This window comes from Muntiacus reevesi, chromosome 1 (assembly GCF_963930625.1).
Source record: "Muntiacus reevesi chromosome 1, mMunRee1.1, whole genome shotgun sequence".
NCBI lineage: Eukaryota > Metazoa > Chordata > Mammalia > Artiodactyla > Cervidae > Muntiacus > Muntiacus reevesi.
Genome location: NC_089249.1, coordinates 206,194,580 through 206,338,758, shown reverse-complemented (window position 1 = coordinate 206,338,758; position 144,179 = coordinate 206,194,580).

The window sequence follows — 144,179 nt, the reverse complement described above, 5'->3', positions numbered from 1 at the left end:
AGCAAAAGAAACAAATAGGACTTCATCAAACTAAGAAGATTTTGCACAGCAAAGGAAATTATCAACAAAATGAAAGGACATTTACTGAATGGGAGAAGATATTCACAACCAAATATCCAATAAAAGGGTTAATATCCAAAATACACTAAGAACTTACACAACTCAGCATCAAAAAGCAAACCACCTAATTAAGAATGGGCAGAAGATCTGAATAGACATTTTTTCCAAAGAAGACATGCAGATGACCAACAAGCACATAAAAATATGCTCAATATTCCTCATCATCATGTGTTAGTCGCTCAGTCGTGTCTGACTCTGCAACTCCATGGACTGTAGCCAGTCCATGGAATTCTCCAGGCAAGAATACTGGAATGGAAAACAAAAAGAATACTGGAATGGGTTGCCATTTCCTACTCCTCATCATGAGGAAAATGCAAATGAAAACAACAATGAGGTGTAACCTCATACCTGTCAAATTGACTATTACCAAAAAATCAACAAATAACAAGTTTTGGCAAAGGAAAAGGAAAACCCTCATGCGCTGTTGGTGGGAATGTAAAATGGTGCAATCAGTATGGAAAAGATTATTGGGATTCCTCAAAAAATTAAAAATAGAACTACATATGATCTAGCAATCCTACTCCTGGTCATTTAACTGAAGAAAACTAATTAAAACAGACATGCACCCCACTGTTCATTGCAGCATTATTTATAATAGCCAAGATGTGGAAGCAACTTAAGTGCCCAACTATAGAATAAAGAAGATGTGATATACATATATATGCAATAGAATAATATTCACCTGTAAAAAAAGAGTGAAACCTTGCCAATTGCAACAACATGGACAGATCTGGAGAGTATTATGCTAAGTGAAATAATTCAGGCAGAGGAAGGCAAATACTGTACAATTTCACTTATAGTGAAAGTATTAGCCACTTAGTCATGTCCAATTCTTTATGAGCCCATGGTCTGTCCATGGAATTTTTCAGGCAAGAATACTGGAGTGGGATTCCATTCCCTTCTCCAGGGGAATCTTCTCAACACAGGAATTGACTTGGGTCTCCTGCACTGCAGGCAGCTTCTTAACCATCTGAGCTAACCTAAGTGGAATCTCAAAGAAACAAGACAGATGAACAAACATAACACAACATAAAACAATGTAACAGAGAAAAACACAGGTGGTTGCTAGAGCGGAGAAGAGTGAGGGACAAAAAAACGAGTGAGTTAGAGTAAAAACTTCCAGATGTTCAAGCTGGATTTAGAAAAGGCAGAGGAACCAGAGATCAAATAGCCAACATCCAATGGATCATAGAAAAAGCAAGAGAGTTCCAGAAAAACATCTACTCCCACTTTATTGACTACACCAAAGCCTTTGACTGTGTGGATCACAACAAAGTGTGGAAAATTCTTCAAGAGATGGGAATACCTGACCACCTTATCTGCCTCCTGACAAATCTGTATGCAGGTCAGGAAGCAACAGTTAGAACCAGACATGGAACAACGGACTGGTTCCTAATCAGGAAAGGAGTACGTGAAGGATGTATATTGTCGCCCTGCTTATTTAATGTGTCTACAGAGTACATCATGCAAAATGCCAGGCTGGATGAAGCACAAGGTGGAATCAAGATTGCCAAGAGAAATATCAATAACCTCAGATATACAGATGACACCACCTTATGGCAAAAAGTAAAGAACTAAAGATCCTCTTGATGAAAGTGAAAGAGGAGAGTGAAAAAGTTGGCTTAAAACTCAACATTCAGAAAACTAAGATCACACAAGGCATCCTATCCATCACTTCATGGCAAATAGATGGGGAAACAATGGAAATAGTGACAGACTTTACTTTCTTAGGCTCCAAAATCACTGCAGATGGTTACCTCAGGCATGAAATTAAAAGACACTTGCTCCTTGGAAGGAAAGTTATGACCAACCTAGACAGCATATTAAAAAACAGAGACATTACTCTGCCAACAAAGGTCCATCTATTCAAAACTATGGTTTCTTCAGTAGTCAAGCATGGATGTGAGAGATGGACCATAAGGAAGGCTGAGCGCCAAAGAATTGATGCTTTTGGACTGTGGTGTTGGAAACGACTCTTGAGAGTACCCTGGACTGCAAGGCAATCAAACTAGTCAATCCTAAAGGAAATCAGTCCTGAACATTCATGGAAAGACTGACGCTACAGCTGAAACTCTAATATTTTGGCCACCTGATGCGAAGAACTGACTCTTTGAAAAAGACCCTGATCCTGGGAAAGATTAAAGGCAGGAGGAGAAGGGGACAACAGAGGATGAGATGGTCGAATAGCATCACCAACTAGATGAACGTAAGTTCGAGCAAGCTGTGGGAGTTGGTGATGGCCAGGGAAGCCTGGCATGCTGCAGTCCTTGGGGTCGCAAAGAGTCATACATGACTGAACGACTAAACTGAACTGAACTAGATTAAGAGGTACAAACTTCTGGTTGCAGAATAGTCATGGGTATGAAATGTATGACATGGGAAATATAATCAACAACTCTTTAATATCTTTGTATGGTGGCATATTATAACTAAACTTATTATGGTGACCATGTTTAAACACAGAAATATTGATTTACTATGCTGTGTAACAGGAACACAGTGTTGTAGGTTAGTTAATACTTTAACAACAAACAGACCAACAAACTCATAGAATAAGAGTTAAGATTTGTGGTTACCAGAGTTGGGGTTGAGGGTAGGGGAAATTAGATGAAGGCAGTCAAAAGTCAAAACTCTAGTTATAAGATAAATACATGACTTGATAATAAATACTGCTGTATGAAAATTAACACTGCTGTCTGAAAGTTGTTGAGAGTAGACTCCAGGAGTTCTCATCAGTAGGAAAAAAATGATCTCTTTCTCTATGTTGTATCTGTATCACCTGACGAAAGCTCACTAAGCATGAGATAATCATTTTACAAATTTGTAAGTCAAATTATTATGTTGTATACCTAAACTTATACAGTGGTATATTTCAATTATATCCTAATAAGCCTGGGGAAAATGAATAAAATAAAATAAGTGCCTATATCATAGAGCGGGAACAAGCTGTTATCAGAATTCAAGGCCCTCTCTGTTATGACCTCACTAACTTTTTTCAACTTCATTTCCCTCTCCCACTTCTCACTGCCATACTGAGGCCATATGTATCTATCCATCACCCACACATACATTCAAAGTGATACTGAATATCTGAAATGTGTTAGACACTGCAGGTGACGGGTTATCAGAATATGTAAAACATAGTCAGTCATGAGGCAAACAATAGACCAGACTTAATATTCAAGTGTAATAACTTGTCCAGAATCTTCTTGAATCCCAAATTGACAAATACCACCATATAGAATTGGAAAGGTAACATTAAATGAAGATGGATGATAGAGGCATTTCAGCTAATATCACTCCCTACATCAACTTTATAAGCAACATAATATAGACTCTTTCCTCAGCAAAAGTGAAAATCCACATCAAGTGGATCTTTGGTGAGTTTTCTGAAAACGGTAGAAACTGAAAATGATAGAAACTGAAAATGACAGAACAATGAGTTTCAAGGGTTTAACAAATAGTAGCTCTCATCTGAAACGCTTTTCTCCTTATAACCCCTACCCAAGTAGTAATCTTCTTTCAATGCACAATATTTACTCACATTGTTCATTTACCCATTCAGTCATATTATTTCATAGAAGTACATGTTAATCTCTTATTATTTAGCCTTTCACTTGCATATGTGTTTAAGTGCTTGTCTGTATGTGTGTGCACACATGCTGTGCATTTTCAATATACTGATAGGATTGTGTGTTATACTTGTACTTCAAAAAGTATCCAGAGAAGCATTTTATGCAGAATAAAAATGAATAGCTACTAATAGAAGGATTAAATTCAAGTTAATAACAACAAATTATTGAAAAGGACCAAATAAATAATCTTTTAATTACTTCTTTGAAATCGTAATGCAAGTTACTAACTGAAGCTTTTAAAATCACTGACTTGATGCCATATAGACATAATCACAAAAGACTTACAGATAGCCTACCTTTTCATGGAACTAATTTTAACAAAAAATGAAACCAAGAAACAGAACCTAGCAGGTGTTTCTGCCAATCATGTAAGATATACTGACCATTTGACAGGTCATTGCATCTATGATAAGAATTGACAAATTATAAGTCTAAAAAGTTACAATTCTCTAGACTGAGATATACTTTGTGTTACCAGAGATGAGATCCACCTTACTTTAAGAGGCTGATATTTGAAAGATGGATAGTAATATTTTATTCCATAAGGACAACGCTAATGTCATCCTTCATTCTTAACCAATCTTTTTATGAAAGCAAGAGCCAGAAGCCTCAGGGCATCATATTGTACCTAATTACAATAAAGGAATCCCTGTATCAGATTTAAGCATTAAATACCCACATTTATTACATGTGTTGTTTGTATTGCTAAGATAAAAAAAAGTCATGACTAAATAATCTCTACCCTTTAGGATCTGTGGGTTTAAGCCAGGCAGTATTTGAGCTGTCAAATAGAAGAAACAATACTATAAACAGTACAAAAGACTTAGAAACCGCTCGTTCCTTAAGCACAGAACTGGAGGTGCATTTTAGAGAGATGATTATTGCTTGTTAAGGAGGCAAAAAGTTCAAAGAGAGCACCTGTCTGATTCCCAAATCACTCTGAAAGAACAATAAAATAGGGTTTTAAGAAGCTTTAATGGTAATTCAATCTGTGAAATAACTAGTGAAAATTTATTATAATAACATGCAACTTGGTTACAGCAGATGTCCAGAATGGCCAAGGCTTATAATCTGCTAAAAAAATTAACTTGAATTCAACTATCATTTACTATACACCTAGAATTTCACTGACTCTACAAGGAGTGTAAAGAGGTAAAAGATATTATTCTTGACCTGAAGTAGCTTGGGGTCTAGTTAATGACATATGAATAATCCTCAAGGAATATGCATAATGTTACTTAAAGGAAATTAAATGTGCTATATGGTATTATAGTAAGTCTATAGGAAATTTAAATAAGATAAAGTCAGTGTAGAGTGAAATGAGCCACGGTAAGTTTCAGGGAATCAGATGCCTTTTCAATTGGGTTTTGAGCAATGTGTTAATCATATGCCCTCCCCATGACAGCATGCAGTTTTACTTGGATTTGGTAGATATCCAAGTTAAGGAGAAGAGCAAGAATAAAGATAGGAAATGAGACAAGTGTAAATAGAGAACAGAAATACTGCAAAAACTCAGATATACTGGGTCCATTGTAGGAAGATCTCAAAGGACAGTGGGAAAGCCTGCTTCTATCCCTGAAGGACAAGGACACCTGGTAGGACTTGGGCATCAGAATGAAGTGATGAAACGGAATTCCCTGAAGAATAATCCAACAAGACTATATAGCATAAAATGCAATCCACAGAAACTTTTAGCAGGAAAGAGACCATATAATTAACCATGGTATTTGGAGATAAGAATGAGAGTTCTGACAAATGAGAAGGAGAAGAAATGTCACATTGTGGGGAATTTTCCTATACAACCACCTCCCCACCTTGCAGATCACTCAGTTTTTACAACGATCAGAAAACAGTGCCTTGAAGATCTTGTAACTAAAGCCCAATGCTAACATGGCATTTGGAAAAAGTTTCCCTGCACAGGCTGGGTTAGGCAGCTGAGCTTTCTGGGCCTCCAGGTATCATGACACAGACAGTCTTCTTCATCACAGTAAAAGGAGATTAAGATCACCCATTATGCCAGTTCCCAGAGGAGAGTTTGACAGCAGCAAGAAACAGGGCATAGTAGAGTATAAATATTCTGTTACCAGGGTAAAGAGCTGTGAGCTGAAAATGAAAGCAGTGGACCTTCTGTGTGTTGTTTAGTCAACCAGGGAAGGTTTGAATGAAACTCTTATTTGTATTTTTCTCTCCACTGTTGGCCTGGCTTAACCAAAATTGATAGGCTTTTTAAAAATTTAGACTACTATCACTTTTGCCATCATTTCTTCTTTATTATTATTAACACAATTAGTTTTATCATTGGAATTGGATGAGAATAACAAAAATAACCTGTTAAAAAGTCCCCCAGTCATATTTGACTACAGTTATAAAGTTGGTTCCTACTCAGTAAGTTAGGAAATTAAAAACACTAAATCTAGGATTTTCTCCACTGGGACCTAATCCAGTCCAATTTAGAAGTTGAGGATTTATAAAGGCTTTTCTGAAAGAAATGGGAAAATGTCAGCTACAATTTCTTGCTAGACTTGAAGTGAATCTATTAACCTTGCCCAGAGAATATAATGTTACAGTTATCTCATTTACAATATTATTGTATATGATTTATGGCCAGAGTATCAAGCCTCAAACTAGGTTTTGTAGTTTTAAGTTAAATTTACATGTCTGTAATACAAATGATTTTTTTCTTGTTCAGATAAAAAGATATTAAAAAGTGATTTATAATATTTCAGTTGGATGGAAAATACACAGTATGACTTAGTCTACTGAGGGAAAAAATATTAGTTAGGCAGCTATTATGAATATGTACGTTCACACTGCTCAGTGCTTCCCATCTTTTAATGTATGCTTGGGTATCAGCCACCAGATATCTTTAGAATTACATTGTATTTAGACTATGAGACACAAATCTATCTGAAAATCAGATTTAAAATAAAAGAACACCCAAGAGGACGAGAAAAAATGCATCTTCTCTGTAGTTCACCTAAGATCATAAATGCTGAAACTAACTTAAATATCACCTTTTCTGCAGGTGTCTTCTACCAAACAGCACAAGACAGTCTTAAAATATATTCCACAAAAGCATCTCTAACAGCATTATCATTTATTGAAACCTAAGAGAATTTGCTTAACCATGAACTATATGTTTGAGATGTGATTTGGAAGTATTGTGTTTTATTGAAAATGGTTGATATAATGCTACCTGAAAGATATGACTCACAACTGTAAAGTCAGGACCAATTAGGAGCTAGACTTAACATTTACTACCAAACAAACAGGCTTCCCAGGTGCTAGTGGTAAAGAACCCTCCTGCCAAAGCAGGAGACATAATAGTCTTGGTTTTGATCTCTGGGTAGGGAAGATCCCCTGGAGGAGGCCACGGCACACATACACCAAACAAACAGCACATGCGTGTGCATGCTCAGTAGCTCCAGCCAGGTCCAACTCTTTGCGCCCATATGGGCTATAACTCGCCAGGCTCCTCTGTCCATGCGCTTCTCCAGGCAAGAATATTGGAGTGGGTTGTCATGCTCTCCTCCAAGGGCTCTTGGGATCAAACCCATGTCTCCTGTGCCTCCTGCATTTCAGGTGGATTCTTCACCCACTGAGCCACCTGGGAAGCCTAAATAGCACAGAGTGTCCTATAAATTTAAATTAAAATAAAAAATCTTGTTGGCATCTTCCATATAAGCTATGTACATATATATGTAAATATTTCAAAATCAATTTCAAATAAATTTCATAATTAAAAGGTGCAATTAAAAATAAAACCCTGCTGCTCAAGCTGTATTCATTGACAATGCATACATATTTACTGTCTATATATAGAAACTTATATATGTATATATATACATATATATATATACACACACATGCCAAATGAAATTAATTTTATTCAAAATTCCTATATAATTACTTAATTTTGTGTGCTTTAACTCTTCCTGTTCATATTTGGGAAAGCTTTTTAAATCTCCCACTATGGTAGCATTTTTTTTTTAATATTGATCTTTTTGACAGTGCCAGGTCTTAGTTTCAGCATGCAAACTCTTAGTTGTGGCATGTGGGATCTCGTTCCCTGTCCAGGGATCGAACCCAGGCCCCCTGAATTGGGAGCATGGAGTCTTTAGCCACTGGACCACCAGGAAAATCCCTATAGTTGTATCTTTATCAAGCTCTTCCTATCAGTTGAAATTATATTAAGCTTCTAATAAGAAATAACTAAAATAACAGTCCTGAACAAAATAGTGGTTTATTTTTTTCTCACAAACCTGCAATCTAAGACAAACACAGTAGTTCTCTGTATTTATGAGTGGGAAACATGTTACCTTCATTCTTTCTAGCATGCAATCTTTAGCAGCTGGCTTTCACCCTGACATGGACACAGGCATCTGGTCAAGTCAGAGCACTTCAGAGTCACACGTTTCACAAGACAGTTGCTAGATTTCTAGCCATCTCACACACATTTAAGTCAGAAGAAGGATTGAAAAGACAAGGTGCAAACAAAGTAGGCCCACTTCAAAAATTTTCCCTGAAACTCCACCTCACCATTTCTGCCTACATCTTACCAGTGCCTTCAAGGCAAAATGGAAAAATGTTATTCACTAGAAGCAATGTTACTAGCAATACTTTGGCTGGTGGTTGAAGTTTTGTGTTAAATTGCTTTGTTAGTTGTTACACATGGGATTTATGAATATCACAGCATATCTTTATCTTATTTAATGCTCTCAATTTTAAATACTTTATCTGATATTAATATTAAACATCCTGCATTTTTTGTGTTTGTATCTTCCAGGTTGACTTTTACCCAATTTCTAGTATTTTGCTCAAGATACTGATAGAATGGTGCTGGTGTTGTTTATGCATGGGGCAGAAATGGGGTGATGGAGTATTGTTGTTGTATGTATAAATGTGCAACATTTTCCCTAATTTTCCTTCTTATTCCTGTACCTGACTCTTACTTCCTGCTACTCTACCATCTGAGCCAGAGCCTCTTCTTTTGAAATTCTCCAGAGAATAAGGAGGATTCAAATTCTCCTTATCTACCAGCAATCTTTATTTTCCCTCTTTGAATTAACTCAACAAGGAGCTAATAGTGACCTTCTCTAGGAAGAGGACTAGTGAATTCAACTCAAAGTTAAAATTATCAAAAATTATTTGCAATTACTCTGCTTTTGTTCAACAGAATCTCTCTATTGCTTTGGAACACATAATATTACTTTATTAAAAGCATGCATGTTTTGGGACTATCATTAACTTTATGGAAAATATTTAATTGGGCTACAACAGTGCATTATATCATACATAAAAAGTCAAGATTTGATTACCTGTATATTTTCTTTCCAAAAATAATGTTCACCATAACTGAAAATTCAGATTACTCTAGTGAAAATTAAGTTTTCCCAGATTGCTTTCAACTCTGCAAAAGTGTTATTTTACAGCTCTGAGTGATCCCACAAGGGAAATAGTTCCTTGACTTGAACTGGAAATATAAGATTTAAATTGCTCTTTAGTTCTTAGGAACAAAAAGGTGTTTCTATGTCAGTGCTCATAGCTATAAGAGTTGCCCACTTCCAATTTCATGGTCAAATAGACAAAGGAGTGAGCAGAGATCAATGTCATTTTAAGCCTTGAGTTCATTAGCTGCCTCTGACTCACCACAATCAATTTTAGTGACTAGGACTTATCCTACCTTGACTAAACAAGTATCCATTTAATCAAAATGTTGTCATGCTTCCAAAGAGAAAAGAAACAAAAAAAGTTGGGATTGTATATTTACATTTTTATTATTTTATGAAGAACAGTATTTACAACCTATATCAATAGGATACTTATATATATTTTTTTCTTCTTTCTAAATGATTCAAGATGGAGCTACATACTACCAGGAAACATTTTTGAATATTAATACATATGGCCACCAATGATCCTATTATATTTAAATAATAAGTCAACACATAATTAACTCTAAAAGATAAATCTGTATACAGTATCTAAAAGTTCTCTATTCTTTGTGTGCCCTCTAATTGAGCAAGGGGTTTAGAGCTTCTTAGGAGAGCTTAACAGAAAATATTTTATTTCAGCCTGCCTAAATAGATCAAAAAATTTGACATGGTTGTCATGTTTACTCTAATGTACTTTATAAGAGAAATTAAAATAGGAAAATGAATCAAGTGAACCAAGTTCTTTAAAAATCCCTTACTTTTAGCAAATATTTGTTTTATCCCAATTATTGATACTAATATTACTGAGGAACTTAGAAATAATATTTAGAATAATCTATTTTAAAACTCACTAGATCAGAAAAGACAGCATAAAATACAATGGTAAAACATTTTTCTTATAATTTTTATGCTAATATTTAAGCATAAAACTGAAGATTTCATTTGCTACCAACCAAATACAAAATTACTTTTATTACAAACTTGAAACTTAATTATGAGGATGATTAAAACATAAAGACAAAGTAATCTCATTAAAGCACAAGCTATTCATTGATATTGGAAGAAGCTAGAGGACAACTTGACACAATAATTTGCTTGCTTTGGATAATTCATTTCTTTAATCATCTACTTTTAAGTCAGAAATGTGAATTGACTTCAACTAAGCTGGGAAATTCCAGCAATATTGAACTATTTTCAATGATGAGAACATTTTGTTAAATAAACTGTGTTTTTTTAGAAAAAAAATGTTTAGAAGAAAAAAATTAGAGAAGCATAGGATAAAGGGCAAAATATATGTGCATCCACACTCTTCCAAACTCTTTGCACTTGTTATCTTAGTTAATACTGATAATATTTCTATGAGGTTCATAATAGAGGTTTCTTTTGATAAATGAGAATAATGAGAATCGGAAAATTTTCTAAAAACACAGGTAGTAATTAGTTGAACCAAAAATAAAAGAAAGTTTGTCTGATTTCAAATCCCCACTAATTTTTACTAGGTATGTAAATATAATTAATAGATGCTGAATGCAAGGAGAAAAGAAAAAAATTTAGGTTATATAATTTAAATCCCCTTTCAGTACATCTTCAGTTATGACTATCCCTAAAGCAATATCTATAGTGGATTTGTTCTAGAAAATTTCTGGAGGAAAAGAAACATGATAATTACATGGGGAACTCTGTGGCATATCCTCATCAACTACCTACATTACCATTTACTTAAGTAATTTTAAACCATATGTTTTCTTGGTTTTTAAAAAAACAGATTTTTAAAAATAAACCTTAAGTGCTCATAATGAGAAGGAGCAAAGCCAAGCATTATCCTTCATAGCTCAAGTTCCACTTTTTAAAAGCTACTACTTTTACCATTTTCAGAATTTTAGCTGCCACTGGGTATATTTAGGACCCTAAAAAGTATCATTATGACATTATTATCTAATATATACATGAGAAATTATATAGTAAATCTCTATTTAGAAAGATGAGTATTAGTTTGTTAAATTCTATGTTTGTTCTTCCAATTTTTATGAGTTATTATTTTGTCCTTCCAGTGATTATTTTGGAAATATAATTATGCTACTTCAGCCTAACATTACATCACCTTTTGAAAGTTCTGTCTTTTAATCCTCATGCTATTATCTAAAGTTACAAACATCTTGCGTTCCTCCTCTCCTTTTCTCTTTCTCATTGCATATTCTTTCAACTGTTACATTTTTTAGTACGTTGCAAACTTTTAAAACATATTTATAACCATAAATAATAATTCCATTATTAAAAGTTATATTTGATTCTGAAAGCTGAAAACACCCAATGCTTATGTTACTAGAGATATATAAATATCATACACGAAAAATTAGATAATAACCTAGCAATTTGTCTATGACTTGAATATCCTAACAATTATTAAATTCAAATAAAAATGTTCCTAATATAAGATAAAATGCACTCAATGTTTCATATATGTCATAAATTTCTCAAAATAAAATCACAATCTGAGGTGTTTCATATAAAAACAAGATTATATGAGTTTCTCTTCATGGATTTTAATTTTTGGCTTTCTTTTTTCTTGTTGATATAAACAAGAAAAATCTTTTGTTTTTAAATTTATCTTTAACATAATTCAGCATCTTAATTTTACGGAATCCATTCCATTCAAACAGAATGCAATCTAGTTTAAACCAATTGCTTTCTTTTTTGTTTGTTTATTAAAGCATAATTGATTTACAATATTGCACTATTGTGTTTGTTTCAAGTTTACAGCATAGTGATTTAGTATTTTTGCAGATTATATTCCATCATAGGTTATTATAAGATAATGAATATAATTCTTAGTGCTATACAAATCCTTTTTTTTCATCTATTCTATATATAATAGTTAGTGTCTGTTAATCTTATACCCTTAACTTGTCCCTCACCCCTTCCTTCTATACTTTTGTAACCACAGGTTTGTTTTCTATGTCTGTGAATCTGCTTCTGTTTTGTATATACATTCTCTTGTATTACTTTTTAGATTCTACATACAAGTAATATGCAGTATTTTTCCTTCTCTATTTTACTTATTTCACTAAGCATAATATTCTCTAGGTCCATCCACACTGCTGGAAATGGCAGTTATTTTATTCCTTTTTATGAGGAAGGCTGAAGAAGTTGACAGAGGATGTGATGGTTGGATGGTATTGCCAATTCAATGGACATGTGCTATATGCTTAGTTGCTCAGTCATGCCAACTCTTTGCAACCCCATGGACTATAGCTCGCCAGGCTCCTCGGCCCATGGGGATTCTCTAGTCAAGAACACTGGAGTGAGCTGCATGCCCTCCACCAGGGAATCTTCCCAACCCAGGGATAGAATCCAGGTCTCACATTGCAGGCAGATTCTTTACCAGCTGAGCTACTAGGGAAGCCCTCAGCAGGCATGAACTTGGGGAAACTCTGGGAGATGGTGAGGGATAGAGAGCCCTGGCATACTGCAGTTCACGGGGTTGCAAAGAGTTGGATACAACTTGGCAACTGAATAACAATAACATTCCATTATATATATGTACCACATCTTCTTAATTGTACCACATCAGTTGTCTGCTGATGGGCATCTGAGTCGCTTCCATGTCTTGGCTATTGGAAATAGTGCTGCTATGAATATTAGAGTCCATGTGTCTTTTCAAGTTAATGATTTTTATTTTCCCGGATATATACCCAGGAGGGGAACTGCTGAGTAAAGAACCTGGCTGCCAGTGCAGGAGTCCTAAGAGACGCAGGTTCAATCCCTGGGTCGGGAAGATCCCCTGGAGAATGGAATGGCAACCCACTCCAGTATTCTTGCCTGGAGAATCCCATGGACAGAGGAGCCTGGCAGGCTATCGTTCACAGGGTCACAAAGAGTCGGAAAGAACCAAAGCAACTTGGCACAGCACACGGTAGCTGTATTTTCAGTTTTTTATGGAATCTCCATACTATTCTCAAAACATTCTATAGTGGCTACACCTATTTATAATACATCCCCAAGAACAGTGCAGGAGGAGTCCCTTTTCCCCATGTCGTCTCCAATATTTGTTATTTGTAGAATACCTTTTCTATTGGAACATAATTGATTTACAATGTTCTGTTAGTTTCAAGTGTACAGCAAAATGATTCAGTTGTTATTTGCAGAATTTTGATGATAGCTGTTCTGACAGGTGTGAGGTGATACCTCATTGTGGTTTTGAATTACATCTCTCTAATACTTAGCTATGTTAAGCATATTTTCATGTGCCTCTTAGCCCTCTGTATGCCCTATATAGAAAAAAATCTTTTCAAATCTTGTGTCCATTCTTTGATTGAGTTGTTTGGTTTATTTGATAGTGAGTTGTATGTATGAGTTGTTTGCATATTTTTAATATTAACTCCTCATCAGTTGCATCATTTGCAAATTTATTTTCCCATTCCATAGGCTGTCTTTTGGTTTTGTTGGTATTTCCCTTTGCTATGTGAAAGCTTTTGTGTTTTTAAATCCCATTTGCTCATTTTTGCTTTTATTTCTTCTGTCTTGGAAGTCTGATTAAGGAAAATATTGAAATATTTAAGTCAAAGTGTTTGCCTTCGACATACTCTTCTAGGAATTTTATGATTTCATGTATTATGTTTATTCTTTAAGCCATTTTGAGTCTATTTTTATAGATGATGTGAAGGAATGCTTTAATTTTATTGGAATGCTGGCTGTCCATCAGAAAGCTGGTTGGAGATATGTAGGCTTGTATCTAAGTTCTCCATTCTGTTCCATTGATCTTGGTGTCAGTACTACACTGATTTGATTACTGCAGTGTCATTGTATAGTCTGCAGTCTGGAAGGGTTATACCTCCAGCTTTGTCCCTTTTTTTTTTCAAGATTCTGTCAGCAATTCAGGATCTTTTGTGGTTCCATATATATTTCAGGGCTGTTTGTTGTAGTTATGAAAAATGTCATGAGTATTTTGATAGGAATTACACTAGATCTATAGATTTCTTTTGGTAGTATGGTCAGTTTAACAATATTAATTTTTCCATCCAAGATTAGGTCTGTTGGTAAATACTTGCTTTATATATTCAGGTGCTCCTGCATTGGGTGTATATATGTAATGAGTTTGCATTGGGTATATATGTAATGCAGTTTGCATTGGGTGTATATATGTAATGAGTTTGCATTGGGTATATATGTAATGCAGTTTGCATTTGGCGTATATATGTAATGAGTTTGCAGTCCCACAGGGTTTGTAGTGGGACTTCCTTTCTGCTCCATGGATATTGCTGCCCTGTTACAGATGGGGTCAGTTACTCAACTGTTGAAGTGAAAGTCTTTAGGTTTGAGCTTGAGCAGGCTCTGTTCCCTTTTAACTGTGTGTTTTCCCTCCTCCCCACATTGGGGATTTTGCCCCAAAGGAGGGAAGAGCTGAAATAAGTCAAGCAAGTGTGCGTACACAGGTCTGATGCATGGACTGTGTAAGCAACTGACCCTCCACTCAATTCATATTCATCTCCTTTCCCTGTTGTGGTCATCCCAGATCTAGTACAAGGTTGTGGCACAGAAATGGATGAAGTGGGAGCATTCACTAGGCTGAGACAGGTTTTTGGGGCTGTTGTGGTTGCAGGAACTGAAACAGCTATGCTGATGTCAAAGATCTGGACTTCTTCTGGCCTTCAGTTTGACAAGCACCAACACTGGCTGATACTGTTTCATCCAGACCACACCCCAGGCCCCCGAACTTCTACGTTTAAATCACATCTTCTACCAGGACCTGTCTGCCTCAGATCCAGTGTCAAGTTGTGGCATGGAGTGAGTGTGAGTAGAGTATGTGCGTACTAGACTGGGAGTGGGGAATCTCAGGATGGTGGTCAGAGTGGTTCAAGTGGCGGCACTGCCATTAGAGGTCTGTACTGCTTCTGTGGAACTGCCTGAGCAAATGCCAGCAATTCCACTGATGTGCCAGTCAAATCATACCCCAGGCCTCCAGGCCACCCCTGTGTCTCTGTATCAAGTGTTCTCCCAAGATCAGGTTGACCTAGTTCCCATAGCAAACTGTGGAGTGGAGTGAGTTGGGCCAAGATGTTTGCACAGCTCAGACTGGAATGCACACAAAGGCCATAGACACAGTGCAGGACTCTGCCCCGTGTGTTGGCAAGCCAGTAACCACACATTCTTTATGAGTGCAGTCTAGCCTTCTCCAGCCCTTCTATCTGTCCTAGCAGTTCTCTTAACAGCCAAGCTGGTCTTGTTTCCTCTGCATAAGACCCCAGGCCAGCAACACCAAGTCTGTGCCTCAACCTCCTCGTTCTCTAGGGGGAGGGCTTACCCATGTAGACTTTCTTCTCCTCCTAGATCACTCTCAGGGGCACAGGTCCTGACCCAATGTGGTTTTTTTTCCCGAGTCTACCCAGTTACATGGGAATCTTTCATGCAGCGTTTGTTGTATAGGAGTAGTTCTCCCAGTTTCTAGTTATATTTCCATGAAAACTGTTTGATATATAGATATTTTTATGTGTTTGGGGTGGGGGACAGGGAGCTTCACATCTTTTTACTTCACCATTTTGATTTCCCTGTGATTTCTTCTTTAGATTGACTGAATGTCCCTTGGTACCTGTTTACTTTCATAATATGAAAATATTATGTTTCTACAGAACTTCCATGTCTTTACACCTCCTAATCTATTTCCTAATTTATGTTGATTGTATCATTACTTTAATAGGTCCAAGTTTTAATATACTTGCTTTCATTCAGTAATCATGAAAGAATAATATGTAACATTATTAGGTTTATACTTCAGAATCTATAATTAACAAAAATATTTGAGTTTTCAATAGTTACTTTCCCTGATGTTGGAGAAACTATTCATAAGAACAAGGTGTTAAATCTCAAGTATTATTTCAAGTATGTCTGAATAAGTTTCTATCAAATTTATTCTCATAGAGATAACCTTTAAATTCTAGAAAACATCAATAAACAACTACCTGAAGGCATTAGAGACTGAAAAAAGGCAGAAATATCTACAAAGAAGTGAAAACCTGGAAAAAATAAAGCATGGTTTGAGTTTCCTGTTTTTAAGACTTTTATACTGATAGCACTATATCTTTTATAGTAGATAAAATGCCAGTAGAATACACGCAGTCTTTCAGAGAATATGATGTGAGGCAACTACAGTCTCTGGAATGTTAGGAGAAAGGATCTCATAGGAAAAGGGAGCCAGAGAGACAGAGCCTTAATTTTTTGTGTGTCAACTTTGCCCAAATCTCTGACTGATTTATGATCTACACAGGTATGTGGCAGACATGAAATTATGTAGCTAAAGATAAAAGAACTCAACGAAAAATTTAGCCATGGCCCGAGAGAAACAACTTACAGCTTTTGTTTGACCAAGAAAATTGTCTACTAAAACAAACTAACTAAAACCAGGGATTTTAAAGGAATGTAGTATCTCCACAACATAAAAGTTTAAACGCCCAGGATAAAATTCTACCCAAAAAGGACACCATAGGACCAACTTTTAATTAAAGGACAATCAATTAAAACCCATCCAAAGATGACTGAAATATTGGAAGAAGCAAATAAGGAATGAAACCATCTACTTGCTCAATAATTGTAAAAGGAAATGTTTGCGGTAAATGAAAAGGCAAGAATTCATAGCAGAGAAATAGAAACTATAGTAACATCTAAATGGAATTTATGCAACTGAAAAACATAATAATGCAAAAATGAGTCACTCAAATGTAAATTAGGAGAAATTATCCAGTCTGAAGAACACAGAGAAGGAAAAGTTGTTAAAAATGAGAATAGCCTCAAAAAAAATCAGAAGTTGATCATAAATGTAACTGGAATTACAGGAGAAGACAAAAGAGAAAACAAATTAAAACACAGCTGGCTAATTTTGCCCCAATTTGGAAAAATATACATATATAAATGCAAGATGCTCAGCAAACTCCAAGCAAAATATAATAAATACAAAGAAAACCATGTCTAGGTTCATCATGATCAAACTGCTAAGTCAAAGATAAAGGCAAAATCTGGTAAACAATCAAAGGAAAACAGCGTATTACCTACAGGGAACAATGATTCAAAATCCACTAACTTCTTCAAGGAAAAAAAATAAGGCCGGATGACAATGGGAAAATACCTACAAAATACCAAAAAACAGAACTATAAACCCAGATTTCTATTTCAAGTGAAATAATTCTTCAAGAATGAAGAATGATTGAAGACATTTCAGAATAAAAAAACTGGGTTTGTCAGAAGATTATACTATATGAAACTCTAAAGGAAGTTATTCAAGTAAAAGTAAAACTATACCAGAAGGAAATTCAGATCATAAGGAAGGGATAAATAACATCAGAATAAAGATTCAAATAAATGGAAAACATTCTTTATCCTCTTAATTAAATAAAGTACATGAATGATTAAAGCAAAAAGTATAACATTATCTTGTGGGGTTTATAGGTATGCAAATGTATATAACATGGGTAGAATAAGGATAGGGCATAAAGAGAACTATATGAATGCAAGTTTCTATATTGTATGTGAAATAGTAGAACAGTAACTTTAAGTAGAGGGAAAAGGTAAAGATTTATATGTAATTGCTACAGTAACCACTTAAATACTAATGCAAATAGGTAAAGGTAAAACTCCAACAGATAAGTAGGATATATATCACAGAAATATTCAAATAATCCAAACACAAGCAAGAAAGGAAGAACAGAGGGATGACAACAACACAACAAACCAAAATAACACTATAAAAAAGAGGCTAAAAAAAATAAAAGACAAACTAGAATAGAGGAGACTCATTCAGTCATAATATTAGTAATTTTGTAAAATGTCAATATAATAAAAGTATCAGTATTTAAACACTTAAAGAACAAAATTTGTCAGAATAAATAAGAGAACAAAACCAAATTATATTCCTTTGAATAAGTTTGACCTTTAAATAGAAAGACAGACAGGTTGAAAGTAAATAGATGAAAATATTTTATATAAAGAGTCAGCATAAGAAGCTTGGGGTAGTCATTTTAATATCAGCTAAAAATAGACCTCAAGAAAAAAATGTATTACTAGAGATAATAAGGGACATTTAAAAATAATGAAATAATGGTACAGCAGGAATAACATAATAATCATAAATGTAAGTACATCTTAGCACTTTAGAGCTGAAGAGAAAGAATTAAAAGGAGAAAGAGATAAAATTACAATGACATTTTAATACCTCTTTTATCAGATCAAAAGATCAGTAAGAACATAGACTACCTTAAAAAATACTATCAACTACTTGATCTAATTAGCATTTAGAGAACACTACCCCCATTTATTTCAGAATACAGGTTCATTTTTAGTACACATGGTAGATTCACTAGAAAAGATCATATTCTGGATTCTAAAGCAAGGTTAAATTGTTGCATAATTTAACACATCATAAATAAATCATCATTGAATATACTGAAAAGAAGAAAGGGAAAGAGGGAGGGAGGGAGGGAGATAGAAAGGAAGGAGGCATGAAGGGAGAGAAGGAGAAAGGAAGGTAATTACAAACAGATCACATCTAGGTAGTTTTTCTTTTTTGTTTGTATTAGCCTTCTCCAACCTATACACCATGTTTTTATTTTAAAATAATTGTTGAAAACTGCAGGTTGCTTTGTCTTTCCCTTTTTGCTTGTTTCTCCTAGAAACAAAGATACAATGTTTCTAAATCCTGAAAATACAACACAAGACTCTAGGCGGGCTAAAATGTGTGTTTACCATAATACTTAAAGACAATCTTCTTCTATGGAGAACAAGATAAACAAATGTCATAGACGACATGTATAAGATCTGCTAACTATAGAGTGCTAGCCTGTAAGATATATTAGATATAGAATAAATACAACCCATGTATGCTGAACACTGATAAAATGATGAAACAAATGAGAGCTAACTTATAGATATGAAGAGATGGGAAGACCATTTCAACCTTAAGTATTCATAAATCATGGATTACACTATTCCCGGTTGTCAGCAATATGATCCCTACTGTGACACCGTTACCCACTGCTGACACCCATTTTGGTCCCGTGTGACCTTTGCCAGAGACACGTGGATAAAATCCATAGCCGCTCAGCAAGTCATCAGTGATCTACAGCTATTGGCGAGGCACGCTTGCCCCCGTGTCTCTCTAATCAAACAAGAAGTGATGGGTCACAGGACCTTATATCTGCTGGGTGCCCTTCCTAAACCTCCACTCTGGTCCTTGTAACTACACTGTCAACAGAGACAGAGGGAGGGAGAGAGATGGGCATGTGAGCACTGGAACACAGACTTCAGGTTCAATGCTCCCTCCACTCCACATGCATCCTCCTATTGAAAGTGTGTTACCCTACACTAATACTTTGCCTTTTCTACTTGTGACGTTTTGGAAATTGATTAAATTGACTATATGATTTGAGCATGTGAATTTGGTCCTTCTCCTGTTCTGCAACCTCTGGTTTTAAAACTTTGAGATCTCAGAATTTCCTAGAGGTTTAAATATTTGTAAGTCATTTCAAATAAACTAACTGCAGATGAAACACACATACACACACCCCAGTAACAACACCACTGAAAGCAAATACTGGACAAAGCACTGAATTCAGAAGCAGAAAACCCTCAAGAATATGGCTCACAGAGATTTCAAGTAATTGATTTATCTTTCTGATCATCTCTTTCTTCCATGTATAAATGTGAAGATTAAACACTTTAAACTTCTCATAATTACTTACAGGACCAAAGTATCAGGACATTTCATATTTTTGAACATACGTAGATATGTTTTTCTCAAATATAAGGTATATTAGTATACCTCCTAACTGTTGAGATGTAGCCTGTCTTTTGGTTAGAATACCCTTAATTTATTCAGCATAATTTAGTAAATCAACCATCCCTTCCCCAATTGTGCATCAGAACCATGTGGGAAGATTTTTATGAAAAATTAAGCTTTTCATTTAAAAATTATGTTTTTCAGAAACATTATATTTCTGGGAATTTTTCTTTCTTTTATTCAAGAATCCATTCAAAACCAACCCTGAAACTGCACAGACACTGAATGTACAGTCTAACAGTGCCAACGCTCAGATTCTAGAGTAAAGATGACATTCATGGGAAGAAAGTCACATCAACCATCAGATGGTCCTCATTGAGCAGCCATCAGAGCAGTTCCTAGCCTGCCTGGGGGGCCACTGGGCTCACCGTGACCTCGCCCTCTGGTGCCATGAACGCATGTATCATACTAGGGTTTGGAGAGGGTTAATTAAACTGGAAAGAGGTGAGATTCCATATATTTACATCATGAATCTCCACTTTAGTATAGAATTTGATACAATACGGGGCTTTTTGGCATTATTAATAGAATAATACATAAGCCTAAATGGAGATAACCAAGTTTGATGGATTTTAAGTAATAAATCTGTCAAACCTGACTGAGGAATAGACCCAGTTAAATATGAGCATTGAGAGAATAGAAAACAAAACACCAAAGTTTCTAAGAGTCAGAAACTTGAGTGCTCCCAGTTTATTTGAGTCTTACTTGCCTAACGTATCAGTGAAGTGCTATTTTCTGAAGACCTTTCTGGCTAGGAGTGCCTAATAGAATCCTCCATGATAATTCATTCCAACCACAAACCACGTTGCTGCTTTCCCCTCTCCCTCTTTCTCCAGCTTCCCCCAGATCTCCATCCCCCACCCGTGAATCCAATGCTGACATCACTATAGGAGTCTTCGTTGAAACCATCTGGAGCTTTCACAAAAATCTCTGAAAACAAGAAAACAGCTATAAAGCAAGAATGGAGTGAGCCAAAATGATGCCTATCAGTGAACTGCCAGAGAGGACTGCCTGATGCCTCTGTCTGAAATTAGGCTCTTCATTCTGCTTCTTGCAATCTCATCTTTTAAAGATTCTCCAATTCACTGTTGGCCATGTCAACTCCGTTGCTAGTCACTAACTTGGGATCCTAAAGTAGCCTAACTAGGGCTTTGCTATTGGAACACTAGACTCAATGTTGAAAGGTTAGGTGAATGTGGGACAGGACATGTCTACCTGCCCTACATTGTTTTTTGATTCTTTCTAACACTATAATACATGTGTGAGACTTTGCTGAAAAGATACAATTAAAATATCAGTGTAGCCAATTAAAAATTTATCTAGTCAAGATGGTGAAATAGGAGGACATGGAATTCATCTCTGCTCACAAGTACATCAAGAATACATCTACAAATGGAATAATTCTCACAGAGCAAATGCTGAACATTAGCAGAAGACTGCAGAGCCCTAAAAGGAAAACGAAAATCCCCTGGTAGTCAGGTAGAGAAAGAAAAGAGAAATCAAAAAGGGAGCAGTACCCCTGGCAGGATGCTGAAGGTGAGGAAAGGTTCCCACATCCAGCAAAACCCCTTTATGGTGGGGAAATCAGCTGGGACAGAAAGGGACCTTCCCAGGGATTGAAGGGCAATGCAGCTGATGGTCCGAGGAAGGCAGGGCCACATGAGAACTGCATGTATCGGCTGTGCTACAGCCCTGCACACCCCAGCCTGAATTATGTGTCTCCTGTTGCTGAGGATGGTTGGGTGCTGGAAAGTGGGGGCTAAATCCTTCACAGGGGGTGCCTTAAGGGTGCACACAGTCCTAGACTAGTTTCCTTATGCTTGTTCTTTTCCCATCTCAATGACCCCTCCCTCAAATATCAATTGCACAAGCCACAACCACAGCTAGGGACAAATGCCCATTCATAACTCCCTATCCATGAAAGTCCCTTCCTGTCCCCTGCAACGACCCACCCCCAATCCAGTAATCTGCAGCACACAGTGATCCCAAATAGTTCACATCCAAATCAGAGGAAATCAGTCTACAATAACATAAATAAAGGGAATGAAGGACCTAATTAGGAGTGCATGTGCATGCATGTGTGCTCAGTCATTTCAGTCGTACCCAATTCTGTGCTACCCCAGGGACTGTAGCCTATCAGGCTCTTCTGTCCATGGGATTGTCCAGGCAAGAATACTGGAGTGGGTTGCCATGCCCTTCTCCAGGGGATCTTCCCAACCCAGGGATCGAACCAGTGTCTCCTGCATTGCAGGCAAACTTTTTACCGCTGAGCCACAGAAGCTTTTTAATGTAAAAACGTTAGGAGTAGGACTGTCCAAATGAGAATCAATCAAATGACTCCATGAGCCAATCTCTCTTCCTCTCCAAATTTCTCAGGTAGACTGATCTGCTATAGACCCTGAATCCCAACTTGCTAGATGCATACAAATTTCATCTGTTTAAATGGTGGTGTCTACATGTAAATCCATGGCTGATTCATGTCAATATATGGCAAAAACCACTACAATATTGTAAAGTAATTAGCCTCCAACTAATAAAAATAAATGAAAAAATAAATAAATAAAATTGTAAAATTACCCCAAAAATAAATAAATAAATAAATAAATGGTGGTATCTACACTATTCTGTTTATTCCTCATTCATAAGAGTTCTACTCTCCCTCTCTTTCCAAGGTTTTACTTTTGGACACCCTTGAGTTACTTTAGCCATCCCACCTGAGGGGCATTATATACTGTATGCCTTTAACTACATAATTATTGAATTAGCTTAGCTACTGCCTTCTGTTCAACACTGGTTTATAAAGCATCAAGTATAAATCATACTTCCATCTGATTTTTCTGTGTATGTATTTTATTTTATTTTTTGTGTGTGTGTATGTATTTTAAAACAATCTTCATGACATGCTTTCCCAGAGATCCTAGAAGTTTCTAAACTTTCTGAAAGCAAATTAAGAAAAGGAAAAAGTCAAGACCGAAAAAGACAATGTTAATACTTCAGAACTCAGACTTTGGAAGATGTTGAAGTCAAAAGCTTATAATGAAAAGCAAACTGGCTGTAAATTAAAGGCTACTTCTTCCCTTACCTGCCAGGTGACACTAAAAGTCGTAAAGGAAACCTAGATTACATTAGCCATCTCAGTGACCAGAGAGGATACAACCATTCTACCTCCAAATAAAACTGATTTTGTCTGAAATGAAAACAGAAATACACAGACTTTCTATGATATTTATCCAGATTTTCTATGATATTGATCCAGCCTTTAATTCAGGAAAGGAATAATAACCTATTGCTCATCATTTAATACTGTTATATTGGCCTAACAGCTAACACCATGATTTCTTTCATAACATATGAGAAAGTATTCCCGTTCTTGCCTGTTCTTTCAGATTTCACTAACATGGACATAAACATTTGGTTTTAGTTTTCAAACCTCTCTCTCTCTCCTTCTCTCCCTCTCTGCCTCTTCAGCACATTTCCTAACTGATTCGTTTGGGGTTTATCTTTACTGAAACAACCATACAACCTAAGGGAAAGTTCTTAGTGTTAAACTTTTAGTTATTGCCATATCCAGATATCTGCCATCTCCATGGCTAGAATGAATTAATAATGAATTGAAGTTATCTAATTTTAACTAGATATTTGGACATTGTGTAGATATACTTTTCTTTAAAGAAGAAGGTAAGAATAATGTTTACATAATTTATGAAATTTAACATAAATATCACTATCTTTGGGGAAACATGTCAGTCATAGCATAAAGTTTTTCTATAAATTAGGTGACAGAAAATACATTGATTATTTTTGCATAAAAATATTCATCTATATATACATTCATCAATAAATATATAAAATTTGTAATACATCTATTTGTGACAAATAGCATATATTCTATTCTATTCACATATTGAGACATTAGTTTTTCAAACAGGTCCAAATAATAGTAACCCATTGAACCCACTGAAATGTGTTTCCTATAAATTTTGAAATTGTCACATAATTCTAAAGTTTTCTGATCTGACTTTAGCACACATGTTAACGAAATCAATTAAAATACACATAAATTTTGCTTTAAAAATGTTTTTTAAAAAAAAAGAAAAGCAGCTTATTACTTACAAGTTGATGAAAAGCTTATTTCTATTTAGCTTGGGTCAGAGTGATTCGCAAACTGAGCTTTTGCACTTTTGTATACTGAATAATGGTGACCAAGCCAAAACCCAGAAATTACACTGAATAAGCCAATCAACTATGTTTCAACTTTTGGTCACTTTTATTTTTCTAGCATTAAATATATAGATACAATCAGAGTTGATATATATATTATATATATATATGTTGAATACGCAAATAAATACACAAACAGCAATAATAACAACATATTCAACTTTCTTTCTCAATGAAAAGACTAAGACTGCTTAATTTTGCATAGTGAAATATGGTGTTAATGTATACTATCAGTTCAGTTCAGTTCAGTAGCTTAGTCGTGTCTGACTCTTTGTGACCCCGTGAACCACAGCACGCCAGGCATCCCTGTCCGTCACCAACTCCTAGAGTCCACCCAAACTATGTATGTATGTATATACATATACATATGTATATAGTAATTTATCAAAACACATACTAGTCACGTATGCTATGAAAACTTTAAGTATTAGATGACCAGAGGAATTCTTTAATCTGATGAACTGATTACAACCCCTTAAATAAGAAAAATTTCCTAACAAAAAGTATTTGTTTATTATAAGTGAAACAGTGGTAATTCAAGATTACATTAGCTGTCAAGATACTTGTGGAGATTTGATAAATAAATTTAATTTCATATTTCAATTTATATTAATATATACCTATATCTCAATTCCAGAGAAGGCAATGGCTCCCCACTCCAGTACTCTTGCCTGGAAAATCCCATGGACAGAGGAGCCTGGTAGGCTGCAGTCCATGAGGTCGCTAAGAGCCGGACACAACTAAGAGACTTCACTTTCACTTTTCACTTTCATGCATTGGAGAAGGAAATGGCAACCCACTCCAGTGTTTCTGCCTGGAGAATCCCAGGGATGGGGGAGCCTGGTGGGCTGCGGTCTATGGGGTCGCACAGAGTCGGACATGATTGAAGTGACTTAGCAGCAGCATATCTCAATTCAGTTCCCTCACTCAGTCGTGTCTGACTCTTTGTGACCCCATGGACTGCAGCAAGTCAGACCTCCCTGTCCATTGCCAACTCCCGGAGATTACTCAAACTCATGTCCATTGAGTCAGTGATGCCATCCAATCATCTCATCCTCTGTCGTCCTGTTCTCCTCCTACCTTCAATCTTTCCCAGCATCAGGGTCTTTTCTAACGAGTCAGTTCTTCGCATCAGGTGGCCAAAGTACTGGAGTTTCAACTTCAGCATCAGTCCTTCCAATGAATATTCAGGACTGATTTCCTTTAGGATGGACTACTTTGATCTCCTTGCAGTCCAAGGGACTCTCAAGTGTCTTTTCCAGTACCATAGTTCAAAAGCATCAATTCTTCAGCAGTCGACTTTCTTTAGAGTCCAACTCTCACATCCATACCTGATTACTGGAAAAACCATAGCCTTTACTAGACAGACTTTTGTCAGCAAAGCGATGTCTCAGCTTTTTAATATGCTGTCTAGGTTGGTCATAGCTTTTCTTCCAAGGAGCAAGGGTCTTTTAATTTCATGACTGCAGTCACCATCTGCAGTGATTTTGGAGTCCCCCAAAATAAAGTCTGACACTGTTTCCATTGTTTCCCCATCTATTTGCCATGAAGTCATGAGACCGGATGCCATGATCTTCGTTTTCTGAATGTTGAGTTTTAAGCCAACTTTTTCACTCTCCTCTTTCACTCTCATCTAGAGGCTCTTTATGTTCTTCTTTGCTTTCTGCCGTAATGGGTGGTGTCATCTGCATATCTGCAGTTATTGATATTTCTCCCAGAAATCTTCCCAGCTTGTGCTTCATCCAGCTGGCATTTCACATGATGTACTCTGCATAGAAGTTAAATAAGCAGGGTGACAATATACAGCCTTGATGTACTCCTTTCCCAATTTGGAACCAGTCTGTTTTTCTATGTCCATTTCTAGCTGTTGCTTCCTGACCTGCATACTGATTTCTCAGGAAGCAGGTCAGGTGGTCTGGTATTCCCATCTCTTTAAGAATTTTCCACAGTTTGTTGTGATACACACAGTCAAAGACTTTGGCACAGTCAATAAAGTAAAAGTAGATATTTTTCTGGTATTCTCTTGCTTTTTCTATGATCCAGCAGATATTGGCAATTTGATCTCTGGTTCCTCTGCCTTTTCTAAATCCAGTTTGAACATCTGAAAGTTCACGGTTCACGTACTGTTGAAGTCTGACTTGGAGAATTTTGAGCATTACTTTACTAGCGTGTGAGATGAGTGCAATTGTGTGGTAGTTTGAGCATTCTTTGGGATTACCTTTCTTTGAGATTGGAAAGAAAACTGACCTTTTCCAGTCCTGTGGCCACTACTGAGCTTTTCAAGTTTGCTGGCATATGGAGTGCAGCATTTACACAGCATCATCTTTTAGGATTTGAAATAGCTCAACTGGAATTCCATCACCTTCACTAGCTTTGTTCATAGTGATGCTTCCTAAGGCCCACTTGACTTCACATTCCAGGATGTCTGGCTCTAGGTGAGTGATCACACCATTGTGGTATCTGGATCATAAAGGTCTTTTTTGTACAGTTCTTCTGTGTATTCTTGCCACCTCTTCTTAGTATCTTCTGCTTCTGTTAGGTCCATACCATTTCTGTCCTTTATTGTGCTCATCTTCGCATGAAAAGCTCCCTTGGTATCTTTAATTTTCTTGAAAAGATCTCTGGCCTTTCCCATTCTATTGTTTCCCTCTATTTCTTTGCACTGATCACCGAGGAATCTTTTCTTAGCATTCCTTGCTATTCTTTGGAACTCTACATTCAAATGGGTATATCTTTCCTTTTATCCTCTGCCCTGTATCTAAACTCTATATCTCTATATCTAAACTCTTAGAAAAGAAGTAGATCAAGTTATCTAAAAATATATACTTTATTTTACCACATATATATATCCTAAAACTTTTATGTTTAACCTCATGTTCTCTCTCTCTCTCTCTCTCTCTCTCTCTCTCTCTATATATATATATATATATATATATATATCAAGTAAACAATATCTTAAAAGTAATTTCACTTTGTTTTTAGGCTTCTGAAGGAATTATTGAGAATATTAAGTATTCTCTATCTATCTAAAAACTATTTGTTAGTACACAGAGGACTAATAGTCTCTGAAAAACACCAAAAAGGTTTAGAAATAATATTGTGATTAAAAGATATATGGTATTTTCAGTAACTATTTATATGCAAATTAAAAAACAAATTATTTTGCAACCCATTTTATAGTTTCCACATGAAACCTAATGGATTTAAGGAAAGGGTAGACCACTTAGTGCTTTGAAGAGTATTATGTATGCTATGATTTGGTGAGTTTTTTTGTTTCTCTTTCTGCCTATTTAATTACTGTAATTGAGTGCAATTTAGTATAGGATTGTGCCAAACAGTTTTACAACAGTAAATGACTACTTTATTCCTTTATTGAACACTTTTAGCATTGGATTACTTGGTTTATTATTTTACTTATTTCCCTGTGTGCATGCATGTTTGTTCTGTGTGCTTTTACTGATACTCATAAGAGCAGATCAGAGAAATCTCATAGCAACATGATTGGTGTTGAACTTTGAAATATGTGTAAGGTTTGGTATTTCAGATATGCTAGTTTTGATTTACAACCACTGCAGAATGTTCAGTACAGCATCTATGCTCTCCTGTCACATTTCTAAAGAGTTTGGCAAACATTTTATTTTAAAATTGAATATTGATTGTCTTATGAACTTCCATGTATATATCATAACTAAAAGAGATATCTAAATTCTAAATCCACAGAATGAACTAGTCCTGATATACAGAAGGAATTAATCAAATCTAGAACAGTAAAAATATTCACTGCTTAGCAGTTTGAAAGAAACACTAAAACTTTACCAACTGTGGACATCTGTACAATGTCAATACAAATTGCTAAGTTGCTCCAGTCATGTCTGACTCTGTGCAACCCAATGGACTGCAGCCCACCAAGTTCCTCTGTCCACAGGATTCTCTAGGCAAGAATGTTGGATTGATTTGCCATTTCCTTCTCCAAACAACACAAATTATTGCTATGTTAAATTTTATGATTAAAAAAAAGTATATAATATAATGAAAATAAAAATAGATGCTAGTCAGATTTAAGTTTATTTTACTTTGATTTTTCCAAACTCAGGAAAATTAATTTAAGTATATAGGCAAATATCTACAAATTTAATTTTTGAAGAATGAAAACTGCAATTATATTAAAAATATTTAACTATATATTTTTTGTAACAATAAGAACAAATAGAAGTTTGCTATTTTCTTTTGAACTAGTAGGGAATTCAAATTGTGTTCAGTTATTTGCAGCTATTATATCTTTTCTTTTGCTTACCTAGAATTTCATTTGCTTTTTTATTCTAGTTACCTAAGGTGGAAATTTCAATTATTGATTCTAGGTCTTTCTTCCTTTCTAATTTATGAATTCAGTGCAATTACCCTCTACACACTACTTTCACTGTACCCTACAGATTCTGAAGTGAAAGTGAAAAAATTTTCACTTTCAAAATATTTTTAAATTTCTTTTGAAAGTTTTCTTTGACTCCTTTGTTATTTAGAAATGTACTCTTTAACCTCCATGTATTTGGGAATTTTCTAGTTTAACTCCATTGTGATCTGAGATCAAACACAGTATTATTTCTATCCTTTCGAAAATTGTAAGGTGTGCATTATGGCCCAGAAAGTTTTCCATCTTGGTGAATGTTCCATTTCAGCTTGAGAAGAATGTGTTCTCTGTTGTTGGAAGAAGTAGTTCTACAGATGTCAATGATACGCACTTGATTGCTGGGCTGATTTCAGCCATGTTCTTTGATTTTCTGCCAGCTAGATCTGTCCATTTCTGATTAGAGAGGGGTGTTGAAGTCTCCAACTATCATAATGCAAACACATGTTTCTCCTTGCCACTATATCATTTTTTACATCATGCAGTATGACACCATGTTGTTAGGCATATAAGTATTCTTGGACAATGTACCTCTTTATTCCTGATAACTTTCCTTATTTTGAAGTTGTCTTAATTTTATTATAGTTATAAAATTTAATCCTATATTAAATTAATGTAGCTACTTCTGCTTTCTTTGATTAGTATTACCTTGATATATTTTTCTCCATCTACTTAATTTTAATCTATATTTGTCTTTAAGATAGATTTTTGTAAACAATATATAACTGGGTCCTGTGTCACATACATTCTGACAATCTTTGTATTTTAATTGGTGCATTCAGACCATTGATGTTCTAAGTGATTATTAACATAGGTTAATATCTATCATATTCACTTTTGTTTTCTATTTTTTGTCCTTGTTCTTTGTTCTTGCTTTTGCTTTTCACTCTTTTTTGCCTTTTGTGGTTTTAACTGATAAATTTTATGATTCTATTTTCTCCTCTTTTTCAGCATATCAGTTATACATTTTTTTCCACTTTTTTTCAGTAGTTGCCTTGAAGAAGAGAGTGGCAGAGGGTGAGATGGTTAGATAGAATCACTGACTCAATGGACACGTATTTGAGCAAACTCCAGGAAATAGTGGAGGACAGAGAAGCCTGGCATGATACAGTTCACCAGATCACAAAGAGTTGGACATGACTTTGCGACTGAACAACACAACAACATTCACACTAAGCATGAAGTGGGTGGGTGCTCAGTCACTAAGTCGTGTCTAAGTTATTTGTGACCTCGTGAACTGCAGCCAGCCAGGCTCCTCTGTTCATGGAACTTCCCAGGCAAGAATACTGGAGTGGGTTGCCACTTCCTTCTCCAGGGGACCTTCCTGACCCAGGGATCAAACCCAGGTCTCCTGCATTGCAGATGAACACCTGCACTGGCGGGAAGGTTCTTTACCACTGAGCCACCAGGGAAGACCAACCATGAAGTGGTATAGTGTTATACTAGAAAGTGGACTTAGGTTAGTTGTAAATGTATAATGAAAACTCTACAGCAACAGCTCTTTGTTATTGGTGTTATTGTTGTTATAAGATGTGACTACCTTATGATAAAATATTTTAGTTCCTTCCATCTTTTTATCATTGCTGTTATTCCTTCTAATTGCATACAAGCATACATAAGTATATATATAAAACATATTCATATGATATATATAGACATACATAAACAAATATATTGTTGGTATCATTATTTTGAACAAGCTGTTATCTGTTAGATCAGTTAAATAATGAGAAAAATAAAAGTTTTTATTTTACCTTCATTTTTTCTTTATTCAATGCTGTTCCTTTGTTTATGTAAACCTGAGTTTCTAACCTGTATTATTTTCTTTCTTTCTAACTTCTTTTCACATTTCTTGCAAAGCAGATCTACTAACAACAAATTACCCCAATTTTTGCTTGCTTGACAAAGTCTATTTCTCCTTCACTTTTGAAAGATAATTTTGCAAGTACAGAATCCTAGGTTGAGGGGATTTGCTACCAACACTTTAAATATTCATTACCTTGTCTTCTTGCTTGCATGGTTTCTGAGAAGTCAGCCATACTTCTTATCTTTGTTCCTCTACAGGAAAGGTGTTTTCATCCTCTGGTTTCTTTCTGAGCTTTGTCTTAATCTCTGATTTTCTGTAGTGTGGAAATTATATGCTTTCTTGTAGTTCTGGATTTTTTGTTAGTTTGTTTTGGTATTTATCCTGCTTATTCTGAGTTTCCTGGACCTGTATTTTGGTGTTTGACTTTAATTTGATAAAATTTTCAGACAATATTGTTTTAAATATTTCTTCTGTTTCTTATTCCCTTTCTTTTCCTTCTGGTTTATCTATTACCCGTGTGTTTTATATTTTGTAATTGCCCCACAGTTTTTATATATTCTGCTCCAGTTTTTAGTACTTTTCTCTTGGTGTTTCAGTTTTTGAAGATTCTATTGATATAGCCTCTTGCTCACAGAGTCTTTCCTCAATCATGTCCAATCTACCATTAAGTCCATCAAAGGTAATCCTCAGTTCTGTTACAATTCATTAGATCTCTAACATTTATTTTTTTTCTTAGGATTTTCATTTTTCTGTTTACATTGCCCATCTGTGTTTTCATGTGTCTACTTTATCACTAGAATTCTTAATATATTAATTATAGTTGTTTTAAATTCCCAGTATGATCATTATACAGAGTGAAGTAAGCCAGAAAGATAAAGAAGATTACAGCATACTAACACATATATATGGAATTTAGAAAGATGGTAACGATAACCCTATATGCAAAACAGAAAAAGAGACACAGAAGTGCAGAACAGACTTTTGAACTCTGTGGGAGAAGGTGAGGGTGGGATGTTTCCAAAGAACAACATGTATATTATCTATGGTGAAACAGATCACCAGCCCAGGTGGGATGCATGAGTCAAGTGCTCGGGCCTGGTGGGCTGGGAAGACCCAGAGGAATCAGGTGGAGAGGGAGGTGGGAGGGGGGATCGGGATGGGGAATACGTGTAACTCTATGGCTGATTCATATCAATGTATGACAAAACCCACTAAAATGTTGTGAAGTAATTAGCCTAAAAATAATAAAAAAAAAAAGTTTTTTAAAGAAAAAAATAAATAAATAAATAAATTCCCAGTATGATCATTCTAACATCCCTTCCAAGTGTGGTTCTGATGCTTGCTGTCTCTTAAAATTGTGCTTTTTATCTTTTGGTGTGCTTTGTAATTTTTTGACAACCAAATATAATGTCTTGAGTAAAAGAAAATGCTGTAAATAGGGCTTTAATACTGTGCTGGTGGGCTTCCCAGGTGGTTCAGTGACAAAGAATTCGCCTGACAATGCAGGGACTGCAGGAGATACAGGTCCAACCCCTGGGTTGAGAGGATCCCCTGGAGGAGAAACGGCAACCTACTCTAGTACTCTTGCTGGAATAATCCCATGGACAGAGGAGACTGGCAGGGTCTCAGGGGTTGCAAAGAGTCAGACGTGGCTGAGCATGCATGCCCGCAATGTAGTGGTGAGCTGGAGGGGCAGAAGAAATATGCTATAGTCCTATGATTAGGTCTCAGGTTTTTTACTGAGTCTATGCTTCTGGACTATGAACTTCACTAGTGTTTTTCAGTGCTTTTTCCTCCTCCTTTAAGTGGGACTGGGTGGTTAGAGTGGGCTGGAACTGGGTATTTCCCTTTCTCTAGGTCAGTTGGAATACGATAATACCCCAATAGGTTAGACTCTCATTAACTAGTTTCTCCTGAAAGTACGCCTTGTTAAGAACAGGGTTCGGGAGGATTTCAGAATGGCTCCACTTCCCTTCCCCTTGCCAGAAGCAATTTAAAAAAAGATTTTTCTCTGATATTTACTCTAAAAAACTGATTGAGCTCATGAAGGTAAATCTTAAAATATGGTGAGGGCCATGTTATGACTGGGTCCTTCCAGAGTTTTTAACTCTCAGAGTTGTCTGCATTGAGCCTCCAACAATTCGTTTTTTTAATTATTCCTACTTTGGCATTTAAGAGTCTCTACTCAGGTGTGCCATGATTCCTTGCGTTCACTTGCGTGTCACTCCAATCTTAAGGACAACTCTTTTCTCTGTGCGCTCTCTCTTTCAAATTCAAGAAGAGTTCATTTTTTCCGTCTATTCACCCTTTTACATGCTATTCAAATGGAGTGGTGACTTCTACGTGCCTTACACATAGAACAAGAATTCACCCAAAATATTCATTCTTTAATGGAAGAAGGTATTTCTTCTCTTCTACTTTTAACAGTCTTGCAAAGCAAGTTACTAAGTGTTGAGTTCATGACATTGTCATTTACCATCTAGTTTGCAAAGAATCATTTTTTTAATGGAGAAGGAAATGGCAACCCACTCCAGTACTCTTGCCTGGAAAAATCCCAAGGCTGGAGGAGCCTGGTAGGCTACAGTCCATGGGGTCTCGAAGAGTCGGACACGACTGAGCGACTTCACTTTCACTTTTCACTTTCATGCATTGGAGAAGGAAATGGCAACCCACTCCAGTGTTCTTGCCTGAAGAATCCCAGGGACAGAGGGGCCTGGTGGGCTGCCATCTACAGAGTCGCACAGAGTTGGACATGACTGACATGACTTAGCATCAGCAGCAGCATTTTTTTAAACTGTAATGTCTTCTCCAGGTGGAAAAATCAGTTGTCTGTTTTTTTGTAACTCTTGAATGATGGTATATGAATCCTCATTATGACATACTAAAAAGCAACCTAGATGTCCATCAGCAGATGAATAGATAGGAAAGCTGTGGTACATATACACAACGGAATATTACTCAGCTATTAAAAAGAACACATTTGAACCAGTTCTAATGAGGAAGATGAAACTGGAGCCTATTATACAGAGTGAAGTCAGTCAGAATGAAAAACACCAATACAGCATATTAATGCATATATATGGAATTTACAAAGATGGTAATAATGACCTTAATATGAGAGACAGCAAAAGAGACACAGATATAAAGAACTGGATTTTGGACTCTGTGGGAGAAGGTGAGGGTGGGATGCTTTGAGAGAATAGCATTGAAACATGTATATTACCATATGTGAAATAGATGACCAGTCCAAGTTCGATACATGAAGCAGGGCACTCAAAGCCGGTGCACTGGGACAACCCAGAGGGATGGGATGGGGAGGGTGGTGGGTGGGGGGTTTGGGATGGGGGACACATGTACACCCGTGGCTGATTCATGTCAATGTGTGGCAAAAAAAAAAAACCACAATATTGTAAAGTAATTAGCCTCCAATTAAAATAAATAAAATTTTTTTTAAAAAGAAAGAAATCAGACTTCGCTCAGATTTGAATTGTTTTGCAAATTATAATTTTGTTTTTTCTATCATTGTATTTCCAAAACTAAGCTTTTTATTTCTAGTAATTCCTACATGTGCTATATTGGCATGAAATAAAGTACAAGCCCTTTACTTCGTATCCTCTTTTTCTAATAGTCTTGCTCATGTTATGCAAATCCTATTTGTCAAAAAGGATGTTCATGCATTTAACAGCAGCATTTCAAAGTACAAGAAGTAAAATCTGACAGGACTAAAAGAACTAAAAGCTATACTGATAATCATATTTGGAGGCTTCAATACTCTCAGTAGTAAATATAACTAGTAAACAACAAATTACTAAACACATAGAGGAACTGAGAAAATACTATCAACTCTATCTAACTGCCATTTATGGAATAATACATAAACATAATTGTTTTCCAAGTGCAGATTGAAATTTCATCAAGATAAATCATGAAACAGACCTCATTGCCCTAAAACAAACTTTACCAATTTAAAAGAATTGCAATCATGCAAAGTATGTTCTCTGACTCTAGTGGAGTCAAGCTAGAAATCAAAAACCAAAAAACAAGAGGAAATACACAAACAATTCATTGTTGAAGAATAATTCTCAAGATAAATTAGAAAATACTTTGAACTGTAGGAAAATGAAAATACAACATATCAAAGTTTGTGAGACACAATAAAAGCAGCGCTTGTAGAAAGTTTATAAAATTTAACACTATTATTAGACTAGAAGAAAGGTCTCATCTCATAATCTAAACTCCTGATTTAAGAAACTAGAGCAACAAGATCAAAATAAACTCAGACCAAGCTGAAGAGAGAAATCATAAAAATAAGAGCAGAAATCAATAAATTTGGAAACACTAAAAACAATAGTGAAAATCAGTGAAACCAAAAGCTGGTTCTTTAAAAAGATCAATAAAATTGATAAACCTCTAGGAAGACAGACAAAGCAGAGGAGAAAGAAAGCAAAGATTAATAATATCAGGAATAAAATAGAGAATATCATTGAAAATCTCACAGACTTTAAGAATACTATGAACAACTATCCCTAGGCACATAAATCTGACAAATTGTATAGTGGTCCAATTCTTCAAAAACCACGAACTATTATAACTCACCCATGATAAACAAAGGGGTTTCCCCAGTGGCTCAGATGGTAAAGAATCTGCCTGCAATGTGGGAGACCTGGGTTTGATCCCTGGGTCAGGAAAATCCTCTGAAGAAGGGAACAGTGACCCACTCCAGTAGTCTTTCCTGGAAAACTCCTTTGGACAGAGGGCCCTGGAGGGCTACAGTCCTTGGAGTCACAAAGAGTCAGACACAGTTAAGGGATGAATACACACAAGTACACCCATGATAAACAAAGGGCTTCCTCAAATGGTAAAGAATCTGCCTGCAATGCAGGAGACCTGAGTTCAATCCCTGGGTTTAGAAGATCCCTGGAGAAGGGTATGGCAACCCATGTCAGTACTCTTGCCTAGAGAATTCCATGAACAGAAGAACCTGGCAGGCTCCAATCCAGGGGGTCGCAAAGAGTAGAACATGACTGAGTGACTAACACTTTCACTTTCATGATAAAGAAGATAACCTAAGTAGTTCTATAAGTATTAAAGAAATTGAATTCATAGTTTAAAATCTTCCAAAACAGAAAATTTCAGGCTCATATTGTTTAACTGGCAAATTCTACAAAATATTTAAAAAGAAAGAACATCAATTCTCCTACACACTCCTTCAGAAAATAGCAAACATTCATCTATACCTTTCCAAGATTCATTTGGAAGGGATTTCTACATGATCACATCAAACACTGAATGTCAGAACCCTGGAAATTACATGAAAAAGTACACACACTTATGTATAAATGCTGACAAGCAGAGATGACTGAGAATTACAATATATCTGAGCTTTATTATTTCATCCACATGAACATGAGCTTGAAATGTCTACATCTCACAGTTAAAATCTAGCTATATTACAATTAATTCAATGCATAAAATGATTGATAAATTTTTTTCAGTATGTCACGCTATATAAACTTTGTATGTGCATTTTTCTATGCATCTAGGAGATGCGGAGGACAGAAACATAATTAATGAGACAGAGAGAAATAGAAAAGACCAATTTTATGTTTGATCCTCAACCATTCCACTCATTGACACTCATCCAGGGTGAACATTAGATGACAAACATGACTGCTGATTCCTCAGTTGGCCTCAGTTCTTGAGTATCTTCCATAAACTGAACAACTCTCCTTTTGAGTGTATATGTGTAATGAATATAATACCTATACTGGAAATATTCCTATATGTATTAAATATGTATGTGTATTAAAATACACATATACACATATAGTAAATAACATTAAGATCTACCAAGCCAACGGCTAAACTAAATTAAACTGAAGAAATACTAATATATATCAGATAAACATTAGGTATACTGAATTTTGCAGCTGATCTAAGAGAATTTTCAGAAATAATTTTTATTACAAATCATTTTTACCTTATGTGTCAACTGTAACACTCAACTGGAACAACAAATGTAACTCTTTCCTGACTGAGTTTTAGAGGTTACATTAACCTAGAAACACAATGCACATCTAAGCATTTCTTTACATTATCAGAGATTATAAGAAGTGAACAAAATGGCATCATAATATGTAATAAGTCTGAGGAACAAGAGAAAAAAATGCTGAAATTACACTAAAGGAATGACCAAGTGCACTGTACTACATTACATGACAATGAATATGAGCTGAGAAAGGAGATGTAAAGTGTGAAAGTCGCTCAATCGTGTCCAACTCTTTGCGACCCCATGGACTATCTATAGAGCATGGAATTCTCTAGGCCAGAATACTGGAGTGGGTAGCCTTTCCCTTCTCCAGGAGATCTTCCCAACCCAGGAACTGAGCCCAGGGAGAAGGAGAAAGGTATTGGCAATCAAAGAGAACAGAGTAGGACAAACATTGTAAGCTGTGGTTAAAACAGAAGAACACAAGTGCAGTAAAAGGCTGACCAGCAGATGAGCAGCTACACTGGATGAAAACATCAAATACTCTATGGATGAAAATTTCAATCTACCCACTGCTTAAGACAGCTTGTCCATTACACAAACCACCTTAACTAAATATGAGAGTATGTGATGTTCCCCATCTTTGGAGGCTCTGATTCAATCATTGCTTAAGGTGTGTACTACAACACATTTCTAAGAGTTTAAAAGTTATACTGATTACTGATCAATTAATCCTATAAGCACTTTAATACATATTTTTTTATTAACAGGTGCTCGGTGACAAATAGTTGAAATGATTATTTTAGGAATTGCTGCAGAACGGAAAATCACAAAAAGACCCAAGACTTGTCTTGCCTATTCACACTATTTCCCTTGAAAATCCAATCCAACAAGTAGATTATTTCTTTCCCTTTAAAAACTCTCTATTTCCCTTTGACTTTAAATTAAACAACATACTGAATTCAAAAGTATATTCTTCCTCCTATAAGTATTCACGTGCCCTATATATACAGATTTCAATCAAAAGCATCCTCCAGTTGATGACATGATACCATTATCAGGGCAGATATAATTTTAGATTTTTTTGGTATGCATTCCTTTTATCCTCAATCCCATCCCTATATCCACTGTGTATTAAAGCATAGCCTTCTAAACTTCCTTCCATTATTTTATTCTTACATATCCATCAAAGTATATTAAATGATTCTGGAGTAAAGAATCCATATCCAAATGAAAAGACCTATTTTATTGCAAGTTATTATTTCCAAATGAGATCTTAGTTCTTTAAGAGGTTAAAAAAAAGGTCCTAGTTTGAGTAGTAGTATGCTATGCCCAGTTGCGTCTGACTCTTTGTGACTCCTTGGATGGTAGCCCGCCAGGCTGCTCTGTCCAGAAGACGCCAGGCAGCAATACTGGAGCCAGGCGCCATTTCCTGTTCCATGGGATCCTCCCCAGACCCCGGGATCCAACTGCACCTCTCTATGCTTCCTGCACATATATATATATATAATTATTTGTGTGTGCTTGTAATATAAATGCATCTATCCATTTCCCTGGAATTCCTAATTTCATTCAATGTTTTGAAACATCCACCCATGCTAATAAATGTAGTTCTGTTTAACTTAACTCTATGTATGCTATGTAGAGTATTCTATCATGTGACTGTATGAATTTTATCTGTCCTCTCAATTACTGATTGTCTGTTAAGATAAAACATTGGACTCTCACTGCAATACTTGAATGTACATATACATGTCACCTTTATAATTCTAAATTTGTCTTAGAAGTCAAACACTGGGCTTATCTCTTATAGTATCTTCCTTTTCCAAGATCTTTAATTTTTCATTTCTTTGTAGCTCTCTGCTATATTGTCAAGGAAATATTGCTTAAGATTTTATCCAATATTTTCAATTATTCTCAATGAAATCATGACTGGTAAATTACTTTGCCCACAGTTACCTTGAAGCCTCATTTACTCCTCACATTCTAATTCTTCCTTATATCGCATGTTTTATTGTTTAATTAATTGTCTGGCTCCCTCTAAATTTTTCTAGGAGAATGGTAATATTAGACATAATAGGGGAAGAAACATGATTCACAAGGAACTTGCTTATTCACCCTAACCTAGACATGAAAGATACAGCAGATCTTCAGTATTCAAGAAATTCTTGAGTGGTCAGGCCTGTTATAGACCATTTTTACCTAAAATCCAGACTACAACCATGATGATCTTATCACTTCTTTATTTCACAAATCCAGCCTCAGACTTCTTACAAAGTGAAACTATCTATAATCACAGTTGCTCAGCTTCGAATGAAAATCACTATTGACCATTTGCTTGAGTTATTCTGATTCTCTACAATATCTTGTGGACCTGCGCATATCCTCCTGGATTTACTGTAATGTTATTACATTCAACTTAAACTGATACTTTTTTTTTTTTTTTTTAATTTTTATTTTTCAGTGGGTTTTGTCATACATTGATATGAATCAGCCATAGAGTTACACGAATTCCCCATCCTGGTCTCCCATCCCACCTCCCTCTCCACCCGATTCCTCTGGATCTTCCCAGCCCAACAGGCCCGAGCACTTGACTCATGCCTCCCACCTGGGCTGGTGGTCTGTTTCACCACAGATAATATACATGCTGTTCTTTCGAAACATCCCACCCTCCCCTTCTCCCACAGAGTTCAAAAGTCTATTCTGTACTTCTGCGTCTCTTCTTCTGCCCTGCATATAGGGCCATCGTTACCATCTTTCTAAATTTCGTATATATGTGTTAGTATACTGTAATGTTCTTTATCTTTCTGGCTCACCTCACTCTGTATAATGGGCTCCAGTTTCATCCATCTCATTAGAACTGATTCAAATGAATTCTTTTTAACGGCTGAGTAATATTCCATGGTGTATATGTACCACAGCTTCCTTATCCATTCATCTGCTGATGGGCATCTAGGTTGCTTCCATGTCCTAGCTATTATAAACAGTGCTGCGATGAACATTGGGGTGCACGTGTCTCTTTCAGATCTGGATTCCTCAGTGGATACTTTTTTTTTAATACAATAGAGTTCTCTTCTGATCCTACCACCCAATATTTCACTATTTTCCCATAACCCTCTTTGTTTCCTTCAGAACAATTACCACAGCTTCTATGGTATTTTGTTCTATTTTTTTTCCCTCTTTCTCACCTACTGGAATGTGAACTTCATGAAGGCAGGAAGCATGTCTGTCTAAAAATACCATTGTATCTCTAGCCTTTGAAAAATCATCTGATGCAAAAAGGACTCTAAGTAAATACTTTTTGAATTACTTCATGTGTTTTCTTTTGTCAGTACTGTGATTTCAAAGTATATTTTAAAAGTTAATGAAAAAAAAACTGAAGCTGAAAGGCTCTTTTAAGCATTTGTTACATACCAAACACTTTACTCAAAGTGTTTTATTATTATAAAACCACATAATGTAGGTTTCATGATTCCTACTTTAGATGAAGAAATTAAGATACAAGGAAATTATGTAAATTCCACAAATTTAGCTGCTGATGGCAGGGATGAATTTTAATCCTACTTCATTTGATTCTGATCTTAGGTCTACCTACTGTATCATGCTTCCTAAGGGGAGCACTTTTGAGTCATAGATAGCTTTAGATAATTTTCTTAAACCCTGCAATTAAATTCTTTGAACTCCAGTATGTTTCTCTGCATCATTGCGCCATGTGTCAGAAGCAACATTCAGAAAACAAGCAATTCCTGTTGAAAGCAGTGCAGTCACATTATTTGTGTTTAAATTTCCTTGTCATGAAACTGTCTGGAATTATGATTATATATGATTACCCTTAAAGACATCTCATCTGCATAAATTTTATACCTAAATTATTGGGGTACATTCAATGTGCAGATGTTACTTCCAACATATATATAAAACTGATTATTTTCTGGGTTACAGGGTCATTGGAACTGAATGGACTACTTTTTTTTTTTTTAATATTTGAGAAGAGAATATATCAAAAGTAACCATGGCATATAATAACAGATGGGACCCAAGCTTTTGTAGGGCCAACATATTTAAAGCTCAGAGGTGGAACCTAACATCCAAAGAGATTAAAAAATTGGCACAATGATAAGCAGCTTGCTAATGGCATAGCTAGAAACATTCTAATCACTTTGTAACATGGATATTACTGATGAGTTTCTGTCTTTACTAGTGGCACAGCTAGCAGGATGCTAATCACTTTATAACATACACACCACTTAGTTCCGGCTTTCCAAGTGAATGGTCATAAGTAATAAATTATAATGTTTTACCCTAAGAGTTTTATAATTTCTTTCTTCCTGACTATGCCTAATTCTCCTTCTCCTTAGTTTTAATACCCAAATTCTCATTAAGTGCTTGGTTATATAACCCTTATCTTTTCAGTGCAACATTCATTAGTTATACTTGTTGGACAATGAATTATTTTTCTCAAAGGGGCAAATTCTTTTTTCATTTCAATAGCTATGAAATGGAAGACCTGAGTAAACTTACTCAGGCTTTTATGATAAAATTTTGGTTGTGGAATTTATGCAGTCTAGAAATCTTAAAAATAATCATATTTGGCAATCACAAATTTACCCTAGCATTTATGCATGAATTCAACAAAACATTTATTGAGAATCTACATGCTGCAGTAATTTACTCACAACAATGAGTTCACTCATAGATTAGTGGAGTAAACATGTACAAAGATATAATATTAAATTATGTAATAATATATATGGTAAAAACTTCCTGGAAAAGTATAACACAAATGACATACAGAATTTTTTTCTTTTCAGCTTTATGAGATATAATTGACAAATAGAAACTGTATGTATTTAAGGTATATAATGATGTTTTGACATAAGTATACATTGTGAAATTATCACCATAATCTAATTAATATATTGATCACGTCACAGAGTTACCACCTGTGTGCAGTGGGTGAGGGGACAAATACTTAGGCTCTACTTTCTCAGAAAATTTCAAGTATACAATACAGTATTGTTACCTATAGTCACATGCTACTCTAGCTTTCCAGAATTTACTCATCTTACAGATTTGAAACTTTATAGCCTTTGGTCAACATCTCATTTTCCTTTCTCCTCAACTCTTGACAACCTACTCTGTGTTTCTATGAAAGCACTTCTATGATTCCATGTATAAGTGAGGTCACATTACTTAACTTTCAGTGTCTTGCTTATTTCACCTAGCATAATGTCCTCCAAGTTCATAAATGTTGTCACAAACAGCAGAATTTTGTTCTGGTGAATAATATTCCATTGTGTATGTGTGTGTGTGTGTATGTGTGGTATCACATTTTCTTGACCCATTCATCCATCAAAGGTTTTTTTCACATCTTTCCTATTGTCAATAATGTTGCCTTGAATATGGAAGTCCAGAAATCTTTTTGAGAGCTTGTTTTCATTTCCTCTGGATATATATCCAGAAGAGGGATTGCCGGATCATATGATAGTTCTATTTTTAACTTCTTGAGGAATCTCTATACTGTTTTCTGTAATGGTTATACCAGTTTACAATCCCACCAACAGTGTATCAGGATTTCTTTTCCTACAAATCCTCATCAATACTTGTTATCTTTGGTCTTTGTGATAACAGTTACTCTAACAGATTCAAGATTATGTCTTATTATAGTTTTGATTTGCACACCCATGATAATTAGTGATGTTATTGTTTCATTTATCTGTTGATTTTTGTATGTCTTCTTCTGAGAAATGTGTATTCAGATCTTTTGTCTATTTTTTAATTGAGGTTTCTGTTTTCTGGTCTTCTATTAAGTTACTTAAGTTCCTTACAAATGTTGGATATTAATCCTGTGTAAGATTCATCATTTGAAAATATTTTCTCCCATTCCACAGGTTGCCTTCACTCCATTTTTTGTTCTACTTTTGTTTGCTTCAGAAGCTTTTAGTTTAATGCAATATCCTATGTCTGTTTTTACTTTTCCTTCCTGTGCTTTTGTGACCATATTCAAAAAAATTACTGTCCAGACTAATGTCAAGAAGCTTTTTCCCCATGTTTTCTTCTAGGAGTTTACAGTTTCAGTCTCGTGTTTAAGTCTTTAGCCCATTTGAGTTTATTTTTAATACAGTATGATATTGGATCCAAAGTCATTCTTCTGCATGTGGATACACAGTTTTTCCAACACCAAATTTTGAACCTATTGTGGCATTGTTGTCAAAGGTCAGTTGATCATAAATATGTGGGTTTATTTCTGGGCTCTCTATTCCATTCCATTGATCTGTATGTCTGTTTTTACGTCAGTGGCATACTGTTTTCATGACTCTAACTTTGCAGTATAGTTTGAAATCAGGAAGTGGGATGCCTCCAGTTTTGTTCTTCTTGCTCAAGATTGGCTTGACTATGTGGGACATTTTGTAACTCCATTTGAATTTTAGGATTGTTTTCCTATTTCCGAAAAGAATGCTTTTGGTATTTTGATTGAGTTTACCATGAATCTATTAGCCTTTGCCCTGCTTCATCCCGTGGAGTTGGTGATGGACAGGGAGGCCTGGCATGCTACAATTCATGGGGTCGCAAAGAGTCAGACATGACTGAGTGACTGAACTGAACTGAATCATGAATCTGGAGATCACATTGGGTAGTATAAATTTTAACAATCATAATTCTTCTAATCCATAAACACAGGATGTCTTTTCATTTATCTGTGTCCTTTTTAATTTTCATCATAGTTTTCTAATTTTTAGCATGCAAATCTTTCACCAATTTGATTAAGTTTATTCCTTTTTTCCAGATATTTACATCTACTTTCATCATTAATCTAGCTTCTATTTTCTTAAATAGGTATTTTTGGTCTGATCAAGGCCCAATAGCATGAGTTAGAGTTTACTTTCTTTTGCATCCATACTCTAGAAGATTTTTTCAGTAATATTAGCAATCATATCTCTTGAATGTTTGGCAGCAGGCCCCCAGAAAACTTGCTTTTATATTTTTCATAAGATTTTGCCCTTCACATTAAATTTCTCAACTAGTTATAGGTTTATCCTTACTATTTCTTGAGTCAATATTGATGTAGTTATTTTTATAGTGTTTTATTAAATATGTATTTTGTTTCAAATATTTTGGAAGAGAATTGCTAGTAGAATTCTCTACATTTTTATTATTCATTCAAATCTATAGCTTTTTTTTTTATTCCATCTATTTATTCATTTATTTTTTTTCCCTTAAGGTGATCAACACTGTCAGAGATTTTTCAATTTTATGGGTTTTTCAAGAATTCACATACAGTCTTTTGATCTTCTTTATAATTTTGTTTTCAATTTTATTGACATTTGATTTTTGTCCATTATTTTATCTCTTCTATAATATTTTCTTTAAATACATTATTTTTATTTCCTGACCTTTAATGTACAAACCTTATTAATTTTTATCCTTTCTTCTTTTCCAGTATAAACACTTAAGAGTATAAATTGTTCTCAAATACCACTTATATCCTGTAAGTTTTATATATTTAATTGTCATTCAGGTTTTTGTACTTTTTTACTTCTGTTATGATTCTCTATTTGACTTATGGATTATTTATTCATTTGTTTTTAATTTAAAACATCTTTTTTTTTCTTTTTAGTAATTACTATCATGTCAGTCTTGCATGCACTATAATTCTTTTTTTACTGTTCTACCACTTCTTGGCACAGAGCCCTTTTTCCCTAGTCTTTCCTCTTATTTTTTTTATTGGAGTTCTAAGAATTCGAGGGAGGGGGGTTTCTTAAGAGGTTTTTAAAAGGTTAACCACTAAAGAGTAGAAATGATCCTTAGGAAAGATTCCAAAGCTGAGCTTTACAAATAGAGAATGTGTTTTCAATACTATTTTCTGAGAAAAGCAAAGATAGTATTTATGGATGAGTCCTCCCCTCCCCAACACACACACATACCTGGGGACAGAGAAACAGTTTTTCCATTAATGCCTGATGAGAGAGTTCCTATATTTCATGCATTTCTTATGGTTAGAAATTACAATGAGGGTATACAAAACACACTCAGTTTTAAGAATATTATATTTTATTTGACATACTGCTATGATGGCTGAGGATTTGTGTGTTGTAAACTCTAGGAATGTCAGGCTAGTGACACAATAGTATGTATCTTCCTAGATTTTGGAAATTTAGAAACTTTGGACTCAATGATGAATGAATCCAATTTTGGAGATCATGAAGTATCTACACTAGATCCAGTGGAGGGAGAAAAGCTCAGGAAACAGCTGCTGAAGAAGGAATTAAGTCCTGAATTAGGCACATGAGTGAGTGTTCCATATTTGGGACCACACAGAAGAGAAAAATTGGTAGGGAATACTTTCAGACATGAACTATATTAAACACTTAATTTCTACAAGATGAATGATACAATTTGTAGGTTTTAATATTTTATGGAAAATTATTAATAAAAAATACAGTCATTTAAATTTGGCACCCTCTTTGAATTGATGGCAATTAATGAGGAATGCAGAACTGTGAATTGCTCATTGTATAACCTGTTTGTTATACAAACAACCTGTTTCATATCAGGTATGAAAGGGCCAACTCCTTGGAAAAGACCCTGATGCTGGAAAACACTGAAGTCAAAAGAAGATGGCAGCAGAGGGGGAGATGGTTAGATAGTATCACTGACTCAGTGGACGTGAACTTGAGCAAACAGTGGGAGATAGTGGAAGACAGGAAAGCCTGGCATACTGCAGTCCATGGGGTCACAAAGCTTTGGACACAACTTAGCGACTGAACAGCAACATAACCTGTTTGGATATAGCAGTTCAGACAACCCAGTTAGGTGTAAAGCAGAATGAAAAAGAAAGAAAACGATCAAAACGTAATGTAACTTTGCAGTCAACGTATTGGATGTCTTAATGTGACCTGTTAGGAATTTTATCATACAGCAGCAAACATTCTTTGCAAGCCAGAACTTCCTAACTCATCACTCATCCCAGACAATTGTATAAGAACTATTTACCTTAAGAAGCAATTACACAGGAGAATGAAGGACTTTCTGATACCCTACTGTGAAGACGATGGACTGGCTATATCTCTAGTTTCCAAAGGGTTTGGCTTTTTTGACTAACTGCTTAAAATACACACACATAGAGCTCTGGGGAAGGCAAGTAGGGAAGCACTCTTCCAACCACCTGTGATACCATAATTTGTAACAATTAATGTGTATTGGATTAATTCCAGTACTTCATTCCAGTCCAAGTTCCTGGCACAGAACTACAAAAACCCTTGGAATATCCTAAATGATCAGAAATAAAGTATCATTTGCTGTGTTAACAAAGTGACTTCTGAAATGCATCTAAGGATGGGGGCGGGTTCCCAGGAAAACCAAGCCTGTGATTTGAGGTTTAGAACTTTCAGTTCTGCCTTTTCTGACCTCCAAGGAGGAAAGGGGTCTAGAAGTTGAATCAATAACTAATGGCCAATGAGTTACATCACTCATGCCTATGAAATGAAGCCTTCATAAAAACTCAAAAGGATGGGGTTTGGATAGCTTCCTGGTGAACATCTGGAAGAGTGTCACAAGACATCATGGAAGCTCCTAGTCCTTTCCCCTTATGAATCTCTTCTATCTGGCTATTCCTGAGTTTATCGTTTTATAGTAAACCAGTTATCTGGTAAGTAAAATGCTTCTCTCACTTCTGTGAATCACTCCAGCAAAGTAACTGAACTCAAGGTAGGAGTTGTTGGAGCCTCCAATTGATAGATGGTTGGTCAGAAGCACAGGTGCAACCTGAACCTGATACTGGCATCTAAAGTAGTAGGGAAGGGCACTCTTGCAGGACTGAACCCTTAAGTGTATGATTGGACACTATCTCCAGGTAGATAGCGTCTGACTCTTGCTTGCTAATGAGCGGGGGGGGGGGGGGGGGGGGGGGGGCGGGACACACACAAGTCAAAACTGGTATCAGAATTGTACACCACAACTTAGTTTTCATAAAGGAAATAATACCAGTCTAACCAAGTCAATTCCATACCACCAACAGAACTACACTTAAGGTTGAATAGGCTTAGAGTATAAGTAAAATCCAGTGTAACTATTTGGCTTTCACTAGCATCTTCTGCTCACAACATAAAAAATGTATTACAAGGAGTAGGTTCATATGATTGCAGCCCTTACAAATCATGTAAACCTACTCCTTGCAATAAATTCATGTATATATATATATGTGTGTGTGTGTGTACATAATCATCCTCAATTATCCATAATCATCCTTTCAAGTCCTATAACCACAAAGTAGTAGGATTTTGGTATAAGGTAAGAGAGAGGCCCCACTTAGCATTTAATCCAAAGTCATGATTGCTGCCCAATTTTCCAGAGAGCTCTGCACTGGGGTAACAGACTTTCATCTAATAATAAAGAAATACTACACTTCTTGTTTACAACTCTTCTTTATGTTTATATCTCTTTTAGGAAACTCTGTGATGAGGGTTAATTGGCCAAGGCAGAATTTTGGCATTTCTGATTCTAGTCCCTATTCCATATGTTATTTCAATACATAATGTCATCCATCAAAATCTCACTCAAATCTAAATGAACACACACACTCACATGTGCACACATACACTACTACACATCCCTTCAGTCCACTTCTAAGTTTACCTGCAGCAACATCAGACAGCTTCCAGCACACAGATAGCTTCCCCCTGAAGTACTGTCTCTCTGAAATTCTCTACCTGGAAGCTTATTTACTGCCATGGGAGCTCGCTCAATCCTGGGCCAAGCAGCCTGAAGTTCATGGGATTTAAAACCCTCAACAACACCTTTCAACTAGGAAAGGATAAATATCAACAAATAAATATCCCAGATTTCCCACTGCAATATGAAAAAATTCTCTGGTTTTTCCACATGGTTCCTCAGAAAGTATACAGTCAGGATTAGTTCTGTGACTTGAATTTATTATATGGATGAAATAAAGTCCCATCCTTTCAATAGTCCATAAAGATCTCCCTGTCTTGTTGTTATAAATTTTTCTCAAAAGAATGCATTTATGAAGTATCTGCTAAAGGCTGGTAGAAGGTTTACACACCATGGCAATAGAGAGTAGTAAGATTCAGGATGGATGGGGATTAAGAGATTAAAAAAAGGTTCCAAGAATACACAGAAGAACTATACAAAAAAGATCTTCATGACCCAGATAACCATGATGGTGTGATCACTCACCATCCTGGAGTGTGAAGTCAGGTGGGCCTTAGAAAGCATCACTACGAACAAAGCTAGTGGAGGTGATGGAATTCCAGTTGAGCTATTTCAAATCCTAAAAGATGATGCTATGAAAGTGCAGCACTCAATTTACCAGCAAATCTGGAAAACTCAGAAGTGGCCACAGGACTGGAAAAGGTCAGTTTTCATTCCAATTCCAAAGAAAGGCAATGCCAAAGAATGTTCAGACTCCATACAATTGTACTCATTTCATATGCTAACATTGTAATGCTCAAAATCCTTCAAGCTATATTTCAGTGATATGTGAACTGAGAACTTTCAGATATACATGCTAGATTTAGAAAAGGCAGAGGAACCAGAGATCAAATTACCAACATCCGTTGGATCACAGAAAAAGAAAGACAATTCCAGGGGGAAAAAAACATGTATTTCTGCTTCGTTGACTATGATAAAAGCTTTGACTATGTGGATCACAACAAACTGTGAAAAATTCTTAAAGAGATGGGAACACCTGACCACCTGCCTCCTGAGAAACCTGTATGCAGGACAAGAAGCAACAGTTAGAACTGGACATGAAACAATGAACTGGTTCAAAATCAAAAAAGGAGTACCTCAAGGCTGTATATTGTCACTCTGCATATTTAACTTCTATGCAGAGTACAACATGCAAAATGTCAGGCTGAATGCAACTCAAACTGGAATAAAGATTGTCAGGAGAAATGTCAACAATCTCAGATATACAGATGATACCACCCTAGTGGTAACCCACTCCAGTATTCTTCCCTGGAGAATCCCATGGACAGAGGAGCCTGGCAGGCTAAAGTCCATGGGGTTGCAAGAGTCGGACACAACTTAGCAAATAAACCACCAAGGTAATGGCAGAAAGTGAAGAGGAACTAAAGAGCTTTTATGAAGGTGAAAAGGAGAGTAAAAAAGCTGGCTTAAAACTCAACATCCAAACAACTAAGATCATGGCATCCAGGCCCATCACTTCATGGAAAATAGATGGGGAAAAATTGGAGACAGTTACAGATTTTATTCACTACCACTGCTGATAGTGACTGCAGCCACAAAATTAAAAGATGCTTGCTCCTTGGAAGAAAAGCTATGACAAACCTAGACAGCATATTAAAAAGCAGAGAGGTCACTTTGCTGACAAAGGTCCATAGAGTCAAAGCTATGGTTTTTCCAGTAGTCATGCACAATGTAAAAGTTGGACCATAAAGAAGGCTGAATGCCAAAGAACTGATGCTTTTGAACTGTGGTGCTGGAGAAGACTCCTCAGAGTCCCTTGGACTGCAAGGAGATCAAACTAGTCAATCCTAAAGGAAATCAACCCTGAATATTCACTGATATTCACTGAATCTTCTGAAAGGACTGATGCTGAGGCTCCAATACTTTGGCACCTGATGCAAAGAGTCAACTCATTGGAAAAGACTGGTGCTGGGAAAGACTGAGTGCAATAGGAGAAGGAGCGACAGAGGATGAGACAGTTGAATGGCATCACTGACTCAATGAACATGAGTTTGAGCAAACTCTGGAAGATAGTGAAGGATAGGGAAGCCTGGCGTGCTGCAGTTCCTGGGGTCACAAGGAATCAAACACAACTTAGCAACTGAACAGCAAGATTCAGGATAAATGGAGATTATGCTTCTTTTGCTGATCAGAGGAAGAGTGATTTTGGAAGAGAAGAATGGGGAAAATAAAAGAACACTCAATATTTCAGGATCCTTTTCAGAAGAAAATGTAAGAAAACCAAGGTTTCAACAGAATAAAAATAGCACTAACAGACATGTAATGGAAAGAACTGCAAGAAATTAGTCTCCCAGTGTGCCAAGCTAGGAGTTAGAAGACAATGTTCAAGTATTGGATTCATCAGTTATTGGATATTTGATGTTAATAAAATAATATTCTGAGTCTCAGATTGTCATCTACAAAATGAGGACAATAATATTCAAATTATACAACTGTGGTGATGACTAAAAGAAATAATTTATGTAAAAATGTTATAAACTTTAAAAATGTACACAAATGTTAGAAATTATTTTTATAATGGATCCATCTTTAGACATGCAAGAAAATAATAATTTTTTTAAAAATGGACCTAATGCAAAAAGACTAAATAAAGTTCTAAATCCTAATATTTAATTAACCTAGCCATTCTAAGAGCAAGCATGCTACAGCACTGTCACAAGCAAGTCTGCCCTATCAATCCAATTGTTTGGTTATTGGTTTGTCTATTCAACTTAGAAATGCACTTTTATATTTATACAATACATATCAAAAGTCTGTGTTAGCTAAGAGGTCAAAGAAAACACCAAAAGATAAAAGCGCAGAATGAACTTAGCATGAAATAGGAAACAATCTAGTTCAACAAAGAAACAATATTTGGCCTTTACCTGGAAAACATTTCATGTCCTGAGGGTCTTTTTCCTTAAATAAAATGCAACTATATTTTATGTTTCCTTTTATCAGACATTAGACATGTGGAAAGAAGTGGAAGTGTCAGTCGCTCAGTTGTGTCTGACTCTGCAACCCCATGGACTATAGCCTTCAGGCTCCTCTGTCTATAGGATTCTCCAGGCAAGAAAACTGGAATGGGTAGCCATTCCCTTCCCCAATGAATCTTTCAGACCCAGGGATTGAACCCTGGTCTCTTGCATTGCAGCAGGATTCTTTACCATCTGAGCCACCAGGAAAGCCCTTGGACATTACATACTGGCAAACAAGTCAAAGGAGAGTTGGGGGTGGAAAGAAAACACCTAAAATTAAGCAAAACAATTGGATTAGGGGTCTAAGAATGTGCCTTGTTTGCCCAGAGAATCCACCTCATTTCCTTATTAAAGGTGATGAATACGCTGGCGGGCTATCTGGTCTAATTTTAAAGCTATCATATCAAATGATAACCATTAACCATTGGTAGTTACCAACATTATACAACATTAAAATGAAGGTCAAATACTATAGTTTGACTGTTAAATAAGGCTCCAAATATAACTAGCTTTTAACAGAGCAAATTTTGCTCATCTTACAGAAAAGTGGCTCAGTCATGTCCGAATCTTTGCAACCCCATGGACTATATAGCCTGCCAGGCTCCTCTGTCCATGGAATTCTCTAGGCCAGAATACTGGACTACGTAGCCAGTCCCTTCTCCAGGGAATCTTCCCAACCCAGGAATCAAACTCAGGTATCCAACATTGCAGGCAGATTATTTACCATCTGAGCCACCAGGGAAGCCCTAACTTACAGAAATTTACTCTTTAAAAAATGTGCTCCTAAACCACACAACCAGCCATAGTTTCTTTTCCAGTGTTTAATAATAATGACTGCCCTGTCATCATCATGAAGCCAAGCAGGATCCTCTGGGACTCCTGGGCATAAAAACTTTTCTATGTCCCCTGTTTTCATGTCTGTAGGAAATAGACTTCTTTTAAGCCCCGTGACCTTCCCTGAGTGCCAATGGGCAGGTTCAAACAGTTACTTAAAAAGGAAAGGAGAGGATGAGGAAACTAGGAAAGAACAAGAAACAATAGTGCAGCTTTAGGGCAGAGTTCTGGTTCCCCCTCAAGGGATATACATAACATCTTTGAACTGTTTTGCAGACACTAAAACCCCCATCAGGTGAAAGGAGTTAACTGTATGCTCACAAGTACATAAACACCACACCTGTCAGAACCAGAAGGTTGATGATGCAGACTCCCAATTACCTCACTATCAATTAATCAGAAAAATGTCCACAAGCTGATCACACCCTCTTTGAATATTACTATAAACTCCTCATTACCCTTTCCAGGTCAGGATACACAGTTCTGAGGGCGTTACCCTGCTGTGTCCCGCTTTGCTTGGAAAAGCAATAAAACTAGTCTTTTCTGCTTCACTTACATTGTTGCTGAAATTCAATCTGGTACTGGTGTACAGAGGCTGAGTTTTGGCATCAACACTGGGTTTCTTTTCTAACATTCAACACCATGAGGCTCAATATATTACAGTCTATCATTATAATAAAGTCAATAATTGCCTTCTCCTTCATCGCCAAAATTCAGGTAGAAAATTTTCCAAAAGAGGTCAAAACTTTTATTAATAATAAAATTTTCTAATGCTGGTATTATGCATGCACAATTAAAGGAGAAACATAGAGTTTTTCTATGAAAAAAAATCCTATCCCAGAAGACTGCACCTGTGAGGACCGAGAAGATAATTTTTGAAGGTTATGAACAGTACAATGTTCTGTGCTACCCTATAGTCTCACCCTTTTCATCAGCCTTTTGCTGATTGTTGGAAACACTGCTGACCCTGCCCCCTAATCAACTATTTGGTGTTTGTGATTCTCCCCTTAATGACAATAATGTGCTTGTGAATTGTGATTGTGATTGTCCCCGATTACAATGTGAAAAGAGGAGAGGGGCATGATTTTCTGTCACTGTTTGCCTAAACAGCTACTTGTAAACTGCTGTGCTGGTTTAGGGACTAGGGCTTCACTCAAGAGGACACAGTTTTGAGTTCTGGGTGATCAAAGAATTTTGGACTATTACAGATATGAGCACTACTGGAGGCGAAGATGCAAACGAGGAAAGGTCGCTGAAAATATACCACCTCGTTGCTGTGTTCAGATTACCTCTCTCTCTACCTGGCGCACCACCACTATCTGATACAAGCAACTTCCTGAAGCTCAAATATGACTGAATATTGACTCTGAAAAAGTTTTCAGCAATTGTGAGCAAACACTTCTCCCTCAGTGAAGCTTTATAACACTTAATTGTCTTCAGCAGTTTTAAGAATGAGCAGTGGGAGGTTGGGTGGGATGGAAGCCATTCAGGGGTCCATGTGTCTGGCTCAGGGGAAGCCAGGCTTTGCTGAAATAACCCTCCCCTTTTAAGATGAGTCAAGTTCACACAAAAGATAAATGGCAAGTCCAGGACCAAGGTTGCTGAAATCTGCAGCCAGAGGTCTCTTTTAGGCACCACACTACTCTTACAGGTTTGGGTACTAATCCCAACATTGTTCTCTGTGCAAATACCAACTAAGGTGGAAACTGAGAAAAGAGAACTCTGCCAAAGGACGTCTATACACATGAAAATTTGATGATTTAAAAATTAACTTAAATTTAAAAAATGGAAAAATAAAAAATCAATAAAACAGCTACAGGCATAGTCCATTCTCCACCCTGCTAGTTCATGACCTCTGGACTCTATCACCTGATTTCTAATGCTCTCTGCTTCCTTTTCTGTTTAAGAGCCTAAAGAAGAACAGCTTGTGACCACTCAGCCGTCATTCCTACCCATTCAGTGGCCCGAGCGTCGGGAGCTGGGAGCCGTAGCGCAGTCCTCTGGGAGGCGGCCTGGGCTCCTCTTCAGCAGGAACTGATGAATATGCTCCAAGGGCACCTGTGCCCACCAGACCCATCTGCCACCACGGTGGAGAAGCCGTAAAATCTGGAGCTGAAATTTACCCGCCCTGAAATTCCTCCAGGGTCAACAGCTTTTCAGAAGTGGCCTGCTCATCCTTTGCCATCTCGTGCAGGTACTCATGGCAGTCGGAGCCAGGCAGGTGCAGAGCTTTCCCGCCAGCCCCCTGCACGTCAGACCCGCAGGGAGCTCCCTGCCCTGCTCAGGCAGAGGACAGTCTGCTTTACCCAGAGCCAAAATAGGTAGACAGGTTAAGGTGAAGTGTGAAAGGCTGGTGATTGGCCCTGGGGTTAGTAACAACCGGAAGTCGGTTGGGGCTGCTGGGTGGCTGCCTGGATTTGGTTAATGAAGATTCTGAGGGTGGAGCCGCCAGAATAGGAGGAGCTTCAGAAGCAGCAAAAACTTCCGCACAGCCTGCTGGCCAAATTCCTGGAGGATATGACATGACACCAGCCAGGTTTTTAACAGCAAAATGGCACAAACCTGTAGCAGAAGCTTCTCCCAGGTGCTCTGAGGCTTCGTGATGTAGAGGCCATCACCTTTGTTTTTCATAGATGAAATGTTCCATTTTGAAGTCAAGATTGGTGCCACCCAAGTGGATTCCTGCTGGAAGGACTGTGACGACATCCTCCTCCTTTATCTGCAGGACAAAAGGGCCTCTGGACGCTGTGAACGTTTCCCTGTAAATTATGACATTTGGACCCCTCTCTGGGAAGCACAGAAAGGCTTCCACGTTATAAATAAATTCTATCCTTTGTGTTCACAGTGTGACCCATCAGGACATATGCACTTTGACATTTGTATTTATATTACAGAAACGTATGTTTTGACTGAGCCTTACACTCATCTAAATTCAACTTAGAATTAACCCTGGGAGGTTGCTCTTTGGAGGTCAGAGGTTAGATTTCAACAACATACAGCTGCAGACAGACTCAAAAGGAAATCTTAACTGTGATGCTAACATAGCTAAAATTATGAACATCAGAATCATCTGCGATTAATTCACATAAGAGTGTTGGGTTTTAAATCACCTATCAGACCTTTTTTTCCTAGGCAGAATACACCAGTTAGGTTTCCTCTTCCTATTTGCTACTGTTTTTCCACTTCTGTGTTGTTTGGCTTATTCTCCAGTGAGTTATTTCAAGTTAAAGTTGTCAAAATGTATACTTGACAAAATGCTAGACTATTTGTTGCTGGAGCTAAGAGTGACTACCAGGCACCTCTTCCTCCCAGAAGGAAATGATATGTTTGCTTAAATCAAATAATGATGGGGGTAAAATGCAAATATTAGCAGTGCATATTTAGCCTTTGCACTGGATTGGGATAGAATGCTTCCTATTAAATGGACTTTGATGCATTGTTCCCTGTGGCAGAAGTGTCCCCACTCTCAGAAAATAGAAATTGGGGAAAACACACTCTCTGCGTAGAAATAAAAACAAGGCTCTAATATTAAAGGGAAAACACAATGATATAAAAGTCAGGCAACAGCTCAGCAAAGCCATTACCATGCTTATTGCCATTTGAAGGCACAATGATTGAAGTTATTGTCTTAATGTAAGATTACTAAATAATGCATCCCATAAAGGAAAGACATTGTATTGGCCATAAAACGTGTGTAACTGCAACAGAATTCATACTTATTTAATGACACTTTAGAATCGGATGGTAATTAAAATGAAGTAGGAATTTTTAAAAGGCAAGAGAAATTCAAACACACCAGTATATAAATTGAAACATTCTCTTTGTTTTGCAAGCACATAAAGAAGTAAATTTCACACAGGTTTTGTTTTTTTTTTTTTTTTGCTTTTTTGGCCCACTGGGAACCACACAATTTTGACTCCTCAGTATTTCCACTTCTAATTGCTAGGAGGGTTCATTATCAGTTGTCTAAAGTGCAATACATCAACCTTGCAGAGCTGAGTTACAAAAGACGTTCACACATCTGATGGGCTGCTGTGCTAAATACATCTTAATTTGTGCTGCATCTGCTGTTTTCTAATTTGTTTATCATGCTGTGAACGCTGCAGACTTTGTTAGAGCAGCTTCCTGGTTTTTTTCTTTAAAAATGCATCAATTCTTCATTTTTAAAAAATGGCTGTTTTCCATCATTGTTCATCTGTGTCTTGGAATGCCATAAACTCAATTCTGTTATACACACACATGTATGAAAAAAATCCTGTGCACTTGAATATGTATATGTATTACATTAGAACATTTGCATGTGCATAATCCAAATATTCAGTTTAATCACACAAAATAAAACAAACTTTTTCAGCCATTCCTGGATGCACAAAGCGACAAATGCTCCAATCTCAGAATTCTGGCATGAACAAAAGTGCTTCATGCTGCTGGGATCTGCTATGCAGATAAGGGTGGTGCTCTCAGTTCAGACCCAACTAAGCAGCAGTTCACATGGTAAAAAAGTAAATGCGATTCAGCGTGATCCGGAATAAACCAGTCTCACAATAGGGAAGTTTAAATTCAGGTTTGGAAAGAAAACAAATACCACCATCCCAGACCCACGCCTCCCTCCATCTTTTCACAAATACCAGTGTCAAAGGTGAGGGCAAAGCCTACTTCCTGGGGATGTGACCTGTGCAGTCACATAAGCCTTATACTTAGAAGAGCTTAGTTGGGTTTAAGGCTCTGCAGTTACTTTTTAGAAATTTTTAATAATTTATAAACAAGGGGTCCTGTATCTTCATTTTGCATTGTACCAGCAAATTATACAACTGGTATTGGTGCAGGATGAATTTTAGGAATACTGATGGAACAGCTGATGGATCTACTCTGCAGTACATATTTCAAGCTTTTAGTCCTTTCATCTTTATGATCACAAAAATGTGCACCTTGAAATGAAAAAGAAAACGATAAAAGGAACAAAGTGGGGAGAGGGGGAAGAAAGAAGGGAGGAAAGAACAAATAATATTTATTTTTGTTTTCATATAGTTCTTTGGGGCATGAGGCATAGAAGGCAGCCGTTTCTAGATATTTTTATTTCTAAGCACCAAACTTCTTTGAGTGAAACTGATTAAAAGAAAATGCCTCCACCATAGATTTTGGAATCACCAACCAAAGTGGCACTCAAAGTCAGTCTACAATCTTAAAAAAAATTAAGCTAAATATATTTCAATTTTTTGGATAATTTCCCACCACACCTTTTCCTTATACCCACACACTAAACACACACGCCCAATCCAAATTATTTCAGGAAACCTAACTAAAAACTAGGGAATACAGAGGAGTTGGAAACCTCAGAGGAGCGCCCGGGCCGTTTTCCTCCTGAGGGCCGCTTACTGGGAGTCAGGCAGTGAAAGGGCAGCAGTGAGAGGCTGGCACAGAGGCTGGCACCTTTGTCTATGAACCTGACAATGGGGATGCAGGGAGGCAGATCTGTGCCCTGGATTCCACTGGCTGTGCAGCCTTCTGAGAGAGAGATGTGGACTCCATTTACATAATGCCAATCAGTCTTTCGTGTCATATTTTCCCAAGAACATGCAAAAACGATTACCCAGGCAGGCATTATGACTGGTGCAGTCACAGACAAATCAGGGCTCCCGTAAAGGAGTATGTTGAATCAATAACACGTACTGTTCAACCAGGGCTGAGAAAAACACCTCATAAAGTAACAGCGTTTGTAAAGGTTAATCAATTCAGCTAATTGTAAATGCTCTCAATTGTCAGGCCCTAAGCAGTCCCTTCTCTTTGTAGCTAGTAATTCACTGTGGGATGCAGCAGCTCTAAAAACAGGAAGCAGAGAAAGAGAGGGAAGCAGTCAGATTTCTCATTACTCTCCCCATGTTGTGCTCTGCTGGTGTCTGTAAATGTCAATACTTTTACCACAGGGAGATCGTCTTTTTTCCCTATGAGCACTAGTTGCCTCCTTCATTATACACAAAACAAAGTAAAGAGCCTAATTATCTTGGTCTAGGCAGATGGAAAGGAAATCAGGATATTGATCTTTGGGGCAATATCTTAAGGCAATGCATATGATGAATAAGCTGTGCAGTTAAAGGGATAGTCTTTCATTGACAACTGTAAGAAGAAAAGCACATCTTATTCACTGCCCAGAACTAACTCAGAAAAAAGAAAGAAAATCCTTCTGTCCTTCCCTCCCCACTGCCTCTAGTTCCCTGTAAGAACAAACCATTGTGGAGAGTTTTTTTTAAATGAGTGTCTAAGGAAATTTGAGAAGCTGAAACCAATCATGTCAGGGAGAAAACAATGAGATAACTCTACAATGAACTATCAAGGCTCTAGCAGTGAAAAAAAACAATGACTTTCTTGGAACCAGACAACTCCTTTCTGTGAAGCCTCAACATCAGAGTAGTCCATATTTCCAGGCCACTAATGAGTGTTCTACTGGGGATACAGAAAGTAATTTGTGTTAGCAGTGCTAAAAAAGTTCTAGAAAATGGTGACACAGGATACTTGATAAATTGTTCTAAAATAGTCACCCTCTTTGTAAGATCTTACATACATCCTTACTGACCTTTACTTTGTATATGTATATAGTATTACATTTCAGAAAGTGTTATTTCTCAGTAGTACAAAGATTAAACTTCCATCTTTAAAAAATATAGGAAAATAGTTATTTGTAAGAGTATTTGCATAAGTCAAAAAACAAAGATGAGGAAAACTATTTCAAGTGTTTTGATGCACAGTAATATTTATAGCAATGTGAGAAATAATAACATTCACCCATGTATTATACTTTAGAACTCAATTATATATATTATATGTGTATAATATATATATGTATTATATATATATATATATAATTTCCCGTACTCAATCATGAACTGCTGAAATATGCAATTTACCTTTATTTCATCTTCAGCTTAGTAGACTGTAAATACTTTTTGTTTAGAAGTAAAGCTGTAAGGGCTTCATTAAATTTAGAAATGTACAAAAAAAGTCACAATATATTATAAGTGGCAAAGCTTCAACAATTTGACCAAAGAACATCCTCATCTTTTACGTATTTCAATTTAGTGTTCTTAATCACAGGCTCTGTAAAATTCTAGTTAGATACACGCAAGGCCTGTGTTCCTGTGAAACTGGTTTTATATTTTAGGTATACTGAGTAGTGCAGTCAGACAAACCAACTGACTCAGTCAAAACGTACCTCCATGTGGCCCTGAAGAGCATAGCAAACAAGCTGGAGAAGGTATGGAAAACAAGTTGTTGGCAGTTGGCACATATCATGCTATTTTACCCCCCAAATATGTAGATCTGTGGAGGATGGCAGCCTCTTCAAAGTCAAACCACATGGTGCATTGTAATAATAATGATGTATGGTGGTAGAAAACAAAATCTCCATGTTTATCTAGGGTGAACAGAAACATTGGTTTAAGAAAGAAATTCTGTTCTTTAATGAAAACAATTTCTTTCATCCATGAGTGCAATTTAAAACATGCCATGTTTACCTTTGAAAAATGAGAAATTACGGAATCGGGAATGTCCAGAAGCTACCTTACTGGCAAGTGGTAAAATACTTCAACAACAAACTGTCTCCCATCTGTCCCCCTTCCATTCTTCCCTTCCTCTCTCTTCCTTGCTTTATCTCTCTTCAGTACCCCCTTCTTCTAAGATACCCTCCTTTCATCTAACAATACTATTACTTAATTTATTGTAACAATACTATTACAATACTTAATTGCAGGAGAAATTTCCTGATATTTTTGGAAAAACTAAGAATCAAAAATGAAGTCCTCTATATGCAATTTTTCACCTTAAAGGAATTGAAATACCTGTTAGAGTTCCAAGAACTATAGCCTCAAGCAAGCAATGAGAAAAATTAACCACACAAAGCCCCACCCAGGACCTGATTATCTCATTTCATTTACTGATTGTTCCTGAGCATTTGATACCTTCATCCTCATATATATTCATTTGGAGCCTCACCCTTTTATACATAATGTAATTTTCTTTCCAGAGGATAAATTTTTATATCAGTTTAATAATTTCTTGAAGTTATACTGAAGTATTGCTCAACTCACTTCTAAATTAAAGCACTTATTAAAAAACTTTGAAGCACTCTCACAATTTTAAATCACTGTGCACATAGCAATTTAAAATTATGGGAGTAGTTTTATAAGCACTTGAATTTGGAGGTGATCAGAGACCTGAAAATGTGCAATACAGAGTAATTTAAAATTATTAGAGTACTTCACATTTTTTTATAAGCTCTTCAGCTGGGAAGTGATCGGGTTCTAACATCTGAGCTTATGCGGTGCAAAGTGAAGTACTCCTTAGCCTGAGAAGATTCACTCTATTAAATCAAACTACTTTAATAATTTTAAAGTGATGTACAGTGAGCATGCTCAGACCTCCAAATTCACTTTTAAATTAAAAATATTTTTCACTTCTAACCTACAAAAGCCACTTATATGATAGAGCAGCAATTTACCCTTTCAATTTTAGACATCACACTGCCCTCTCACTTTTAGAGTAGTTTTCTCCTGGTAAAAACAAACACCAGAATATTTAAAATACTGTCCTTTTCCATTAAAACAGTGAAAAGCATTATGCTATGAAAGTTTAGCAATCTAGCTGTATTTGAAAACATTTCCATTGTAAAGTCAACTTTAGCATAATTGTGTTTTGAGATATTACACCTAAATAATGACAAATGAATATCTTGAGAGGGTTTTTTAGCATAAACCCACTGACACAGATGAATGGTTCTTCACAATAGGACAATTGTCTTGCAACCTGATAAAAATCACATAGACCCTACTATGTCTTCTGAAGAATGCTGCTAACCTGAAAAGCATGTGGTTCCAATATTATTCCCCCAGTCCACCCTTGAGTTCAAAGAAAGGACAACATAGCAGAAGCCTGATACCTGTTACACTAAATGTATATTTGGCAAATACAGCTCACAGATCATTCAGATTGGTTTGTGTGATTGTTTTGTCCTTAGGAAACTGTACTTATACTTCCTACAGCAAAATTAGCATGTTGAATTCTGGTCTGGATTAATTATTTCTATTAACAAGCAAGATTGCTAACCAGCTGAAAGGGATTCTAATCTCATAATAAATAATTCAATTTCTGGTATGTTTAAATGTAGTCACTGAGAGACAAGAATCCATTGATATTTGTATCAGGAATGAATGATTTAAATCTTATCTTGGTAGTTTTCTCACCCTATTTAGACATAACTACAACAAATAAATAGGTAGACACCTATGAAAGCATTTTGAAAGCTAAAAATAATGTTTTCTCTTCATTATCAAGCGGCTGTGAAGTTTTCTTTTTCCTGTTCCTCGCCTTCTCCTACCTTCCTCTTTCTTCCCTTCCTCTTTTTCCCCCTCTCTCCCTCTTCCCCTTTCTCTCTTCCTCACTCCCCACCACCCGGAGATCCCATTCATCTGAATTCTAGTTGCAATCACACTGGATCTACCGAAAGGTAATCACTTAGTAATACCTCCTTGTCTTTGACAATAATTTGAATTTTAGCCTATGTGAGAACTAATCCTAACTGTTATGTTTTTAACCACAAGTGAACTGGAGTGGTTCCCAATAGCAATTTGCTACCAGTGGAAAGTATGCTTTAGCTGTTTGTTATGACTTATCAGAGAATAAGGATTACAAAACATACATGTACTGCTTTTTTGAAATGTCCTTCTGACTGTGACAAAAACTTCCAGAGTCATTTCATCTTACACTGTTGATGCTGCTGAAAAACAAAAGATAAAAGTCTGGGTGGCAGGAATGAGGGTGACTGTGGTCATAATGTCTTTAAAAGTCCTCTCTCAGAATAAGTTCTTTCACTGAGAGATATATTAAGGTCACCCTTAAATTAAAGAAGTAGATTTATTTTGAGGGGTTTTGCAATAACTTTTTAAACTTCATTTTAGAAGCCTAGCTATGAACACTAAAAGACAAAATTTAAAAATATGCCTTGATAGCCCTTTGTAGGGATTCTGGAGGATGGGTTATAATCCAATCATAAACTGAAGAAGTCAGGGCATACATATTGCCCAAAGTCTGAATTGACCCACAGAGAAATATATGGATGCAACAAACATCCAACACTTCAAGGAAAATGATAATCATGAACTCAGTGGATTTTTCATTTTTAAGTATCTGTGTATATACTGAAATCAGAGATATTACCTTTTAGAAATATTTTAGAATTTAGCCTATGAAATAGGTTCTGTTATAACTAGTGTACTGAAAACTTTCAGAAGTTATACAATACCAGTGTCTACACCAAAGCACTTTGAAGTCTATAAGATTTAGATTTGTCTTTCTATTAAGTTCAGACTACCTTGGTTTTCATGTTATTTCCAATCAAAATACTTCTGGAAGAAAACAAAAAGAAAGCTTCCCAGCAATAGAAATTTATGTGGTTTATAGGCACTCAACAGAACCAACTACTTGGCTTATAGTATCATTAAGAGTATATAACTACCCAAGAAATTCAGTGGTGATAATGCAAAATCCTCTAGGAATACTTATCTGTAAACTAAAATTGTCCTGCCAGAGCTAAAAATTCTAAATAAGTAATCATTAACCAGAAGTTAGAAAGGGATGATAAATTAGTGTGTGCCTGAATTGAGGGAGAAATTTGGGTATAAACAGTAGAAGAAATCACAAGGGCATATCTGAGAATTCTTCAGTGTTAGAGAAAAGAGTTAAAAGACACTCTAAGAGTCTGTTTCTATAATATGTAGGTTGACAGAGGTCTCTAAATAAAATTTTGTTACAATGAATAGGTGACAAGTAAGTTAGGCAACTATGACACAATGGATTTGAAAAACAATGTGGCTATTTCAAACTAAGTGGCTACTAGATAGAAAGCCAAAATGTACTTATAAGACTTATAATGTACTTATAAAATGTACTTATAATATCAAGGAAGGAATTTAGATGAAAATATAATATTCAAGCACTTGGACTATGCAAACAATGAAATATGACACACCCGGGACAGTTGTCAAGTGTTGAGCTCTGAATCTGTCACTGTATTTTACTGTAATAATCACTGTCTTTAGGATCCTGAAATAAAAGGCGAGAGAAGTAATACTGGATGGTGCCAATCTATAAGCCTCCTGTGTACAATATTGAATTTAGGGGAAAAAATAGGGAGATAATACCTAAAACACATGCTGTAAAGACCAATGTGAACTCTTCAGATAAAAATGTTTAATTCCACTGCATAGTCCTGCAGCAGTACCTATGCCCATTCACATGAGTGTGCTGAATGTTATTTTATCTGAGGGAATTGTTAAATAAACAAAAATTTCTTTAACACTCTGGCCATTGTAAGTGGATCTTTGTCTAATGATACAAAACGCCCTGTAATAATACCATGCCTACTGCATGAGTAAATTCATTTAAGCAAGAGAACATGTTTTGTCAGATTGCGTGAGTCTGACATTTTTTTGAACTAAACTAAGCCTTTTGAGAATTGAATTCCATTTGCTTCAGGGGTTAAAAAAAAAAAGTGACTTTCTGGTTCAAAGGAAAAATGCTTAGAAGCCATATTTGAAAAGCTCATAAGAGGTCTTACACATCAAATGACTCTTAGAAAACATTTTGATGAGTTAAGTGTAAATTAATTAGAAACATACAGATTGCTTTTCCCTGGCTATCCACATGGGTTTCAAAGTTGAAGTATGAGTGTTAGACGAAATATGGTTAGAGTTTTCGTGACCCAAAAGCATAGGAAAGTAGTTCAAGATGTTTCCATGAAGCAAAAATACTTGTTTGCCTGCAGTGATCTTTCCAAACAAATATATGTCATGAGTTTCTCTTGAAAAAAAAAAAAAACAGACTCATGCAGGTACTCCATTTTAAGTCCATCAGGTGTATTTAAAAGAGGATTTTCCCCTTCCAAAAAACTGATTAAGTCTTTATAAATGAATCTAAGCCTTGTAGTCCCTTTGAAAAGGAAAACATAAGTGAAATAAACAAGAGTTGGAGTAGGAGACCATTTATGGATGGAATTTCTGGGTTTCTGAGACTTCAGAGCCAGGAATAGCATTTCTATGAAGCTCCCTAGATAACATTGGATAATAAGAATTTGGTTCAGGTAATCTGGTTATATGTCCATTAAGTGCTTATATCCAATTAACAGGGAACTACAACTTGTCAAAGAGATTAAACAAATAAACAACTGTGGAAATCCCTTGCACTGGCAGTAGTAATTTTCTCACTAGAAAAATTACTTTAAGATGTTATCATTAGTAAATATTTATTATAAACCTGTTGGTTATATTGTACTGAAAATTAATGCTATCAGAATTTCCAGAGTAAGCACCTTTAGACCTACCACTAAGAAAGAAAAGAATAGAAAAAGAAAAAGAAACAAGATTAAAAAGTATAAAACACTACCTTTTTTATTTTTTGCTAAGTGGTTTTTTTTCTTAATTATTTTTCCAGTTGACTAAAATAAAATTCAGAAGTCCCTTTTAAGGTTGAGCAGGCAGAGATAAGCATCAGTCTCATCCAGGGAGAGAAGTAACCTTATCAACTACTCCAACTGCTAAATTTCCTGCCGTAACATGAGGACAAAGTGTTAATATTTTCGATTTACTATACTGAGGTTGTTGAGGTTTTTTTTCTCCTAGGGTCTTTAGAAACTTAGAACTTTTGCCCATAGATAACAAACTTTTGAAAAATTATGAAGTTGTTTTTTAATAAAAATTACACCATCACAGTTTCACATAATTGCTAAGACAGCTCAAGAAGACTCATCACTAAGAGACCGAATTATTTGGGATGTTAGTTCTCTGGAGTCGCTTGCATGACGAGTCTCCAAAAGACTTTTTAAGTCTTTTTTTGAGGCTAATTTTCAAGTACCCTTTCTTTCAGTTAACATGTTTTCCAGCTGCATTATAGGGGAGACTTGGCAGCTCAGATATATTAAGGAGTAACATCAATTCTGTACTGAGTCATGGATCTCTTTGCTTGGCATTTAACTGCTCTAAAGTTTCAATTTTGGTAGTGGGAGATTTGGAAGAGAAAACTCACAATGGATGGATATAGCTTCTCCTGGGTTCTACAAGCTATGTATATTCATGTGGATATATTCCATTATATTGTCTTGTCTCTGAAAATGAATTTAGTGTTATACAGCCAGATATTCTATAAGAAATATGTGTTGATTGTGATTGACCCCTCTGTAGGACATATACAAGGAAGCTTGCCATTTCTGACCCCAATTCAATAAAGTTTCATTTTTCTTCTCATCCTAATTTGACCCTTTCTTTGGCTGAAATATTTCTTTTGCTCTTAAAAAAAATGTCAAAATTATATTGACTCTCCAAACTTTAAGGCAGTTAGTGCCAACAGTTTCAAATTTTCAATTAGCTGTCTCTTAAGCATTTAATATTAAGTAGATATTTACAATTCAGAACAAGCTCTTCTGTAGCAGTTCATAAAATGCATCACCCATTTGCAGTGTAGTATTATACTAGCTAGTTCACCAGGCAGACCCATGTGGCTAGCATAGCTCCTATCAGAAAATCCACCCTGTCCTCTGGCTAAGGCTACAGAGTTAATTTCTGCTTGATGGAACCCGGAACAAGTCAGGTAGGAAGAAGTCAAGGTGGATGCTTGTGGGCACCAGAAATACGATAATTCTCTGTAACTATTAATACTTAACAGCTGGATTTCCTCTTAGTCCTTATTTCTCAAATGATGTCCTGCCATATAGACCTATCCTAGGATTTGTTTAAACATGTTCTTTCATGAAAGGTTTCTGTGGCTAATGAAGTTGAAGAAGTGTTGGACTAAACATAGTGAAGCAGGGTTCAATCCTCTGGAATTTTTTGGATTTTTAATGTTGGACATCATCTGTAAATCTCTAACTGGGGACCACAATGTACAGGGTTCCTTTGGCTTATGAAGTTTCAGAACCTCTGATCAGGGCTCTACAGGGGTCTAGGTCTCTTTGAAACAGCATTCAGGAAATGTTCTGATTATCCTTTGCTTAAGCATCCTCCACTGGGGATAGGGGGTGCAAGGAGCTAGCTCCCTCCACAGAGACGTGGGTAGTGTCTCGGACTGAGGGGGGTCTCTGCTATCTTTTTGTATATGTAAACCATTCATAAGTTAGGAATTGACAAGATCCTCCTTTTCTGGACAAAATAATTTCTAAAAATATGTCAGTGCCTCCTAATGTGAGGACCTACAAAGTGGTGCCAAAAAAAAAAAAAAAAAAATTATAAGGGGAAAAAACTGTTGCACAATCTGGCCAATATAGTTGTTTGCTATAAAAAAGTATTAGATTCATTGCAGAGAGTACCATCAGCTGTGCAGTAGATAGGTATTAATATTATTCTAAATATATAGCAGCTACCAAATATCAATAACCTCAGATATGCAGATGACATCACCCTTATGGCAGAAAGTGAAGAAGAACTCAAGAGCCTCTTGATGAAAGTGAAAGAGGAGAGTGAAAAAGTTGGCTTAAAGTTCAACATTCAGAAAACTAAGATCATGGCATCCAGTCCCATGATTTCATGGCAAAGAGATGGGGAAACAGTGGAAACAATGGCTGACTTTATTTTCCTGGGCTCCAAAATCACTGCAGATGGTGAATGCAGCCATGAAACTAAAAGACACTTTCTCCTTGGAAGGAAAGTTATGACCAACCTAGACAGCACATTAAAAAGCAGAGACATTACTTTGTCAGCAAAGGCCCATCTAGTCAAGGTTATGGTTTTTCCAGTGGTCATGTATGGATGTGAGAGTTGGACTATAAAGAAAGCTGAGCGCCAAAGAATTGATGCTTTAGAACTGTGGTGTTGGAGAAGACTCTTGAGAGTCCCTTGCACTGCAAGGAGATCCAACCAGTCCATCCTGAAGGAGATCAGTCCTGGGTGTTCCCTGGAAAGACTGATGTTGAAGCTGAAACTCTAATACTTTGGCCACCTGATGCAAAGAGCTGACTCATGTGAAAAGACCCTGATGCTGGGAAAGGTTGAGGGCAAGAGAAGAAGGGGACAACAGAGGATGAGATGGTTGGATTGCCTCACCGACTTAATGGACATGAGTTTGGGTAAACTCCAGGAGTTGGTGATGGACAAGGAGGCCTGGCGTGCTGCAGTCCATGGGGTTGCAAGGAGTCAGACACGACGGAGCAACTGAACTGAACCTAGGGACTTGACTAAAACATACCAAAGCAATCTACCTTTCAAGACTAATCCTGTTTAAAGAAAAATATTTGAATAATAAAGGAAAAATAAAAGAAACCTGATTTAAAATCCATCTTTGTATTCATCAGCTACTTTACACATTTCATACTAGACTTTATAGACTGTACAACATGATCACAGAATGAAATGTTCAGTTGCTGGTTTGCAGGAATGTGGAAGGAACCCACATATAAGAAGCCTATAAACTCAATTATTTCTGCAAAGCAGTGCCACTACTGCAGTTCATACATATTTGGAAATGATTTCCTTTCTGACAAAAAGTCAGTGATAGTAAAATCCAGTCATTGCTTCATTGCAGCTCTTAAGGAGGAAGCATGAGCCCTATGCTACATCAGTATGGATGGTGAGGGGGCAAGTTTGGGCATTTTGCAGACTGTGTAGACCAGAGGAATGCATATTCCACCTGAGAAGATAGCACACAGATAGAGGAGCCAATATTTTTGCATTCGCTGTAACAATTCTGTATTAAAGAAGCAACAGTTCTCACACAGATCAAAAGGAGTCACAAAATCCTAAAGAGATCAAGAATGAAGACTATGATGATGAAGTTCCAAACAGGACCAGGAAACAGACACTTGCCATAGAAAAACCAATTCAGTCAGTTCTTTCATGAGAGAGAATTTGCAAAAAATCTAAATTAGTGGTTCTCAAACTTTTGAGTCTCAGGAACATTTCACTTCTTAAAAATCAAGATTAAAATCCCCAAATACATAGGAGTGTATTTACTGATGTTTATTGCATTAGACAGAGGATGAGATGGTTGGATGCATCACTGACTCAATGGACATGAGTCTGAGTAAACTCCAGGAGTTGGTGATGGACAGGGAGGCCTGGCGTGCTGCAATCCATGGGGTCGCAAAGAGTCAGACACAACTGAGAGACTGAACTGAACTGATTGCATTAGAAATTTAAAGTAAGGTATTTTTCAGATACATGAATAAATTTAGTGAGAAGAGTGATATGGCTTTCCATTTTGCAGCTCATGTTGCTGAACAGAAGACAGATAGATGCTCCCAACTGCTTCTATAACAAAATCTCTACAATGTCACTGGGCTTCTGGAAAATGCTACAGTCCACTCCCACAGAAGGAGTGAAAAGGCTAACCATGACTTGGTACTATTATAAGAAATGTTTGATCTTACAGACATCTCGGAAGAGTGACAAGAACCCAGAGGAATGCCTGAACTGTACTTTGAGAACCAAGGAGCTAAAAAATATATTTACAGATATTTGCATATATCAACATACTGTATATAGACTTCTCAGGTTAACTACTTACTAACCTGTAGGTAGATCATTTCATAGCATAAGTTCAAACACCCTGAACTGTTTCATTTCTTTCAAACATATAAAGCCTGCAATACATATTGCAAAGTAAAATGGCATTAAAGATAAATAGACTACCTACTAAATGGAGACATAACAAGATGCATTCTGGACTGTCAATACTAAATATTGCACTTTCACAAGTGGTACTACTGTGTCCTAATAGTGAAGTAGATAGAGTGAGCATTATTCCATTTTGTAGAGGAGAAAAGTACACAGACGGGGGTAAGTGACTTATCCAAGTACCATAACTAATCCGTGACAGAGCTGTGACTGGATCCAGCCCAGTGCTTTGGGCTTATTACTAGGCCAACATATGATGCCAAAATACATGGTTGAAAAGTGAAATTTATTGCTGGGGTGTTGTGCTGCCTGATCTGTTTCTTTATAGTTTTCACTTACTCTGCCAAATAGCTGTTTTGGTAGATATGTGGTTGGCGCTTTGATATCATTTTGCTAAATGTTCTAATATTTTGAAAATGTATAATTACTCCCTCTGGTCTTAATTTTCCTTACATGTAAAATTTGGATCAAAATACCATGAATGCTCCATCAACAACATCTTAATAACTAACAGAAAAGGGCATATCACAATTTACAATTTGAAAAAAAAATGTTTTTCTCAAATTGGGCAAACATATAAGGATGCTTTTGGTTTGCTCCATGGTGCAGATGGTATCAGAATTTTTGGAAGCCAGGGGCTAGGAATGTTTGACATCCTGCAACATTATGGAGAATAGTGCATAACCAAGTCTTATCCCACATCCCCACAGTTTGAAATGTCCTTCTGGACAGCCACATAGGTAAAAATCTTATTTTTAATTTCCTAAATCTGAATACCAGCTGTGTTTTATATGTAAATGCAAGATATTTATACAAGTTTTAATATGCATTGATTTTTCCAAAAACACAGCTCCCATGTAAAAGACAACTGTACCGACAATCTACAAGTTTACCAGGAATGGCCCGACAATTCAGAAAATTGTGTTGTGGTCCTGGTGTTGTCATAGCAGCCCACATGCATAGCTGTCATCGCCACACTGATTCTACACATCGGTGTGAGGATCCCACTACTTCACCAGATCTTCTGGTATAAAGATACTTATGAATTTATATATATATAAATATTTTACTTTAAATTGCTTTCCAAAATTCATCCTTTGTATTGTAATTAAGATATTTTATCAGTATTTTACTAGGTATATGGGTAGGTTATATTATGTGTGCTTTTCATTGCAGAATAGTAAAGAGTCATTCCTCAGTTTCTTTGATAGAGTTGTTGTGTCTGATAAAATCCAGAACCATTGAGTTAATATCCATCAAAAATGGCAAGTATTTTTCTTTTTTGAAAAATTTAGCTCTGGAGTCTGTATGAATAGATAGTTCTAAAAATTCAACCCTTTCTGGGAAATTATTTATGGTTACTCGCTCTGTATTAATAAAACAGTATGAAAACAGCGTGTTGTTTACCTGACTAGACAGTTTGAGGTTGGGATTTTTCAGAGGGAAGGGAAAGGATGATATCTAGGATTGACTTCCAAAGAAGCCATAAAACCTATTCTTGGTGAACTACTGCAAGCAATGTCAAGCTCCTCCACCGTGAAAAAGCCCACGAGCCTCTCCACCACCCCTACCAACACCACAGCTGTATACAAATGTCCTTGAGAAGATACAAGGTCTCTCTGCTTTATCCACGACCATGAAGAGAAAAGATGTAGATAAAATTATTGATTAAACGAAGGAAGCCACAGCTTCTGCTTATATTAGAACATTCTTCTGAATATTATGTCTTCAAATGCATGCCGTTGGCTCAAAAGGGAGTATTCTTTTCAAAAATGAATGATCTTTATTTATAATTAAATACTGAAAACAATTTCAGTGACAAATGTGTGTCATTTACCAAAATTAGATAAAGGTAGCTGAGAGTTTTAAAATCCCAGGGAAGCTTTGATGAATGTATTCTACAGAACGAATAATTTTGATGTTTGTTTTACTACCTGCACATAAAGCTTTTCCTTGGCTGCTTTCCTGAGCCATACAATTATGTTAAGGTGTATTTTTTACACTCTCTGCAGGTAGAGATATATTTTTTGAAAATTGAAAATAAAATGACATTTCTTAATCACATCATTTTTCCCCCTCTGGAAGACACCGCCTTTTTTACTTACTGTTTTAGAAACCACCCAAATCAATACAACTTTCATGGTTGGGCACTAGATTATGTTAGGAGAGTATGTACAGTGCTGGGAATAGCTCTTACTTCTCTAACTCTATTCATTTTGCAGCACTGGTTCATTAACAGCACACACCATTAATTTAGAGTAAGTCCTACACTAATAATGACAATTGATTTCTTTGTTTAATTTCTCTATAACCAAATGGCACACTTTACAATGAACCCCAACTTAAAGTCCTTTTGGGGCTTTGGATTACATTACATCTTTTTAAAAGGTTATGTTTGATAACCTAACCCATTTGCTAGTTTTCTTTTTGCAACATTTAAAATATAAAAACACAGTTAATTGCACTATTACAATTTTAGTTATGTTTTATTAAAAGATTAATAAGCTTTCTAAAAATGAAAAGAATGCTTTCACACATAAATTTCCCCTTCAACCTGTACTAACAACCATTTTCTAGTGAACTACATTTATAGCATATTTCTAGGTTTAAAAACACAGTCTCCTTCATGCTCTGTGGCCTAAAAGTCAAAATTTTAGTATGCCAACAACTACTCCTCCTGAATGCATTGACCTTGAGCTACTCAGACATTTTTTTCTGCCATCATTTTCTGTTATAAAACAGGTTGATAATAACTTGAAATACATGTATTTAAAAACATATTAATGAAAACCTTCAGTTGTCAATGAATACAAGTGACACCTCTCAATATGATATATAATAAACTCCTGCTGGCATAAATATAAATCCTGAGTGCAAAAAGTCCTGAATTCAAGTTCTGATTCTGTCACTTAAAAACTGGGTTATCTTGCCATGTCATTTTACATTTCTGAGTCTATTTCTGCATATATCAAAAGTGCTTAATAATATATATTCTATTTCACTCCCAGGGCATTTGTGGACATAAAGAAACAAACTCAGATGATTTTCAAATCACAATAATAAGATGATGAATAGAAGGAAAAAATATGTTTCAAAGATCATGATGTGTCCTCTGCTTTCTAGAATTCTGAATCCAACAGATGTATTCCTAAATAATCAACATAATATAGACTGAGTGGAACTTTGTAAACTAAACAAAGTCACACCTATACAACTGCCATAAACTGAAACAAGAGTAAAGTTCATGGGCCACCTGACTGCAATAAGTCCCAAATACTTTAGTATCATTTCTTCAGCCATGACCAAAGCAACAATAGGAATTGACCTGTAGGACAATAGGACTCTCACTAAATCAATAATTTTGCTAGAATTTCATCTCATATTTTTAATGCCTAGAATAATTTTGGGGGATTGGAGGCTAATGTAAGCTCTGTACCTATGAACATGACACAAACATTAGTCAAAATTATGGCATTGATTATTACTCTATTTTAAATTAATTTTTATTAGAGTATAGTTGCTTTACAATGTTGAGTGTTTTTTCTGTACAGTGAAATGAACAGTTACCTATTTTTTTTAATCAAAGGATAGTTGATTTACACTATTGTGTTAGTTTCAAGGGTATAGCGAATTGAAACATATCCATTCATCTGTTAATGAACACTTAGGTTGCATATCTTGGCTATTATAAACAGTGCTGCTATGAACATTGGGGTGCATGTATCTTCTTGAATTAGAGCTTTCATCTTTCCAGATAAATCCCCAGGACTGGGGTTGCTGGATCATATGGCAACTCTATTTTTAGTTTTTTAAGGAAAGTCCATTCTGTTTTCCATAGTGGCTGTACCAATTTATCTTCCTACCAACAGTGTAGAGAGGTTCCCTTTTCTCCACACCCTCTCCAGCACTTATTACTCATAGACATTTTAGTGATGGCCAATCTGATCAGTGTGAGGTAATACTTTATTATCATTTTGATTTGCATTTCTCTAATAATTAGCTTTTTGAACTGCGGTGTTGGAGAAGACTCTTGAGAATCCCTTGGACTGCAAGAAGATCCAACCAGTCCATCGTAAAGGAGGTCAGTCCTGGGTGTTCATTGGAAGGACTGATGCTGAAGCTGAAACTCCAGTACTTTGGCCACCTCATGAGAAGAGTTGACTCATTGGAAAAGACCCTGATGTTGGGAGGGATTGGTGGCAGGAGGAGAAGGGGACGACAGAAGATGGCTGGATGGCATCACCCACTCTATGGGCATGAGTTTGAGTAAGTTCTGGGAGCTGGTGATGGACAGGGAGGCCTGGCCTGCTGCGGTTCATCGGGTCGCAGAGTCGGATATGACTGAGCGACTGAACTGAACTGAACTGAATAATTAGCAATGTTGGGAATCTTTTCATGTTTTATAGGCAAATCTCAAACATAGATTTCTAGTCCCAATCATGATCCTGAGCTCAAAGTAATATTTTCTTCTCTGTGTTATAAATCTCAAACTGTCCAGCAAAGTGTCCACATTCACTTTGCACTTAAATGTATTATAGCTTTTGTATACTGCATACTCCTTAAATAGTTTGTGCACATTTCCTATGGCAAAGGTAAAATAAAAATGAATTTATATATTTCACTAACTCTTAGTAAATGGCCTGGATACAAGTATTAAAATAAACTCATCTAAAACTTTACCTATCTACTAAAAATCAAGACTTGACAAGGAAACTCTAACTGTACATACTAATACCAGTTTATCACAAACTGTACAACCAATATAATCCTTGTATTTGAAACAGAGAAAATAAAATCTACTTTCTAATGACTGATGTGACATTCTTAATTCAAATTAACTCAACTCTCCACTGAGTGAAAACCCACTCAGAAACAGTTGTGCAGCACATCTGCAAAATAAAAACAGCATAACAAAAAGAAAATGGTTAGGAAATGCTGTAGTGAGTGTGATGTGAGTAATTGGCAGATGAGAACATTTTTATTCCTTTCTAAGGGCAGCAAGAGATTAATTTAGCAGTATAAAATGACATGACTGAGAAGTTCATTTTGTGTATGAAAAATGAGCAGCTTAAATCGAATCTTCATGCTAACAGTTAATATGTAACACAGTTCCATGAGAAAAGAAGCGACATGTTCATAATAAGTGGCAAAAACAATTAGATTGGCAAGTCTTCCAAGCCAACTGTGAATATTGTTAAGAAAGAGAAGAAAGGACATCAATCTCCTACAGAGATTCAAGCCATGAATTAGCATGGAGTAGAATTTCTTGTTATTTTTCTCATTTATATATTTTTTAACTTTAGATGAGATACTTAGAAACATAAAAGGATAAGAAAATCAACAAATTTATCATTGACACCTTTGAAGACAAAAGTAAAGAGGAAGTTTTTCTGTTTTACCTAAGAAAAGACAATTCTGCTGTATAATTGGTAAAACCTTTATAATTTACCTTAAAAATGTACATTTCAGTGATACACCATAATACAAGATAGCTAAAACCAAATAGGAGTCTATGAAAAAATAAATAAATGTACTGCAATATAAAGGCCATAAGCAATATTGTTTATCAGATTGGGTAGTGTTTACAAGGGTTTGCATTTTGTAATTATTCACCTTGCTATGTATTTGTATTTTACAAACTTATATATAAGTGGGTTGTATTTCACAACTTTTAAAAGATTTTTTAAAATCTTACAAACTAAGTTAACAGTGAAATCTCAGTTGTAGTTACTCTGTGGCCATGTCTGCCCTTTCCTAATATACACTTTAGCCAGTCAATCAAGCTACTGGAAGCATTTGTCAAGAAAGTCTCTTGACATCATGTAAATAAGATAATCACATAGACAAAATGGTGATTTGGTATGTTTCACTAATTATTAGTAAATGGCCTGCAAGTAGTATGAAAATGAACTCATGCTAGTGTATCTAATACCTAAAAAAAAAAAAAAAAAAAAAAAAAGGCTTAACAAAGATAATACAATTAAAAATGAATTACTGTGTATTCACAATAGCCAAGATGTAAAAGCAAATTAAATATCCATCAACAGATGAATGGACAAAGAAGATGCAGTAGATAATATATATATATAATGGAATACTACTCAACCATAAAAAAGAATGAAATAATGCCACTTGCAGCAACATGGATAGACCTAGAGATTATCATACTAAGAAAACCAGAGAAAGACAAATATCATATGATATCACTTATGTATGGAATCTAAAATATGAAAGAAATGAACTTTTTTATGAAACAGAAACAGATTTACAGACATAGAGAACAAACGTGGTCATCAAGGAGGAGAAGTATGGGGGAGGAACAGGTTGGGAGTTTGGGATTAGCAGATGCAAACTAGTATATATAAAATGGAGAAGCAACAAGATCTTACTGTATAACACAGGGAAATATATTCACTATCCCATGATAAATCATAAAAGGATAAAATCATAAAAGGATATGATAAAGAATGTATATATATATGTGTGTGTGTATATATATATACACACACGTGTATATATATATATATGTGTATGTATATCCAAATCACTTTGCCATACAGTAGGAATTAACACAACGCTGTAAATCAACTATACTTGAACAATTTTAAAAATAATAAATTGTTCATACAAATTACCACAAACACCAAGATGGATACACAGTACAACCCTCTTATTGAAAGAGAAAAAATGAAAATGAAATCTAACTTACTAATGACTACTATGACTTACTTACTCAATCAAATCAGTCTCACCCCATACTAAGGAAAAGCCAACCATGTTGGTCATTCCATCTATACAGGATCTCATCTCTTTGCTTTTCAAATTAACATCTGGAGATGTTACTTCAGACACGATCTTGGTGAATAAATTTATAAATTTGGTCTTGGTTCTTATTCCCAGTCACAGAGCATGAAATTTGAGTATCCTCCGATCTGTGTACAGACATGAAATGTAAACAAATACATGTGTCTGTATAGGGAAAAAAGAAGATGCTTTTTTTTTTAAGAAGATGCTTATTGCAAAACAGAGAAAGCATATTAAAAATTTCTGTGGAACCAAGCAGTGTACAAAGTTTATTAATATGTTGAATGGTTGTAAAAGTAGGAATGAAGATATAGCGTCTAATATTGAGTCAAACAATAAAACATAGTAGGTTATGTATAATAGTTGGTAACACAGTTTATTTAGTTTATAATTAATTTTCTCTAACCCTAGACTGAAAAAAATATCTGAAGGAAACAAGAGTATCAATACACACACATACATACACATATTCATTTGAATTGACAGACTGGCAGCAGCTAAAATTTAGGAAGTAACCTAATTTCTTTTAGACCATGAGTCCACAATTTTATGTTAACTTGATTGACGTTCATAACTACTAGATGGAAAACAGACCAACAAACAAAAGCATTGTGCAAAGAGTTACAGAGTTAGGCTGTTTGTAGGTCATACAATGTTACTCACTTTTGAATATTTTAAGGTGTGATTGTCTCATGAATTCTTTTCATCTTTTCATCTGTCTTGTATCTTTAATTACAGAATCACAGAGAGATTATGAGATGCTGCAAGGTACGGATGAATCAGGGAAACACATATTTGCTTATGAATTTTCCCTGTTTTCAGTTTGCATTTTAACCAATAAGAATTAAAAGCTTAAATGTATGGAGGATGGCTTTAACAAAAACAGGGAAGGTTTTCTAGATTCTCTACTAAAGTGACAGCAAAGACCTGAAGATGAAGTTGCTGTCATCACTATTTCCCCTTGTTTGTTGCCAAGGATTAGACAAAACACTGTCTAGTCTGCATTTGTCATTGACTTTAATGACAGTGACTTTGAATGCACTGTCATTGCACTGTCCTGACTAACAGCTGTGTAGAATCTGAGTAATTCGGATATATGACTGCACATGTATGAATACATGTATGTGTTGGTACCATCATTGCCAAAGATGCAGAGTTAGGCCCCATGTTGATGGGGCAGGAGATTTTTCTCACAAGAGACTTGAGATCTCTGAAAATGAATTTCCCTAAATTTAGAAACAAAGATCAAAGGGGTAGGCTGACTCTTTCCACAATGGTGTCTTGGTGACAGATTCTGAAGTTGGGGAATAATGATGAAAGTAATTGAAAGTATTCCTCTGAGGAAGGGAATATTCATCCATAACAAAGCTCCCATGATGCTGCAAATATCAAAAATCTTCAGATTCCACCATCATATCAATCTGTGTCCTCATTATACCTTTCCAGGACCCCACGTCATCACAAATTCTATGGAAGAAATGCTGGCACATGATAGAGTTGACAACTGCTTTCCAGTCACACCTAGAAAAAAAAAAAAAACTGATTTTTATGTTTAGTTAAACTCACTGTAATTGTTCACCATTCCATTTACTTAAAAACTGTTTATGCAATGTCAGCTATGAGCCTGACAGTCCTTGAGACTCCCTCATAACACAGTTAGTAAAGAATCTGCCTGCAATGCAGGAGACAAGGGTTCAGTTCCTGGGCTGAGAAGATCCCCTAGAGAAGGAAATGGCAACCCGCTCCAGTATTCTTGCCTGGAGAATCTCATGGACAGAGGAACCTGGCAGGCTACAGTCCATGGGGTCGCAGGAGTCAGACATGACATAGCGACTAAAGAGAGAGAGGGATCACCCAGGTAGAGGATGCAAAGACTAGAATGGATATGGGGAAGGCACCTAGGAAGCTAGTGTCTTAACCCTAACAGGTTTCCCAACTTTTCAAGCCAACTCAATTTAATTATACAAGGAAAAACAAAGACCTTATTTACAAAAAACAAAAAAAAGAACTGAATTTCACACACTATAAATTTTCCTGATGCTATTAGACAGCATGACATTATACATATAGCTTTACTTAAAAAAAAAAAATGTTTATATTTCCATATGTATTGAATACCAAAAGTATACAGGGTATACCTACAGTCACTTGGATGAGTTTGCTTTAATAAGTACCCCATCCCACTGCTTTCTCATTCTTTCTGCTTATTCCCAAGATGAAATCTTAATAAAAATTATTTTGTGCCACTTGGCTTATGTCCTTTTTCCTTTTAATTTTGAAATTCTCCTAGCAAGTAAACATCTGAAAAAGTCATAACATAGCATAGGACATCTCCTGAAAGTGAACCCCCAGACATCTGTGCACAAGAAATTTTATCTTTATTGTCAAGTTCCTCCTTTCATGAACACCTTGCCTACTTCACAAATAAAGTTTATGGGGAAATATTGAAAGATAGGGCTTAATCTGTCCCCATTTCTGTAGATTACTAAATTTCAGGGTTTAAAAGGATACTCTGACTTTCTATAAATGTGGAGATAGATGGTGTCAACAATCTTACATTGTCAGATCTTATGTTAAACATTTGTGTGAAAATTAAATATGATTTAAATTCTAGCTTTTAAGATTTGTTTCTCCCTGCTATTATTATTATATAAAACCTATATTAATATGCTGTGAAATGAGACATCTACAGCATCACTAGCCAAAGCCTTTAAGTGGGAATCCTTCTGAATCCTTTCTTGTAAGAGCTGAACATTTGCTGTACAAAACCAGCGAAATTCACACGTGCTGCTACAGAGTAATAGAGCGATTATTACAGCATTTTTTCCCCGAAGTACCTTAGGCTTTAGATGATTAGAGAACAGGCTTATGTTTTAAACATCTTGCCAACAATGTGGCTTTTTAGTTGCATTGGATTGAGGACAAATTGTAGTATAATGTATGTTGACAGTTTAATAACATGGGTTACTATCCTTGGTGTACTTTATGATGTAATACATCCTTAGAGGTGTCTCCAGAGAATTGTGCTATGATTTTTGAGGTACAGAAAATTCAGTAAACTAAAACAGTCTGAGTAAGATTTCTGCCTTCTGTATACTTTGGACATTTTCCTAAAAAATATATAGGTGCTACCCTTCTAAAATATTTTTCTGACATGACATTTCTGTTTTTCTTCTCAAGCTGTAGTTTTTAAAATTGGAATGGTACAATTCTTATTAAATTGTACTTTAAAAATATAAAAGTCTCTTTCTTTATATAATAAACGGTCTTTTTTCAGGTCTCAGAGGTAAAGTTCCTTTTCTATAAAAAGCTGTAATTGTGGTTTTTAAAAATCTCATTAAATATTTAGATCTTTTAGAGCACAAGTGCTTTCTGTTGAGGTTTAAACACATTTAGGCTAATTATTTCTAATGTTTTGACCATTGTACAAATACTTGTAGTATTAAATAGCTAACAGCATAAAACAAAATAGCAAGTCTTATGTGCAGAATTCATATAATTACTCCTGGATTTTCTTTTCATCAAGATATTTCTGGGTGAAACAAATATGGCTGTTTAATGTATTTTTAAAGTGATACATTATTAGGGCTTCTCAGGTAGCACAATGGTAAAGAATCCACTTGCCAATGCAGGAGATGCAAGAGACACAGGTTCAATTCCTGGGTCAGGAAGATCCCATGGAGGAGAAACAGCAGCCCACTCTAGTATTTTTGCCTGGGAAATCCCTTGGACAGAAGAGCCTGGTGGGCTACAGTCCATAGGGTTGCAAAGAGTTGGAAATGACTGAGTGACTGAGAACACATAACACATTATTATTAAACGAATGCAATTCTAAGTACAAATATTACTTTATAAAGCCTTAGTCCATCTTTATTTGCATGTATAACCATAAATGCAAAAAAAAACTATTCAGCTTCTTCAAGCACACTAAATCCACTGTGATTTCAGAATGAACAATTGTCTGGTATCAATACTTTAATGATTTACAGGAAGAAAAACACACTACAATTGTCTAAAAGAAATATTCTTCCAATACTACTTTATTAAAAAAGAGAGAGAGACTTAGTAATTTTATCATCTACTTATAAGGTGAAAAAGGAGTTTGAGGAAATGACTATAAATCACTGTATTCCAAAACTATCATCCTTTATTCAGTCTTCTCTAAAATGCTCAATAATATGGAAAGACAGAAAAGCATAAAGCAAGTTTCCTGTACCAAAGATAATATAATCAATTTTATTAAGTACTGTGTGAAATATGTGATATATGTAATTTCCTTTTTGCTTCAAGCAACCCCAGATGATACTTTATTATTATATCTATTTTACAAATGAGGAAAGAAGGGCCAGACAGCCTGGGTTTATCTAAGATCTTAGAATAAATAAGTGGTGGACCAAGAATTCCAACCTTGACATTCAGACGTCAGAACCCAGAACACACTGCCTTCTCCACTAGATAAGCAAGTGATTTAGATTTTTTAAAGTATATGCAAATATTTTAATTAAAAAATAATATAAAGTCAACATAGAGAATACTAAATGAATTTAGATTTTATTTATTGTTTGTTTGAGGACTAAGAAACTCATCCACTTGGGAAATCTGTTCTGAAATTCCTTTATTTCAGAGTGCTCACTAAGGACAGATCAGTTCTTTCACCAAGAACTCAACATCATGGCCCTTGAAAATCATATGCTACTCAAATTATCTTTGTCATCTAGTGGCACCTCAAAGCCAAACTGTCTATGTGTTCAAATACATGTAAAATAATCATCTAAGGTTTTGTGAAGCCCCCTTGAAAGCTAAGAGAAGGTGATCTGCAAAACAAAGGGGAATGAGACTCAAACTAGAAAAAAAGAAAAGAAAAGAAAAGGTTAATACGCCCTTGAATTCTGGCCCACAGTGAACTTTTTGGTTCCAACTTCTTTGTTGCTTTTTCTAATTCTTTGGCCCAGAGCTTGTGTGCTTTCCACCCCCCAGGGGTTCCGCTGAGCAGGCCTGGTTGGAAGAGATCCCAGCAGAGAGCAGAGGTCTGGGGATTATTGAAGTGGTTTTCTTTTTAATCACTTACAAAAACATAGACAAAGCCAATCACCAGTCATATGATTTGCTCCAAGTCACTGGGCCTCTAAATTCCCTTAACAAAGCCAGAATCAATGCTTTCCCAACAGTGTTGTAGTTTAAGCGTCTCTCAAGTTTGAAAACCATATTGCTCTGGGAAGGAGAGGGAAACAGGGGAAAAAAATGACTTGAACACATGAATAAAGTGGAGAACACAGTTAAACTATCATGCTTGATATAGTGTGTATATTTATGTGTCTCTACTATGTTCCAGCACTTTGAAAATTTACTTTCACTTTATTTCCCAGTTGATGAAGCTTAACATAATCTCTGTGCCTTCCTCTCATACCCCTCTGATGTTTCCTTCCATGGGGTTTGCAATCAAAAAGTACTTCTTAACAGCTAAATTAAGAACAGAAGAGGAAGAGACCGAGATAAATCTGATTGCATTGGTCCTTACCAAAATTTAATTAACTAGCATTTAAATAAACACTCTCAAGGCAATTTCAGGGAAAGAAGAAAGGCTCTGAAGGAGGAATCACAACTTCAACATCCTACTGGTCAAGCATTCTTCAGAATTGTCCCTAGAGTCGCATGAAGTCCCCACTTCCAAAAAACAAACAAACAAAAAAAAATCTGATGGCTTGCACAAAGGATCAATTTCATTTTATTGCATATTTGTAATTATCAAGACATTAGTCCAGGTGATAACATTCATTCCCACCCACATCAACCACTCTACCCCACCACACCAGTTTAAATAAGAAAGCAATCTGTCCACTCAAACTGTTTTCCATTTTTTGCCCTCTTTCATAAACATCAGCGTGCTTAGTCAAGCACAGGCCAAGTGCCAGCCACAATAAGACTCCACTAACACCAAGATGTGGGAGTTGGCTGTGTTCCTCTGAGGCTTGCACAGAATGGCATGAAGAGTAATGAATGCACGGAGGGACTCTGCAGAGCACAACATGGTTTGGGTTTATGACTCACTGGAACACTGTGGGTATGAGTGAGCCTCCTAAATCTACATGTACTTGGTATTTTCTGGCTTTGAACACATACTGACTCATTTTTCAACACGTTCAGGCTTCTTTCACTTTCAACTGCCCAATCCCCATACTCCTACCCCATGTCTGTCCTTTCCCTCTCCTCTTTTCCCACCAAATATACTGTACCCAATTTCACAGAAGCTTCCCAGTCCTTTTCTAAATGAATGTCTCTGTCTTCTCAGGGCAGATGACACTGAGGGCTCGGGTTACTCTGAGGTAATGTTAACAAACTGAGAAATTTCAAATTCCATTGTATATTTAAATTATAATATCTCAAATATGGCAAATAGATGAGAAAACAATGGAAACAGTGACAGACTTCATTTTCTTAGGCTCCAAAATCACTGCAGATGGTGACTGCCGCCATGAAATTAAAAGCTGCTTGCTCCTTGAAAGGAAAGCCATGACAAACCTAAATAGCATATGAAAAAGCAGAGACATTACTTTGTTAACAAAAGTCTATCTAGTCAAAGCTATGGCTCCTTCAGAGGTCATGTATGGATGTGACAGTTGGACCATAAAGAAAGCTGAGCACCAAAAAATTGATGCTTTTGAACTGTGGTGTTGGAGAAGACTCTTGAGAGTCCCTGGGACTGCAAGGAGATCCAATCAGTTCATCCTAAAGGAGATCGGTCCTAGGTGTTCACTGGAAGGACTGATGCTGAAGCTGAAACTCCAATACTTTGGCCACCTCATGCTAAGAGTTGACTCATTGGAAGAGACCCTGATGCTGGGAGGGGTTGGGGGCAGGAGGAGAAGGGGGACAACAGAGGATGAGATGGTAGGATGGCATAACTGACTGGATGGACATTAGTTTGAGCAAGCTCTGGGAGTTGGTGATGGGCAGGGAAGCCTGGTATACTGTAGTCCATGAGGCTGCAAATAGTTGGACAACACTGAGTGACTGAACTGAACTGACTGATCTCACATATAAACTAAAGGCTTACTAATCAATGTATAAAAATGCACCTTAATATTACAAATAATAAGTACCTAGTAACTTGGTTGGAACAGTCACAGTCCTTAAAATACTGAAGAAACATTGCGCATATAATTCTGTGTTTAAAATATACAGAGGAGCTAGATACACTAAGAGGATTTGAAATTAGAGAGAATCAATATTCCAACCTTTACTATCATTGAGACTTATGATTGTTGTCCAGTATGAAAACTAATGCAACTGTTAACTTTGCTATATAAAGAAAATAGACAAAATTGAAATAATACTGTACTGACTTGCATGGTAGGGTCTGTTTCATATTGTGATTGTTATTTGTGCTTCTATTCTGCAGGTGGCCCAGGAATTACCATATTTTAAATAGTTTATAAAATAAGAAAGCAACAATGACAAAATTTAAGAAATCAAGAGTGCTACAACATACCTTTTCTTAGTAGGTGATTCAAATTATTTGAGTGGATCTTCTAAGTTAAATTGGATATATGTACCTAAGCTTTGGTTTATGTCTGTCTGATTTCCAAATGAAATGAAATCTGTTACTAGAAGAAAAGAAATCACTAGAAAATTCACTGCTGTTATGTGGTTAACATTAGTCATTTAACAGTGAGGTTACTTCCTACTGAGGCCAGACTGAAAAAGCTATGATAATTTCTTTGCACATAATAGCAATGTACTAAATAAGGAACTGATTAGATTACAATTATAAGAGCCTTCACAAAGTCCTAAATATATAATTGGCAGGGTTCCTCCGAGTTGAAAGTGCTAATCTCCAATACTCCAATACACATAAGCTCTGGCTTGGCTTGTCTTGTTAGGTAAACAAAATGTGTCTTGCCTGTCATTGCCATAAAATATTAATGCACTGGAAGTCTCTAAACCTTGCTAAGCATAAGGCCTATTATCACACTTAAGAGCAAGGCAATCTAATAAATCGCTGGCTGTATAAAAACTCAGTCAGCTGGCAGAGACAGTAATCTCCCTAAGGGATAGTAAGAACCTCATCTTCAACTTCAGCAGCTGCAGTTCCAGAGAAATTATGTTTCTCTGCTCAGTAAAAATGCATTTGTGCTGAATTCTGTTATTTAAACTCTAATGGAATCATTAGGAATATCCATACATTATGAGTAATAGAAAATTAACTTTAAAAAATCTACAATGCTATCATATAAAAGTCACAGTATTTTTATTCTTTTAGAGGGCTAACACTGATATAAAATGAAGCTGTTTATTTCTCATACCCATTTTGAAAGTATGAACTCCCTAACTCATGCATAAAGTCATGTGTAAACACCAAGCATTAAATTGATATCCTTAATTGAAAACAACTTACTTGTTTGGCCCTGGTGTGAGGTCCTACAGGCAACACATAAACATAAATGCAAAGTGATTGTTATACACCTTAGAAACTGTTATAAAAGTGACAGTATACCTATCCAATTTCTGAAAACAATAGGAAGATGTATTTTTGAATGGTGTGTGTGCTGTATGATCACTTCAGTCATATCTGACTCTTTGAGACCCTCTGGACTGTAGCGCACCAGGCTCCTCTGTCCATAGGATTCTCCAGGCAAGAATACTAAAGTGGATTTCCCTGCTCTCCTCCAGAGGATCCTCCTGACCCAAGGATTGAAACTGCATCTCTTTTGTCTCCATATATCTTTATTTACCAGCCCCCCTACACACACACATAAACACTGAATTACTTAAATCAACATATTTCCAGTAATAGAGGAAAGAGGGGCAAATAGATTTCTTAAATAGTTATCATTGCTTTCACATATATTATTTTCATTTTAATCTCATAATAATCCAGTACAATAAGCAAAATTATCACGTCCATGTCAAACACAGAAACAGATCATTTGTCACTCAGTCATGTCCAACTCTTTGCAACCCCGTGGACTACGCAGTCCATGGAATTCTCCAGGCCAGAATACTGGAGTGGGTATCCTTTCCATTACTCCAGGGTATCTTCCCAGCCCAGGGATCGAACTCAGGTCTCCCACATTGCAGGCAGATTCTTTACCAGCTGAGCCACAAGGGAAGCCCAAGAATACTGGAGTGGGTAGCCTATCCCTTCTTCACAGGATCTTCCCGGAATCGAACTGGGGTCTCCTGCATTGCAGGTGGATTCTTTACCAACTGAGTTATCAGGAAAGTCTTTAAACTTAGAGACAAATAACGGGCACTTAGCAAGTATTCCTTATACATATGAAAGGAATGTATAATGTTCTTAATAAGGCCATACTATTTCCTCTACACTGACAGTAACCTTGGCATCAGACAAACTAAAGAAAATTATCATTACAGTTAAGTGGGCATTTCATCACTGAGGAAGGTCTAAATCATAATGAATCCAAAGCACAAAGATCTTCAGTCCTGTGAAAAGTGGGTCTGAAAGTTACACACTTACCTAATTACTCTGGTAAGTTCTACAGTAGACACTGACATCAACCTCTCTGAATTCCTAGGACTGATTTCATTTGTTCAATCAGCACTCATCTGCTTTATATGCAGCATGAGTGAGCTGCTGAAGTTATAAAGGCAATGAAGATTCAATGCCTATCCTCAAGGTGGCAACACCTTTATAAAGAGAAGGGAATAGCTAGCTACCCACTCCAGTATTCTGGCCTAGAGAATTCCATAGACTGTAGAGTCCATGGGGTCTCAAAGAGTCAGACAAGACTGAGTGACTTTAACTCACTCACTCAAAGTGAAATTAGACTTTCCAGGTGGCGCTAGTGGTAAAGAAACTGTCTGCCAGTGTAGGAGACATAAGAGATGTGGGTTCAATCCCTGGGTTGGGAAGATTCCCTGAAAAAGGGCATGACAACCCACTCCAGTATTCTTGCCTGGAGAATCTACGGACAGGGGAGCTTGGTGGGCTACAGTCCATAGAGTTGCAAAGAGTTGGACATGACTGAAACGGCTTGGCACACACACATGCAAAGTGAAATTAAATAATGCATCAGGTATGTTGACAATAGGTACTCAATGAGAAACAAGATACAATATGTATATATATTCCTTCATTTTCTATGCGGGCTTCCCTGGTGGCTCAGATGGTAAAGACTCCACCTGCAATGTGGGAGAAGTGGGTTTAACCCCTGACTTGGGAAGAGGGCATGGCAACCCACTTTAGTATATTCCTTCATTTTCTGAAATCAAATCTATCCTGGACTTCAAAACTTTATATGCCAATGTTGGCAAGAAGAGCGTGAGCAGCCATATCCATATTGACTTCTCTCCCGTTTGCTTTATTTGACCCAGGAAAACTGCAGGTTACCTTAAGTCTAGAGGATGGTGGTTTTTTTCTGCTGTCATAGTTCATTCTGTGGCACTATGCCAATAAAGCATTTACCCACAGAACAGATCTTTGTTGAGACTTCAGGGAACAATCAACATAGTGGTCACTTTCCACCACTCAAAAATGTCTTACTTTCAGGTGTTTTCATTCTCTACCTCCCCCCAAAAAACTTCCAACATTATTTGCTGGTTCCTCTCCTTTCTTTTGTATTCAGAATTATTTTATCATTGGCCCTAGCTTCTCTCTCTTCCTATTGTGTAAAAGATCCAATATTTTCCACTTGGTTGCCTCCTTTAACAATTGGGTGTAATGGTATATAGCAACACTGAAAGACTCATAGTGTCAGACTCCAGACTCCTAAAGTATAAAATGCTTGTATACCTATTCTAAGGCAAAAAAAAAAAGTCAGTTCAGAGAAATACAGTACCAGTCAGCCAGTTTCCTCTTACCCTAAAGATGAAGTCCATTCTTTTATAGGCAGCAGCAAATAAATAACAAGGTTGATTTGATGCATCCACATTTTTTAATGCTCAGTATGTATATATGCTGTAGATATATGTTATACCTATAACACAAGTTCTCAAAAAGCATGTGGATGAAGTGCTATCTAATCCTTCAGTTACACCACGCTCTTTCATGATCCCATTTATATATATGTATATACATATATGCATATGTATGTATATATACATATGCATATACATAACATATTTTCTTTTGGAATGAAAATGCTGAATTTTCAAGGCTCAGTTCATATGTCAACATTTCTATTAATTAATTCCCAACTTCTCTAGGCAAAGAAATCTCTCCTCATTTCCATAGTATTTTAACATCATTACTTAGTATATTTGAAATTCAGTTCAGTTCAGTCACTCAATCATGTCCGACTCTTTGTGACCCCACGAACCGCAGCACACAGGCCTCCCTGTTCATCACCAACTCCAGGAGTCTATCCAAACCCAAATCCATTGTGTCGGCGAGGCCATCCAAGCATCTCATCCTCTATTGTCTCCTCCTCCTGCCCTCAATCTTTCCCAGCATCAGGGTTTTTTCCAATGAGTCAGTTCTTCACATTAGGTGGCCAAAGTATTGGAGTTTCAGCTTCAACATCAGTCCTTCCAATGAACACTCAGGACCCATTTCCTTTAGGATGGACTGGTTGGATCTCCTTGCAGTCCAAGGGACTCTCAAGAGTCTTCTCCAACACCACAGTTCTAAAGCATCATTCCTTCAGCGCTCAGCCCTCCTTATAGTCCAACTCTCACATCCATTCATGACCACTGGAAAAACCATAGCCTTGACTAAATGGACCTTTGTTGACAAAGTAATGTCTCTGCTTTTTAATATGCTGTCTAGGTTGGTCATAACTCTCCTTCCAAGGAATGTCTTTTAATTTCATGGCTGCAGTCACCATCTGCAGTAATTTTAGAGCCCAAAAAAATAAAGTCAGCCATCTTTCCACTGTTTCCCCATCTATTTGCCAAGAAGTGATATTTGAGATTGCGTCATAATTGTCTGTTTAGTTGTCTGTCTCTATCCCAGATTATATATCACATTCTGGAAGACATGTACTATTTCCAGGTCATGACTGTGTTCCCAGGAGAATGCAGTCTCAACTTTGGAACACCTAGGATGACAATAACAGGGCGACAAAGAGGGGATGTTAAGACCAAAAAATAGTCAATATCAAGATAGTGGCTGGGCCAATACCCCAAAATGTTGATTAATCACTCAAATAATCCAGTTCAGTAGGATGGGTTTTCTCAATAAGAACCACTGGGTAATGGTGAAATTGGTGAAACTTGGCATCAAGCTAACAGCAGTATTTGGATCTAAAAGATTCTCCTGCATTAAATCTAGACATCAGCTGGTGGTGACACCTAGTGCAGAGGCTGATGAATCATGATGATAATATCCGCTAAGTTGCTTCACTCATGTCTGCCTCTGTGGGACCCTATAGACTGTAGCCCGCCAGGCTCCTCTGTCCATGGGAATTCTCCAGATAAGAATACTGGGGTGCATTGTCATGACCTCCTCCACGAATCTTCCTGAGCCAAGGAGCGAACCCACATCTCTTGTGTCTCCTGAATTGGCAAGCAGGTTCTTTACCACTAGCACCATCTGGGAAGTCCTGAAATGTATACCAGCAATGTAAATGAGAGACCAGAATAGGAGAGGAAGACAATGAAAGAGTTGAACACTAGGACCAAGAGTTTTTCATTTGCATTCCTTTAAAATACTATTCATCAGTAATAATAGTAATAGTGAATAGTAGCAATTGTTAGTATTATCAGCAGTAATAATAAAGAAAAATATTTCCCAAAGTACTCAGTATACGTACTGAGTATACATATAATATACGCATTATATTATATTATATTATATATATATAATAATGAGCTATTAGCTCATTAGCCAGAATGAGGTAAATAAAATAACAAACTCAAATATGTTAAAAATATGAATGAAGTGCTCAATGACAAACCCAATACTAAAATACTATATTTCTTACTTTTCCCTAAAATATCTAATCTGAACTCCAAGACTCCATTTGCCAGTGTTGGCAAAAGGTCACTATCAGTCATGTTGGTTTGGTCTCCCTTGATTTCTTTAGTCCCAGAAAAATGGAAAAACTCCCTAAGCCTTAAGCATGGTATTTATTCCTAGAGTCACCTGATCCCTTTTAGTTGATCATTGTCAAACTGGGCTTTCTTGATGGCCTCAAATCAATAATTATACATTCCCTGTGTCTGAGAATGTTATCATACAAATAAAGTCAACCAAAAAAAAAGTGAAAACGGCCATTAGGTAGGCCACCAACAGTATCTATCACAATCTGTTGAAAAAATGTCCCTCAAAATATCAAGAAGAGACAGAAGTAGGAAGAATGAAAGATGAGTTATTTAAAATATTGAGAAAAGAGAAATATCAATTTAAGTTAACATATTAATTTTACAAGGAAAAATAAGTATGGGGCAAGATATTTTAGAAAAAATAATGACTTAAAATTATCAGAGTTAAAGAAAAATGTAAGATCTCCTATTGAAACAAAGCATAATGGCAAACTGGATAAATTAGGACAAATCCACATTGAGACATGTTATAATGAAAATTAAGAACATCAAGTAAAACTAAAAGGATAAGTTCTAGAGAGGAAAATCCAATCACTCATATGAGTTAGGGAGAAGGAAATGGCAACCCACTCCAGTATTCTTGCCTGGAGAATCTCACGGACGGAGGAGCCTGGTGGGCTGCCGTCTATGGGGTCGCACAGAGCCAGACACGACTGAAGCGACTTAGCAGCAGCAGCAGCAACCTATGAGTTAGAATCAGATTGACACTGAAATTCTCAAGGACAGTATTATAGTCAAGAAGACAATGAAGTTATAATTTCAAAGCATTGAAAGGAAAGTACATTATACTCAACATCCAATTAAATAGTTTCTCTATATGTAAGTGTGAAAACAATTATTATTGGCACATTATCAATTCAAAAAGTTTATCACCTTTCTAAATTCCATATATATGTGTTAGTATGCTCTAATGTTCTTTATCTTTCTGGCTCACTTCACTCTGTATAATGGGCTCCAGTAGATAACCCTATATGCAAAACAGAAAAAGAGACACAGAAGTACAGAACAGACTTTTGAGCTCTGTGGGAGAAGGTGAGGGTGGGATGTTTCAAAAGAACAGCATGTATATTATCTATGGTGAAACAGATCACTAGCCCAGGTGAGATGCATGAGACGAGTGCTCGGGCCTGGTGCACTGGGAGGACCCAGAGGAGTCGGGTGGAGAGGGAGGTGGGAGGGGGGATCGGGATGAGGAATACGTGTAACTCTATGGCTGATTCATGTCAATGTATGATAAAACCCACTGAAATGTTGTGAAGTAATTAGCCTCCAACTAATAAAATAAAATTAAAAAAAAAAAAAGTTTATCACACCAAAACCCCTTTGACATGTTCTCCAGAAAGTAAAGAGCTACCCCAAAAAGGATGCTGCAAATACAAGGGAACTAAAGGTGAATAAATAACTTAGGGAAATATTTTATTATTTAAAATAGCAATTACGATAAGAAAAATTTTAAAAGGAAGAAAATATTCCTAACAATCAAAAATTAAAACTATAAGTGATGTACATATGGAAGGTTTGTTATTGTTTAACCTATTGAAATCAAATTTATGAATATTTATAAGCTAAAAAACTAAGCAAAAATAAGACTTAAGCATAAGATTTAATAAAGGGTAAAACCATTTTCAAACCAGTAGAAAAAATTCTTTATAATCAATGGATATTAAGAAAATAGAAAAAAGCCTTTGAATAAATTGATAAAATAGAATACGTTGTCAGAAGTAAATTCCAGTATAATAGTAACTAAAAGAACTGTAAATGTCTGTTATCATTAATCAAAATACTTGCTGATGGAATTTTTTTTAAGAGTCAGAAATATTAAACAGGAAAACATGAAGTCTGAAAGTTGAGGGATAGAAAAAAGTGACTTCATGCATGTGGGAACCAAGGGAAAGCAAGAATCAAACAAAATAATTTAAAATAAAAATTATCATGAGAATAAAAAGAGATGTTATATATTTATTGGTTATCTATAATCATCATGTCTTTCTTCATATAAAAGTACAACTGAAAATACTACATAATAACTTCTCACAAAACTGCACAGAAAAATGAATAAGTCAACAATTGTAATTGGAGGCTATTTCACTTATTAAATAATGCATGCACATGTGTGCATTATTATGCACACATAATGCATTATTATGTGTGCATGCTCAGTCATGTCCCACTCCTGCAACTCCATGGACTGTAGTCTGCCAGGCTCCTCTGCCCATGGGATTTTCCAAGCAAGAGTACTGGAGTGGGTTGCCATTTCCTACTCCGGGGCATGTTCCCTACCCAGAGATGGAACCCATGTCTCCTGAGTCTCCTGCATTGGCAGGCAGATTCTTTACCACTAAGCCATCTGGGAAGCAGTATTAAAGAATAACTGGCAATAAATCAAAGAGAACAAAATAAAAGCAAATATATTTCTTACAGATTAAAAAAAAAAGCTCCAAGTAATAAACTTTATATCAACAAAGACTACGAATTTTTTAAACCAAAATCAGAAAATTTAGAAAAACTATCCTTGTAGAAAGCCACGAAGTCTCAATAAATTCCTATGTGTGTGTGTGTTAGTCATTCAGTCATGTCCAACCAATAAATTTCTAAGAATCAATATCGTACAGCCTTTATCAATGAAGCAGTATAATTATAAATCAATGGTACAGAGATTACTAAAATATTAATGTCTAAAAAAAAATACTTCTCAATAACCCTTCGATTCAACATGGAATTAGAGCAGAAAGATAGCAGTAGCCCTATATTTTAAAGTTTGCTCATTCTTAAAGCTATATTGGAGTTAGAGTTGACTATGATCTCAATATGAACTGATAAAGCTGAAAACAGACATTAAACAAATAGCAAATTAGAATTAACACATTTTTTTAGTGCAAGTACAGTATCCAAAAAAAGTTCAGACTTCTTTATGAATACTGTAATCTGTATTAGATGGCACAATATAAGAACTACTAGGAAAAATATTTTATCACACACAAAAAAAGGGCACCAGGATGGAAATATTCCTGGGTTCAACATCTTAGTCAGATGATTAGGAGTCTAGGGCAATGAAAAAAGTACAAGAACACTGATCCTCAAATCTATTTCAGGAGTTGCTATCTGCACAATCGTGGACCATAGACAGATGGTCCACATTACTCAAAGGGGTAAAAGTGAGACCAATGTCTGGGAATTTCAGTAGGCAGAAATAGTACGATGATTTTTTTTTAAAGATATTCTTAACTGTAAAAAGCAGATTAAAAACAATTGCTCAAAATAGTTAAAAACTTATGACAAAGGATGTTCAAGCAGAGGTGACCTCGCAATGCAATAGAAGGAACTCTATTGTAGAACAGTTATTGAAGAACAGGACATCTATGGCCCCTGGGGACTCAAAATTTCTCAAGTTCTGTTTTCACAATAAAAATATCAACTCTGAAAAGTAGTTTTGTATGCAAGGAAGTGGTGATTTCTATTGAAATGTAACACTTTCTTATTTCTAGTCAGTTATCTTTTAGTTCACAATCTTAATGATGTAAAGTAATTTAGCCTATAATACTTTTAGCCCTGATTTACCCCCTCTCTACCACAAGTAGAGTGCTAAGCACCTGTGTGTCTTTCTTTCACAATTGTGTGTGTGTCCTCAGTTAGTTGTGCCAACTTTTTGAGACCCCATGGGCTATAGTGAAAGACTGTGAATTCTTGTTTCTATTGTCAACATTGGCTGCTTATTAGAAAATGTTCATGAGAGGAGGTTTCCAGTTTGCAAAGACAAGGTGAGATGTCTTTTAGTAAATGTCTTCAACATTATGAGCTTGAGCAGCAAGGGATGAGGTATCCCTCATTGAAAAACAGAAGAGAAATAGCAGCATAAACCATGTAGAATGCACATAAGAAAGGCAATACTCTCATTCATCTGTTAATATATTTATCCATGTGCCATGTAAATGACACTATAATAGTGAAGAGCATGGCATGAAGCCTGCCTGTGTGGTATAACTCCTACTTCTGACACAGGAGAGTTGTATAAAACTTTAAACAAGTTGGTAGATTATTCTGTATTTCAGTTCCTTGGTTTGTGAAGGATAATAACAGTACTTCCTGGGTTGATGTGAAGATTACATGATGATAGATAGAACAAGAACAACAGATGACAAGGCACCTACAGATACACAGTGCCTAGAACAAAGACCATGTGCTATCTAAGTGTTAGATGTTACTATTAGTTTCCAGGTACTGTGCTAGCTGCCAGCAATACAATATTTGGTAAATGAAATGCAGTTTAAGATCGTATCATACAGAGTATGATAGGGCAGATTACGGAAACTTACTTAGTTCTAAAAATACAAGGGAGCTGTTTAAAGCTTTGAAATGGGCAGGTCAAATGGTCACCTTTGTTTATTCTAAAGATTATTCTGGCTGCAGTGAGATGAATGGATTGATTAGGGGAAGGGATAAGTGGACACAAAGAGAGACGAGTGAAATGTATTAAATGCCAAAACCAGTGGCAAAGGAAGGTTGAAAATGTCTTCTTTTGTGAAAACTTGTTGTGTGTCTGTGTGCATGTCACTGTATGTGTGTTTATCGTGACTAAATTATCTGTGGGATCAACTCTGCATTAAGAACTAGAATAAATAACCCTCTGAACTTTGCAAAGTTTATAAGCTTCTCTAAGAATTAATTTCCTCTTTTTGTAAAGTGTAGATACACAGCATTTTCGTGAGAACTAAATAAAAAACTGTATGCAAAAAAAAAAAAATCTTTTTAAACTTAGAGCCCAATATAAATATTCCAGCTGTCATAATTATGTGGGGATGTGGGAGGGGAAACTAAATCTCAAGTTCTCATCCAGGATGTTTATTTTACCAAAGGAAAAGCATAAAGATGGAAATGTGATATCAGGAGGTAAGAAGTTGTGTGATTAATATCTGTTCTTACAAACCAAGTTTTTCCTCTAAGAATGTCCTTCATCTGGAATGATGTTTCAAGGTTCCGAATCTATGACCAACTGCTTCTGTGTATTCAGCTCACTCCTTCATGACTCTAATTCTTACAATTTTACCCCTCTAGGACCAGATCCAAGCATCTATTTTTTAGCTTTTCCTCACTGCTGTCATGTCCTCACATCTCTCTTTAAACCCAGCTTAAATTCCATGGTCAATCAGCATAATTATTTCTGTGCACCACCTCCCCACTCATTTCATCATATGGCCCTGGGAAAATCCCTACCTAGTTAAACTGAACCATTCACATACACTTCTCTCACTCCTGTGAGCTGAATACATGAACAGCAAAACCACACTGACTGGACTCTGGACTCATTCTATAATCATGATTACCAACTACAACCTATTCCACTTCCCTTCATCTACTCCCTCTCCCATTCTTCTAGACTACTGTCTCCTGGTTGAGCCTCTGTTCAAATTCCAACTCTTCTGCCTTCATCCTTATCCTCAGTTTCTGTCCATTTCACTGAGGAAAGGAAAAGAATCAGAAGATAACTTTCACAGAATCTGCAACCCCACCTCCCTTTAACACACATCTGTACCCATACCTTCCTCCTTCTTTCTTGTCACTACAGAGTGACACTCTGTCCAAATTAAAGCTGGTTTCTCCCTTAATGCACTGGATCCCAACCCCACTGGCTACTCCAAGACATTGCACAATGCTCCTTCATTGTCCTATTCACTGTTTTTCCTCACTCTACTAGATTACTACTATCAGCATACAGGCATTCTAAAATCTCTCCACTACACATTATCCTCCAGATTCCATCCTGTTTTTCTGCTCCCCTACATGAGGACACTGTTCTAGAAAGTTGCCTCTATCTCCCCATCATTCATATACATTCTCTTTTCTCCCTCCATCCATCTCTCCCTCCTCTCCCTCTTTCCCTCGACTTCCTTTTCTCTCTCTCTCTCATACACATACACACATCAGTTTTTCCCATCAGTGTACAAACATCCTACTATTTCTTCCACTGCTAAAAGAAAAAGGAAAGTGAAAGTGAAGTCACTCAGTCGTGCTTGGCTCTTTGCGACCCCATGGACTGTAGACTACCAGGCTCCTCCACCCATGAAATTTTCCAGGCAAGAATACTGGAGTAGGTTGCCATTTCCTTCTCCAGATCTTCCCAACCCAGGGATTGAAACCAGGTCTCCAGCATTGTAGGCAGATGCTTTACCATCTGAGCCACCAAGGAAGGAAAACCCCCACAATCCTTCCAGCTAAATGTTCTATTTCATTTCTTGTTCCTGGGAGTAAATTCTCAGGACTGGTATTTGATGTAATATCTCCAGTTTCTCTCCTCTTTATTTTCCTAAGAATTCTTATACTTCTGCACCTACCACTTCAACTTAATGTTCTTATCCAGATCACAAGTGACCTCCATTTTGCTAAATCCAATAACTCATTCTCATATTACTTATCCATAACAGCAGCATTTTATACTTTGCTATTTAGCAATCACCCCAAACTGGAAATTTTGGACTCAGCCTTTGTTTGGGTCCTCTTACCTTATGGTCATCTTGTCATTCTGACTACCTATATGAAACAACCATCTCCCCTCCATATAACACACACATACACACACACACACAGAGGCACATGAATCCACAATGCATGCATACACAGACTCATTAAAGAAGATCCTATATTCTTTATCCTACTTGTTTTTTTACCTATGGCATATGTCACCATTTGACAGACTATGCATTTACTTATTTATATTTCATAGCCCACCATTAGAATGTAAGTTCCACAAGGATATGACTTTGTTTTATTCATCCTTACATCTCCAGTGCCTACAAATGTGTTTGACATTTAGAAGGTATTCAGCAAGTTTTACTGGAATAAATGAGTGAAATATTTAAATTTAGGAAATTTTTCAGAAGAGGAAAATACTTGTTTATATAGCAACACAAATCAAACAGGTCAACAAGCCCCAACAAATATTCTACACAAGCATTTTTTCATTTGTAGTATTTATAACTTGCCTATATCCAAAATGTGATATGAGGTAGCTGTAATGTTGATTAGCACTGCTATTTATAAACTGGGTGCAGAGTATACTGTCTCTCTCTTATGAAGGAAAGACAAGACTAATTCTTTTCATAAAATATGGGTAAACCTTTCAAAAGGGGGGAGAAGGAACAGATTAATATGGCTTTCTTCAAACAATAACTGTCTAGTAATTTAATTTTTTAAATATATTTAAAAAACATCAAGTGAGCAGGGCTAAAGTTGGGGGATATTTGAGTTAGAAACTGAGAGGATTTTTAAATTTCAGAAGTGAAGACATAAAATGAGCCTTTACTCTCTTCTTTAAGATAACCATGTTTGCTTCTAGTTTTACTAGCTCAAAAGACAACTCCACATACATGAAATATAAGTATTGAAATTTTCATATTATAAAAAAGTCTTACTGCTATCACTTTGGCATAAAAACAGAGGTTTATCCCAATTTTAAAATATTTAAATTAGTCAAGACATTAAATATCTCTACCTGCATTTATTTGCCTAACAAAAGTTTTACCCTATAAAATAGAGACATCTTTTAGTTTCTAGTAAGAAAGTAATTTTCATGATGAGACTGGCTAGCTTCTGGAACAAGTTTTCCATAGAAGTAGAGAAGGTTTTGAGGCGATTAAAATAAAACCATACAAAACAGTGGAAAATGTACTATATTATGAGGAAAAATGCTGCCCAATTCCCTGGAGGCTGCAGCCCAGAGCTGAATAGGCCTTTTCAATCTCCAGCCATTATGATTCTAGGTAACTATTCTGAGAAGAGATGAAAGCAGAGGTTTTTCTATCCATGCTGAGTTCCTATTAGCCCCTTGAGGAAATAGGGGTTTTGCAGAAAGTGTGAGTTCTCTGTTACCGAAATGACCTTGTTTAATTTCTTAATAAAACAGGCAATCTAATAATAGCTACACCTTATAATATTAACAAAGCTGCAAAATTACCACAAGTTAGAATAATTTTCCTTCGCTTGGGTGGCAAAATCCTTCAATGTCCTTGTTCCTCTTTTTCCAACTTGCCACCCCTTTTATAGTCTATATTTGCTCTTTAATATTGATTTTACATTTGATTCCAGTCTTCCTGTTACAAAGCTGCAGTGTGAAATTGAAAGATTCAAAAGGGAAACAGGACATAGCTGCCACCCTACCATGAGTGAGTCCACTGAATTGTAAATTTATCCTGTATTTAATTACTCAACTAGATGATGCAAGGATAAGATCTCCAGAGTGTTGTACTATCATGAGTGATTTGAGTCTGCTTGCAGTATTAAGCTTTTCTACAGCTAAGCCAAAAGGTTAAAAGTATACATAGAACTTCCAAGGCAAGCATTGTTTTTAAATAGCTGCAAAACCAAAAGAATAACAGGACCTTCTTTTGAATGAATGCTTTCGTTTCAAAAACTTAAGTTGAAGTAGGAGAGTTTAGTGGAAAAAACTGTGTTTTCTCAAGCAAATTTACACATGTTTAGGTCAGTAATGGGGGTAGAAAGCCCTCCCCATACCAATTTCTACCACAATCATAGTCCCATTAGCTGGTGTTTGTATAATGAATAGCAAAGATGATTACACTTGTGAGATGAATCAGCAATTCCCAATTAGAGCAGCAAAATAAAACTGTTTTCTTTCTGAATCACTGTGGAAGGCAAATGGAAAAGTGACAAATAGACTTTGTTCTCCATCAGTTATGGGAGGGGAATTTGTGTTGGGAGCCAAATTTCCAAAGTACGGCATACCGGGCTTGCCAGCAAAACTGTTCACACCCCCACAGAGACCACAAAACCCTGCAGCTGTAATTTCAGAAACACACATGTGTATAAATCAAGTAATTGCACACCTAACTATCCACTTGAGCCTATGTGCCTGGTTAGTTTTTTTTTTGTTTTTTTTTTTTTTTTGCAGATGCCCGGGGCACTTGTGTTATTTGGCTCTGAACACAAGGTTTAGTTTAATTGACAGGATATTATCAAATTCAAGCTGACTTGTATGTACAAGTCTCAAAATATGAGGGTGGCATACAGTATCAAACAGCACATATGAATGTTCCATATGTGTGTTTTGCAAGGTCCCTGCAGCTGACTGAATTCTAAACAACAGAAAGGGAAATAATTAAAATGTCAAATTAGTTCTAATCCATGAAAGTACATTTCCAGAGTACTTAATGAAGCAAGATCATTTTGGAACATTCTACCACTTACAGAAAGAGACAGAGTAACAGAAAGAGGCAGGGAACATTGAGCAAGTATTATTTTGCTTTATACAATGATGTTTTTAGGGATGAGGGGGTGATTTGGGTCTACTGGTGGCAAGAACAAGCAGATCCATGTTTCCATGTTCCAGTTGGCTGGAGCCCCAGCAGACAACTATGGAGCAGGATGCTGGCTGCCCAGGAGAGGGGTACATGTCACAATACAGAATCTGCCTGCAGGCTAAGCTTGTGCTCTAATTTTTCCAGGAGAAATTCAGGTTCATGGGACTTTAGAATAGGTGTAATTACTACTAGTTCCATACAAATGCTTTACAAGTTCCAGTAAAAATAAAATTAATATGGAACTAGTTTATCCATAAATTCTGCTGCAAGTCAGCACATTTCTGTAATTTTCACCTTGAGAGATAGAAAAACATGACATTTATCCCATAAAGATATTTAAACCACCTACCTCTCATCTACCCCCATACTCCAAGAAGTATATAGATTTAAGTAGACACATACACACATATACACGTGTATGCACGCGCGCGCACACACACACACACACACACACACACACGTGGACACTGCAAACCAATAAATTCCTAATAGAATGATGCCAAAATTCATTAGCAAATAATATGATGCTGCAAGTAGTGTCTCCCATTTCTTACTCTATTTGTAAATCACCTACATTAATATTGCCACACAGTACAGGGAATTAACTGAGGTTCTAAATGAAACATGAGAAATTCACCTTCAGCATTCTTTGCATCTGGTTCATATTTTACTAATTAAAATAAAGAAATGAAATCAGAGGTTCCTTGCAAGTATCAAAGGTGATATGGTAAGTATAGGCAAAATCAATCTTGTGATAAAATGTCCCATAAGGATGATCTTTCTTAGAGACAAAGTCAGTAGTCAGCTAGAAGAAGGAAAAGAGAACTCTATGCAAAATTTTGTCCTAAAAATGTATGCAAAATCCCACTGGTCCATTTGGGCAAAAGTTCCAGTAAGTCTTGTTTTTACACAGTGATTATCAAAGAAACCCCTTATATTTGCATTTAACGTTAGCCAGAAATAACACTTCAATGTGACAGCAACAAAATTTAACCTTTCTTTTTTTAATGACTTACAGATTTGTTTTATTGGAAACTTTAACCAAAGGCCTGGTTTTGATAATTTTAGAACTGACAGGCTCTCTTTGCTGTGTTATCAGGGAACTTGAAAATGTATAGGGTGTTTATGGCATATTAAAGAACCATTAGATCATAAAAATAATCTGCCTGTAAAAATGATGAGGAAAGGTGAAGTGTACAGTGTATAAAGAACAGTCTGATCACTGTATAAAGGCCCAGTAGGAAAGCTATTGATTCCTTTTCCACCAAATAAACATTAAATTTCAGTTGAATTAATAGGTTAAAAAATAAACTTGAATTTAACATAAAGGAAAGAGAGGGAGCAATACAAGAGAAAGAATGCCAGCAACCTACCATACATTTGAAATTATGTCTATGTGTATTGTGAGGGACGCATATGGAATGATCATCAATAACAGACCCAGAGCTGTGTGCTATTCAAACACAAAATATCTCCCGAAGTAATAATTCTCACTTTGGAGGAAAAAATTTGCTGTATTATAAAGATATGAAGAATATAACAAGTTTCTTGGCACAAGTTTTGGCCACGTAATAATTATGGTTCATTGTTAATAATTGTGTTACACATCATAGTAAAATTATATTGTTATATAATATTACTATAAATTAGCTTAATAATTATATACTACAAGTTTGGAACTTGAAACTGGCTTATTTTTTAAAAATAGAGGATAATCAAAGTTGGTGTTATAATAATATTACTTTATTTAATTTGTATTCCCAAAACCTTTCTCATGAGAATCTTGGGAAAATCATTAATATTTCACTTAAGTTAATGTATATATGAAATGCTTTGTGGCAAGGAAACAGGTGAGAACTAGTTCCCAAAAGGAAGCAATTATTTTCATTGTTCTAAAGGGCAAAAGAATCAAGGAGTAGATCTAATAAAATATTGATACAGTCTGTATAATATAATCAAAAGTTGACTGAAAATGCTTGTGTGCTAAATTGTACCCATAGGGATAAAAATAGAAGCACATTCTAAATTCCCCCAATGTCTCTGCATTCCATGTCTACTACAATGTTTTATCAACTTTATGTATTAAGATATTTATTTAAAAGTCATTGTTTCTTTCTCTTTTTAAATAGGACTCTAACACTATTACTTTTAAGCTTTTCTTGCAAATAGTTCACAAGAGTTTCCTAAGTTTCCCTAAAGAACATGTAAAACTACTACTTATCAGAAAATGGTCCCTAGGAAGGAAAAAAACAAAACTCATGAATGCCCCACACAAGGTGATAAGTTCAGAGATAAGCTTCCTAATCTCATTATGATAACTTTGTCTTACTCATATTAAATTTATGTAATATTTATTTATTTTTAATTGATTGATGACTGGTTTACAACATTAGTTTGATTTCTGTCATATATCAACATGAATTAACCATAGGTGTTTTTGAATCATTGAATATATATGCAATTTTTAAAATTTACATTTAAATCTTAAAATATCAAATGATAGGCTAAGAGACCATCAACACATATGACAGAATTTTTTGTACACAATAAACAGAGCTCCTATATATCAATAAGAAAAAGACATGAAAAAAAATTGTGATAAAATATGATAGAAAATACTACAGAAAGTAAAATCACAGATAAACATGTAAACATGCTCAAATTTATAGTAGTTAAGCCAAGTTATAACAGATTTTATTGTATAGTGCTAAATTATATTGTATTAGATCAGATCATATTATGTCATCAAATCTATAAAAAACAATATCCTGTGTTGTTAAGATTAAACACAGGCACTCATAGATTTCTGGTGTTTGAATGAAAGGCTTAAAATATTTTTGCAAAGTAGTCTAGAAATTTCTACTTAAATAAACATATGTAACTCCTTTGACCCATGCATATTATTTTGAGAAAATTGCACTACAAAAAAAATATTGTCAGCATGTGAAGCTGTTTCTGTTGTAAAGGTTATGGCAACATGGCATGTAGAGGCAAACTGTACCACAGCAAAATTTGCAAGTAATCTGAATTCAACAATAGGAAAATGGTGAAATAGGTTATAGGACAGTCACACTATAGAATAAAATTCAGCTTTCAGAAAGGATGAGTAAGTACCAGTAATACTACAAAATGAACAAAGAAATTTTCAGAATAAAATGTCTAGTTTGTTTCCATTATCTAAATGAAATACTAATATATACAAATATAAGTATATCACAAGCTACTTGTATATAAAAGACGCTTACTCCTTGGAAGGAAAGTTATGACAAACCTAGATAGCATATTAAAAAGCAGAGACATTACTTTGTCAACAAAGGTCCATCTAGTCAAGACTATGGTTTTTCCAGTGGTCATGTATGGATGTGAGAGTTGGACTATAAAGAAAGCCAAGCACTGAAGAAATAATGCTTTTGAACTGTGGTGTTGGAGAAGACTCTTGAGAGTCCCTTGGACTGCAAGGAGATTCAACCTGTCCATCCTAAAGGAGATCAGTCCTGGGTGTTCATTGGAAGGACTGATGTTGAAGCTGAAACTCCAATACTTTGTCCACCTGATGTGAAGAGCTGACTCACTTGAAAAGACTCTGATGCTGGGAAAGACTGAGGGCAGGGGGAGACGGGGACGACCGAGGATGAGATGGTTGGATGGCATCACCAACTCAATGGACATGGGTTTGGGTAGACTCCGGCAGTTGGTGATGGACAGGGAGACCTGGCGTGCTGCAGTTCATGGGGTCGCAAAGAGTTGGACGTGACTGAGAGACTGAACTGAACTTGTATATTAGCACAATAAAAGTTCATATCTTCCTCACACAAAGGCCCTTGCCAGTCAGGGGGCCTCCTGCACCTGGAAGTTGTGCAACATAGAACCTGGTGCCTCTAAGGTTTGCACAGCAAGGCCTCAGTCCAAAAGTGACACACATCACCTTCACTCATATTTCATTGGTCATTGGTCAGTATTCATCACATGAACCCAACCTATCAGCAAGGAAGTGGGGTTGGGAAGTGCAAGGGGTATTCAGTAAATACTCATGGTCTCTTCCACAAAATGTATAGCTTAGTAGAAATACATCAAATTGTTAATATAGCTGCTCTTGAGAAAACAAAATATGTAGAAGGTAAAGATTATGAATATTGCTATAAATAATATTTAACCTATAACAAGGAATGTATACCACTTCAATAAATAAAATTCTGTTAAAGCCATAGATATGTTTATACACAACTACCCACACATACAAGTCTATGGATAAAATCTACTACACGATTAGCTAAGAGGTAAAGTTTGAATGTAAGAGAAAGAAAAGGGAAAGTCACCCAGTGTTTTCAGGTTTCTGAGAACATAAGAGGGGATAGGATACAATAAACAAACTGAAGAGCTGACCTTAATAAAAGAAAACATAGCTCTTCTGTTGTAAGCAAGAGGAAAAAAATACAGAAAGGATACAGATAGAGGTGAGTTTGTATCTTTGCTATCTACAACACGAGAAAGTGTCTTTCTCATTACTCCTATAAAAAAAGAAGTCAACATTTATTGTTGGGTATCAGGGAATAAAATGACTATACGTGTAACTCTATGGTTGATTCATATCAATGTATGACAAAACCCACTGAAAAATAATAAATAAAAAATTTTTAAAAAATAAAAAGAAGAAAAAAAATAAAATGACTGGCAAATTGACTAGATAAAATTTGAAACAATGGGCATAGAGAATGGAAAAATGAGGTAGCCAGAGGAGTATATTAGTGTGACCAGTGTATTAGACACAAAGATACCCCCTTAGGTTTCATCAACTGTATTTCTTCCAGAATTTATCCTTAACCTCCAAAGATCACTATTCCCCTGGCACTGTCACCATTTCTGAGATTTCTAAGCCAACTGTAGTCTACATTGAACCCCAAGGTCAGTTCCACAGCTGTTATACCTCACACACTGTTGTCTACACTTCTGACCCTCCTATTCTGCATCTGGGTGAAGTAATACACTGCTGGGGGTAGGATCTGGCTTCCAGAACATCCACCAAAGAACCAGGTGGATAAGCCCAAAAAGTTCTGGATAAATATCTCCTGTGGAATAAAACTTGACTACTGGGAAATAAGAGATGGGATATATGAGACAGAGAAATTCTCCCTTATTTCCCTTTTCATCTACCACTCAATGTGTGGTTCTTATTTTTAGCACAAGTCAAGCAAGCATACTTGCCAGGTGTCCTGACATGCCTCTTGAAAACTTATCATGAAGCAGTAAACTATGATACATCACATTTTATTGCTCCATCTATATTTCCTTTGTCAGTTTTTCTTTTAACTCACCATTCCCAAGTTGACTTGAGTAACACACACACACACAAATTGCACCTTTAACCATAAGTGGTACAGGAAGTGGTTCCAAAAAATAGACGCTCAAGATGAGAACTTGATGTTGAATGCTTATTTGTATAAAGCCAACAGAGACCCTACTGTGGTGGTTGGTGTGGTACTTAAACCTCCAACTGTGACTAATAGGAATGAAGTATATGTAAAAACTGAGGCAATGTGAAATCAGTGACTGCAGCACTCAGTAAAAAGAACATGCTGGGGGTGGGGGGGCGGTCCTAAGATGGCAGAGGAATAGGACAGGGAGACCACTTTCTCCCCCACAAATTCATTGAAAGATCATTTGAATGCTGAGCAAATTCCGCAAAACAACTTCTGAACGCTGGCAGAGGACACCAGGTCCCTAGAAAGGCAGTTCATTGTCTTCAAAAGGAGGTAGGACAAAATATAAAAGTAAAAAGAGGGACAAAAGAGTTAGGGACCATCCCAGGGAGGGAGTTGTAAAAGAGGAGAAGTTTCCAAATGCCAGGAAACCCTCTCACCAGTGGGTCTGTGGGGAGTTTTGGAATCTCAGAAGGCAACATAACCAGGAGGAAAAATAAATAAATAAATAAATAAAAGCCACAGATTACATGCCTACTGGCAACTCCCAGCAGAAAAGTAGCCTATCAGCCCCAGAGACGGCATCCTCTACCAAACTGCAAGCAGGCTCAGAGTTGCTAACCAAGTCTTCCTGGGATCTTGGACGGTTGACATCTACAGGGAAGGTCACAGCCAGAGATCAGCTCCCCAGAGAAGCTGAGCATCTGGGACCCAGGAGGTGATAAGATGCCCCTCCCCACCTGGGGAGAGAGTGCTCGCCAAGCACCAAGCCGCCTGAGCTGCTCGGACCTGGGAAGGGCACAAAACGCAGGCCCAACCAAGTCTGCGCCTTTGTGGAGTACCCAAGAACCTGAACCTGAGTGGCTTAGACCTGGGAATTGCACGCAACCCAGGGCCCACTTTAGACAGTTGCCCTACAGAGCAACCTGGAGCTTGAGCAGTGTAGACGGGGAAAGTACACATGCCGTGAGCAGGAACAAACCCAGTGTGGCCGAGACACTGCGAGCACTCCCCACACATGCCAGAGACATTTGTTTGCAGTGTCCCCCGCCTCCCCGCAGCACAACTGAACAAGTGAGCCTAAATAAGTGACCACCTTCATCCCCTTGTGTCAGGGCAGAAATTAGACACTGAAGAGACTTGCAAACAGAAGAAGCCAAAATAAAAAGAGGGAACTGCTTTGGAAGTGACAGATGCAACAGATTAAAACCCTGTAGTTAGCACCGACTACAGGCCCCTTGAGAAGTATAAGCTGGAACAAGGAACTATCTGAAACTGAACTGACCCCCCCCCCCCATACTGCCCACAATAGCTCCAGAGAAATTCCTAGATATATTTTTACTATTATCATTTAAAAATTTTTTTTAATATTTTTTTAATTTTTAAGTCCTTTATTAATCCTTTAATTTTCATTTTTATAATCTACTATTACCTTGCCAAAAAAAAGCACCCTATTTTTAAAGCAAATATCATATATATTCTTTGTGATTTTGTTTTGGTTTTTAATATTGTAATTTTGAGAGTCTAACCTCTACACTAGATTTTTAATATTTGCTTTTTGGTATTTGCTATCAATTTGGTACCTTTAAGAATCCAATCTTCAGCACCCATTTTTACCTAGGAGTGTGATTACTGGCTTGATTGCCCTCTCCCTCTTTTGACTCTCCTTTTTCTCCCCTAGGCCACCTCTATCTTCTCCCTCCCCCTTCTCTTCTCTACCCAACTCTGTGAATCTCTTTGGGTATTCTGGACTGTGGAGAACACTTAGGGAACTGATTATCATCTAGATCTGTCTCTCTCCTTTTGACCCCGCCTCTTCTCCTCCTGGTCACCTCTATCTCCTTCCTCCCTCTTCTCTTCACTATGTAACTACGTGAACCTCTCTGGGTGTTCCAGGCTGTGGAGAGCACATAGGGATTTGATTACTGGCTAGATTGCTCTCTCCCCTTTTGATTCCCCCTCTCCTCCTCCTGGTCACCTTTATCTCCCTCCTCCCTCTTCTCTTCTCCATGTAACTCAGTGAACCTTTCTGGGTGTCCCTCACTATGGAAAATCTTTTCTCCATTAACCTAAATGTTTTATCATTGGTGCCATATGGATGGAGGAGTCTTGAGGCTACTGTAAGAATAAAACTGAAAACGAGAGGCAAGAGGCTTAAACTCAAAACCTGAGAACACCAGAGAACTTCTGACTCCAGGGAACATCAATCGATAAGAGCTCATCCAAAAGCCTCCATACCTACACTGAAACCAAGCTCCACTCAAGAGCCAAGAAGTTCCAGAGCAAGACATACCATGCAAATTCTCCAGCAACACAGGAACATAGCCCTGAGCTTTAATATACAGGCTGCCCAAAGCCACACCAAGCCCATAAACATCTCAAAACTCACTACTGGACACTTCATTGCACTCCAGAGTGAAGAAATCCAGCTCCACCCACCAGAACACCAACACAAGTTTTCCTAACCAGGAAACCTTGACAAGCCACTCGTCCAACCCCACACACAGGGAGGAACCTCCACAATAAAGAGGAACCACAAACTGCCAGAATATAGAAAGGCCACCCCAAACACAGCAATCTAACCAGGATGAAAAGGCAGAGAAATACTCAGCAGGTAAAGGAACATGATAAATGCCCACCATACCAAACAAGAGAGGAGGAGATAGGGAGTCTACCTGAAAAAGAATTCAGAATAATGATAGTAAGAATGAACAAAAATCTTGAAAACAAAATGGAGCTACAGATAAATAGCCTGGAGACAAGGATTGAGAAAATGCAAGAAATGTTTAACAAGGACCTAGAAGGAAAAAAAGAGTCAATCAATAACGAATAACTCAATAACTGAGATCAAAAACACTCAGGAAGGAGTCAACATTAGAATAACTGAGGCAGAAAATAGGATAAGTGAGGTGGAAGATAGAATGGTGGAAATAAATGAAGCAGAGAGGAAAAAAGAAAAAAGAATTATAAGAAATGAGGACACCCTCAGAGACCTCTGGGACAATGTCCAACACCCCAACATTCAAATCATAGAAGTCCCAGAAGAAGAAGACAAAAAGAAAGGCCATGAGAAAATACTTGAGGAAATAATAGTTGAAAACTTCCCTAAAATGGGGAAGGAAATAGCCCCCCAAGTCCAAACAACCCAGAGAATCTCAAACAGGATAAACCCAAGGCAAAACACCCCAAGACACATATTGCTCATTTTAACAAAGATCAAACCTAAAGAACAAATATTAAAAGTAACAAGAAAAAAAAAAAAAAAAATAACACACAAGGGGAGTCCCATAAGGATAACAGCTGATCTTTCAATAGAAGCTCTACAGGCCAGAAGGGAATGGCAGGACATACTTAAAGTGATGAAAGAGAAAAACCTACAACCCAGATTACTGTACCCAACAAGGATCTCATTCAAATATGAAGGAGAAATCAAAAGCTTTACAGACAAGCAAAAGCTCAGAGAGTTCAGTACTACCAAACCAGCTCTTCAACAAATGCTAAAGGATCTTCTCTAGACAGGAAACACAGAAAAGGTTTATAAACTCCAACCCAAAACAACAAAATAAATGACAACGGGATCATACTTATCAATAATTACCTTAAATGTAAATGGGTTGAATGCCCCAACCAAAAGACAAAGACTGGCTGAATGGATACAAAAACAAGACCCCTATATATGCTGTCTACAAGAGGCCCACCTCAAAACAAGGGACACATACAGACTGAAAGTGAAGGGCTGGAAAAAGTTATTTCACGTGAATAGAGACCAAAAGAAATCAGGAGTAACAATACTCATATCAGATAAAATAGACTTTGAAATAAAGGCTGTGAAAAGAGACAAAGAAGAACACTACATAATGATCAAAGGATCAATCCAAGAAGAAGATATAACAATTTTAAATATATATGCACCAAACATAGGAGCACCACAATATGTAATGCAAATGCTAACAAGTATGAAAGGGGAAATTAGCGGTAACATAATAATAGTGAGAGACTTTAATACACCACTCACACCTATGGATAGATCAACTAAACAGAAAATTAGCAAGGAAACACAAACTTTAAATGATACAATGGACCAGTTAGACATAATTGATATCTATAAGATATTTCACCCCAAAAAAATGAATTTCATTCTTTTTCTCAAGGGTACATGGAACCATCTCCAGGACAGATCACATCCTGGGCCATAAATCTAGCCTTGGTAAATTCAAAAAAATTGAAATCATTCCAACCATCTTTTCTTATCACAATGCAGTAAGATTAGATGTCAACTACAGGAAAAAAAACTATAAAAAATTCCAACATATGGAGGCTAAACAACACGCTTCTGAATAACCAACAAATCACAGAAGATCAAAAAAGAAATCAAAATATGCATAGAAATGAGTGAAAATGAAAACACAACAACCCCAAAACTATGGGACTCAGTGAAAGCAGTAAAAGGGGAAGGTTCATAGCAATACAAACTTACCTCAAGAAACGAGAAAAAGGTCAAATAAATAACCTAACTCTACTCCTAAATCAACTAGAAAAGGAAGAAATGAAGAACCCCAGGGTTAGTAGAAGGAAAGAAATCATAAAAATTAGGGCAGAAATAAATGCAAAAGAAACAAAAGAGACCATAGCAAAAATCAACAAAGCCAAAAGCTGGTTCTTTGAGAAGATAAATAAAATAGACAAACCATTAGCCAGGCTCATTAAGAAACCAAGGGAGAAGAAGCAAATCAACAAAATTAAAAATGAAAATGGAGAAATTACAACAGACAACATAGAAATACAAAGGATCATAAGAGACTACTACCAGCAACTATATGCCAATAAAATGGACAACTTGGAAGAAATGGACAAATTCTTAGAAAATTATAACTTTCCAAAACTGAACCAGGAAGAAATAGGAAATATTAACAGAACCATCACAAGCACAGAAATCGAACTGTAATCAGAAATCTTCCAGCAAACAAAAGCCCAGGATCAGATGGCTTCACAGCTGAATTCTACCAAAAATTTAGACAAGAGCTAACACCTATCCTACGCAAACTCTTCCAGAAAATTGCAGAGGAAGGTAAACTTTCAAATTCATTCTATGAGGCCACCATCATCCTAATACCAAAACCAGACAAAGATGTCACACACACACAAAAAAAACTACAGGCCAATATCACTGATGAGCATAGATGCAAAAATCATTAACAAAATCCTAGCAAACAGAATCCAGCAACATATTAAAAAGATCAAACTTCATGACCAAGTGGGTTTTATCCCAGGGATGCAAGGAATCTTTAATATATGCAAATCAATTAATGTAATAGACCACATTAATAAATTGAAAGATAAAAATCATATGGTTATCTCAATATATGCAGAGAAAGCCTTTGACAAAATTCAACATCCATTTATGATAAAAGCCCTCCAGAAAGCAGGCATAGAAGGAACATACCTCAACATAATAAAAGCTATATATGACAAACCCACAGCAAACATTATCCTCAATGGTGAAAAATTGAAAGCAATTCCTCTGAAATCAGGAACAAGACAAGGGTGCCCACTCTCATCACTACTATTCAACACAGTTTTGGAAGTTTTAGCCACAGAAGTCAGAGAAGAAAAAGAAATAAAAGGAATCCGGACAGGAAACAAAGAAGTAAAACTCTCACTGTTTGCAGATGACATGATCCTCTACATAGAAAACCCTAAAGACTCCACCAGAAAATTACTAGAGATAATCAATGAATATAGTAAAGTTGCAGGATATAAAATTAACACACAGAAATCCCTTGCATTCCTGTACACAAACAATGAGAAAACAAAAATAGAAATTAAGGAAACAATACCATTCACCATTGCAACAAAAAGAATAAAATACTTAGGAGTATATCTACCTAAAGAAATGAAAGACCTATATGTAGAAAACTATAAAACACTGATGAAAGAAATCAAAGAGGACACAAACAGATGGAGAAATATACCATGTTCATGGATTGGAAGAATCAATATTGTCAAAATGGCTATACTACCCAAAGCAATCTATAGATTCAATGCAATCCCTATCAAGCTACCAATGGTATTTTTCACAGAACTAGAACAAATAATTTCACAATTTGTATGGAAATACAAAAAACCTCGAATAGCCAAAAGTAATCTTGAGAAAGAAGAATGGAACTGGAGGAATCAACCTGCCTGACTTCAGACTCTACTACAAAGCCACAGTCATCAAGACAGTATGGTATTGGCACAAAGACAGAAATATAGATCAGTGGAACAAAATAGAAAGCCCAGAGATAAATCCACGAACCTATGGACACCTTATCTTTGACAAAGGAGGCAAGTACATACAATGGAAAAAAGACAACCTCTTTAACAAGTGGTGTTGGGAAAACTGGTCAACCACCTGTAAAAGAATGAAACTAGAACACTTTCTAACACCATACACAAAAATAAACTCAAAATGTGTTAAAGATCTAAATGTAAGATCAGAAACCATAAAACTCCTAGAGGAGAACATAGAAAAACACACTCTGACATGAATCACAGCAGGATCCTCTATGACCCACTTCCCAGAGTAATGGAAATAAAAGCAAAAATAAACAAATGAGACCTAATTAAATTTAAAAGCAAAACAATGGCAATTGAAGCAACTGACAAAGAATTGATCTCAAAAATATACAAGCAGCTCCTGCAGCTCAATTCCAGAAAAATAAACAACTCAATCAAAAAACGGGCCAAAGAACTAAACAGACATTTTTCCAAAAAAGACATACAGATGACTAACAAACACATGAAAAGATGCTCAACATCACTCATTTTCAGAGAAACGCAAATCAAAACCACAATGAGATGCTATCTCACACCAGTCAGAATGGCTGATATCCAAAAGTCTACAAACAATAAATGCTGGGGAGAGTGTGGAGAAAAGGGAACCCTCTTACACCGTCAGTGGGAATGCAAACTAGTACAGCCACTATGGAGAACAGTGTGGAGATTCCTTAAAAAACTGGAAATAGAACGGCCATATGACCCAGCAATCCCTTGCCAGGCATACACACTGAGGAAACCAGAACTGAAAGAGACACATGTACCCAGTGTTCATCGCAGCACTGTTTATAATAGTCAGGACGTGGAATCAAACTAGATGCCCATTGGCAGACAAATGGATAAGAAAGTTGTGGTACATATACACAATGGAATATTACTCAGCCATTAAAAAGAATACATTTGAATCAGTTCTAAAGAGGTGGATGAAACTGGAGCCTATTATACAGAGTGAAGTAACTCAGAAAGAAAAACACCAACACAGTATACTAACGCATATATATGGAATTTAGAAAGATGGTAACAAAAAAAAAAAGAAAGAAAGATGGTAACAATGACCTTATATGCGAGACAGCAAAAGAGACACAGATGTATAGAACAGTCTTTTGGACTCTGTGGGAGAAGGCGAGGGTGGGATGATTTGAGAGAATAGCATTGAAACATATATTATCATATGTGAAACAGATCACCAAACCAGGTATGATGCATGAGACAGGGTGTTCAGGGTTGGTGTGCTGGGATGACCGTGAGGGATGGGATGGGGAGGGAGGTGGTGGGAGGGGGGGGATGTTCAAGGTGGGGAATACTTGTACATCCATGGCTGATTCATGTCAATGTATGGCAAAAACCAGTACAATATTGTAAAGTAATTAGCCTCCAATTAAAATAAATAAATTTTGAAAATAAATAAAATGAAATAAAATCTCTCATTTAAAAAAAAAAGAACATGCTAATACAAAATATGCATTAGGATGGCTTCTTAAAACAACTCTAGAGACCATGCAAGAAGATGGAGCAGTGCAATTATGCCCATCCATAAAAAGAGCATGTTTTAAAAGCCAAATTATCAGAACTAAACAGACATTTCTCCAAAGAAGACATACAGATGGCTAACAAACACATGAAAAGATGCTCCACATCACTCATTATCAGAGAAATGCAAATCAAAACTACAATGAGGTACCATTACACGCCAGTCAGGATGGCTGCTATCCAAAAGTCTACAAGAAATAAATGCTGGAGAGGGTGTGGAGAAAAGAGAACCCTCTTACACTGTTGGTGGGAATGCAAACTAGTACAGCCACTATGGAAAACAGTGTGGAGATTTCTTAAAAAACTGGAAATAGAACTGCCAAATGACCCAGCAATACCACTCTTGGGCATACACACTGAGGAAACGAGATCTGAAAGAGACATGTGCACCCCAATGTTCATTGCAGCACTGTTTATAATAGCCAGGACATGGAAGCAACCTAGATGCCCATCAGCAGATGAATGGATAAGGAAGCTGTGGTACATATGCACCATGGAATATTACTCAGCCATTAAAAAGAATACATTTGAATCAGTTCTAATGAGATGGATGAAACTGGAGCCTATTATACAGAGTGAAGTAAGCCAGAAAGATAAAGATCGTTACAGCATACTAACACATATATATGGAATTTAGAAAGATGGTAATGATAACCCTATATGCAAAACAGAAAAAGAGACACAGATGTACAGAACAGACTTCTAGACTCTGTGGGAGAAGGCGAGGGTGGGATGTTTCGAGAGAACAGCATGTATATTATCTATGGTGAAACAGATCACCAGCCCAGGTGGGCTGCATGAGACAAGTGCTCGGGCCTGGTGGGCTGGGAAGACCCAGGGGAATCGGGTGAGAGGGAGGAGGGAGGGGGGACCGGGATGGGGAATACGTGTAACTCCATGGCTGATTCATGTCAATGTATGAAAAAACCCACTACAATATTGTAAAGTAATTAGCCTCCAACTAATAAAAATAATTGAAAAAATAAAAGAAAAAATAAATAAAAATAAAAGCCAAATTATCTGAGATAGGTTTAAAGTATCTGCAGCAGAATACTAGAAATCAAGCTCGGGATCTGATTATTTGGGTGACATAACTGCATTGGAGACTAAATATGCATCTCTCAGATGTCTGTGATATAATCAAGACAATAAGAAAGAAAGCATTGGACCCGGAGACCTGGATGGTAATATTTTGGTGTGTGAATCCAATAGTCTAAATGATCTTTTCTAAAAAGAGTAACTCTTGCCCTGGAAATTAATAATAAACTAAGCTAAAGTAGGTGCCTCACAGGTTGAGGCATGTTCTTTCAAAGAATGGACCCACCATCCCTTCTTGCCAATTGTGAAGACTACAGCTTTATTGCACTAACTTTTTTTGCTTAGTCCTCTGGCAGTAAAGACTATACACTTATTTGAAAGAGTCTCTATAGCTGATTGGGCTCAAGGAGAAGAGTAAGGGTATCTCTAGTAAGGGTATCTCACACACTCTTAAGGGGAAGAGTAAGGATATTTAGTAAGGGTATCTCACACACAAAAATTACAAGGGACTTGGATATAATGGAGATATAAGAGTCTCATGGAGTTATAAGTGGTAGACTGTAGTGTATAAAAACATCATTTTCCTCTGCACCAGTCAGGGTTTCACAAAGAAATAATTTCTAGGTAGTATTTGACCTTATATAATTGTGGACACTGGTGAAACTCACTGGTGTCTTCTTGTCTGATGTTGGAACTTGAGAGCAGGCAATAAAAAAGGAAGATGGATACAAAATGGGGAGAACAATAAGAAGCTGAAACCCATGAGGACAAAGTAAAACCCAACCTTGATGGAGTACATATCCTTGAGGAGAAGTGGGTACCTTTCAATATAGAACTAAACACACACTAGGCCCAGGAGTGAAAGTGATGGAAAATCCATAGGAAGGAGTGGGACACATTCATGCAGTGAGTTGACCCAGCAGGTGAGCAACAATATGTGTGAGTGATAAAACCTCCAAAAACCAGGAGTCATGTATGGATGTGAGAATTGGACCATAAAGATAGCTGAGTGCTGAAGAACTGATGCTTTTGAACCATGGTGTTGGAGAAGACACTTGAGAGTCCCTTGGACTGCAAGGAGATCCAACCAGTCAATCCTAAAGGAAATCAGCCCTGAATGTTCCTTGCAAGGAGTGATGCTGAAGCTGAAACTCAATACTTTAGCCACCTGATGCAAAAAAATTGACTCCTTAGAAAAGACCCTGATGCTGGGAAAGATTGAAGGCAGAAGGAGAAGTGGACAACAGAGGATGAGATGGTTGGATGGCATCACCAACTCTATGGACATGAGTTTGAGCAAACTCTGGGAGTTGGTAATGGACAGGGAAGGCTGGAGTGCTGCAGACCATAGGGTTGCAAAGAGTGAGACATCACTGAGTGACTAAACTGACTGAACTGATAAAGGCTCGTGCCTCAAACTTCCAAAGGTCAAAAATAAAATTGCTGATGCTTCACTTTTGTCTCTTATATCTCATGTGAAAATGTCCTTTGTGACTACCTGAAAGGAAGTCTACAGGAAGAAGAAATCCAGGAAATAAATTCAGGCCAGCCATGTTAACACATTACAATGCCCCCATACCCTCTGTTAATTCCCTTGATGGTTACTTTTTTTTAGAAAGGACCTTTCTCCTGTATCATGGCAAAGCCACCATGGTGGCCTTTGGCAAGCTTCTCAGGGTGGATTCTGAGTTGGAGTGCTATGCTATGCATATATGGCTCCTCATCCCACACACTGAGCCTATCCACAGCAAGCCACCCTTCCACTCTGGCCTTGAGTAAAATGCTACACCATAGGGCTTCCTGAACATTCTCCAAATGGTAAGAAAATGCACCCTAAAATCACATGATAAATGGGAGACAAGAAGGAAGTAGATGTTATACTCCCCTCTTTTCACACTTTTATAGGCTACTCTGAAATCCATATTATCCTTAGAATTCTATTGTAGAAACTCCCTCTGCCTGCTGAGAAATATGCCTACTGAGTGACCCTCTGGATCACTTTACAGCCCACAAGAAGTAGGGAGGCCACAGATAATTCATCACATGGTATTATGTTGCATTTGTTTGTGCCTTTATTGCCATTTTCCATACTTTCTTCATCATTCCCATCAAGAAGAGCATATTTATCCTTGCCTCAAACTCTGTGCTGTGGAGAACCTGAATAAACTCACCAGGCAGTTTGGAGACTTATTTGAGGCTGAGGGTGATAAATGTGGAATAGAAAACCAGCTGCTTTATTTTGGTGAGGCAGTGCTTTGCTGGAGCAGCCATAAAGAGATACGCCATGTCCAAGGTAAGAGAAACCCAAGTAAGACGGTAGGTGTTGCAAGAGGGCATCAGAGGGCAGACACACTAAAACCATAATCACAGAAAACTAGCCAGTCTGATCACAGGACCACAGTCTTGTCTAACTCAATGAAACTAAGCCATGCCGTGTGGGGCCACCCAAGATGGATGGGTCATGGTGGAGAGCTTTGACAGAATGTGGTCCACTGGAGAAGGAAATGGCAAACCACTTCAGTATTCTTGCCTTGAGAACCCCATAAGCAGTATGAAAAGGCAAAATGATAGGATACTGAAAGAGGAACTCCCCAGGTCAGTAGGTGCCCAATATGCTACTGGAGATCAGAGGAGAAATAACTCCAGAAAGAATGAAGGAATGGCGCCAAAGCAAAAACAATATCCAGTTGTGGATGTGACTGGTGATAGAAGCAAGGTCCAATGCAGTAAAGAGCAATATTGCATAGGAATCTGGAATGTTAGGTCCATGAATCAAGGCAAATTGGAAGTGGTCAAACAGGAGATGGCAAGCATGAACGTCGACATTGTAGGAATCAGCGAACTAAAATGGACTGGAATGGGTGAATTTAACTCAGATGACCATTATATCTACTACTGTGGGCAGGAATCCCTTAGAAGAAATGGAGTAGCCATCATGGTCAACAAAAGGGTCCGAAATGCAGTACTGGGATGCAATCTCAAAAATGACAGAATGATCTCTGTTCATTTCCAAAGCAAATCATTGAATATCTCAGTAATCCAAGCCTATGCCCCAACCAGTAACACTGAAGAACCTGAAGTTGAATGGTTCTATGAAGACCTACAAGACCTTTTAAAACTAACACCCAAAAAAGATGTCCCTTTCATTATAGGGGACTGGAATGTGAAAGTAGGAATTCAAGAAACACCTGGAGTAACAGACAAATTTGACCTTGGAGTACAGAATGAAGCAGGGCAAAGGCTAATAGAGTTTTGCCAAGAGAACGCACTGATCATAGCAAACACCATCTTCCAACAACACAAGAGAAGACTCTACACATGGACATCACCAGATGGTCAACACCAAAATCAGATTGATTATATTCTTTGCAGCCAAAGATGGAGAAGCTCTATACAGTCAGCAAAAACAAGACCAAGAGCTGACTGTGGCTTGGATCATGAACTCCTTATTGCCAAATTCAGACTTAAATTGAGGAAAGTAGGGAAAACCACTAGACCATTCAGGTATGACCTAAATCAAATCCCTTAAGACTATACAGTGGAAGTGGGAAATAGATTTAAGGGACTAGATCTGATAGACAGAGTGCCTGATGAACTATGGACAGAGGTTCGGGACACTGTACAGGAGACAGGGATCAAGACCATCCCATGGAAAAGAAATGCAAAAAGGCAAAATGGTTGTCTGAGGAGGCCTTAACAGACTGGTCCCAAATAGGAAAAGGAGTACGTCAAGGCTGTATATTGTCACCCTGCTTATTTAACTTATATGCAGAGTACATCATGAGAAACACTGGGCTGGAAGAAGCACAACCTGGAATCAAGATTGCTGGGAGAAATATCAATAACCTCAGATATGCAGATGACACAAACCTTATGGCAGAAAGTGAAGAGGAACTAAAAAGTCTCCTGATGAAAGTGAAAGAGGAGAATGAAAAAGTTGGCTTAAAACTCAACATTCAGAAAACTAAGATCATGGCATCTGGTCCCATCACTTCATGGGAAATAGATGGGGAGACAATGGAAACAGTGTCAGACTTTATTTTTGGGAGCCCCAAAATCACTGCAGATGGTGATTTCAGTCATGAAATTAAGAGACGCTTACTCCTTGGAAGGACAGTTATGACCAACCTAGATAGCATATTAAAAAGCAGAGACATTACTTTGCCAATAAAGGTCCATCTAGTCAAGGCTATGGTTTTTCCAGTAGTCATGTATGGATGTGAAAGTTGGACTGTGAAGAAAGTTGAGCACCAAAAACTTGATGCTTTTGAACTATGGTGTTGGAGAAGACTCTTGAGAGTCCCTTGGATGGTAAGGAGATCCAACCAGTCCATACTAAAGGAGATCAGTCCTGGGTGTTCGTTGGAAGGACTGATGCTGAAGTTGAAACTCCAATACTTTGGCCACCTCATGCGAAGAGTTGACTCATTGGAAAAGACCCTGATGCTGGGAGGGATCAGGGGCAGGAGGAGAAGGGGACGATAGAGGATGAGAGGGCTGGATGGCATCACCGACTCGATGGACATGGGTTTGAGTAAACTCCGGGAGTTTGTGATGGACAGGGAGGCCTGGTGTGCTGTGATTCATGGGGTCGCAAAGAGTCAGACACGACTGAGTAACTGAACAGAACTGACTGAAGTCACACTTGCCAGTTCAAGTACAAACACAAAAAAGACAATTGCTTGGTTCATCTAGGGTTAGAGTTTTATTAAAAGCCTTAATGAAAACACAAATGAGCCACATACCTGATCAGTGAGTGACAGTTGAGACAGACTTCTCTATTATATCTTTTCCAAATATCCGGTTAGTAGAAATAAGGTTTGATGGAGGAGGATGAAAAGGGCAATCTGGAAGGACAACCTTTCTAAGAAGTTAGGGAGCAATTTGGACAAAATGGTTTGTTAGAATGGACAAGGAAGCACTGTTGGAGAGGATTCTGACTGAAAGGGTTTTTAAAATTCTCAACTTTTAGACTTTCCTCAACATTTGGTGGTCAGTGGCTAAGAATCCCCCTGCCAATGAAGGGGACACAAGTTCAACCCCTGATCCAGGAAGATCCCACACACCATGGAGCAACTAAGCCCATGTGCCACAACTACTGAAGCCCACGAACGCTAGAGCCCCTGCTCTGCAACAAGAAAAGCCACCACAATGAGAAGCCCATGCACCGTAACTAGAGAGTAGCCCACATTGATACAACTAGCGAAAGCCTGCCCACAGCAAGGAAGAACTAGCACAGTCAAAAATAAATAAAAAATTTAAAAAAAAAAAAAAAACCTCTCCACCTTTGATGTTAGCATAAGCATATTGTGGACTTTTTTGTTTTCTTTAAACTGCCTTCTAATTGTAAGCAGAACACGTCTGGAGGATTCCTTGAGATTTTCTGCTACAGAAATGCCATTATAATATATACCTGCTTCTATTAAGCAAAGGACTTATATATAGACAATAGGGAAAATAGTGAAAGGATCTTTCCCTACATTTTAATTAAACTATAATTGATCAAGCATTCCACATGGGCCACATATAATTGGCATCATTGAGTGTAAAAAAAATCTTTAACATTCATATAATGTGGTGAAGAGAGTGGTGAGAGAGGAAAACGAAGGGCCGTGACAGGAAGCACATCTCTTCCTGGTTCTTTGAGAGGACTTCTGGAAGAAATGAAAACTACCTGAGATTTGAAGAACAATTAGGACTCATCCAGGCAGAAGGGACAGTGGTATTTCAAAATGACCTTTGATGTGTATTTATCACACCACTTACTAAGTAGTTAAATATGTTCCCCAAAATGTCTTACATATCATTTCCCAAACCCCATTTCTTTACCTGTTTTACTCTTCAAAACAAAGAGACCAAAGAGAACAATTCCTTCATTTGGCTAGAACATGAAGACAATGTCAAAGGTAAAAAAAAAAATAACTAAACTAGAGGCTTTTCAAAACTTGAAATGGATTTTAAATTTAAATAAATGTATTAATATTCTCTCCGGAGCTGTTTTCCACAGATGCAGAGGTTTTTTTGTTTTTTTTTTTTTTCAAGTACATTTATTTGTAGCTCAAGTTATTTCTGTAGCTAGATGTATGTCTAGAACCTCATGGAGTGAAATGAAAGAGAGAAACAGAGCATAAAAGAGTAAATGATTTTCACTTATTTATGTGGTGAAAAGAGTTTTGCTTCAGGATTTCTGGTACATTATCAGCAATGAGCTCTTTTTTCTCTCTCTCTCAAAAGAATGAGGTCTCCTTCTGAGTCAAAAAATAAAATCAGCTAAGCTGGTGTTCAAGACAGAAAGGCATTTCCCACAGTACAACTGGAAATTTTACCTGCCCCAGTACTTCATTCATGATGGAAGAGACAAAGGAAGCCTGTTATTGTGCTATCTTCTGTTCCTGAGGGGATTCCCAGGTGGCTCAGTGGTAAAGAATCTGCCTGCCAATGCAGGAGACAGGTTCAGTCCCTGGGTGGGGAAGATACCCTAGAGGAGGAAATGGTAAGCTACTCCAGTATTCTTGCCTGGAGAATCTCCATGGACAGAGGAGCCTGGCAGGCTACAGTCCATGGGGTCACAAAGTCGGACACAGCTGAGTACGCACATACCTCTGTTCCTAAAAGCTATTAAAAGAAGTTATATGAAACCAACTTGGTGAGATATATCTTTGGTCTATTTTTTTTTTTTTTTTTTTGCCCATTTTCATTTTCTTTTCATGTCTTCATTTCAGTCTTGAAGATGAACTATTAACAAATCACATTTTCAATGAATTTTCCAATATTTTCTCTAATTCCTGCCTGAACATCCACTCAGGCAATTACATGAATATCTTTTCATCTTTTTTGAAATACATCTGAACTACACAGAAATTTTTTTTAAAATCCTTAAGCCATAACAAGTTAGAACCTCAGGACAGGTCCTTGACCCAAGAAAAATTAATTCTCATCTCCTTTTTGAGATCTCTATGTAGATTATTATCTTCCTATCTCTTTCTCCTTATGTTTGATATGTTTCTAGTGAGTCTTTGAAGTATCTAGTCCAGGAAAAGATGATAATGGTTACTGCTCAGAGGCTACCCTCGACAGGGCAAGATGAAAGAGACTGTAGCACATCTTCTCAGATTCTACACTTTCATGATCAAAAGTCATAAAGGAGACAGGTTCCTACCAAACTCCTTCCACAGCTCAATGCCAAATCCTTTTCATCATTATACTCATCAAATTCTTTATCACTGTTCATGCCAATAACCAAACACCACCAATTTAAAACCCATTCCATCAGACTCTCCACTGTCCTTCACTCTTCTGATAACCACAAGATCACTCTTCTTATTACCTGAAGATTTTATCTATTGCTCACAGGCACTACTCCTTATATAACTGTGGTTTCTATGTCACTTGATCTGTGATAATTTTGAATAGATACACATTTTACTTTCAAAATTGTTCCCATTTGGTCAATAAATTATTTAGTCACCTTCGTCATAATTAGTGATGTGTGCAGGAGGCAAGCAAATGATCCTTTAGATCTCTGATCTCCTAATCTCTCACCTCTTCTCATCCAGTGATACTGCCCTATAGCCTACCTGGATTATTCATCCCCATGACTCTACCCTAAATCAAACACTAAACCCCCTCTTCCAAAATCTAAATTTCAGTCTTCCCACTCTCTGATCTTTCCTATCTTTGCAAATCACACACATTATTACCCAACCCCAACAATCCTTTCTCCCCATCCTTACTTACACAGCTTCTATGACCTCTCCCTTTTCCTTTACTCCTGTGTGTCCTCATTTCTCAATACAAGCAGTTTACCCTAACCAGTTATTAAAATCTTCCCATTGCATAAACCTTCAGTTCTTTAGTTTCTCTAATCTTAGTCCCTTGGCTAAACCAAAATCTTAAGAAAGTCTAAATTTTCTGCCTACTTCACACTTGCACCCAGGTCGTTGAATGAGATTGAAAATAGATGTACATATATACTCAGAGGCATGCACACATTCCCACATCAACTATTATAAGTAACAATGTTGATTTTACTTACTTTAATTTGTGATCACTTTAAATGGGCCCTGTCATAATGCTACCTGTCAGTTTTACTCTACTTCCCTAGACCATTCACTCTCCCACTCACCTGGATGATTCCCTGTAGTTTCCCCTATACTCAAATTTTTAAATGCTCCTCCCTCATCCTCTCTCTGCTCATCAACTTGCTTCCTATTTCAAAGAAAGAAGAGAAGCAATCAAAAGTGAATTTCCACAAGACCTTCCAACACATCTTTATGCCCCCTGCATTTGGGTTCAAATACCCTCCTGTCTCTCTTTTTAACTGTTAAAGCTCTAGAAAAGGACAACTCCTTCTATTACCACTATCTCTCATCCACTGATCTATCACAATAGATTTCACCCATTCTTCTAGGAAGAGAAAAGACTGAAAGAAGAAAAAAAATTCAAGAAATAAGAGATGGACCAAGAGAAAGTAACATAAGGCACCAAAAGCATCAGAAATTATTCCAACTCTATATTCAGAAACTATAGAAATACCCACAAGATGGATATAGGGTCCAGCTGGATCTACTACAGGTAGACTCAGGCCAAAAATATGCCTCATATAATCTGAAAGTCTGATTACTAGGCCATGGTAATCAGCTATTTTATTGCTTACTTGTTTTCATCTAGGTTTCCCATAAACAATTAAGTACTACTAAAGATTCATGTGGTTTAGATTACTCAATTTACCAGGCTGGTTTTGCTGTCTGTTATGGGTAACTGGTCCTCTTTGCTTTTAATTAACTTAGCTATTAACTAAACTGCTTCTCAGTCTTTGCCATCCCCTGGGTATTTCCTTCCCATGAAAACCATGGAGCCCATTTAATTGCAGTTTTCCCATCAGCATTCCCACAGTAGAGAGAAGAATCAACACAGCTCTTTGTGGTCACCATCTCTGTACTTACCAAGATAGGCTTCAATAAGAGGAAAGTTTGCAAAATCTACCCAGCAGTGCACAGGTGGTACATGACAAACCCACCCCAGTAATTCTCTCTTCCAAAACATGTCAAAGTAGAACAAAATTTTAAATGGTTTTATAAACATAGACATGGGTCAACTTTATTTTTAAAAATCTATATGTTTGTGCATGTGTGCGTGTGTGTGTGTGTGTGTGTGTGTGTGTGTGTGTGTTAAATCTCTTCAGCTGTGTCTGACTCTTTGAGATCCTCTGAACTGTAGCCTGCCCACAGGGCTACTCTGTCTGCAGGATTCTCCAGGCAAGAGAGAATACTGGAATAGATTCCCATGACCTTCTCCAGGGGATCTTCCCAACCCAGGGATCAAATGCGCATCTCTTAGGTCTCCTGCACTGGCAGATGTATTCTTTACCACTGGTGCCACCTTGGAAGCCCATAAAGAATGCATTATTAGCATACACTAGTTGAATTAATTATCATAGGTCACGGAGGTCATACCTACTGGATTAATTTTTACAAAGGCAATGAGCTAATTTTATCTATTCTGATAGAGGAGTGAAAAAATATAATTCTTTACAACATAAATTTTGTGATATATAGTTATTATAAGAAATAAGATCTTTATAAATTAATAAGCTAGAAGTCCTTGGAAGGCAACCATTAAATTAACTTTCAAACATTACTGAAAAATTATTTACCTACTTTTAGTAAAGTATAGAAATTCAATTTCATGATGACAAGAAAAATAATGTGTGAATTTAACTTAAATTTTTAATGAATGGTTGGTAAATAATCTCTAAATTTCTCCAAAACATATGGTTTTTCTTTTCTCAAAAGCACTCATGTCAATAACCTCACTAAATGTTTTTCATTCAGTATCCTTGAAATGTATAGTGATAGACTTCAATTAGAATTTTCATCATGGCTAAATAATAACGATCCATGGTTTTAAGTACTTTGTTTTATAAAAACTAATTTCTGATCATTTCTTTTAGAGTGGGACACCATTGAGTCCGGTGTTCAGTCATCAGTCAGCAAAGCTTGAATCAGTACTTTGGTATGCGTATGCACATAGTTAAATTCTGCCTGACCTAAAATGTTTCTCTCTTCCTGGGTGTGAAATTTTAAGAATTGTTGCCACATATATTCCTTAGATTTTTGTTCCTATAAATTACCAAAGTAGTGAAATTCTTTTGTTTCTCACTTCTCCCTAGATTTGACTTTACAGTTGGCCCCCTGGGTCCTACTGGGATCTGACTCCACTGTTATGACTGACTGTTTAGAGGGAAATAGGCATACAGGATATTGTACTCGTTTTGATAACAAAACTCTCATAGAGGAGGGAGATTTAATATCTTCAATAAAGGGAAGATATCCTAATAAAATAGGGGAATTGTGCTTAAACAATCAATAAAGGCCCCAGTGGGGGATGAGAGTCCTTCAATTACCCTAATTCATTCTCATTTAAATTGTGGAAGACTATTCTTACCTAATCAATACCCACGCATTCACAGAAATGACCTGGTGAGACTGTAATTCAAATAACAATGTTTTTCAGCAATATTCTGCATCATGTTTTTAGTTTGATTTAATTTAGTTACCTTAGCCCAGTACCTAAAAGATAGGAAGTTCCTATTGACAGAGTCATAGAAAGTCTCATTTTCAGTGCATCCCTGTGACAAGAATTTATGGATTTGAGTTTTGTTATTCTCACTGAAGCTGTGCAGCATTGTTAGAATGAGCTAATATGGTTTATAGCACTATATAGAAACAGCAACATGGTCACTCCAAATCTTAACCTCAATAAGCACTTCACTCAAGGTGGCTGTGGATGATAATTTAATTAACTTCTTGGCTACAACAAAGAAGGGATTCCACAGTATCATCACAGGATGTTAATGGAGTTCTCATGACCCTGACCCAATCCAGAACAGACCAATCCCACATCCTCTAAAGCCTCATTTTCCTGAGTCTTTCACTGAAAACCCATTCCTTTGTGCCAACATCTATCCATCCATTATTATTGATTGCAAGAAAGAGAAAAAACTATGGTAAATTTAAATAAAAAAGGATTTAAGGATAATAAGTAGGTCATGGGATCAGTGAGATGCTTGAAAACAACAGACTTAAATGGCAGGCTAGGATAGATTGGAAAGCATAGGCAAGGTAACATACAAAATAATCATATCAAGGCTTTTCGCAGTCAACACTTGACACATAGCACCATAGTTGCTTGAATGTGATGCTTCTTTTACAAATTCCTGGACTTCCCCTAAATGTTTAGATCATTTCCTTAAGAGTCAAAGTCCTGGGTAAAAACAATTAGAAAAGCCTGTGTCCATGTCTCCTGCTAAAGCTGAAACTAATCATCCCTTAAATACAAAGGTATTTGGATTTAACACCAAAAGTCAAATTTGTATTAACACTAGCAATAAGCAGAAACAAAATATAGTATATAAAATATCTTATTCTGTACACAATTAAAAGCTAAAATATGTTTGAATAAATATAAAATGACAGATTTTTTATGAGGAAAACCACAAAATTTTACTGAATGACACAAAATACAATCTGAATAAATGATGAGATACACTATTTTCTTAGAAGGGAAAATCAGTGGTATAAAAATACTTAAACTCAATAAATTTTATCATTAAATTCAAGTAAATCACAATAAAGTTTTCAGTTCTTTTCATTGACTTTAGTAAGCTGACTTTAAAAGTGCATCAAGGAAGTGTGCAGGCATAGGCAGTCTAGACTATTTTGAAAAATAAAATAGTGGCAAGGGACTCACACTACAAATGCTAAAAATAATTATAAAGGCATAAAAATAAAAATGGATAGTTGGTTGAGGTATTATGGTGCATATGGCTTCTGTCACATCTACTCAATTCTGTTATCATAGCACAGAAGCAGGATATGTGTGGCTATGTTTCAATAAAACCTTACTCACAGACATGGAAATTTGAATTTCCAATAATTTTCATGTATCATGAAGTAGTATTCTTTTTATTTCTTTTGCAACTACTTAAAAATATAAAAGACATTCTTTGCTCACAGGTCCTACAAAATCAAGCAAAAGGTTTTATTTGGCCTTGCGCCATAGTTTGCTCACTCTTATTCTAAATTATAGAACATGATTACTAATATTTAAGCTATGATTTAATTCTATTTATTACATTATGATAAAATTTTTCATTTAGGCTAAAATTAGTGATTACTGGGTGGGCCAATTAAGAACTGGTTAGTAAAACATGAAAATAAACGCTGCTTGAACTGTCTGACCTCAGGTAAGTTTACTTGTAAAATTAGGATATTTACAGTTATTAAAATTAGGATATTTCCCCCCACAGGACTTCTTGATGAATAAATAAGGCAGAGCATCAAAATTATTTAGGACTGGTGCCTGGTACAGACTAAGAGCCCAATAAATGATAAATTAATAATAGGCTCCAAATCTCAGGTTGCATGGGTAAGTTCATCCTTAATGTGAAAAAAGACGCTGGTAGCTATAGTAAGATTTCTAATAATTTCATCCTGTTGGCAAGTCCACCCCAGTGGGGAAAAGGATGCAATTAAACATTCAATTCATCTAACTCCCCTGATTCTGGTTCTATACTATCAGGAAACAACTTCCAACAACAATTTAACCACTCATGTAATCTATTTTCAGATCATCTCAGGCTCTATAGTCTAATGTATTATTGCAAATATTTATTTTTGCAGCCGATTATGGGAACTGAGTTCATGAGAGTGTATCCCAGAATTTGAATCCACTTCTAGTATCCTAAAAATAAGGTCTTTGAGGCTGAAGACCAAGTGTTAGCCCCTGAACCTTGATAAATTCACCAGGGTAATGAGAGATGATCACAAAGGCACCCTCCAAAGTTCATATCATCATCCTGATATCATCAAATCCATGTGGGTGCTAAATAGCTGTTCTGGCAGTACTATTCCCTCTGGGTGTTGGTGCTTACCACATTCCTGTTCCTCTGCCTAGGTACTGAGGTTTCCATTTAAGTGTTAGTTGGTCAGGTAAGGAAAGTCTCTTAGTAATCACATCACATTACAAAGCAGACAAAGTAATACTATGACTGGAGAGGATGATATTTTAAAGAAGTGATAAAATTAAATACAGGAGATAGAAGATGTTTACTGCCTACCAATGCTATTAATTTTGCTTTCATCATAAATATTTATTAAATACCAGCAAACCCCCTGCTCCTTAAGGTCTTTAAAAATACACATTGTGTCCACAGGCTTTATACACAGATACAGGCAAACTGTTCCAATATGTTACTGAATGGCTGTTGTCAACATGAACCTCAGCTGTCTTTGGGGGCTCATTGTAGACGTGGGAAATTGCATTGCACTGACTAATGACCAGTTTGTGGTAGAAAGTGGAAGGCTTTGCCTGTCTCATAGAAATGCTCATTAATGCTTTAATCTTTCTCCTTCAACCTGATTGCATCTGTTAACCTTCTTACTTAATGTACTTCTAAGTGGGCAGTGAGGATTTAGGGTGAGGTTTTCATTATGTGTATCTCTGATTTTTTTTCTTTTAACATATATCTATCTCCTTTTATATGCACGACAAATGCATTTAGCTCACAAGCAGAGCAAAGCTCTCTCAGAGTAACTGACTCATTTAGCGGTGCTTGGCTTCCTGTGCGTGTCAGCGGCAGGTGACATTTAGCCCAGGCTTTATCTCAGTTGTGGTAATTACGGGGCTGACATGAGCTCTCACACACAGCACAGATTGTTTTCAGCAGATGTAACCAAGCAACTCTGCTTTCTCTTGAGCAGTTTATCTGGCTTTCAAATTGTGGCATTCCACAAAGACACACACGCACATACACATGCACACACACACAAATGGTTTAATGTCATTTTTGTGGAAATACTCACTCTTTGTTGCTCTGACTATATTGATTTATGCCATGAGGTGGTAGAATGGGATATCTTCATTGTATGCAACTTCTGCATTACATGCTGGTAGTGAATCCTATTAACAGAAAGGTTATTGTTATTGTAATGTATCTCAGCAGTGCACCAAATGCTACTTTAATGATGTAATTAATATGCTTGGATTTACCATTTGATGTTCTTAGGCACCAATTGTGTTACTGATGGGATAGCAACGGTTTTTTTTTTAATTCCTGAGAGCAGTATATTTTTCTTAGAGAAGTTGGAATGGAAATAAAATATTCTAATAAAGGAAGTCACAGACCCTAACAACAGTTAATATTTGTGCCAGACATATCTCAGTGATGTGGCAAGTTTCAAGATAATTCTTAAGTTCAGACAACTTATCATTTATATTTAATCAAATTATTTATCCTGAATACCATGATATGAGAAAAAAAGAAAAAAGAATCACTTGGCTCTTTATTTTTTCCGTTTTAATTGACATTCTCCTATTTTCAGTTTCTGAGATTACTCTGGTCAATGAGCAGCTACTTTACAGAAAATACATAGTCATCCAGAGCCATAATTCAAAACATGTCGGTTTTATTCTCTTTGCTATAAGTTGTGACTACATAAATGTTCAAATATTTCATTTAACTGAATTGTATGACTAGACATCATGCTGTTTAATGGATAGGGACAAATAATAGAATTACTACTAATAAATTACTACATTGTAGATCATGAAATACATGCAAGTTTCAGCCCAAGGGTTCTGAGCAAAGTGCCGGACTGATGGTAGTAAGTTTGAAAGAGGCTTAGGTCAAGTCAGGGATGAAGGGGAGTGATGAGTGAGAACCTAGCTAATCAGAGGAGAATTGCTCACTGCTGTTATATACAGAAACAGGAAAAGAGAGAGAGAGAGCAAAGGGGGGGGGGGGGGGACAAACTTGGCCAATACTACTTATGAAAATCAATCCATTTGTTTAAAAAAGAGGAAAAAATATCTCAGAGGTATTTCTAGACCTTTAAATGTTATAATAAATATTGGATGAATTGAGGTTGAGCCAGATTGTAATTATGCAAAATAAAGCTTTCTGTTAAGTAGAATTTCCATAAGAAATGTTAACCTCTGGCATTTAAATAAGAAGGCAAGGGATGAGGTGCCATCATGAATAAATGTTAAACCTGAGCAAGATATGGACTTATCAAAAAAAACTGAAAAGAATTTTCTAGCCTGTCCTCAAATTCCATCATGGAATTAAATGTATTGTATGAAGTACCTGCCACTTAATATGCCGAATATGGATTTGAAATAAAAATACAAAGTGACAGTTAACATCACATAGTACTTTTACTTCATTGTGAGGGAAGCTATCTTTTGATAGAATTTACCTACATCCCATAAGACACTTTAAGTGGCAACTATCTTTTAAGAATGCATTTATTCATAATACCATTTTTCAAACAAATGAATGTTGACTGGAATTAAAATTCCATTCACTTCATTCAAACTCTGCTTCTATCTAGTATAAAACATCACTGGTGCCAAATTATTTCAAAGTCTTTTGTTAACTGATAATTGACCTCAGAAATGCTCTGGATGCAGGTTTCCATCACAATGCATTTACCTACAATGTGCAGAGAAGGACAGTTTTTGTATTATTTCGTTCAGTGTTTTCTCTGCCCAGAGAAATGAAGGAAACCAGATGGACCAGACAATGAAGGAAGAAAGATTCTGAGTAGGAAGAAAAACAAGCTCAAATGCCGGTTGGCACTCTGCCACCTTGCCAGTCTTGAACTCGTCGTTCATTTTAGAAAGTCACTGATACGTGCCACGTCCCTTCCCTGCAGAGTGGTTAGCAAATAATCACACCAATGTGTCTGAGATCTTTACAGGGAAGCCTTGATATTACTATAAAGGGTTATCGTTGAAGTAAATCTCAGAAAATCTCCTAACAACCATTCCCTGTATAAAACATCCACCCTCTTTGAAAAGTGAATTTCAAGCTTAGCAAAAAATCACCATAATAACAGGGCTGAAAACTGAATCCTTCCACTTCCTTGTAGACCACAAGAGAAAAGCAAACCAAGCTGTAAGTTATTCTCCCAGTGAGATGAAAGAGAACAGAGCATAATCAGCCCCACACACAGCCTACAGCAGGCCATGGACACGTGCGATCAATGCACAGCTGTGGGCTGGCTTTGGAGAGAGACCCTGTCTCACAGCCCATCACTTAGAGGTCATAATATTTTGTGACTCTTCTCTCTGAACAGAATAAAACCTGCAGATAGTTAAAGAGAATGAAAGTTCTGTTTAAAGCAGTGGAGTGGAAGGAAGGGTAAAAGGGAGCTGATGAAAACCAAACGTCTCCCATATGGCTCTGCATAGAACTGCTGGAGGGCCATGTAAAAAATTAATCCAACTCATACAATTCTGCTTAAGGCCAAGTATGTGCACATAATGAAAATGCAACTCAAATATGACACATCTGGGTTTTTTGACAACATTGTGTGATGCAGGATTAATCTGCCTTAATAATTGATTAAGTTGGCAATTTATTGTGGCTTTTTCCCCCTTACACTTTAGGACCTGGCATGATTGGGAATGGAAAAGATATCTCCTCCTATCTTAGAGAGTAAAAGGATTATGAACATTTACCATCCTTTCAAGTGATATCACTTTCTAATATATGTAAGCTTAGTGGTTACTCTTTTCACATGTTATGGGATAGCTAAATTCTTCTAAGAGGTAACAGAGCTTTATAATCCATTAATAGAATATTCTGTCAAGCTCAAGCTCTGGTTTCTGTCCTTTGTTTTTAACCTAAATAGTTGGAACGGCAAAACTTTAAAGAGATGTTCTTCTAGATAATTTTAGCCAAAAAAAGGACAGAAAGAATGAGTATGAATGAGATCAGATGTGAAAATGGGACCATTCCTAAGTGCGCACTGATCCCCATGTCATTTGTCTTCCTCTGGAAAGTATGTGCAGAACAAAATGAACCAAGTTGTAGCATGAATGAATAATTCAAGGCCTATGTACCAAACTACAGACTAAGTAGAGGCAGATACAGACACTGATTTATTTAACAGTAAGGTGTGTGCCAGGCGATCGGTTCTACAGATTTGTCTACAGACAAAACAGAATCCCCTTCCAAAGAGTGACTGAGAGCTTTCCAGCAGGGTTAACCTATAGATAAGAGATAAGGATTCAGTGTTACATAGTGAATATTCAGGCTTATAAACATTTAAAAGTGTGTCTGGCTAATCATCCCCTCATATTTGCTCCCCTAGCAATTGTATGCATCTGTATTATAGACTTTTCCCACTCCGTTACAACTGTTTACTTATGTCTAGACTGTGACCATCTTGAGATTACTTATTCTGGTCTATTCATCTTTACTTCCTCAAAATGCAGCACAATGTTTAAGACATAACGGTATAATTAATGAGTTAAATTTATACCTAGTCTTTCCACTATTTCACACATTGCTCTGGGTACTGTAGGTTCACATGTCCAACCAAACCCTGCCTTCAGAGAGCTCATAATTCAAAGGGGGGTGAATCTGAGCTGACGGGCAATTGCAAAAGTTCTGCACTAGTTCACTTCTAATGTTCTCATACAGCGTTAGGGTTGTACAGGCCAAAGGGGGGCATCTAGAATGTTGTCCCTTCCTTATCTCTCCTGGGCTAACTGTAAGTCGATGCAATGATTGAGGTGAGTTAAAAAAGAACCTTTTATTTGGCTCTGTGTCCAGACAATGGTAGCCCAAAAAGAAAAGCAAAAATAAAAGAACTAATGGAACATTTGAACAGCTTTACCTTGGAAACAAATAAATTATTAAACAAATAAAAATATGAGATCCTGGGAATAAGAAAAATGAAGAAACAGCACTGCCTAGAGATTAGGCTGAGGACACACATTCTAAAGAACCTATGAAAGAAAGCCAGGAAGATGCACAGACTTCATGATGTAGTGATACAATAGGTAGGGGAACTCTAAATTAGCCTGCCACTGTGGCCTGCAAGCATGATTACGAGAAAAATATAAAGGGCAAAAAACATCTACAAATAGCTAACATCAGGAACAGGCTAAATTGTAAGGATGAAGAGCAGCAACTTCATCCAGTGGCTTTGGGGTTCCCACCAGCAGGACCTGTTCACATCTCTGCAGAAGTACATCTTGCCCACACCCAGGCTTGCATGCAGAGCTCAGCTGATACGTGAGGTGTGACTGTTGCTTGTTTACGGGCATTTATTTACGTGTAAATAAATAAAGTCTCTAGTTTACGTAGACTCTCTTTAAAAAGTCTTCTATGTTTACTTTACCCTATTCCAGAGACGAGCTTCACTGGTGGATCAGACAGTGAAGAACCTGCCTGCAATGCAGGAGATCTGGGTTTGATCCCTGGGTCGGGAAGTCCCCTGGAGAAGGAAATGGTCACCCACTCCAGTATTCTTGCCTGGAAAATTTCATGGGTAGAGGAGCCTGGCAAGCTACGGTCCATGGGGTCGCAAAGAGTCAGACATGACTGAGCGACTAACACTTTCACTTTCATTCCAGAGGCATGAGGCCTGACGTGAGGACCATGGGAAGGACGCAGAGAGGAAGGGCTGTGGGCCTTCACCTCTGTTGTAGTTGGTAGAGAAAAAACGCAGGGGTGGGGCTGCAGGAGTTTTTTTCATGAGAGTGTTTTGTGGAAACTGAGTGGTACCAATAGGTTTGTGAGTCTCTATGACTCAACGGTGGGGTCCCCAGAAATAGTAGAGTGTATTTGCAAGGGACATAAAAGTTGCATTAAGGATAAGTGATAAGAACAAGAGTTATTTATGTCCATGTGGTTTGGTTTTATGCACAAGGCTGGTGAGAACTGATGAAATTGGGGTGCATTGTGACATGACTAATGACCCTGAACTACATACACATCATCTGTCTACTTCATGCCCTAGAATCTCACATTCTTTCTTCCTCTCTGACTTTTATTTCTTCTCGAGATTTTCATATATTTTTGGTAGGTGAGAATATTTCCCTCTGATGGATCTATATATTCTTATGTGCATTTTGTTTAGCTCAGACCATAACTCATTTTTTTCTTTATATTTCCATTTCTTCTTTGAAATTGTAAGATTAATATGTGCTTCTTGTAACAAGTCAAATAATACAACAAAAGATGTAAGAAGGCAATGCACATTACCGCCTGCACAAACTCCAAATTGCTAATCTCACTCCCACTGGGGTAACCAACATCAACATCTGGTGCGTATTATTCACCCTTTCCCCTGGCTCACACATGTGTAAAATATACACATATGTATGTAATTTATTCATTTGTTTGTTTTACTAGAAGAATAAGTATATATATATATTTTGAAACTTCCTTCCTTCATTTAATGTAATTTGGATATCCTTACAAATCACAGATATAGATCTAAATCCACTTTTTAATCTATTCATGCACTATATCATACATTTTACATACATAGGTTCACACCATTCATGGTGAATTTAAAACTATTTTATTGACTATATATTCAGAAAAAAGCTCCCATTACAAATGTATGTAGCTTAATGTGTTTTCTCACAGTGAACACACCTAACTTCCACCAAAACAAAAAAGAAAAAGAAAACTAGCAGTACCTAGAAGCTCCTCAACCCCTCATAGTCACTACTCTCCTCTGCCCAGTGTTTACTATCCTGACTTCTAACATCATGATTTTGTCTTTTTAAAAAATTATATACAGATGTAGAGAACAAATGTACGTATACCAAGGTGGGGAAGAGGGGAAGTGGGATGAATTGGGAGATTAGACTCGATATATATACACTACTATGTATAAAACAGATAATAAGGATCTACTGTGTAGCATAAGGGAAGTCTACTCAATGCCCTGTGGTGACCTAAATGGGAAGGAAATCCAAAAAAGAGGCATGTGTGAGTCACTCAGTGATGTCTAGCTCTTTGCAACCCCATGGACTGTAGCCCTCGAGGCTCCTCTGACCATGGAGTTCTCCAGGCAAGAATACTGGAGTGGGTTACCATTCCCTTCTCCAGGTGATTTTCCTGACTCAGGGATGGAAACCAGGTCTCCCACACTGCAGGCAGATTCTTTACCACTGGCCCACCAGGGAAACCTGAAAGGATGTTTGTAAGTATACAATTGATTCACTTTGCTATACAGCAGAAATTAACACAACACTGTAAAGCAACTATACTCCAATAAAAATTAATTTTAAAATTATATGAAGGAAATCATCAATATGCAAGCTTCTGGCTTCTCCCACTCTCTAGTATGAGTTTTATCCAAATTTTTACATGTAATTTGATTATTTTCCATGCTGGATAGGAGTCTAGTAAACAAATATAACACAATTAGGGTTGTATCCAGTTTGGAAACTGACACTCACAATGTGGCTACAGACCTCAAAATACAGAAACTTTCCCAAAACTAGTCTCCTAGGAATCAAAAAACAAATGAATTAACTTTTTCCCCAAAGGTCTTGCTTCCACCAGTGCACCAAAAATCTGTTTTAAAATTCAAAGTTGAAGTTTGATTGATTGGTTTTATTCAGCACTTTTGAAATGCCAAAGACAGTGTGGGTGGAACGTTCTGGCAGCCTGGACTGAGAGCTAGAGTCTCATGTTTCAATGAAGTGCAAGTATAGATAATTGAAAGGCACTGGAAGGTACTGGCAAAAACTCCCATAGAATCTACAACCATGCTTTCCAGTGAAGAATGGCAACAGTAACCATCAATGGCACCCCACTCCAGTACTCTTGCCTGGAAAATCCCATGGACGGAAAAGCCTGGTAGGCTGCAGTCCATGGGGTCTCGAAGAGTCGGACACAACTGAGCAACTTCACTTTCACTTTTCACTTTCTTGCATTGGAGAAGGAAATGGCAACCCACTCCAGTGTTCTTGCCTGGAGAATCCCAGGGACAGCGGAGCCTGGTGGGCTGCAGTCTATGGGGTCACACAGAGTTGGACACAATCATTCTGCATAGTAGGATATAAACTAGAAGCCTGGAATCCAAGAGAGGTAACAGTCAGAAGGACCTGAAAAGAACTATTGAAGAGTTTCAACTGTCCAATAAAATGTGGAAAGAGAGAATATGGAATGGATGCAGGGGAAACAAGCAAGGTCTAGAAAGGAAAGTTGGAGCAGAAAATTTGGAAAGGGAAGAGCAATGACTCAGCAAGTGATAAGATAGCAAAGATGAGTTTTTAAAAAATAGGAATTTATATAGGTGAAGGGGATCAAAAGATACAAACTTCTAGTTATAAGTCCTGAGGAGGAAAGGTACAGAATGTGACTATGGTTAATAATACAGTACATGTATATTTGAATGTTTGAAACTCAACATTTAAAAAATTTAAATCTTGGCATCCAGTCCCATCACTGCATGGCAAACAGAAGGGTAAAAAATGGAAGCAATGACAGATTTTATTTTCTTGGGCTGCAAAATCACTGCAGACTGGGACTGCAGCCATGAAATTAAAAGATACTTGCTTCTTGAAAGGAAAGCTATGACAAACCTAAACAGCATATTAAAAAGCAGAGATGCCGCTTTGCTGACAATGGTCCACAAAGTCAAATCTATGGTTTTTCCAGTAGTCATGTATGGATGTGAGAGTTGGACCATAAAGAAAACTGAGTGCCAAAGAATTGATGCTTTCAAACTGTGGTGCTGGAGAAGACTCTGGAGAGTTCCTTGGACTGCAAGGAGATCAAACCAGTCAATTCTAAAGGAAAGCCACCCTGAATATTCATTGGAAGGACTGTGAAGGCTTTTGCTGAAGCTGAAGCTCCAAAACTTCAGCCACCCGATGCGAAGAGTGGACTCAACGGAAAGACCCTGATTCTGGGAAAGACTGAAGCAAAAGGAGAAGGGGGCAGCAAAGGATCAGATGGTTCAGTAGCATCACTGACTCACTGGACATGAGTTTGAGCAAACTCGGGTGATAGAGGAGGACAGAGGAGCTAGTGTGCTGCAGTCCATGGGGTTGCAAAGAGTCAGACAGGACTTAGTGACTGGACAACAACAGAAACAAAAGAAAGAGAGTAACTTCTAAAAGTTCTCATCACAAGAAAAAATATCTATAAAGGTATGTGGTGATAGAGGCTAACTAAATTTATTGTGATGACTATTTCACAATATATACACATATCAAATCAACATGTTATTCACCTAAAACTAATATAATGTTATATGTAAAGAAATAGGAAAGGATAAATCTAATTTTAAACAATTTTCATTGCTTTGATCATACTAGCTTCCATATCACTGAATACAGCTGATTTTTGTTCTCTGAAATTTCCACATTTGTCAATCACTTAACTTGCTAAAATATATTTGTAACTGCAAAATCATTCATAGAGTCATATTCACAGTCATTTGCAGACATGCAGAATAGTGAGAAATTTGAGTTGAACAAAGTACTCATTCCCGCTTCTGCCTTCTTGTTTAGGCTCTCATACTGTAAACAAGTGTCCTTTTGGTCATCTGTTTAATGTACTGATCTATTTAACGTACTGTTTTCTCATTTTTGTGCTTTTCACTGGTAAATCCACTGTTTAAAATGGCCCCAACGTCCTTTCACCTCTGGGGAAGCAATGGTGTCTGTTCTACATGGGTTTGGGCAGGGAAGGACAGTGCAGCCCACTTATTCTATGATAGAGCAGAATCTGGGGACATCTGTTTGAGGTGAGAGCATGTGTAGACAGGAAAAAAAAAAAGTTTGAAGTTTCATTTCCATGTAGGAGCTCATTGTTGCTCAATCTCTTCTTTTCAAAAGGTTGGCATTTCAGCATATTAAGGTCCTTCTGCCTGTGAATGTGGTGAAATCTTTAAATAGCCCCTAGGCATAGTCTGAAGCTGTCTGATGTCTCTTAGCATAGGAAAAGTGTGATATGACTTACAGAGAAAGAAAGCTTTCTTTAGACATGGCTGTTGACTATACGTTCAGTGTTAATGAATCAAAACATATATGAAATGATGTGTCTTTAAACATAAATGCACATCATGTTATGTATCAATTGGTTGATGAAAACGTGACTAAAAGATTTGCCAGAACTTTATCCTATCTTTTCACTAGAAGCAACAGTTCAGTATTTGCTAATTCATCGCTTACAGTGATGGTCTATAACATGTGTGTGTGTGTTAGTTGCTCAGTCATTTCCAACTCTTTGGGACTCCATGGACTGTAGCCCACCAGGCTCCTCTGTCCTTGGAATTCTCCAGGCAAGAATACTGGAGTGGGTTGCCAGTCCCTTCTCCAGGGGATCTTCCTGACCCAGGGATTGAACTTGGGTCTCCTGCATTGCAGGCAGATTCTTTACCATCTGAGCCTCCAGGGAAGCCTTGCCTACAATATCACTATTGCAAATAAGAAGAGATTGTATCTAATAAAGTCAGCTGCATACAAGGGTCTTTTGAGAGGAACTTTATATGTGTTTGAATAGAAGCAGGGGTATAAATTTAGAAGAGGGAAGAAGATGCAGTTGAAATTATGCTGTTGCTTTCAAAGACTGTATCTCATGGTGGTGTGATGCTTGAATAGAATCAGTTCTGTATGAATAGGAAAGTAACTAGGCCAAGACTGGATACTGACAAGCAGCTAAAACATGATTTTGGGTGCTCAAATAACCTCTTCAGTATGACATCTCTCTTTGGAAAATGAACAGCGTCCCATCTATCAATCTTGAGGGAATGTTGTCAGCATTAAAGTGACAATATCTAGAAAGTGTTAAGGAAGAACTTGTTAATTATTGCCAAATAAAACACAGTAAAATAATGTTCAATGAAAATTAGCACATAACACATTATACAAATTCCATCTTCAAAATCAATTATGTGGCTTATATCTCTAAGAACATATAATTAAAGGAAAAGGGCTTACCTTTTTACTTTTAGAATATATAACTGGAATACACAAATAGTCAAGCACACAAGAGTATCATTATTTGTATCATTATGCAGAAACACAGAATCTAGTGACTGCACCACTAGTTTCATTGTCTCATCAAATATAAAATGAAGGTCAAAAATGAAATGAATAAAATGTATAAATGAAACTTCAGAATGTTTCTAGTTGTGCCTCTGAAGAATTCATAACATTAGTATGTTCTGATTTTTTTTCTTGCTTATTTTTGCATTAAAATCCGACTCTAAAAGAAACCAACAAAATGATATACTATGACACCATTAAAGGGATGACATTGCCCATTGAATATCATTTAGCTTGAATCAGTGGTAGTACTATTAATTTCTCCCTTTTTAATGCACACTTTAGCTAGCACATGACCCATACCAGGCACATCAGTTACACCCCAGGGACCAGATATTAACAGCAAGTGCTACGAATGGTTTATTTTACAATTGCTGTGAAATAAAAGCTGATGGAAATGAGCCACTGGTGAATTACTTGCCAGCAAAAACAACAATATTTGTATCACTACTAAAAAACTGCCTCCTGAAAAGGAGGTGTAACAGGAGTTTTCTTGTGCTCTTCATGCAGAAACACAGAAATAGAAGAGGTTAAGGAAGTAAGCAGTTAAGAGTCTGAAGTTCATTATTTGCAGTTAAACAGAATACATTTTAGTAGCTGAGCTCCTGTACCATGACTAATTAATGCACAATTTGAACACACACACATACACACACAGTCATGGAAACAAAATAATAAAATAAAAATTATTTCCAAATAAACCAATCCATCAGATCTTTCCTCTTATAAAAGAAACATTAATATGACTTCAATCTTTTGACGTAGGTGATATTTCTAGAGCGATCTGGAGGAAGAAAATTAAAATCTCACAGCAGGTTTCTCACAGAAGTAATTTATCCCTGGTTTTGCTGTTGTTGTTTAAATTTAAGATCATTGCTTCTTCTTGCATATTGCTTATCTATTAAACTCAGTCAAAATCAGAACTATTCATATGCTCATAGAAAATATGCAAATAGGCTCTGATCCTTGGTGGCTCAGACAGTAAAATCTTCCTGCAATGCAAGAGACCCAAGTTAAATCCCTGGGTCAGGAAGATCCCCTGGAGAAGAGAATGGTTACCCACTCCAGTATTCTTGCCTGGGAAATCCCATGGTCAGAGGAGCCTGGCAGGTTATAGTCCAGGAGGTTGCAAGGAGTCAGACAGGACTGAAAACCTTCACTTTCTTCAGAAAATACATAATTCTAATTCAGTGTAATCCATACATAAAGACTTTATCAGTATGGAAAGGAAGCACTCGACTTATTTAAATCCAATGCTCAAATATAATATCAATTACTCCCAGCTTCTTGTTCTTAACTAGATTTAATCTGTTAACCTCTCACCTTTCTTTAAAGAGAGACAGAATGAGCAATAGACATGAAAGAAAATGGAGTTGCAAGAAAAAATGGCACGGTGGTATACACTAAAAGTAAGAAGACCCGTTAATTATCCTGCTTACAGGTTTACACACACACTTTTGTCTATTGTCTATGATTAACTGTATTGTACGGCTGTTGTTCCTTTTACTGAAAGCTTTGACCTTTTTCTTAAGTCCAATCTAACACAAGGAAATCATTATTCATTTCTCTCCCACTCAAAGTCTAGATGCAGATTTGAAAATGTTATTTATTGTCTGGCTGTTAGTCTTTAACATGCAGCCGCTATTACGAAAAGAGACAGCTGGCTGAATCGACCTATCCTTTACTGCCCCCAAGGCCACGCATACCTAATTCAAGGATATCAGATAATGGTATGTGGCATGATTTACATGCAGAGAATTCAGAATTCATTGTGAGCCTATTTATAACTACAGCACTTTCGATAGAGAAGATGATTTAATAGAGGTTGTAAGGGTTTTCTGACAAGAAGCATTAATATTAGAACCTTTTCCCAAGTGCTGCAAACAGTGGTGCGGAGCTGTAGCTTGCCTGAGCTATTTTTCACTGGCGACCCTTTTTCTGTTCATTAGCTCGTACATTCCTGGGGTTGAGAAGCCACTGTTTTAACTCTAATTTGTATGTAATGAGGGTATTCAAAACAAAGAGAATTTCCTTCATTAACAAAGCTTAAAAAAAGCTGATAACTGATGAAAAAGGACATCTAATCTCATAGAGATTTAACAAATCCAGTTTTTGCAGGTGGTATTGGGAAAACCAAGGATCTGCTCTCTAGAAATGGTCAAGGTTGATGATAAGGATTCTGTAATGTCTTTTCAAAAGAGAAACAAGCTGATGTCTTAGCCAATACATCTCCCTTTAATAAAACTAACACTAATGGATGAGGCTGCCTCTGGGTATTGCTAAGAACATAAAGGCAGGTCTATTTGCTTTCACAGATGCTGTTCTGCCAATCACTTCACAAGGCATTTTGGGATGCCTCAAGTATTTTTTTTAAAGAAAAAAAAAATGATACCATTGATCTAACAGTCGTGAGAATTAACCACACATTTGAAAATGCAGCTTAATGGAGCATGTTATCAAATAAATCTGTTTTAATAAGACTTCCGGTTTACAATAGATGAAACAAATCAGCACCTTTGGGGGTTCATTTTATTTTTAATTTGAAATGTAAAGCCAGTGTTCTAGTTCAAACTGATTTTCACATGAAATGTATCTCTAACTGGAACTGGTTGGCATTTATTTTGAAAAGCATGTACAGTATAGCTTTAGGGGTGGCAAATTTCCTTTGGGGATAAAATATTTCCTCTAGATTACTATCAACTCAAATTCAAACTTTAGAAATCTCTAGATGTCATAATGAATGACTTATATGTACAAGGCTGAATTTTGTTTATTAAACAGGAAAAATGGTTCTGAAGTCTAAATTTGAACTAATATCTAATTTCTATTAGTATCTCAGATAAATCATTCTAACCTATCTAAAATTATTTTTAACTAATTCATCATTTACAACAAAAATAGTATCTTTCAAGAAGTCTTCTAGTAAAAATAAAAACAGCCAGTGAAAAACGATATCCCTAGTACACACATCATCTTAAGCCAAGTTCTTCTAGCATTCTCTGTTCACTGCTGTTTTCATGTTGCTACGATACTTAAAACATTTGAGGGTCTTCATTTGATTGCCTAGAAATAATGGGTGTACAGGTAAAATGCAGAACTCAGGCTATACAAGTTTTGTTTTATTTGAACCAAAGGGAAATAAGATCCTCCTATTTCACTTGGTTCAAAACAATTGGTGACAATATGCCTTCTTGAAAAATCAGGGTTGGATCTATGTCATATTGTTTATAAACTATCATTTCAGTTGTATTTTTTTAAGAGGCTAAAAGGCAAACACAACAAAGACTATCAAAACTAAAGCAGATGGTATGATCCTGTATTCTTGGACCTATACCAAATCAAATGAAATCAGAATTAAGTTATTTTGAAGGATAGAAATCCTATGATGCAGAGGACTGAATGTTTTCCTGTTTCCTCCTATTAACTTGCCATTAGTCAATTTGAACTCAGTACACAGGACAACGTCTTCTCTCTTCAGGTTTTCCAGTGCAAAAGGGAGTTGACACTTGACCGCCAGTGTTTCCAATGAAGTGAAGAGAAAACTGGCAAAATGTTTACTAAAATTTGTGATAAACATGAAATGAGTTGAAAATAATAACTAATGACACAAGAACAAAGATAAAAAAGTTTGTAATTGAGAATTTATTTCCCTTAAAGTAGAAAAATTTAGGTTGCTTTCCTTGTAGATTTAAACAAGGTAGCCCAGGTAATTAATACTTACCAAGCAAATCTCATATTCCATATACTTCCTAAAATCATCTCAAATGATATATATGAAGCAATCTAGAAAACCATATATTGCTTTAGAAATATAAGATACTATGTATAGCAATGATAAGTGAAAAAGTTAGCAATTACATTTCTTCCAAATTTAACAAAAAGATGTACCCTTCCAAATTAATAACTTATCTTGGAGATCTGAAATCTATATATTCTAAGACTTAATTTAGATTCCAAGTTACAACCTTATCGGAGTCTTGGAATGTATGTTTCCAAAGCAAGACAAGAATGCATGTTCTATACTTGGATGAAGATGTGGAAATAAATTATTTCTGTAATGTTTAGAGAAGTGTTTCAAGCTTCAGATCACAAGAACTATATTTTCAAATCTCCAAAGAGATGACAACTAGATTTATTCTTCTCAAAGATGGGCACACAAATTTGATATATGCTCTAAAGTAAAATTATTTTCAGCAATATGGCGGTGAGTTTTTCCTTAGAAAATTTTATTATTTAAAAGATCAAATAGCTATTCAATAGAGGACCAAATATCTAGGAGAGTGACTATTTCTATCAAAGGATACAATTCTTTTTTATCTCATGGATAGAAAACTATCAGAAAAAAAGCCACTTTACCTTGTTCCTTCAGGCGTTGAAAAAGTACTAGGTGCAGAAAAACATAAAAAAGCAAGACTTCACATGCAATAGCTTAGAGCCTCACATATATTGATAAATGCTTACTGACTCTCTAATTCAGTAGTTCTTAAAAGTGGGGAGGAGAGGTGCAAGGCAGAAATTTTGCTTCCCAGGGATATTTGCCAACCTCTGGGGAAACTTTAGTTACCACGACTTGAGGAGAAGAATTTTGTAGGTCATCACAATTGGGGATGATAGGTTTGTACCAGCACCTAATGTGTAGAATCCAGGAATTTTGCTAAATATCCTATAACCCCAGGGAAACCTCTACAACAAAGAATTTTTCAGCCCCAAATGCCAATTGTGTCAAGATTGAGACACTCTCCCCTAATTGCATGTAATATATGAAACACTGGGAGAGCTGGATGATGGGTACATGGAGACTGTCTAGTTTTGCAATGTCTCGTGAGTCTATACTTTTTTCAACATAAAAACTTTTTTTAATATTTAGTTTTTAAGTGGAAACACTAAGAATCAGATGAGTCTATCCCCGAAGAGAAGAATTTAAATAAGAGTTCTGAGAATAAACTCCTAGAAGTCAATACACATGGCTAGCAAAAATGTCACAAAGGACATCTAAGGAGAGTAGGAGTATGAAAGTCAAAGGAAATAGGTTTTCACACACACACACACACACATGGTGATCAATAGCATCCACTGCTAAAGAGGAAGGAATGGGGTAGCCTGGTGTTGAAAATGACTTTTGAACTAGAAGTACCGGGACAAGAGAAAATGGAAGAAGCAAGTGAACTCCTCCAAGAAAATTAACAGTCAGGAGAAATAAAAAGTCACACAACAGACTAAGAAGACATAAAGCAAAGAGATTCAACTTGTCATAGGACAAAGGAATACATTTTTAAGTATTACTTAAAAATGAGGAGTCCTGTAAGGAGGGGAAGTGTTTGCACCTTCAAGAAAAGGAGAAAATAAATGACAGGGTAGACACTAAAAAAAGGAGATGGGATCAACTGCTCATATAGAAATATCAGCCTTCTAGAATATGACTAAATGTGACCAAATCAGAGAGACAGATATCTTAAATTTGAAAAGCATCATAATATGAATGACTGCTATTAGGTTTTATGAATTATAACATATTTTGCAAAATAATACAAGCCTAGATATAATGAATCAAAACTGAAACTGACCATTGTAATGATGGTGCGCCTAAAGGCATACAGTTCTCATCTATGAGTATGTGAAGGTAATTCCCCATGGTTCATAACGACACAGGCTTGTTGAACAGGTACTGACTTATAACCCTAAAACTAAATGCTATGGATAATTTTACTTTCTTATACATGCTTTATTAGTCTGAAATTTTTAAAAACTTATGTACATAAGAATTTTAGAGCAAAACTCACTTTATATGTGTCACATTAAAAATAAATATTTAATAGCTTATGTACTAAATTCTTTTAAAGCTAAGAATCAGTCTTTTCTAAAGGAGATATTTAACACTAAGACTTGCTCAATAATTAACTAATGATAAACCACCCTACATGTGATGACAAGCTTGTTGATATTAGCCTTATTTGAAATACATTGGTCACATACATTTCTGACATGCATTATAGACCAACATCTGGTGATGAAACAAAATAGTCTTCAGGGAACGGACACCTTTACTTGAAGAGTTTGAAAGTTATCAAAGTTCTCAAAAATAGCTAACAATATTTTATTGACAAGAAGAAAGAAAAGAAACGTTAATAACAGAGAGTAAGTCTTTCTTATTTTTATTTGTTTGGATCATAGCTTTGAACCATATTTTCTGCATGAGTGCATATACCTAGCACCAAATATTATCAGGATCAAATATGATAGGGTAGCAAATATACAGGCATGAAAATTCATATGAAAATCCTAGGAGAATACTCACTATCCTCCTAAACACATTTTTCTTGGAAAATAGAGAAACTGAAGGAGGGGTCTTAGAAGAAATCTCATTTTTATTCCATATATCCCTGTATCATTTTAATTTTTTTCTCTAACAAATATATGTGTTTATTTATATAATTAAATAAGTATATGTTTAAAATTTTAAAGAAAATATTTGATATACACTTAGGTCCTATCTCAGCATATAATAATGAATATACATGATGTAGGGAATGCTCAAGGCAAGTTAGCTGTTGTTATACCACTTTGCCAAGATAATGATAATGATTCTCTGAAGGCATATGGCAGATTAAGATTAAAAGTTGCAAATAAACACTCTTCCCATTGAGAGATAGTGTTTATTTCCCCTGTTATTGAATCCGGTCTAGCCCATAGAAACCTAGGTCAATAAAATATGGAAATTTAAAAAATATGTATTTGATAAAGGTAATGTCCTACTGGTTCTGAGGCCAGACTTTAAGGGAACTGGCAGCCTCTTTTGCAGTTTCGTGGAGCCCTGAGTCACTCAGTAAGGACAGATGTCCTTAAGCTACTGAACTGTGAGAAGCCTAGGCTACCTGGAGAAGTACCAGATGAGACACTGTGTGGTGGGAAAAGAGTTTCTATGACTATGGAGAGGCAGCGCAAGGAAGTACCTTGGTGATGAAGGAAGAGTTCTGTATCATGATTCTCATAGTAGTCTTATGAATCCATATATGATAAATATCATAGAATTATATACAAAGACATGTAAAAAATGAACACATGTGAAAAGCAGTAAAACTCCAGTAAAAGCTATATTAATTAATTGTATTGCACTGAGCAACACAATTTAAGAGAGAGTGAAAAAGTTGGCTTAAAACTCAATACTCAAAAAACAAAGATCGTGGCATCTGGTCACATCATTTCACGGCAAATAGATGGGGAAATAGTGGAAATAGTGACAGACTTTATTTCCTGGGGCTCCAAAAATCACTGCGGATGGTGACTGCAGCTATGAAATTAAAAGACGCTTGTTCCTTAGAAGAAAAGCTATGACAAAACTAGACAGCATATTAAAAAGCAGAGACATTGCTTTGCTGACAAGATCCATATAATCAAGGCTATGGTTTTTCCAGTAGTCATGTATGGATGTGAGAGTTGGACCACAAAGAAGGCTGAGCGACAAAGAATTGATGCTTTTGAACTGCAGTTTTGAAAAGACTCTTGAGAGTCCCTTGGACTGCAAGGAGATCAAACCAGTCCAACCTAAAGGAACTCAGTCCTGAATATTCATTGGAAGGACTATGCTAAGCAGAAACTCCAATACTTTGACCACCTGATGTATAGAACTGCCTCATTTGAATAGACCCTGATGCTGGGAAAGATTAAAGGCAGGAGGAGAAGGGGACAACAGAATACAAGATGGTTGGATGGCATCACTGACTCGATGGACAGGAGTTTGAGCAAGCTCCAGGAGATGGTGATGGACAGGGAAGCCTGGCGTGCTGCAGTCGTGGGGCTGCAAAGAGTCGGACATGACTGAGCGACTGAACAACAACAATTGCACAGAGAAATTACCTGATGTCACCAAAACATCAGGTATGTGACTGAGGAAGTCATCTTGAAAATGGATCCTCTGGAAATGACACCTGATAAATCAGAGACAAACTCCCCAACCAAACATTATCAGACCCAAAAAATTATGAGTAAAAATTAAAATGGTGTTTTTAAACCTCTGAGATTTGAGGTAATTTGCTACATGGCTATCGGCTAAAAAGGTATTGTTAGAGTCTTTTCTTTTTTGTCTTATACTCTTAAATTTTTCTATAGTAATCATGTAATTCTTTGATATACAAATAAATTATAATCTGGAAATATTATTTTGGTCTACGTGAAAAGTCTGAGAGGAGATAGAGTAGTTTCCAGTAGAAAACACTCCACAAAAACAATTAATAAAGCTGGCTATATCTATAGATCTGTTAAAAGATCCTTCAGACAGTCAATGAAGAAATGTGAATCAGAGGACTCAAGTTTCGTGCAAGAGGAAAACTCTAGATGTTGAGCTTTGGGTCAGCCATACTAATATCAGACAGAGTAGACTTTAGCAAGAATAACTACAAAAACAAATATTTCATCTTGATAAAGTGGCAAGCACAACAGTAAGATATAGCAATTCTAAATCAATATGTTCACAACAAAACATTATCAAAATATATAAAGAAAAAACTGACAGAATATTATGAGGAGCAATAGACACATTCACACTTGAATAAATATTAACTTACTTCTTGTAATAGCTGATAGAATAGGCAAACAAAAAATAATTCATAAGGATATGTGAATTAACATCAACTGCAATTAACAAAATTGACCAATTCAAGATATATGTTGAACAGCACCTAGAAATGACACTTACATTGTTTTCAGAATTACTTTCATATGAATTTTTCTTTCAGTGTTTTAGGCTCCTTTAAAAGACACTACACATAAGAGGATATTCCAATGGCTAGTAAACATAAGAAAAAAGTTCAGCACATTAGTCATTTGGGAAACGCAAATTAAACCTTTAATGTGGTATCTCTACATACATACCAAAATGACTAAAATGGAAAAGATAGCCAATGTCAAGTGTTGGTAAGGAACTGTGCAGAACAATTGGAACTAACATACAATTTGGAAAATTGTTTGGCAGTATCCACTGAAATGGAACACATGAACATTGTGTGTGTGCATGCTCAGTGACTCAGTCCTATCCAACTCTTTGCAGCGCCATAAACTGTAGCCTGCCAGGCTCCTCTGTCCATGGAATTTTCCAGGCAACAACACTGGAGTGGGTTGCTACTTCCTACTCCAGGGATCTTCCCAACCCAGGGATCGAACCCATGTCTTTTGCAACTCCTGCGTTGGCAGGTGGATTCTTTATCAGTTACCCATCAATTCTTCTCCCCAGGTATCTGTGCTTCACTCCAAGCCCCAATATTCAGTTACAAAAAAAAAAAAAAAC